This window comes from Meles meles, chromosome 16 (genome assembly GCF_922984935.1).
Source record: "Meles meles chromosome 16, mMelMel3.1 paternal haplotype, whole genome shotgun sequence".
NCBI classification, from domain to species: domain Eukaryota; kingdom Metazoa; phylum Chordata; class Mammalia; order Carnivora; family Mustelidae; genus Meles; species Meles meles.
This window is the reverse complement of record NC_060081.1, coordinates 14,494,541-14,638,719: the sequence shown is the minus strand read 5'-3', so window position 1 is coordinate 14,638,719 and position 144,179 is coordinate 14,494,541. Positions and strand designations below refer to the sequence as shown.

At 42.7% G+C, this 144,179-nt stretch overlaps 1 protein-coding gene across 6 annotated transcripts; it reads right to left on the bottom strand.

The window, feature by feature from the left end:
- Positions 1-27,596: 27,596 nt before the first annotated feature.
- ST6GAL2 (ST6 beta-galactoside alpha-2,6-sialyltransferase 2) lies at positions 27,597-109,352 on the bottom strand. Of its 6 annotated transcripts, XM_045981335.1 has the most exons (8): positions 108,050-108,581; positions 77,378-77,486; positions 76,118-76,313; positions 67,598-68,602; positions 57,880-57,977; positions 55,644-55,745; positions 52,948-53,122; positions 27,597-32,580 (listed from the first exon to the last, which is right to left on the bottom strand). In XM_045981335.1, exons 4-8 carry the CDS (start codon positions 68,544-68,546, stop codon positions 32,309-32,311), a joined length of 1,596 nt encoding a protein of 531 aa, XP_045837291.1. In that variant the 5' UTR covers positions 68,547-68,602; positions 76,118-76,313; positions 77,378-77,486; positions 108,050-108,581; the 3' UTR covers positions 27,597-32,308. The 6 variants fall into 6 exon arrangements, 5 of the variants coding, with proteins under 5 accessions (XP_045837291.1, XP_045837290.1, XP_045837289.1 ...); XR_006815334.1 differs by lacking the exons at positions 76,118-76,313; positions 77,378-77,486 and adding an exon at positions 40,053-40,171 and having other exon boundaries at positions 32,521-32,580; positions 108,050-108,572; XM_045981334.1 differs by lacking the exons at positions 76,118-76,313; positions 77,378-77,486; positions 108,050-108,581 and adding an exon at positions 109,134-109,352.
- Between the last annotated feature and the right edge of the window lie 34,827 nt (positions 109,353-144,179).

Below are 144,179 nucleotides of genomic sequence, written 5' to 3'. Positions count from 1 at the left end.
ACAAATGAACACTCATATACTCACTACCTAGATTCTAGCATTATCACTTCATCATACTCAAAAAAAATTACATAGCCATTTGACTATCTAAACCTCTATTTATCCCTCAATCCATCCTATTTTTGATGCATTTCCAAGTAAACTTCACTTCTCTGTATACTTCCCTCTGAATGCTTCAGGACGCATATTGAAGTAGATCAGAGTATATCACCCCCAAATACGCCACTTTGGAATAAGGATTATTTTGAGCTGAAGGCAACTGAGAATCAAGAAATGTATGAAGAGTTCTCTCCCCTTTTCTGCCTAAAAGCAGGGCACAAATTTCCCTTTCCTAGCGTGACTCTTTCTCCCATACCAGGAGGAAAAGACCAACATTTATCACCAGAGATGAAGAGTAGGAACTGAGATAAGTCTGCGTAAATAGAACTTACCAAAATAGCCCTTAACTTCCATTAGTTTTCCCCAACTATTTCCTGATTATTTCTTATAATCTATCATCCCTCAAACCCAAACTCTTTTTCTTTTTTAAAAAGGTATATAAGTCCCTGCGTCTAACTGCTTTTTTGAGTTTCACTTATTTTCTTATGTGTAAAATGTTAATAGAATGTGTATTTTCCACCCCCAGTTAATCTGTCTTTTGTCAGTTTAATTTGCTGGCCTCCATCTCAGAACCCAAGAAGGTAGAGGAAAAATGTTTCCTCTCTCACAAATATCGTTAAAAGGAGTTCAATATAAGATGAAATTTACATACAATGAATTCATAGTTTTGACAAAAATGCACACTTGTATAACACATATCCCTATCAATATATGGAAAATTGCATTTCCCAGAATGTCCCTCATGCCCTTTCCCTGTCAATCCTCACCCCCACCCTCTAGAAACAACTACCTTTCATGTTTTTTTCTGACCATAGATTAGTTTTGTCCTTTCCAGAAACTTATGTAAATGCAATGATACAGTGCATACTATCTTTTTAAGATTTTATTTATTTATTCATGATTGAGGGAGAGAGAGAGAGAGGCAGAGGCAGAAGGAGAAACAAGCTCACCGCTGAGCAGGGAGCCTGATGCAGGACTCGATCCCAGGACCTGGGATCATGACCTGAACCGAAGGTAGATGCTTAACCTAGATGCTTAACCATCTGAGCCACCTATGTGCCCCCAGTGCATACTACTTTGATAAGACTTCTTTTACCTGGCAAAAAATTTTGAGATTCCTCCATATTGTCACAAAACACAGCATTCTAAGGCAACTTCTGTCACTAAAACAATCCCAGACAGTTTTACTTCTACCATACTAAGCATGAACTGTGGAATTTAACATAAAGATATGGATATCACCATAGTCATTTGTACCCAACAGTATGTTACTGACATTGGTAACAATACTTACACCCCCAAATACACTACTTTGTCATAATATTTACTTTAAGCTGAAGGAAACTAAGAAAAAGCAGTTAAAGGGATGGCCATCTAACTTCTTCCTTTCTACATAAAAGTAGGGTATACCTTTTCCCCAAGAAATATGCCGTCTCCATACCAGGTAAAGGAGAACATTCTTATCACTGAGAACAAAGTCGACATGGAGGTGAATCTGTACCAAAAAACCTACTAAAATTACAGCACTTTTCATTAGTTTCCCTGTATATTTCCTAGTCACTTTCCTACAACTTGACACCCCTACCTCGAACCCCTTTTCCCTTTGTCACAGTAAGTCTGCACAGTTACCATTCTTTGTAGTAAAAAAAAGGCATATGGACCCTCAAGCCTACCTGCTTTTTTGTATTTTCATTTCTTATAAACGGTGGCTTCCATGTTCATGCACAAACCTCATGTCAAATGTGATCCATATGCTTTTCTCCTGTTTCTCTGTCTTTTGTTCCAGTGTTTTGCAGGCCAGCCACAGACCTCAAGAGAAGAGAGGAAAACTCTTTTGCCCTCTACAGTTCTAAGAAATATCTGTGGCCTCTGTAATCTCAATTTCCAAGGTATATAATGTACATGAATACCCAAACATCATGTATTCCTTTTGAGGACATTTTATAAATTTCTCAACCATAAACATACTGTAATGCTTCTTTATATATTTTATTTTTATCATATCTTTATATCATTTCAGAAGTTTGTTATCCTCTATGCTGACTAGAACTTTATAGAAAAGCTACCCCTTCATCCAATATTCTAAAAATGGAAATATACTTTGCCCAAAATCTCCCAAGCTATATGAATGGTGTAGACCCATTATCCTCTCTCGACTTGCCTCTTTCAGAATGGACACATTTCAACCCTCAATTCCCTTGATCATTTGATTGCCCCTCAATACATTTGCTAGAGTTTTATTATGACTTTCATCAATATGGCAATCAGTTAGCAGATATTTATTATGGGACTCCTATGATTAACATGCTATGGAAATGCTGAATAAGACAAATTCCCTTGGGGGCACCTGGGTGGCTCAGTTGGGGTCCTGGGGTTGAGCCCTGAGTCAGACTCCCTGCTCAGTGGGGAGTCTGCTTCTGCCTCTCCCTCTGCCTCTGTGCTTGACCACTCTATCGTTCTCATATAAGTAAATAAGCATATAAAAATCTTTAAAAAATAGACAAATATGGTCTCTGCCTACATAAATCTTGACTGATTGGTTTTTAAGTGGACAAGGTGGTGTGGGAGAATTGTTCAGATGCTATAAAAATGTAAAGCAAGTGCCCTAGCTTAGTCTCCTGGGGACGAGGCACCATGCAGGGATGAGGATGGTCAAAGTTAGGTAGTCAGTGCAAACATCTGTCAGGCTTCAAGAAGTTGTCTCCCACCATTGCAGAACTGGGGAGCGAGCACTTGGCTCACACTTGACCACATGGCATGAAGCACTCTGCTGGGTTTTGGGCTGCCATGATTTTTTGCCACTTGTGGTTTGGTGGGGTCAGTGACTCCTAATTCTCAATATTGCTTCTGGAACATAGTAGGCATGCATTATCAAATGATTTTCAATGCTCTGATAGTTGCAAAAATTAAAAAAAATGCTACTTCCCATATCCACGAGGCTTTAATCTGAATGTGAATAAATATGGATGGCAGTAACTTATGTATATACTGAAAATATGCCTTCTTAGAACTCTATTACTTTTTTCTCATTCTAGAAGTCTCATCAAAGACAATGGAATGCAACAATGAATCTTGGAACACTGAAAAAATTACAGGAAAAAAAAAAAGAAATGTGGATCCACACAGAGAAATGACAAGCTCTTGAAATTGAATAAATGAAAGTAAAGATGAAATTTTAAAAAAAGACAATAGAATGCAGTAGATTTTAAGGATGCATTTTATCAAAGATATTAAAGTCTTTTTTTAAAAAGATTTTATTTATTTATTTATTTGACAGAGAGAGAGAGATCACAAGTAGGCAGAGAGGCAGGCAGAGAGAGAGAGAGAGGGAAGCAGGCTCCCTGCCGAGCAGAGAGCCCGATGTGGGACTCGATCCCAGGACCCCTGAGATCACAACCTGAGCTGAAGGCAGTGGCTTAACCCACTGAGCCACCCAGGCGCCCAAAGATATTAAAGTCTTAAGTAAATTTCTTTCAATCCTTTACTTGAAGAAAGAATGTTGTAAAAAAAAATCCTGTAATCTGCTCTTGGAAATCTTGTAAATGATTTCCTTCTTTCTTTTTCTTCTGTGTCCTTACATAAAGTAGCTAAGTGTTATTCCTATAAGCTATAAATTCTAACAGAAAGCCAATCACGTGTACTTATTAACTTTCCTGAATTCTCAACATGGCTTGCTAATCCCTTAAAAACAGTTCCTTCTTGATCTGGAGGTAATGGCAGCAATAAAAATACACATTATAGCATCCTTCGGAATTGTTTGTTTTGTCTTGAGTCCCTCCTGAAGTCCCACCACTGGATCAGGTGATAATGATAACACTCAAACACATCCATCATGGAGGCAGGGGATGAAAGAATCCTAGGCAAGACACAGATGATATTCAATTGGGATTTAAAATTAGATGGGGGAATCAATGAGCCAGAAAACAGACAGGGGAGGTTGCTTGTCAATCAGTCTGCAGCAGGGGAGGCATGAGCCTCCACAGAGTAGGGGTCTTATGGATGGATGTGCCAGTGTAAGTGAGTGACAGACCAAGACAGGATGGAACAGCCTCCACTCTGGGGAGTGCGTGTTGTCACTGCTTGTCCCTTTTGAGGGGAGCGGTCCCACCTATTTAAGAAGGGAACACTGCAGACAGAGTTAATAAATGCGAAGCGGAGCTCTGCAATATTTAAGTAGAAACTGTGGTGTGGTTTTCTTTGCTGAACTGTCATATATTGAAACCCAGGAAGGAAACAACCCAGTTGAAGTAGCACCAGTGTCCTAAGTCACCTGAAATGCATGATGCCTGCTGAATTATGAGAGGTGTCCCGCATTCTTCATTCAATGAACTAAAGGACAGTTTTTGTCCAAGTTGTTAAATAGAAGGGAGGCAAGAAAGCGAGCAGGAAGACCAGGAAGAAGGCTCTGAAGCATTCTTCAGAAGAGAGGATGACTTTAGGATCTTACAAAGGGAGAACAGCAACATTTGCTCATGGATTAGCTATAGGGTGTGAGAGAAAGGGAGTCAAGGAAGAGTTTGTTGTTCTCATGCTGGGCAGTAGAAGAAAGGAGATTCTATTTATCAAGATGGGGGCTTGGGGGAGAGGTATTGGGGAAAAGATGGAGAGCTCATGTTGAACATGTTAATTTTGAGAACTCCACTAGACGTCCAAGTAGAGATGTCAAGACAGCCTTTGGATATACAAGTCTAGAACCCAAGTGCTGAAGGATTGCTCTGGGGGTTATCGATGTTTAGGTAGTATTTCAAGCTGTGAGACTGGATATGTTACCTAAGAAAGTTATTCAGTTTAATATTTGAAATGCCTGTTAAATTTGTCCAATTAAAATGGAAAGGCATATTACCTCAGAAAATCACTCCCCAAGGAACAATAAAGATAGAATTTACAATTGGGCTCCTGAGAGAGGTGAACAGATTTGTAGAAGACTGGAGCTAGAGCCAGAACATATCTAACCCAAAGACACACAGCGATCATCTCATTTATAGCCTGCACTTCCAAGTATCACAGAGTCCCCAAAACATAGTCAATGCCCATCAATATCTGACAAGTGAATGGATGGATAGATGGATGGATGGATGGATGGATGGATGGATGGATGGATAGATGGAGGCTTGGTGGAGAGGCAGTCAGGTTTCCCAGAGATAGGGTTGGGCTGCCTGGGTCTTCCTCACATTTCTTTACTCCTTTTTTTTTTTTTTCTTATTTACAACCATGTCTTAGGATGTGAATTCCTTGTTTTTCTTATTCATGGTATGAAATAAACCCTACTGTCTTGTTTTCTTTTATAATAGGAATCCAAGCATGAATGCTCAGAATCACCAGGCTGAGAAAGAGAGGGGTGAGGAAGTCAGAAAACCCCTAGAACAGCTCTGGGGAAGCAGCCCCATAGGGTCTTATTTCTATAGTCCCCTCTTATTCCACAGCCGTAGTTCTCAGTGAGAAATAGCAATGAGCTGAGGCATGCTGCTAATTTGCCAGATCAACATAACCTCTAGGGAGAGAAACAAAAAAGCATTCCTATTAACTTCAGCATTGGAATAATTTGAATCTCCTTCTAAGATGTCTTGTCTCTTTTTTAGTTAATTACTGTGGCAAACCTTATTTTCTCTTCAAATCAAACCTTGGAATGTCCTTAATTCAACTGGCCTGCTACTAAAGTGCAGTCTTCACGGGAATGAACTGGTAGCCTCTCATTCGAGAAGAAATAAGCCTTCTTGGGGGCTGTAGCTTTGCCACTAATCTCAGAGAAGATGGGGTCGTGTTGGCGCCACACCTGTGGACGGGCAGCTGCCTCCCTCCCCCACTTTCCTGCCCTGCTTCCAATTAAGAGGTGAGGATGCTTCTGTGTACAGTCATCACTCACTTATGCTCCTTCTAAAAACCATCATCTTTCCTGTGCAGGGTGAAGTGAACACTGTTCAGGACACTTTCTGCTTTGTGTTGGGTAGAGCAGATGCTCCGTGGGCTCTGGTCAGGACAGCTCTTACCTGTTGAGCGTGCATGCACCCTGAGCTATCTTCTGAGCACCCTACCTAGAGGTGATCATCGAACACAACCACCCCCAAGGTCGGTACCATGGTAGAGCCTGACTGCAGAAAAAGAGAGGGAGGAGGGCTTACACAATTTATCTGCTGATGGGATGCTGGTGGTGGTGTGGGAGTAGACAAGGTTGCCAGGTCCAGACAGTAAACTCAGAATCACAGCAGGCTGGTCCTTACATGCTGTCTAATTGGACATTTGTTTTGTTCTTCAACTGGACTGTCAGCTTCTAGAAGACATGGGACTTCTGGAACTCCTTCTAGGGCTGGGGAAGCCACTTTCCCTAATGGGGAGCCAGGCACTGGCAAGGCATCCCGCCCCTGGACCCCTTTGCATTGCCACGTGCATGGACTGTCCTTAGCAAGGGATCTCCTACAGCTTTGCCATCCTTACCCCTCTGGAGAGTGTGTTCCTTGGGAGCATGATGCCCAGTTTCTATCTACCAGCCTGCCTCTTCTCTTAACTACTCTGCAGAGGGCTGTATGCACCATGTCCTCTTACTGGATTCACTGGAGGGAATGAGGAAGTGAGAGATGATGTGCACTGAGCAACTTTTTGGTTATACACATTTATATTTCTTCTGTAAGATCTCCAGAGGGGAATAACCGTATGTTTCTCTTCTTTATCATCTTTCTCTCTTCTTTATCAGCTAGAATAATATCTGGTACACAGTGCTTGCTTAATACTCCTTTTCTTGTATGAACACATTACACAAAAATGCACTTGAAATTTTTTGGTCTGTTCAATGCTGATGATTCTTTTCCTTTTCTTTTTGGTGAGATGATGAAAATCAGCATTCTATTCAAGAATTTCTTTTTCGCAAAAGACTGTGGGAAGAGTGAAATGATCAAAAATGAATTCAAGACCAGGGGTCTTAATTGGGGCACATTTCATAAACAACAGTAAATAACGCCTCGCCAATAATTTTAATATTTTACCTATTGTTATAAATTGTGGCATTGCTTAATAATTATGCATATATGCAGTTAGGGCTACAATGAGTACAAAGCTTGGCCTTATAATTACATATTACTGAGCTATCATGATTAATGAAATGCATGGATAGAACATCAAGAACAATGCTATTTCATTATAGAGAATAAAGCTGCTTAACTTTCACTAGAGAACTGCTGATGAATAATGTGAATAGAATTTTACTAAGAAACTAAGCTGAGCTTCCAGTTTGAGTCTTATTTTAAAATTCAATACACCACAATAAGCACTCACTGTAGACCTTTTGTGTGCTGGGCTCTGGAGATACAGTCAATAACACCGTGAATAAAACCCTCAGGGTGCTTAGACCTTACACTTTCCAACATTATTTACAGATCAGGGTTACATAAAAGAGATAACCGAACATGGATCTTTTGAAACACAACCAGGGCAGAAGTATTTCTATGCAAATAATCAATTTTCATTTCTTTCTGATATGCAGCTTTGTGGGAGCTGGGAGATAATTTTCCAGGTGCAAGGATCTTTTCAATGTCCTTTACCAGCATGGAGAAAGAAAATTAACATTTACTGAGCAACTACTATCTCCTGAATGTTAGGGATAAGGATCACACAGAGACTTTTATTTTTTTATTATTTTTAAAGATTTTATTTATCTATCTGACAGACAGAGATCACAAGTAGGCAGAGAGGCAGGCAGAGAGAGAGAGGGAAGCAGGGTCCCCGCTGAGCAGAGAGCCCAATGCAGGGCTCCATCCTAGGACCCTGGGATCATGACCTGAGCAGAAGGCAGAGGCTTTAACCCACTGAGCCACCCAGAAGCCCCACACAGAGACTTTTAAATAGTGCAGATTCCTGGGCTCTGCCTCCAGAGGTCCAGCAAGCTGGCCTGGGAACCTAATTATGATGTGGATGGCCAGAGATATGAGGAAAACACTTTGTCCCCCCACAGCCATTAACCGAATTTACTCTGGTCTTGCCCCAAGAGACTAGCTCCTGATTCTTCAGGTGCCCTCAGCATAGTTTTTATTTCACAAACTGCTGCTTCTTCCCCTACTCCTTCAAGGCTCCTTCTATTTCAAAACCTAGAATCCTTATTCCCTCCGCTGCCAGCTGTTTGCCTTACGTGAAGCCAGGCTGTCAGGAGTGACTGTCGCCTCACAGCTGGCCCAGACAGCAATGGGATCCCAACCCAGATGCCCTCACTTGTGGTATCCCTGGGCTCCCTTAGGGGTCAGAGTTTCAGCTCGTAGACTACTCCCTTGTGCAAAGCTTTGCCACCTTCCCAGTCTCTCAGCTAGTGCTAAGCCCCTCCATTCAGGCTCTGGGGATTACACCCTCCTTTCTCTCTTGGAAGGTGTTTGAAGAGTGCCAATCAAAAAGATTTTCAGAGGAATGTGAATCTCTTTAAGATAGTAATATTATAATAGTATAAATAGAATAGCAACGACATTAATGTGAGCATTTATTGAGCACCCCCTGTATCAGGCATTGTGATGTTACCTTGTTTCTTCTTCCCTTGGCCACAGGAGGTATCTCAGTCACCATCCCCACATTACAAGTGATGGTTTTGAGGTTCAGAGACTTCCATTGCTTTGTCCAATGTCAAGGCAGTAGCAACCTCAAGAAAGTGTCTCTGGAAGAGCAGTTTTGGGCACTGGAACACAAGGGGGCTATTTGGAGGCAGAGGAAGCCTTCTGAGGGTCAGCAAAACTGTCATTGACAGCTGACTCATAAGTTCGACCTTGATTAGTGGTCTAGGAAGTCAGGAAAGCATAAGAGGCAATCAGTACACTTTTAAGGTAGTGTTAGCTGGAATTTAAAAATCAACTCCCCAGATACATAACGGCTTACAACAACCTGGGTCTATTCTTGCTCATGCTCCAGTTCTGAGTGGTTCTGGTCACCGTCGAGCTTGGCTCCATGCAGCCACTCAGGCACTCAGGCTGAGTGTGGCTCTGCTTCCTTCAACTTACAAAATTGCTCTGATCATCTCTATCCAGTCATGGGAAGAGGACAGAATGTGGAGCATCACATGAGAGATGTGTGGGGCCAGCCCAGGAAGTGGGTCCCAGCACTTCCTGTCTTATCGCCTTGGCTGGAACACGTCACATTGCCCTACCTAATTGTAAAGAAAAACTACCACATCTTGACTGACTGAATATCCAAAAGGCAGCACAGAACAAGTTAGGTGTGAAGCTAGCTGTCTCCGTCCCTGTCCCTCTTCCTACTCCCCAGATATTGTTCATATCTTGTCCTTCTGTAGAACACACCTCTTCTGCTCTCTAATGGAGACAATTTAAGTCCTATCCTGTCACTCTGTCAGGCTTAAAGTCCAAGTTCTCAGGGTGTATCCAGCCCACTCTAGCAGATCTGAATGTAGTTCCATATGGTTTGACAAATTTAAAGATTCTTCCTATCCCTTGTCACCCTTGCCACCCTCACTCCTAATGCTGAAGGAGGAATGAGATAACCACAACAAAAATGTCCCATTTGGAAAAGGGAAAAATCTGATACAGATAGCAGTGGCTGAAATGATGAAATAAATTCTTTCAGGAAGGCATTACAAGGTCCCTCTGTTCTAGCATGGTGCGAATTTCCTTGATGCAACACCATTTCTCCTCTCTGGTCTAGAAGGAACTGCCTTGTCCCCTGACTTCTGTGATTCTGCCTCTGGGTGGGTTTTTCTTGTTCCCTATTTCACACGTTAACCATGGAAGGGAACTTCAGGGTAACAGACAGCAGAGGGGAGGAAAATAATACTTTTTCTTCTCCTTTTTTATCTTTTAGTGACTGGGGCCCATAAATTAAACACTAACAGGACACAGATTAAGACGAGGAAGGGTCTATTTTGTATGCATGCAGAGGCTTTCATAGAAAAGAAATGTAGACTCAAAGAAGCAGTCAGACCCAGGGGCTTATATGCCATTTTATCAAAGAGTGATAAAGTCTGGAGAAGTGACAAGACGAAAGGAAAGGGGTTTGGGTCCTGAGGGATGGTACACTGTGGGAAGATGGATATGGGTGAAACTAATGGAAGGGGAAGATTATTTCAGGAGAGTTTGCTATCAGATCCAACTTCGGGCCAACTTTTTGTCTCCAGGGACAGTAGTGGTTGTTCACCTCCTGGTATGGGAGAGGAGGAGAAACCCCTTCACATATGGAAATTTATGTCCTGTGTGAAGCAGACAGAGAAGCGACAGACATCTTTTTTCTGTAGTCACTGCTTCTTAATTGCCTTGAGCTCAAACAATTCTTATACCACAATGGCATATTTGGGGGTGGCATGTTCTAGTGTATTTCCAAGGGGACTGTGAGCTTCCATGGCCCACTTTCTGCAAGTTGAGAGGCCAAGATTTCTTTAAGGTTCAGAGGGTTTTGGTTTGGGAGTTTTGTTATTTTGTCTATTCTCCTTGGCAGGGCAATTCTTCCAATCCTTATAATCTGTGTGAGCCCACTTTGTTCGACATGTCAGGAGCCCCAGGACATTTTCTAGATGTCATCCTCAAGACTGCATTGTTTTTTTTTTTTTTTGTTTTGTTTTGTTTTATTTCTGGGTTCCATACCTCTTTCAATGTCAAGGCAAGGCCATTGAAGCAATAGCTTGGGGCCAGGCCACATCCTTGATCTGATACTTGCCACAGGGGTGACTCACTTTATTTATCTAGTCTTAATGAATTATTTTGCTCAAAGCATTTCTTGGTCTTTCTTCTAAAAGTTTGGAGTCTAGATATTATCAGCTGTTATCCACCCTGATGAGACCCTATGTTTATTCACATACCCTCCTCTTTTTCATTTCTGCTTGCAAACTGGCCAGACTTTTCTAAATTAATCTCTTTCTTGCAACACATTGCTAAATGCAGCGAGAAACAAGCAGCCCACATGAGTGTTCTACCTCTTTCCCACCACTTTCCATAGGGTCACAGGCTTTATAAGTCCTCAGCCAACTTTATCAAGTCTTGTTAGGAAGTAATTTTACCAAATGTTTTTTCTTGAACTGGCAGGGTCTATGCTGTTGTAGAGCTCAGGCTGATGGGATTTGGAATGTTTTCACAGGTCTTCCCTAGCTGGCTGTAGGAGGAGGAGGAGGAGTGCTTATGGGAGTCCTGTAATGACCAGGCTGAGATGTGGTGGGCATTGCCGTCACTTACATGCCTTTGTCCACCCTCCATCCTGTGACCACACACAAATGCCAGGGACATTGGGAGATGAGGTTAGCCCAGCGCTCTGTGTCAGGGCCCCTGGAAAATGACTCATGCCCAGTGACTTCCCACTCAATCCACTAACATCTGAGTCTGACCACCTTTTAGCCTCAGGAGAATATCCTTCTCCGGTGGTAGAATTTAGGTCAACCTTGGCTGTCCCTAATGGATGCAAACTCAAGCAGTGGCCACAGACATGGGACGCTGCATGTGGGCTCTGACTTCCCTGGCCACGAGTGCCCTGGCCACACGTGCTCCCCTCTGCACAGCACAGCAGGGACCAGAGCAGATCCTTCTCACCTGACAGATAAAGACTGAAGTTCATGTTTTAGTCTCAGAGTACATTTTGTAAATGCCTGGAGAAGGGAAGAATGTGGCTTTTGGAGAACTTTTAATGATGTCTGCGGCAACTAGAAAAAGAAGCTTGTTCTCCCCACCTTTGGATAAGCTTCAGGCTATCAGACGAGCAACTTCTGATCTCCCTAGAGCTTTGGGGTAATGTTTTAGTTTTTGGCTTTGTGGGATGAGGGCTGGGGAGAGGAGTGTTTTTCTCTCCAGAGGCTCCTCACATGTACTGAGTATTCTCCTGTGCTGCCTGGACCCCAAGCTGCGGGGGTGGGGGCTGCTTCATAAACCATCAACCCTCTCCTTTGGGAAAGGAATGATAAATTTGACAAGAATTCTTTAAATCCCAAGTGCTGCCTTTTGGAGACTTCTTGGCCAGTTGGCGGTGTCACTGTCCCAGTGACTTCTCTGGGAGCTTAGGTGGCACATTGAACTCTTTAACCTCCTAGAACAAACTCCCCCTCCCGCCATTGTGTCAAGCCAGCAAGAGATAAATCAAATGTCAAAGTCTGATCCTCCATGCACATCCCATTAATACCTCCATCATTCTTGATAAACATTTAATTGAGTGCAATAAATGTTTTAGCATGGAATCAGGGCAGGCTATGCACTTGGGAGTTCCTGTGAGACAGCTGGGAAGGAAAAGAACATGGACAAGGCCTGGGTTGTGGTCATTAGCCTGGAAGAACTTGAAGTTATTTCTCAGTGACATGCCAGGGCCACTGCCAAGATCTTAATCAAGGAGAGAACATCAAATCCCAGTGCAGATTTGAGTAAATCATCTATGCTTCTTTTGGATACGAGAGTTACTTTTCAGTAATAAGACTTTAAGTTCTTGCCTAAGCTTTAAAAGCAGAATTGCTCTAATCAAAGAAATGAGGTTGGAAAAATGCCTATCTTGGGCCAGTGCACATACATGCATGTTCCATTGGTCTCAGTGAGTCATGTGACTAAAGCCCATAGTCAATGAGCTGGAAAGGAGGAGCCAGTATTTTGCTTGTGGTTTATGAAGGGTTCCTTGACCCACCTGTGCCAGTTACGGGTCAGAGCATACGCCACATTGCTGTTACCTTGCTGACGTTGCCATCTGCAGACACGGGGAATACGGTGAAGCAAAAGGATTCTGAGCATAAGCTATCACCACACTTCCTGCCCATAAAATGAGTTACCTGGTCAGAAGCTTTGCCTTGTGAAGTGGTATTGAGACAGAGAAACTAAAAGGACCCTGTGAAAAACTGCTTTTTTCACTCCTTTTCCTGCTACTATTGTTGCTAGGACCTACACCCCTGCCTTACACACACCTTATAGAACATATAATGTATGCCTTCCTTGTAAAGGTCAAGGAGTTAATGATTTCTTGGGAGTCTCCCAGCACAATAGAAAACATCTAAGGAGTGATCAGGTGCGGTTGCATGAATGTTTTCCAAGATCCCCCAACTCATCAAGACCCTTGGCTCCAGGGCACGAGTGACTTACAGAAGACATCTAAACACTCGTTTTTATTCCCAGACTACTTGGAAGACGTGTACCAGACCACCAGACCACTGTCCTCAATAAAACCCCCCAAACCCAAGCAAAAACGAGACTCACTCTCCTTTCCTCTCTGAGTCTCTCAGATGCTCTGTCTGTATCTGCACTCACCTTGTATCTTTAATAAACTCTGTTCTTACTTCCTCTCTGCTGGCGTTTGATTTCTATACTGTGAGAAGCCAAAACCCCTCTTGGCTGGTCCTTTGGGACATCACTCGGGGTCTTCCAACCCAGCCAGCCAGCTTGCATCAGTTAGACAGCAGATGAGGGTTTTAAAATTTCATGGACAGAGGCACTGGCAGACGACTGCAACAGGGAGTGCAAATCTGTATTCCTTGAGGGTGAGGATTCCGATGATGGATCCTACATCCCCTCCTTCTCCAGGATGACCAGGGGGCTAGTTGGATACCAAAAAGACAGAGAAAAGAAAAAAACAGTTCAAAACCATACTGACTTATATTTTCTCCTTTCATGAAAGAGGAGTCCTGAAATTTTGTTTAGATCACCTTGAAAACAAATCCTCACCACAAAGACTTAGCTTTATTCCTACTTTTGCATTTTAAACATGTGAAACCTCTGTGAAAAGGTAGCCATATTCAATGTCTAGTGTCCATGTCCTCTTCCATTAATTATTTAGTTGTATTAGACTGAAGAGATCGAAATATAATAAAAATAATACCACCACTACCCATTCATATTCACTAGGTGTTAGGCTCTGTGCTAAATAATTTACATGCACTGTCTAAATTAATAACTGCAATAATTCAATGAGTAGGTATTGTTATCTCTATTTTACACGTGAGGGAACTGAACTTCGGAGGGAGTAAATAATTTACGCAAGGTCGCCTAGCCAGTGTGGGAGGCGGGGACTGAACCTTGCCTTTCTAATCAATAATGTGATTCCAGATGCTTGACACAAGGCATGGTTGTTGTTGCTGGGGACCTTGCTGGAGAGTGGGGTGCCGCGCTGGCCTGTATGGCTGTGGATATTTGGGGGCTCTAATTTCCATCACACTTGGATCATATAAATGAAGAAACAAAATGCAGGATGTGGATTTTTCCTTTCTCACAACCCACACTATGAAACCTATGCTCTTTGTGCTAGAACACACCTAATATAAATATGCATATGCATACATATGTGTGCATTTATACACGTATGTACAGATATATATGCATGGGCAGACCATGTGGTTTGAAAATTAAAGCAATTGCTTAGATTCCCTCACCCTTATCTTCTTGTCTTTTGCCTACAATCTTGTGCAGTTTTTTTTTCCAATCGGGATCACAGACTCATCAGCCTCCTCAGACTTATCTGCAGGTTTTGTGTTGCTGTATGTGTATTTTAGGTTGTATGCTTCCATTTCCATGATAGCCAAGAAATAGGGGTGCTCAATGGAAGGTGGCTGCAAATTCTCTGCTGTTCTTCCCGTTGAGGGGTAGGGTCTAATTCTCCTGGTCTTGAACCTGCATTAGTAACTTGCTTGTCTAGTAGAATGCAGCAGAATTTTCTGAGGTTTCTGGAGACAAGAATTAGAGGCCCTCACTTTCCAGCCCTGCCCTCTTGGTGTATTCTCTCTGGGGGCCGCGCACGGCCTTTGATGAAGTCGGTCAACCCTGAGACTGCTGTGCTGGAGACCACCCCCCCCCATGAAGACCCTCTGGGCTATAGTCTCAGCTGAGCTCAGCCTTCCCACCATCTTTGCAAAGTGCCCGGTAGGTGAACGAAGTCACCTTGGAGGCCCTGGAGCAGCCCATCCACGAGCTGTGTACACAGAGCCAAGAACCTTCAGCCAAGTGCTGCACGAATTTGTGAAGGACAAAATTAGGAGACTGAATAAAATGCCTGTTGCTTAACTCCTTGGAAACTAATTTTTAGGCAGCTAAATAGATAACTAGCCCAGTAGTACACATTTATTTCAAATCACCTCAATCTAGATCTACAAACATTTTTGGTAAGCAACAAGATAGCAAATATTTTAGACTTTGAGGGACGTAGAGTCTCTGATATAATTATTCAGTTCTGCTATTGTATCATTAAAGCAGCCATAGGTGATATGGAAATGAATGAGCCTGGCTATGTACCAATAAAACTTTATTTACAAAAACTGACAGCAAGCTGGAGTTAGCTGCAGAATGTTGTTTGCTGTTCAAGCACTGTCATATTTCAGTGTTTGCTCTTTTTTCTTCTTTTTTAAATTCATTTATTTTTTCTTTTAATATTCAAAGAGAAAAGAATGCAATTTAATGCATTCAAATTGGCATCATGTAGCATTAAATGAAATGTGGGTTATTAAGACAAGAATGAAATTTGATGCTAGATGATGTAAAAATACACTATATAAATACATTTTACATAGAAGAAAGTGTCAAGAGACTTGGTCTATAATAGGATAGATGCAGGAATTTTATTTTATTTTATTTATTTAATTTTTTTTTAGATGCAGGAATTTTAAAGGAATCAGCCCTATCGCAGTCCATATCCAATTTGTGTGATCCAGCTTTAACAAAACAAATATTATGTCACATTAATGCTACTGATAGGGATTTAATTCATTTAATAGCTTATTTCTATTTAACTAAAAAATGTTTTTGGTGTATAGTTGTATGAAAGTTACAAACATAGAAATTTGCCTAGTTTTATATTGACACACATCACAGCATTATTATACTAAGGGTGAATTGAACTGATGGTGGGAATCCAAGGGAATTTTTTTCTTTACAAGTGCTCTGTACCTTCTCCATGTGAAAAATAACAAGAAATACTGCCCTTTGACCTCATGTCCCTGGTGTTTGTCATGGTGGTGATCATTCACTGACCTGTGTTTGGCTGGCACATGGAGCTGCATTTTCAATGCTAGTATATAATATCTCTACCTAAGGATTTTCCAGAACCTTCCTTTGATCCAGAACTTCCTAATTAGTGCCCATTTCAGTTGTCTTCCCTAGTTCCAATGAATCTTTATAGTTTCTTTTTCTGTCTGGTGTGGTTAGCACTCTGGTGTAAGTAGTTTATCAAATTACATTCTCTAAAATACTGATACCAACTGAATTAACAGCTGCCGAGCCAAAGATATTACAAGGCCTCTGTCCTCCTGGGAGCACACAGCTAGATTACAACCCCAGTGCCTGCAGTCAGGAATGGGGCATGTGATTGATTCAGGGTGTGGGGACTGTGGGCAGAAGTAAGACACACCATGCTGAGACCCCTAAAATGTCCCATGACATCTGCCAGCATTGTGTTCTCTCATCCTGTGGGGACATGGAGAGAACCTGTGGAGTGCTTCGAAGCCCTCAACAATGGAAGAGCTTCAAGTCAGAGCAGCCTGGGTCCCTTCTACCATGAGGAGGGATGTCAGCCTGCTGGACTTTCACCTAGGCAAAATTCAAATTTGATATTGGGAGTTGCTTCAGCAATAAATAGAGCAGTCAGCCCTAATTTGCAAGGGGCGGGGAGGAAGAAGGAAGCAATGGTTCTTGCTACTCTCCCTCAAGTAAAGTGTATCTCCATGTTCTTTTCTTCAATCTTTGGCACCAAGTATTTCCCGTCTGGCTAATGATGCCATCAGATGAGCAAACAAATAGACAGGAAGGGAAGGAAGATGAATTGTAAACCCAAAGTATCCATTTTCATTCATTACTCAGCAATTTGTTTTATTGTTCTTCAGGTATGATTGTGGTTATAATTTCATATTGAATACATATGAGAGACAAATTTTCTGCAGAAAGAAGGCTTTTCTAGTGTATATCGGATGAACGTACATGTTGTATTTGAAAGTTTCACAAAAACCTTCAAGTGTGGTAGAATCATTCAGTTAAAGCACACCCTGAATAGGAACCAAGTCCCTGAACCATGGCTATTTTTGATTTGTGTTTCATTCAGAACTTGGCCGTTTTGCAAATTTTGCATGTGGTGATAATAGCACGGAACAGTAATTTAAGGTTCTCCCCCCTATAATTCGTAGTCCTTGGCTCTTTCTCCAGCTCAAGGGGTTAAGGCATGTTGCCATCATTCCTCAAAGATGGAATGTAACTGTAAAATATAGAGAAATGAAGAGTCAGATATTTGGCTTCTGATTTTCTTTAACCAAGTTGGTTTTAAGACAGAAGATTCAGAAGACCATACCAAAGGAAGAGCTAGTTGTTATCTGTATCTAGTTGGCTAAAGGTTCTCTAAAGTGCGGGTGAGAGAGAAACTAGAGTAGAACCAAGAAAGGTAGACACTGGTGGCCCAGAACCAGGAGCCGTTTCCCTGCTCTTCCAATCCCAGGCTGAGTTCAAGATCAGGGCAGTAAAAGAATCCCAAGGTGGTTTTAAAGATCGCCAAAGAGAGAGAACACATGACTTGCTTGTCCTGGGGAACCATGGGAGGAAGCAAGATGTAAGGCAGCCCCCGCAACCAGGATGGCACAGGATAGCAAATGGACTCTATAAACAATAAACCAAAGAGACTCCTGGGTGTCCCATCACTCCACAAGACACAGCTGTGACTTGTGAGCCTGCCCAAAGCGGGAAAGGAGTAGCTTGTGAGAGGACCAATCTATCTTCAGAGGCCTTGAGACTGCAGGAAGAGGAGAGGTGGTAGATCTGCTTGGCTGCAGTTGGACACTAGACCAGCTACAACCACGCTACACGCAATGATGATGGATGGATGGATGGATGAATGGTGGCTGAGAATCAGACTTGTCCTCCAGGGCTTCATGCCATGAGCAGCTGCTCCCTCACACAGGTATGAATTTCACTTCAATGAAACTTTAGTTTTATTTTTGAGTATAAATACATGTGAGTATAAATAAAAAGGAAATTTATTTTTCCTTTGTTGAGATATAGTTCACATACCACACACTTCACCCTTTAAAGGGCATAATTCAGTAGTTTTGAGCATATTTACAGGCTCATGGGACCATCACTATTGTCTAATTCTAGAACATTCCATCACCCAAGAAAGAAACCCCATATGCATCTGCAGTCACTCTCTACTCTCCCCTCACTCCAATCTCCAGGAACCACTAGTCTACTTTCTGATTCTATGGATTTGCCTAATTCTGGACATTTCATATGAAAGGAAACATAAAATATTTGTCCTTCTGGGACTAACTTCTTTCACTTGATATAATGTTTTTAGTGTCAAACATTCTCTTGTATGGACATACCACATTTTCTTTATCCATTCATTGATATGGATATTTGAATTTTTTCTACTTTTTGGCTATCATGAATTAGGCTGCTATGGATATTCATGTGTAAATTTTTGTGTGGATATTGATATTTATAACTTTTTGAGCTTTGCATTTATTTCCTATGGTTATTATAACAAAGTACCACTAATAGTGGCTTATAACAAAAATTTATTATCTTATAGTTCTGTAGTTTAGAAGTCTGAAATTCATCTCATTGGACTAAAATCAAGGTGTCAGCAGAGCTTCATTCCCTCCTAGAGGCTCCCTTCCTTGCCCTTCTCAGCTTTAAGAGGTTGCCTACGGTCTTTGGCTCATGGCTTTCTTTTTTCATCACCAAAGACAGATGCTTGGGGTAGAGGTAGCACATTGCCATCTCTTTGGTTCTCCTTATTCATATTTTCTTCCAATTCTTTCATTACTTTTAAGATTACATTGGGTCCACCTTCATTATCCAGAATAATCTCCCTATTTTAAGGTCAGCTAATTAATTCCTATCTGAAATCTTACTATCTTTTGCCATGTGGGAATTTTTTGTTGTTGTTTACTTTTTAAAAAAAATGTAAACTCTATGCCCAAGTGGGGTTTGAACTCACAACCTCGAGATCAAGAGTTGCATGTTCTCCTGACTGAGCCAGTCAAGCACCACAATACCCTTTGCCATGTAACATAACATATTCACAGGTTCCAGACATTAGGATGGACTTGCTGAGATGTTTGGTCACTGTATCTCTATTTTTTTTTTTTGAAGACCTTCCAAACTGTTTTCCTTAGCAGACACACCATTTTTCATCCTCACTAGCAAAGTAAGAGTGTTCCAATTTCCCTACACTCTTACCAATACTTGCCACCTCTCGTTTTTTTTTTTTTATTTTTTTTTCCCCCTTTTATTAATTTTTTCAGCGTAACAGTATTCATTCTTTTTGCACAACACCCAGTGCTCCATGCAAAACGTGCCCTCCCCATCACCCACCACCTGTTCCCCCAACCTCCCACCCCTGACCCTTCAAAACCCTCAGGTTGTTTTTCAGAGTCCATAGTCTCTTATGGTTCGCCTCCCCTCCCCAATGTCCATAGCCCGCTCCCCCTCTCCCAATCCCACCTCCCCCCAGCAACCCCCAGTTTGTTTTGTGAGATTAAGAGTCATTTATGGTTTGTCTCCCTCCCAATCCCATCTTGTTTCATTTATTCTTCTCCTATCCCCCTCCCCCCCCCATGTTGCTTCTCCATGTCCTCATATCAGGGAGATCATATGATAGTTGTCTTTCTCTGATTGACTTATTTCACTAAGCATGATACGCTCTAGTTCCATCCACGTCGTCGCAATTGGCAAGATTTCATTTCTTTTGATGGCTGCATAGTATTCCATTGTGTATATATACCACATCTTCTTGATCCATTCATCTGTTGATGGACATCTAGGTTCTTTCCATAGTCTGGCTATTGTAGACATTGCTGCTATAAACATTCGGGTACACGTGCCCCTTCGGATCACTATGTTTGTATCTTTAGGGTAAATACCCAGTAGTGCAATTGCTGGGTCATCAGTTGCATTTCTGTACACCAACAAGACTGAAGAAAGAGAAATTAAGGAGTCAATCCCATTCACAATTGTACCCAAAACTATAAGATACCTAGGAATAAACCTAACCAAAGAGACTAAGAATCTATACACAGAAAATTATAAAGTACTCATGAAAGAAATTGAGGAAGACACAAAAAAATGGAAAAATGTTCCATGCTCCTGGATTGGAAGAATAAATATTGTGAAAATGTCTATGCTACCTAAAGCAATCTACACATTTAATGCAATCCCTATCAAAATACCATCCATTTTTTTCAAAGAAATGGAACAAATAATCCTCAAATTTATATGGAACCAGAAAAGACCTCGAATAGCCAAAGGAATATTGAAGAACAAAGCCAAAGTTGGTGGCATCACAATTCCGGACTTCAAGCTCTATTACAAAGCTGTCATCATCAAGACAGCATGGTACTGGCACAAAAACAGACACATAGACCAGTGGAACAGAATAGAGAGCCCAGAAATCGACCCTCAACTCTATGGTCAACTAATCTTCGACAAAGCAGGAAAGAATGTCCAATGGAAAAAAGACAGCCTCTTCAATAAATGGTGCTGGGAAAATTGGACAGCCACATGCAGAAAAATGAAATTGGACCACTTCCTTACACCACACACGAAAATAGACTCCAAATGGATGAAGGACCTCAATGTGAGAAAGGAATCCATCAAAATCCTTGAGGAGAACGCAGGCAGCAACCTCTTTGACCTCAGCCGCAGCAACATCTTCCTAGGAACAACGGCAAAGGCAAGGGAAGCAAGGGCAAAAATGAACTATTGGGATTTCATCAAGATCAAAAGCTTTTGCACAGCAAAGGAAACAGTTAACAAAACCAAAAGACAGCTGACAGAATGGGAGAAGATATTTGCAAACGACATATCAGATAAAGGGCTAGTATCCAAAATCTATAAGGAACTTAGCAAACTCAACATCCAAAGAACAAACAATCCAATCAAGAAATGGGCAGAGGACATGAACAGACATTTCTGCAAAGAAGACATCCAGATGGCCAACAGACACATGAAAAAGTGCTCCACGTCACTCGGCATCAGGGAAATACAAATCAAAACCACAATGAGATATCACCTCACACCAGTCAGAATGGCTAAAATTAACAAGTCAGGAAATGACAGATGCTGGAGAGGATGTGGAGAAAGGGGAACCCTCCTCCACTGTTGGTGGGAATGCAAGCTGGTCCAACCACTCTGGAAAACAGCATGGAGGTTCCTCAAAATGTTGAAAATAGAGCCACCTCTCGTTTTTGATTATTTACATCCTTGTGTGTGTCAAGTGGTATCCCATGGTTTTGATTTACATTTTCCTAATAACTCATGGTGTTGAGCATTTTTCATGGGGTTCACGTCCATGTGTACATCTCTTGTTATAGACATATCTCTTCAAATCCTTTTTCCATTTAATTGGATTTCTATGCTTTTTATATTGTGTAACTGTAGAAGTTCTTTATATATTCTAGGTACTAGACCTTTATCAGATATGTAATTTGTAAATATTTGTAAATATTTTCTCCCATTTTGTGACTTGTCCTTTCACTTTCTTAATGGTGCCCTTTGAAGCACAAAGGTTTTTACTGTGGTGCAGTCCAGTTTATATACCTTCAAATTCATTAATTTTTTCTTCTGCTTGTTAAAATCTGCTTTTAGGCCACTTTAGCAAAATCTTAATTTTGGAGATCATACTTTCCAACTCTAAAATTTCTATTTCATTATTTTTATAATATCTATAACTTTATTGATAGTCTCTGTTATGTGAACCATTGCTCTTACACTTTTAAAAAATTATTTAGACATGGTTATCTTTTGTTCTTTGAACATAATTATAATAGCTGATTTAAAGTTTTTGTCTAGTAAATCCAACATCTATCTTTCTCATAGATTTTTTTTCCATCTTTGGGCTATATTTTCTTGTTTGTCATATGTCTCATAATCTTTTGTTAAAAACTGGACATCTTGGTCTACGGCCATACCACCTTGAATGTGCCCGATCTCGTCTGATCTCGTAAGCTAAGCAGGGTCGTGCCTGGTTAGTACTTGGATGGGAAAAACTGGACATTTTGTATATATAGTATGACAATTCTGGAAATTGGATTCTCCTCCCTTCTCCATGGTTATTTATTTTTGCTATTTGTTTAGTGACTCTCTGGACTAATTATGTAAATTCGGTATTCCTTGCTGTATGCAGTCACTGAGGTCTTTGCCCAGTTTCAGTGTTTAGCTAGTGATTGGAGAGTGATTTTCTTCAAAGTCTTGAACCAATAAGTTACCTAGCCTTTGCCAAGGGGTCTATGTGTGTACTGAAGCATGTCTTCAAGGCTTGAATCTCAGGTTTTTTCTGGGCATACACACATCTCTGCATATGTGCCTAGTCTTCCAGATTCACGAGAAGATGTCAAAGGTTTTTCAAAGACTGCTACACACATCTCATTCCCAGTTTTTTATTATAAGGCTTTGGTCAGCCTCTTGTTACCTCTAACTGGTATCACTACCTCAGATAGCTGCAATGTTAAAGAAATGCTACCGGTTGTTTTCAGCAAACACCCTAGTGATAGGACTGTTAGCCCCAGAAGGCTCTGAATCAGGAAAAGAACTATAATCTCTGAGAAAGGTGTTTTGCAGTGAGTTGTAAGAGAGGTCAAATAGTGCTATTTTTCTAGGGCTTTTGGGAAGCTCAGAAGCTGTTCTGACGCTCCAGTGGCTGCTAGCATTCCGGTTTTCACAGCTACCATAGTTGTGAGGCTGTTGTTTAAGACTCTGGGAGCTGGAGAGAAAGGAAAGAGAATATGGCAAGTCAAAAATGCCACAAAGCTCACTGTTCTTATTGAGATTTAGACATTCTTCATGAATAAACACTCTTTGGATTGTTGTCAGCCCTTAGTTATTGTCCTAATGTCTGGAAAACTTGATTCCAACGATTTCTTCCAGTGTTCTTGTTGCTTTCACGAGGGAATGGATTTCTGGTAGATCTCACACTACCATATTAGAAGTGCTCTTCTGTTGTCCAGTATTTAAACACAGCCTTGGGGAAAGAATGGGATTAAATCCAAGCTAGGTTAGAAACACCATTTTTTGGGGCACCTGAGCAGCTCAGTTGGTTAGAAATATCATTTTTCATAATACCAAGATATTCTTTCCCTCATATTTTAACATCACAGAAGTTGAAATGCAGTTTGCCATCACTGTTTGCTAGTCCGTGTTCCTAAGAACTTGTTCTTGTCTCCTTGTGGAGATTAAAATTGCAGAATGTATCAGTAGCTCAGAAGAAAATCCTGAAGATGATAGTAGAGCACCTTCATTTTTATTTTTTTTTAAAGATTTTATTTATTTATTTGACAAAGAGAGTACAAGCATGGGGAGCAGCAGGCAGAGGGAGACGGAGAAGCAAACTCCCTGCTGAGCAGGAAGCCTGATGTGGGCTCAATCCCAGGACCCCAATATCATGGCCTGAGCAAAAGATAGACGCTTACCTAACTGAGCCACCCAGGTGTCCCATTGCTTCTGATGGTGCAGAGAACAGCTGTGGGTCAGAAAATTATAGAAATTAGTGACTCTTATTCAAAGAGTGATTCAGAAGAGAGCCTCTGAATATGAATGCTTTAAGAATACCTTAAATAAGGGCACCTGGGTGGCTCAGTCGGTTAAACATCTGCCTTCAGCTCAGGTCCTGATCTCAGGGTCCTGGAATCAAGCCCCATGCTGGGCTCTCTGCTCCGTGGGGAGCCTGCTTCTCCCTCTGCCTCTCCTCCTGCTTGTTTTCTCCTGCTCTCTCTCTTTGTAAAATAATAAAATCTTTAAAAAAAAGAATATCTTAAACAATATATTTCACTTATATTTAGCTTTTCTGTGTGTACAAGCATGATAATATAATACAAATTTGTCTAAATAAGCTTAAAAGCCTTTTCAACCAACTTACAAGTTCAAAGTATTGTTTACCAGAGCTAGAACATGAGCATAGATACTGCAGATCTTCTAGCAAGCATGTTAAAAAGACAAAAAGGAACAAGTAAAATTAATTTTCATATATTTTTATTTAACCCCAAATGTCTGAAATATCATTTCTGTGTCATCAATATAACACAATGATTGAGATAGTTTACATTCATCTTCTCACAGTAAGTTCTAGAAATCCGAGGTGTATTTTATACTTCACATCTCAAGTCTGATGAGCCCCAGTTCAGCTGTTCAATATCCGTATGTGGCTGGTGGCTACTGTGTTTGTCTGCACATACTTGAGGTCTCACTACTTTAATTACAGCATTTTTCTCTGTAGTGGTGCCTCTTATACTTAAGGATGTCTTCGATGAGATGAAATATGGTAATTTTTACCGGGAGATGGGAAGGGGATTCGAGACAGAAATTAAGTTTAGTGATGGAAAAAACAGTTACGTTATATACACCTGCCATGTAGGTTAGATGAGAGCTGTCTGCAACACCACTGTTGGCTCGGGATTCCTAGGTCGGCTGAGGCCACCTCTCAGAGCCCCTCTGGAAAGGCAACTTCAGTATCATGGTTGCGGTTTTTCATTCCTGCCGCCCACCATGGCTGCCAAGGTCTCTGCTTGTCTCCCCTTAGAGGCTTTGCACAGGGCTCACTCAAACAGGCTTCACAAATGTGAAGAGGTGTGGTTCAAAAAGAACCCTCCCCGGTGGCGTCAGGCCAGCATCATTTTTTTTTAAATTGCCAAGGGGCATGCTGTTGTTCTAATCCTCTTTTTTCTCCCCCCTTGTGAGGATCAGGAAGTCAGTAATGACAGGAAAGTATTTTCCAAAGTCATTGATTTTTCTTTTATTTTACTTTTGTGATCAGCTTCTCAGCTGGCATCTCATTTTTCAGGTTAAGTACTGTTTGTTTCTCCAGTATGATGCCGTTTAGGACAGTAGCTGGGGATAGTGGATGAGATGCCAGCGCTCTATGCCTGCTTTTTCTAGAGGCACTCTACACCCTGAGTGGGACACGCATAGAGACTGGCTTCTAATAACAAAATAAAAATTGTACTTGACTGACCCATGTAGTTCAGATGCATTTTAGTATTCTGGGGATGTAGAGAACCTGTAACACCTGGATCCTCTGTTAATCTTCATAAATTTCATAGCACAGCTTCTTAAAATATTCAAATTATAATTGTCCTCCAAAGCTTGGAGTATTTGGGTATAGGATACTCGAGTATTCAAGCAGTATCTCTAGATACTAGAGGCTGCTTTAAAAAGCCTACTGTAATGGTTCCAAGCATGAGCTTTGAAGTCAGACAAGGATTGCAAGCCAGCCCCTGGCATTTCCTGGCCATGTGATTATAGGTCCATGAGTAAACTTGAGTCCCAGCTTTCTGGGTCTAATAAAATATATACCTTAGAAGGTGATTTTGTGAGGCCTAAATGCAACCATCTACCCTGAAGGCTTGCCTAAATAGCTCTTGGTAAATTGTGCAGTGGTCCCCTGGATCTCCAGCAGAGATAGTCTAAGACCCCAGTAGATGCCTAGAACCAAAGATAGTACACAATCCTATATATACTATATTTTTTATACATACCTATGATAAAGCTTAATGTATAAATTAGGCACAGTAGAGATTAATAGTAATGACAACATAAAACCATTGTAACAATATACAGCGATAAATGTTATATGAATGTGGTCTGAGTATATGATTGTGCTCTACTCACCCTTCCTCTTGTGACGATGTGAGATGATAAGATGCCTATATGATGAGAAGAAGTTGAGCTGAATGGTGTAGGCCCTGCGACATAGCCTTACACCACTATTGACCTCCTGCTGACAGGTCAGAAGGAGGGTCATCTGGTTCCGGAGGATCATCTGGCGGCTGACCTTGGGTAACTGAACCATGGGTAGCAAAACCAGGGATAAGCCTGGGGGCCACTGTATTTATAATGGGAGGTGGGAACCTTTTCTGTAAAGGGCCAGATAATTCAAGTTTTAGGCTTGGCGGGTGGACTATAAGGTCTCTTTACATGTTCCCCCAAAAATGGGTACCCCAATAATGGGTCCGTGATTAAAGGAGCGAGACTGATCAAAGCGAAGGTCAAGCAAAGCTTTATTTCACACCAAGCATCAAGAATCAGACCGACCGTCAAACAGACCCGTTGGGGACGCCCCTATGGAGAGGAAGACCCCTCCCTGCTTTCTAGACTAACTTTTATAGAGCAAAGGCCATGTGGTTGGGCCTGGCCACACACAGGTGGCTAATTGAATTACAATTCACCCCACAGTAGCCATGGAAACTAGCCCATCACCTTGGTAGCTAGGAGACAGTATGCTCCCCCACTGATCGGATGTCTCCACCTGGCCTGACCCACCCTTGTACTTGAGCTTTGTTACCTGAGGCTGGTTTCCGGGACTTGTTTTTAAGTCCCTGGGGAAAGGGGAGCAGGGACAGTTTAAGGGTTAAACAATAAAGTTATTGTTTAACCTCAATGGAAGACTCTGGCTAAAATAGAAATATAAAATAGGTCCTTACAGCAGCCTAGATAATACCTGAACATGGGAGTACGGTTGTGTGCCAATAAAACTTTATTCACGAAAATAGGCAGCGGGCTGCAGTTTGCCAATCCCTGCTTCCCGGAGGGGCCAGCCGAGAGCCTTCCTCCGGAAGTGGTCTATGCTCCAGGGTGTCTAACATTTCAGGCCTAGAGCTCCCTTAACCCTTGGAGCCTTCAGCCAAGAGGCAGCTTGGGTTCTGAATGGATGCCTTTGTTATGCAAATCGTTGAAGCTCCCAGGCACTTAGATTTCCCTCCCTCTCCCTTTACTCCTCCCCGTTCCTCACCCTCATCCCCTTCTCCCCATTCCTCCTTCATCTCTGTGTCAGCTACTTGACAGTCTTTCCTGGTCTTCCCTCTCTCGGTCCTCCCAGGAGTGACCGGATCCGAGAGGCCACCAGCCAGTCCCCCATGGAGGCATCTCTGTCGCAAGGCGGGCCCCTCCATGGCTGCTCTCTGAGCCTGGGGGGAGCAGCCTTCTAATTAGGACCTTCGGAGCCAGGTCTGAGTTTTAATTATTTTCAAGCAGGCGTCATCTTGTGGGGGAAAGAAAACTGACAGTCACACAGAGGTGGTGGGAGCCTTCTCTGATGCATGGTTCTCTGATGGAGCCGTGATTTATGGCTCCGGAATTCCCCAGCTGCTCACATCAGTCCTGACATCAAACACCTGAGTGCCTCCCTTCAAGGCTTCCTTTGCACTGTGCCCAGAAAGCACAAATGACCTGGAACTTCTTTCCAGCGGCCTAATGAACCAAAATTTTCCCTCCACACAGCCAGCACGAAGATCCCACAGCAGATGGGACATGGAGGCAGCTGAATGTGATTTCTTCAGCCCGAGGCCTTCCTCTGATAACTTAGGCATATTTTCTAAGACCCAAAGCCCTGGCCAGCTGGGGATGGGTCTCCCAAGGCAATCCATTAACCAAAATGCTGGGCTACTAACTTGACATCCGGATGTGGTCGCCTAAAAAATGCTGCTTGTTTTTGCCACTGTGGATCTTTGTATTTGGCAGTGAGCCCTTGGGTGAAGAAGACAGAGCCTGCCTCTGGTCTCGGCCCTGGCAGTGTCCCTACTCACAGTTCCAGGGCCTGCTGCTGGCACCCCATTTGCAATTTTCTAATTAGCTTTCGGCTTTTTGCCATGTTCTCCTAGGGATGGCTCTTTCTTCTGCCCCTCGCTTGTTTGTATCTGCAACTTTTACAAATGAAAACAGAGAAATGTCTAGACAAATGAAAACATGTTTTATTTACAAGAAAAAAGTCTGTACACTGTGTATACATAAAAATATACAAAAACCAAAATAGAAAATATCAAAGGTGTTAAAATGTATACAAACACTTTTTTCAAATGTGACTCCTGGAAAAAGCTCAGGACTTAATGAATTTGAAGAGTACACATTTCAGTTTAAAAATTATCATACAAAAAAATTCCCAAAGCTGTTAAAAAAGTTCACTGGTTCCCACCGGAAAAATTTCATAAGTATTTTAGCTAGCGTATAACAGGATGTATGGTATCATAAATGTTAGGTTTTTAGCATTATCAGCGCAGTTAATTTGTTTGAAACCTACCTGGTAAGAAGACTGTTTTCCACAGAACCAATATTCACTTCTCCCCCCCATCTTTGTAAAAGCCATGAGCTATAATAAGGAACCTTCTCATCAATGTTCAATGTTCCATTGGATTTCTGATGAGGTTACGATGTTCAGGTAATGGTTTTACCTACATAGTGCCTTTTAAATATTTCTGCCATTTAAAAAATTTTCTGCCATATTTTCAAACACGCCCAGAGTGTGTAGAAAATCAGTGTGTGGGAAGATGGCGGTTTTTTTTTTTTAATAGAAGGACATATAACATTTGCTTTCTTCTATTAAAAAAATTGGCATTTGCATAATTAAAATAAAATTTATTGTAAAGGTTTCAGGAATAAAGTTTGATGAAAAAAGACAATATAAAACCGACCATGTGTGTAGATATGTATATATACAATTATATAACTATATCTACATGCACACTTTCATAACAAAAGTAACAACTATAGCAATGTCTTTAATTCTTTAAATTCTATCATTCCAAGCTTGTAGAGGAATATGCTGGATTATTGTTCTTACTAAAAGGCTTCATTTAATAAAACAAAAATCAGAACTTACATTTTCTCCTTGAATTGCCGAAGTGATACCTTTCATTTACCAGTTGTGTAAGTAATGCCCAAGTGACAAGAACATGCAGAGTATTTTCACAATGGAAATGTCCAGAGTATAAAAAAACAAGTAGGAACTCAGGCACGTGTCACCTAAGCAGTTAATTTCTAAATGCAGCTGCCTTCATGGGCTGTTAACAACTGAGTAGAGAGCTCTAAGCTATCAGAAAGTAGGAAGTCGAATCAGACAATATGACAGAATACAGAAACTACTTGGCCAGTCATGGATTTCTCGATAACTCCCCCCTCCCTCCCTCTGTCTCTTCCTATAGCTAAACAGAAATGGGACCAGGTCACTTTGCCCACCAGCCTCAAACACGTGCTGTGTATTAATCTCTGAGAGAGGCTGGAGAGAGAAATTTCATCATGTCATCTGTGCCCAGGGAACACCTCCATCGTGTGCCATTACTCACGTGAGACTGATCCCACTTAACGCAGCCAAACAGGACCTAATTAATTCAGTGGCTGCAAGTGCTCCCGCCCGGAAGGGTCAGCCAGCAACATAAGGTATTAATCTGTTCCACCAGAATGAACTGGCTCATAAACACGTAATGGAGCAACCCCGTGGTAGCTTTAAACAGTTACTTTTATTTCCCAATTTTGTAAATGCTAATGATCATTTCAGCATCGCTTTGTCCAGACGCTACGGTTACAATGACAGATGATTACTGGCGAGTTCAGGATTGATTAAATGTCTGGCTCAGAGACCGAGGGCAAGAGACACTTGAAGGGCTATGACTGAAGCAGGGCTCCCAGAGCTCTGCGTCCAGGCGAAAAGGAAAGCCCCAGTAATTGAAACACGTGCAAAAGTCACTCACATGGCTTAACTTACTGCATGCCCTTGATGTTGCATGATGCAATATGCAACTTTTAATGGAGCTTCTCTTGGCCTCTGCACAAAGTTCTTGATAAAAGCAGCCCTGTAAGGACTTAGTGGGTCAGGTACACAGGGCCAGCACCGGTATTCCCTGTGGACAGTGAGCGTCGGACCCCTGTTAAACTCCACCCGCATACCTGGGAGAGGGATTGGGGAAACAAGTCGGTGAAAACCTAGATAAAGGTGAGTTGTCATTCTTGGTCAAAATTCGTTTCTTTGCGATCACAACAACCATCACAAAAGGGGTTGTGAAATTATTTGGGGACAACTAATGCGTTCTGGTTGCACCTTAAAGATCGTGTGGGCATCTCTTCCAGAAGCGGCTGGAGTGTCTTGGGAGGGACAGAGCCTGGAAGAAATGTACTAGGATAGCGTTTATCGTTAACTACTCCACGGAAGAGCTGTGTGTTTACTGCAGTTCAGTAAATGTAGCCTAGAAGGACTTAATCAATGTCTGGCAAAATACTGCCTCTTAGGACCAATTTAGCTAATACTAGACGCAGTCATGTTAACTCGAACTGCCTGATATTTTTGGGAGGCTAAACTAAACTTTCAAATAGAAGAATGCCCAGCCACACTATATTAATATGTGTACCACATTTTCTGAATGTTTAGCAGACCCTGATTCCCAAGAGTCTTTAAGGCCATAATAAATTCAAAAATTTTAATTGGATTTCCTTTATGGTCTTCAGTCTTTCTTGTAATGTCAGTGAGACTGAAAGGACCTTTTAAAAGAACATGCGTTACAACAAAATGCTATTTAAAAATCTTTGAAGTGTTTGAAGTACTTTCTGGGGCTTTTGAACTTGAATATTTATAGTGACCCCCAATGAATCTTTCTGTTACCAGCCTCTTAGATCACCAAAGGGGGCTGTCCTGGTAATAAGGTCTGAAGGAAATCTACCAAGAAGACTATCAAAGGAACTTCAGTGTCATGGACATTTGAAGGCAGAGCTGGAAGGTCTAGGGAGAACCAAGGCCACGGAAGGACGGCTCACTGTACTCAGAGCAACCTCACAATCTGAACTCTGTATTTACTACACGTGGGGACAAGACTAAGGTCTTTCAGGAAGCCAGAGAGAAAAGCGGCTCGACCACATCAGCTTACACATAAGCTAATGTGTAGGACAAAATGATCGATGTCTTCTCATAGACCTGGAAAGAAAGCTCTCAAAATGGGCTTCTAGTGGATGCTGTCATAACTGAAATTTTCTATTACTCTCTACTTCACTGTTAAAATAAGCCATAGGAGAGAGATGCCCATCACTCAACCCGGTTTCTGGGGACTTAGACTCACCAAACAGAAGCTGTCAATTTCTATAAACCATTCGTGCTCAAGAAAGTAGTTTTGAGAGCATTCAGGAAAAAAACCAATCCTGGAACAAAAAAAACTTTCCCACTAAACTCTCCTGACATTCATCGACTTGCAAGGGAGAATATATTTAATTAAAAAAGTCTTACCTCTTGTGCTATGTTTTGGTTACATAGAGAGACAGCATGTTCAATTAATGTATTCCAAAATGTTTCTGTTTCACTACATTATAGCAAAAAAAATTGTTTTTCAATGTATCAGTGGTAAAAGTTGAGATTAAAAGCAAAATAAAACAGATCTGAATATAGTCAACGTATTGGGGTGACAACTTCTTCCCCCAGGTGCCTTTGCTTCTCAAGCATATACGTATTTTCCTTGTAAAAGAACAATGTTTTCACACAATTTTATTTAATTATATGGCTTGTATGTTGCTGACATAAAATATATCTGTGAAAACAGGGACAGGGTTCCTCAATATATATTTGCAGGGAGAATTGGTGCAAATCTAGTACATCATTGCTGGGGTTCCAGCACCTGCTATTGGCCTGAAAGAAATCTCTATGAAAGAGACAGGTGTGCATCCCCAGAAGCAAGGAGTGAAGGTTCCATATCCCCTCCTTCTAGACCCGAAGGAGTCTTCCCCCACTGTGGCAGGGGGTCACAAGTATCCGTGGGTGTAACAGTGTAAGGGCTGTGGGGAGGACTGGCAGCTGAGGATGGCAGGAAAGCTGGGAATATTCTGGCCCCGGGGCCACCCTGCAGCCAGGTGATTCTGTATTTATTTATCAAAGTAAGAAAATACTGCAGGAAAACAAAGTGTCTCCTCTGTAGTGCTATCCCAGGGTTGACTTTTTCCTTGGACTGCTCGAGACGGGTGTTTTCTGGTTTTAGAAATCTGTCCTGATACACAAAGAGCAAAGCTTGGGCAGGCAATGGAAAACAGAGCAGGGGAATGCCACAGTTTGCCAGCACACGAATCTCTCAACGTATATGGGGAATTTTATTGTTAAGATAAACACATCTGAGTGCTGATTCAGACGCTTGTCGTAAACGCTAGGATCTTTATAATGAACAAATGTGCGAGTGCTGAGCTAGGTGCTACGGATAGTGTACCCCAACATGGGTGTCTAAACCATTTCGTAATGTCAAGTACGTCACTGAAAACTGTCGTGGGAACCAAGCCTCACAGGGGTGCCCACGGCTTCAGAAAAGGTGAACATTTCTGCAGGTATAATACCCATTTGTCATACATTTGCTTCTTTTTTGCATCTTTCTTGAGCCTCTTTTCCTTTTAAATTCCATTCCTGTATTCAAAGCGGTCATAAAGACTCAATGGCTTAGAAAAAGAAGAATTCTCGTGGCCACCGCTAAGTAACAGTGTAAAGGACTGAAGACTACATCGCCTAAAATATCTTCAAGTATTCTCCTGTGACTCGGGGGACAACAGTAGTACCTTATTGCACATCGCTTCTCCAGAGCCCCTCTTCAAGACGGGGGACCAGCAGGGTTGGGCGCCGGGCAGCGCACGGCCCGGAGCCCAGGCAGAACCACCTTTCCCTTGCGGTGCAGGTCGCCCTGGGCGCCGGTGTTCAGCCTCTGCACCAGCAGCTTCTCGTAGAGCAGCGGGTGGTAGGCGCCGAGCGTGCACGCCGCGTCGTAGTACAGCTCGTGGTAGTGGCACAGCTCCGTCTGCCGGACGGACGGGATGTACTCGTACACGTGCACTTCGCGGCACAGGGACATCATGATGAGGATCCCTGCCCGGGGAAGAAAATCAGACGCCCTTGAACAACTCGGGGCGGCAGGGAGGACGTTTCGGAGCGCGGCGGTGGGAGTGACTGGGGGATGCCCACTTGGTCTGCACTCGTTTCTTGTCACTTACACGCTTGCAGGGTTAGGGTCGCCAGCAAGTGGCCTGACTGCGGCTCGTCGGGCGCGGGCACCTCCGGAGATGTGACAGGCGCGCCTTCTCGCGTCTGGCTTATTATTGTGGGCGGGGCGGCGAGAGAGGAGGAGACAAAGGCACTGAACTGAACAAGAGGACAGTCTAGTAACCGATTTGCATTTCCCCAGCTAGAGCATCCTGTGTCACCGTCCACACGCACCACCTGTCCTCATTTGCAAGAGTTGTTGCCGGAGAAACGGTTGGAAAAAGACTGACTATAAAATAGTTGCTTGATTGTAACTGATTCTAAGACAGCTGTTTGAAAAGAAAGAGAGGGAACTGGAGACGTAGAGTGGAAGATTTCTATTACCAAAATTATTTATCTCCCCGCAACGGTCAGTACTGAAGTTGGGTTAATTTCTTTCTTTTTTTAACGTTTCAAATAGAGAGCTATCAACCTTTATCCTCCTTGGGCAAATCTAGTTCTTGATCTAGAAGGGCTAAAAGATTTTCTTTTTCCCCAGCACCATCACCATCTTTGTTAATATCCTTTACACTTTCAAAAAACAATGTATGCTTATCCCTTTTATGAAAGAGCGATCCTTTCTTATGAAAAAAACAGAGTCGCAACGGTTAGTTCCTGTTAAATGGCAACATCTATCTGCAGGGGACAATCGTATTTCTTATTAATCAACCATGAAAATCCTCACAATTGGAGAATGTCATGCATAAGGGCCACAGAGAGAGGAGAGAGAAGGGGCTGAATTTCATCGGGGTCCAGAGGAACTGCTCAAGGAGGTGAGCCTGAACCTCCCTGGCAGACAAGGGGAGGAAGAGAAGTGGGAGAAGTGTGCTGGTCCACAGACGACAATGGCATCCTCTTTAGAAGCCTTTAAATGTGTGACTTGAGAGCCAGGACACAGGATTATGGCTGAGAACGAGACCTATTCCTAACAGAGAATCAGTTCAAATTCTAAGAAGCAAAACTGTCCTCAAGAGCTCTGTCAAAACAATTAAAAATAGAGCTTCTCTATGACCCTGCAATTGCACTACTGGGTATTTACCCCAAATATACTGATGTAGTGAAAAGAAGGGCCATCTGTACCCCAATATTCATAGCAGCAATGGCCACGGTCGCCAAACTGTGGAAAGAACCAAGATGCCCTTCAACGGATGAATGGATAAGGAAGATGTGGTCCATATACATGATGGAGTATCATGCCTCCATCAGAAAGGATGAATACCCAACTTTTGCATCAACATGGATGGAACTGGAGGAGATTATGCTGAGTCAGATAAGTCAGAGAGAGAGAGTCAATTATCATATGGTTTCACTTACTTGTGCAGCATAAGGAATAACATGGAGGACATTGGGAAAAGAAGAGGAGAAGACCGTTTGGGGAAATTGGAGGGGGAAATAAACCATGAAAGACTGTGGACTCTGAGAAACAAACTGAGGGTTTTGGAGAGGAGGGAGTGGGGGCTGCATAAGCCTGGTGGAGGGTGTTATGGAGGGTACGTATGGCAAAGAGCACTGGGTGTTGTGCATAAATGATGAATTCTGGAATACTGAAAAGAAATAAAATAAAATAAAATGAAACAAAACAAAACAAAACTTCAAGTTACTGGTCTGTTTCTTTCCTTTTCCTCCCACAACCCATTTCCTCCTCCTCTTCATGGGTTGACCTACTGCTGGGTTGGGGCCCCTTCCTTGGGATGGCTGAGTGAGTGACAGTGATTCAGGGGAGCCAAGGAGCAGCACCTCCCTCCTGAAGTCACGGAGAAGAGTGGGTATCGGCAGCTGAACACGCAGCACAGGCGAAAAGAAGTCTCTCCCTTCCGATGAGCAATTGCTGCTCTAGAAATATTTTTTTCCCTCCTCCTCATAAACGGGTCTATTGATCGACATGGTGAATGAGAAAGCCATGCGCCAGGGAGCATTAAATTCCCCCTTTGATGCTGGTTACTTTACACCTGAAACAAACCAGAACTCCTGATGTGTACGTTCTCTCCCGAGGAGTGTCACAGGGCCTGTGTCTACGGAGTTGAGGCAGGCATCAGTGTTTTCTGATCAGGAGCTTTCTGATCTGGAACAAGGTCTTGGACTGCATTACCCTCCCCTGGGCACGGTGTGGGGCGCCACCAGCTGTGCAGAAGGAACCACATCAAAGGATCCTAGACATGCCTTACATACCTAGATGCCTTCCATTGATACAATTAATAAAACCACTTTCCCGCAGTGAAGAAGCTTCGAGGGTGTCTTGTACAAAGGCATCTCAAAAACTAGCAATGGAACTGTACCTAGAAAGCACAGGGCCCTGTTAGCTGTGGTGGGTTGCGGGCCAACGATACAAATGCTTCCCTGAAGTCAAACGTGTACGAGCTGTCACCTTTGCAACTCTGGTCCTTAGAGTGGATGGTTTTCAAAAGTTAACCTTATACTTAGGAAATGTATTAGGCACATTATTGGCCCGCCTCCTAAAGCAGTTCTCAAACTTTGGCATGATAAAGAATGACTGGGGCAGCTTGCTAAATGTCCATTCCTGGGACCAGACCCCATTTTCAGAGATTTGGATTCCACTGGTTTATGTTGGGGTCCAAGAAACTGGATTTTTAACCAACGTACTTAAGCTATTTGTGGTGAAGGCCACGGTGGGGCACGGAGTCTAATCTATGACAGACTATTACTTCTGTAAAATACAGTACAATGACTTACTAGAAAAATTATTACACATTTGGATGCCATGGTATGTCAAGCTGCTACAGAAGTTGTAAATATGTTCAATTTCTATAATCATCTATTTACAGACCAATGACTAATGTTTCTGGACCAAATCATTCCACATCCCATACTTTGAGGACCATGCTGGTCTGACACACATATTCTTTGAAAAAGTCTGCTGTAAGGGATTCCCATATTGTGTCCCAAGTAGCTAGACATTCTACATGTTAGATTAAATCTAGAGCTGAGCTGCCACCCACACCCAAGGGAGAAGATCCTAGGGTAGTTTCTCTTGTCCTTGATACTGTCTTCGTCTCAAAAGTCATCTACTAAGGGGCACCTGGGTGGCCCAGTTGGTTAGCGTCTCAACTCTTGATTTTGACTTAGAACATGATCTCAGGATTGTGAGAGCAAGTCCCACATCAGGCTCTGTGTTAAGCATGAAACCCACTTAAGAGATTATCTCTCTCTCCCTTTCTTTCTGCTCCTCCCTGCTCATGCTCTAAAACAAACAAACAAACAAACAAACACTATTAAGATGTCTGAATTTAATTTCTTTTTTCTAGAAAGTTTCCTAGAGAAAATTTTCACTTCTGCTGCTGGTTAATTTTTACATCTTAATCATGCATTTGCTAGATATACAATATAGATTTTGTCAGAAGACTAGGCAAGAAGTTAGTTTCATTGCAAGTAAAGAGGTACATCTTGGCATTCTCTTATATAAACTCCTTGTATTTTAAAAATAACTTCTAGAACTTCAAAAATGCAGGAACTTGGCAGTTAGTTCATGATAGTTTTTTTTTTAATATTTGATTTTATTTATTTGTCAGAGAGAAGGAGAGAGAGAGAGAGAACACAGGCAGGCAGAGAGGCAGGCAGAGGTGGAGAGAGAAGCAGGCTCCCTGCCGAGCAAGGAGGTCATGCGGGACTCGATCCCAGGACCCTGGGATCATGATCCGAGCTGAAGGCAGCGGCTTAACCCACTGAGCCACCCAGGCGTCCCAGTTCATGATAGTTTAAAATGGAGGCCAATACAGGTTAAGAAAGTGTGGGTTCTTGCCTTGAGTTATCTGCACAGTTCCTTCTGATCTTTCCTTATCTGAGACAGACTTAGAACAGCAGCTGTCCATCCCATCGTGCACTCATATGAACTTGTGGCTTCCAGTAACGATGAGCCTAGAGCACCCTAAAACTTAATGGCAGAATCTGTTCTACCTGTTTAAACTGCAGCCAGTTGTGAGGCTGATATCACAATTGGTATGGCAACCCCTTCAAAGGGAAGGGAAAAAGTGATTTACAATTTGTTGGATATGTGAAAGGTGGACAAGATTGAGGGAACCAAAACTGGAGAATACTTTTCTTATTTTGAACTTTGTTCGTACAGCATGGTCAATTCATTTGGCATATACATACTCTGCATTTCAATTTATTAAGTCCATTATTACACATTGTTTTGAGTTTAGATTCAGACTCTGTCATATAATAAATACTGAAAATCACTATTACTAAGTGTGTTCAGATCTACACATCAGTTATCCTATGAGTCAACAGCACTTAGCAACACACAAAATCCTGAAGACGAAGTTTCTTCTTGTTTTGTAAAAAAGAACTACATAGACACTGGTATTTAGAGTTCTGTAATAGCCCTGGCACAGTTCACAGGGTGTGTGTCAGGGAACAGGGTGTGTGCGTGTAGACACCACAGGGAGGCAGGGCTGGGAAAGATCAAAGCCTTCATGTTCCGCTGGAGACCTCTTCAATTAAATCCAACATTTATTAAACTGGGCACAGTGCTAATCAATGGGGATTAAGAGAAAGTTTCTTTAAGGAAAGAAAGTAAATTAAAGAACTAACCTTTAAATTTGAAAAGAGGTAGTGAGCCCATGACCTACAATTCTTTGGATGACTTGAAGAGAGTGTTTTACAGAATGCACTGGGAAAGAATATTTGAGTCCTATTACCAGCATTGCTTCTGAAAGTGCTGTGAGGTTGAGCCCTATTATCCACAAATGATGTAAATACCAACACATGGTTCTCAGATGTCCTCTGAATTACTATCAGTAGAGTACCATGTTGAGAGCCCCCAACCCACTCCCAGGTGTGATGACTCACTAGGAGGACCCACAGGACCTAATATTCAGTGATATTCAACTATAACTATAATTCATTAAAGCAAAAGGATACAAGGCGAAATTAGCCAAAGTCTAGGGGAAATTAAGGCCAAGTTTCTACTACCAATGTAGTCACACCGGATTTGCTTAATACCCCTAGCAACACATGTGAAATGTCAATCAGGGAAGTTTTTGTTTTTGTTTTTGTTTTTTGAAGATTTTATTTATTTATCTGACACACAGAGAGAGAGAGAGAGATCACAAGTAGGCAGAGAGGCAGGCAGAGAGAGGGGGAAGCAGGCTCCCTGCTGAGCAGAGAGCCCAATGAGGGACTCAATCCTAGGACCCTGAGATCATGACCTGAGCCAAAGGCAGAGGCTTAACACACTGCGCCTCCCAGGCTCCCCAATCAGGGAAATTTTTGCGAGACAGTGCTCAAGGTTTTTACTGGGAACTGGTCGTGGAGGCCATCTCTGCCTGGCACATACCCAAATTCCAGACTTCCAGAATGAAAGCAGGTGTTCCGCATAAACCATACTGCTTACATAAACAGTCTGGGCACAGTGAACTACTCTTATCAGTTATGGGATTGGGAACCTTCCCAAATCAAAGATCCCAGATGCCAGCCAAGGGCCAACTTTGTAAGCATGCCTTCCTAAAGATCAGCAGTCAAGCCTGCCAGGTTAAATCTTTTCTGCAAAGAGACCATATATGGATAAATTCAAAGTATCATGTTACTTCATAATCAATTCTCCATGTCAGACCAATATGGGGAATTCGCATCTGGTTATGCTAAAAATGGTTTTATTCTTTTTTTCATTTCCTCTCTTAGGACTTCTCAGGGTTACCTAAAAATCAAAAAGAATATAAATAATTTAATACTAGGCTATTCAGTAAAGAATTTCTAAAAAATCACTTAAACTTTAATGTTAAGTAATTTTATGGACTACCAAAAAGTAACTGCTTTCATCACTAATAAAATTTTACTGGTTTCACCCAGCATTCAAAAGAGAATTAATACCAATCCTTCTCAAATTCTTCCAAAACACGGAGGAGATGGGAGCACTTCCAAATTCATTTTATGAGGCCAACATTACCCTGATACCAAAACCAGACAAGGTTGCTGCAATGAAAGAAAATCACAGACCCATATCCCTGATGACCATAGGTACAAACATGCTCAACAAAATATCAGCAAACCAAATTCAACAGTGCATTAAAAGGATCATACACTACAATCAAGTGGGATCTGTTCCAGGGATGTAAGGATGAATTAGCATCAATAAATCAATCAATGTGAGAGACCACTTTAACAAAATGAAGGAAAAAAAGTCATATGATCATCACAGTAGATGTAGGAGAGCATTTGGCAAAATTCAACATTCATTTATGGTTAAAGTTCTCAACAAAATGGGTATAGAGGAAATGAACCTCAACATAAGGAAACCCATATATGACTAGCCCACAGCTATATCATACCCAATGATGAAAAGCTGAAAGTTTTCCCTTTGAGATCAGGAACAAGACAAGGATGTCCATGTTTGCCACTTTTATCCAGCATAGTATGAAGTCTTAGAGCAATTAGGCAAGAGAAAGAAATAAAAGGCATTTGGATTGGAAAGGAAGAAGTAAAACTGTCACTATTTGCAGATGACATGATACTAGATATACAAAACTCTGAAGGCTAGGCCAAAACCTGTTAGAATTAATAAAAGAATTCAATAAAGTTGCAGGATATAAAATCAATATACAAAAAATGTGTTTTGTTTCTCTACACTAATAACAAGCTATCAGAAAGAAAAATTAAGATAACAATCCTATTTACAATTGCATTATAAACAATAAAATACCTGGGAATAAATTTAACTAAGAAGCTTAAGATCTGCACACTGAAAACTGTACTGGTGAAAAACTATATTGATGAAAGAAACCGAAGAAGACACAAATAAATGGGAAGATAGTCCATGCTCATGGATTGGAAGAACTAATATTGTTAAAATATCCATACTACCAAAAGCAATCTACAGATTCAATGCAGTCTGTATCAAGTTCCCGATAGCATTTTTTCCCACAGAAATAGAGCAAATAATTCTAAAAATTTGTATGGAACCACAAAAAAACCCAAATAGCCAAAACGGTTTTGAAAAAGAAGAACAGAGCTGGAGGCAATACCTTCCCTGATTTCAAACTATGTTACAAAGTTGTAGTAATCAAAATAGTACAGTACTGGCATAAAAACAGACACAATGGAAGAGAATAGAGAACCCAGAAATAAACCCAAACTTAAATGGTCAATTAAATTCCAACAACAGAGCCAAGAATATGTGATGGAGGAAGGACAGTCTCTTCAATACGTGGCCTTGGGAAAACTGTACAGCCACACACCAAAGATGAAATTGGAGTTCCATCTTATACCATACAGAAAAATTCACTCAAAATAGATTAAAGACTTGAATGTCAAACCTGAACCCATAAAATTTCTAGAATAAAACACAGGTGTGAGCTCCTTACCACAGATCTCGGCAATGAATTTGTGGATTTGATACCGGAACAGAAAGAAACAAGTAGGACACATCAAACTAAAAACTTCTTCAAAGCAAAGGAAACCGTCAACAAAATGAAAAGATAACCTACGGGAGAGGAGAAAACATTTGTAAATCACATGCCTGATAAGGAATTAGTATCCAAAATACATAAAGAACTCATATAACTATAGGAAAAAAACCAACAATCCAATTAAAAGGTGGGCAGAAGACGGAAGAGACATTTTTCTAAAGAAAACATACAGATGGCCAAGAGGTACACGAAAGGATGCTCAACATCATTCATCCTCAGGGGAATGCAACTCAAAGCCACAATGAGATATTATATCACACCTGTTAGAATGTTTATCATCAAAAAGGCAAGAAATAACAAGTTTTGGTCAGGATTTGGAGAAAAAGAAACCTTTGTGCACTGTTGGTAGGAATGTAAATTGGTGCAGCCCCACTACAGAAAACACTGTAATGATTCCTTAAAAAATTAAAAATAGAATTACCTTATGATCCAGAAATTCAACTTCTCAGTATTTACCCAAAGAAAAAGAAACCACCTGGAAAAATATCAGCACCCCCGTGTTCACTGCGGCATTATTTACAATAGCCAAGACGTGGAAACAGACTAAGTGTCCTTGAAGGCATTGCTAAGTGAAGAAAGGTAGACCTAGAAGGTATAATGCTATGTGAAATAAGTTAGAGAAAGACAAATATCATTTACATGTGGAATAAAAAGAGAGAAACAACAAGAAACAAAAAACACCCTCATAGATAGAGAGAACAGACTGGTGGATGCCAGAGGTGGTGGGCAGGGGCAGATGGCAGGAGTGGTGGTGGACAAAACAGGTGAAGGGGGTGGTGGTGGACAAAACAGGTGAAGGGGACCAAAAGATACAAACTTCCAGTTATGCAATAAATATGTCATGGGATGTAACATAGAGCCTCGAGACTATAGTTAATAACGCTCTATTACATACTGGAAAGCTACTAAGAACATAGATCTTAAAAATTCTCATCATAAGAGAAATTTCTGCAAACCAGGCATGGTGACAGGCATTAACTAAATTTACTGTGGTGATCATTTTGCAATAGAAACAAATATCTAATCATCAGGGTCTACACCTGAAACTAATATAATGTTGTACATCAATGAAACCTCGAATAAAAAAATTCCTGCTTTCACCATGAAGCCAGACTTTTAGATAGGCAGATTAGTATTCAGACAATTTTTAATGTATTTTTCTAAGCCAATCAGATGGGCATGTAGCCAGCTTTTTAAAATCTTTAAATATAATTCAATTAACATTCAGTTTCTTTGGCCAGTTTTTATAAATGAGTCCATACGAGGGATTCATTTAAAGAAAAAAAAAAGGCACACATTTTTCCAGGCAATTATGTCTCAAGAAGCATTCATTTGCCAAATTACATGTCCTTAAGTATTGTATAATGCAATGTAATTATCAAACCAATTAAAAAGCTTTTCAACTGGTCTTAATAAAATGTCACATTATATGACTCAGCATACTAGCAATATATACACTTATTTATTTGCTCCAAAACCATAATAAAAAGCAAACCACAACCCATGTACAGAGTTGAATGAATGAGGTTTTCCCAATAAAACTCTACTTTGCATATCTAGCTTTGGATTTGATGTGTTTTCAGATCTAGTATAGTGTAATCATTTATAGCCTTGACTTTAATTGTGATTAAACTTTTTTTTTAAGATTTTATTTATTTATTTGACAGACAGCGATCACAAGTAGGCAGAGAAGCAGACTGAGAGAGAGAGGAAGGGAAGCAGGCTCCCCGCTGAGCAGAGAGCTTGATGCGGGCCTCGATCCCAGGACCCTGGGATCATGACCTGATCCAAAGGCAGAGGCTTTAACCCACTGAGCCAGCCAGGTGCCCCTAATTGTGATTAAACTTATCTTGCTTTCCCCTGGCAAAATATTTAAAGTAACATCCAAAATCATCCAGAATGATAGAATTTTCTCCTTAATGAATTTATCCCTTCAACACATGACACAGAGCTATGAATAGAAACAGCCCAATATAAGCGACGGGCAAAATACTGGCTGACATCAGTTCCAGTTAACATTTGGACATCAGTCATATGTAAGGTAAAGTAGGAATTTCTGAGAATGACCAACACAACACTGCAAAACGTATTTCTGAAGGAGTGGTCAGAGTGAAAGAAAACCTGAGTGCGTGGAATCTGCCAGTCTAATAGAAACCTAGCAGCTCTCTCAGGTTCCCCCATAAATTCGCCATGAACTTCCTAGGAACAACAGCAAAGGCAAGGGAAGCAAGGGCAAAAACGAACTATTGGGATTTCATCAAGATCAAAAGCTTTTGCACAGCAAAGGAAACAGTTAACAAAACCAAAAGACAACTGACAGAATGGGAGAAGATATTTGCAAACGACATATCAGATAAAGGGCTAGTATCCAAAATCTATAAGGAACTTAGCAAACTCAACACCCAAAGAACAAACAATCCAATCAAGAAATGGGCAGAGGACATGAACAGACATTTCTGCAAAGAAGACATCCAGATGGCCAACAGACACATGAAAAAGTGCTCCACGTCACTCGGCATCAGGGAAATACAAATCAAAACCACAATGAGATATCACCTCACACCAGTCAGAATGGCTAAAATTAACAAGTCAGGAAATGACAGATGCTGGAGAGGATGTGGAGAAAGGGGAACCCTCCTCCACTGTTGGTGGGAATGCAAGCTGGTGCAACCACTCTGGAAAACAGCATGGAGGTTCCTCAAAATGTTGAAAATAGAACTACCCTATGACCCAGCAATTGCACTACTGGGTATTTACCCTAAAGATACAAACATAGTGATCCGAAGGGGCACGTGTACCCGAATGTTTATAGCAGCAATGTCTACAATAGCCAAACTATGGAAAGAACCTAGATGTCCATCAACAGATGAATGGATAAAGAAGATGTGGTATATATACACAATGGAATACTATACAGCCATCAAAAGAAATGAAATCTTTCCATTTGAGACGACGTGGATGGAACTAGAGTGTATCATTCTTAGTGAAATAAGTCAATCGGAGAAAGACAACTATCATATGATCTCCCTGATATGAGGACATGGAGAAGCAACATGGGGGAGTAGGGGGATAGGAGAAGAATAAATGAAACAAGATGGGATTGGGAGGGAGACAAACCATAAATGACTCTTAATCTCACAAAACTAACTGGGGGTTGCTGGGGGGAGGTGGGATTGGGAGAAGGGGAGGGGGCTATGGACATTGGGGAGGGTAAGTGCTATCGTGAGTGCTGTGAAGTGTGTAAACCTGGCGATTCACAGACCTGTGCCCCTGGGGATAAAAATACATTATATGTTTATTAAAAAAAAAATTTTGGAAGGGGAGGCGAACCATAAGAGACTATGGACTCTGAAAAACAACCTGAGGGTTTTGAAGGGTCAGGGGTGGGAGGTTGGGGGAACAGGTGGTGGGTAATGGGGAGGGCACGTTTTGCATGGAGCACTGGGTTTTGTGCAAAAACAATGAATACTGTTATGCTGAAAAAATAAATAAAATGGAAAAAAAATAAACAATTAATGATTTTTCTATTTTGTTTGTTCAAAAAAAAAAAATTCACCATGAAATAGGAAATCATGAGAACCATACTTAGGATTATTTAAGAGTAAAAGCAACTCTTCAAGGGAGAATTCCAGAAAATATTTGTAATTAAAAGGTGGTTTGGAGACTTAAACTTGTTGTAATATGACAACAGTTAAAGAAGCATCTACCTTATTAGATAAAATCATATAATGCAAGGGTAATACTTGAAAGCCAAATTTTCACTGATTTATATTGTATTATTGGACAGTAATACACATTCAGGATTCACCATTCATGAGGAAATGCACCTAATCCATATAATTGTGACATAGTTTACAAAATCATAAATATGAATGTTAAGTGACTGATTATTTTGTGCTAAGTGTGGGTGATATATTGGGAAATTAGAACTCCCAAAACAATACAAAATGGAAAAAAAAGTTATGACTTGCTTTTCAGCCTATTATTCTTGTGCATATTTATATAGCCTGAAATTATCATGTCTGCATCATGAATTCCGGAAATATTAGCTATAATGTAACCAGTAGTGTTGCTTTTTAAAAAGTGGCAGGATGTGTTGGTGGTTTCTGCAATAAAAATACTGTCAGTTGGTCAATTGCAGATTTAACTAGAGCATCTCCTCTGTGTGCTGCTGACTGGGACCTGTGCTACCAGGCTTGTCTGCCTGCTGATCCTGGCTATGAGCCAGAGATGGTGAACCGGTGCCTCCTGCCTTGGTTGGATGCCCTATTGCATGTAAGTGACAAACCAGTCCTGCCATGCTTGATGACCCCCAGGGGAGTTCACTGACCTTCTCTACAAAAATGCCTGTCTTTATGAGAACAAAATAGAAGCCATGGGATTCCAAGTAAATTATTCCTTATCTTCAATCAGGCTAAAATACAGTCAAAATGACTTCAAAGTGCCAAATAACAAGATAAATGTCTAGTATCCAACTAGGGATGAAAGAGAGAAATGCTATTTATATGTCCACGAATAGCACCGCCCCCCCCCAAGTGGGCTGAGGGTAAGGAACCTAATTAGATGAAAAAGTTGTTCCAAAGAAGTCTTTATGGATCATCAAAATTACCTTGATCCATGTTACTTCCCTTTTTTTAAAATATTTTATTTATTTGACAGAAATCACACTAGGCAGAGAGGCAGGCAGAGAGAGAGAGGAGGAAGCTGGCTCCCTGCGGAGCAGAGAGCCCGATGTGGGGCTCGATCCCAGGACCCTGGGATCATGACCTGAGCCGAAGGCAGAGGCTTTAACCCACTGAGCCACCCAGGCGCCTCGATGTTACTTCCTTTTAATTTAAAAAATGCATGTGCAGTCCACCAGGTGCAAGAGCCCCTTTACTGCTTCTCTAGAGAAGAGGTTGGTACGTGCAGCTCATTTCCAGTGTATTTACTCGTGTGCCTCTTTCTGGGAACTGTAAGGACAAAGACGGCTCCACTCAGAAAGTCGAAGACAAAGCGGTATGTCAACATTTAACCAAAACATCAAAATGTCACACATACCCTTTGCTCGGCACTAATACACCTGGGACTCTATCTTAGGAAATGATTTAAGGGAAGAAAAGTCACATATTCACATAAAGAATAAACGCTAGCATTTTTTGTACATAGATAGAAGGATGACTCATCAATATAATTGTTTGAGAATATCAAATACTCTGAAACAACCCAAATACTTAACCACTAAAGAGAGGCATAAGTTAGGATATTCCTATTTGATGTACTGATATGGCCTCTGTAATATCAAAGAGAACAAGCCTATTTGTTTGATTTATGTATTGTAATGAAAGAACAGCATTTTTTTATAGTTGCAAATACGGTCTTATTTGACCGAGCGTGAAGTTTTAGATGAGAAGCATCCCAGTAACAGTGAATAGTAAACATTAGCTATTGTGCTAAGCACATGATAATTCAAACATAAAGGCGCCGTTGGGATCTTCATTTTCTCGTTGAAAGAACTGAGGCTTGGAGGTTTGGAGTAACTTGCTCAAGATCACATATTTAGTTGACTGGTAGAACCAAGGTTTGATTTGGTCTCTGTAGAGCCCAGGGTCTTAAGCACAGCATGCAGCAAACACACAGAGTGGTATGGGAGCAGGTGGGCATCCTTCTACATGTGAGACCATAGATCACAACTTCCCATTCACTGGTTCATCCCCTCATCCATTCAGCAAACATATACTGCGAACCTGTTGCGAAGGGTCCCACCCTGACAGAAGCTCATTCCTTATAATTTTTTTTAAGATTTATTTATTTATTTGAAAGAGAGAGAGTGCACAGCAGCAGAGGGAGGTGCAGAAAGAGAGGGAGAGAAAGAATCTTAAGCAGACTCCCTGTTGAGTGTGGAGCCCAGTGGGGGGCTTGATCCCATGACCCTGAGATCGTGACCCAAGGCAAAATCAAGAGTCAGATGTTACCTGACTGCGCCTCCCAGGGGCCCCACGGCAACCCTGCAACAGCGTTGAGAAAACAGAGCTCTGTGGCCTGGATTTGAAAGACTGGAGACGAAACTACAATTAGATGGCAGTATGTGGGATTATTTGCTGTTTTAAAAAAATGTTTAAATATTTAGTTATAATGTTATTTTTCCCTCCGTAGAAGGCCTACAAAGGAGACTAAAAGAAAAATCTTATAAAGCAAGACAGTCAGTCTCTTCCTTAAAGTTTGTTGAAAGCTTTGGACCAGTATCTATGTTGGGACAAATAATCTCTGTATCTCCTTGGATGTACATATGTTAATAATGAGATTTCTTAAGAATTTAGTTAAGTTTTCACTGATTTTCACATAATTATCTTGTTAACAAAAGTCAGAATATATTTTCCCAGTTATACTAAAATATTTTGAAAGATAATTATCACTAATCAATGTCCAACTTTGAGTTAGTTTTCATGTTTAATTACAGTGAATATTTATCTCTTCAGCAGTGACTCTTCAAAACATTTTGTTTGAGAGAGCAGTTTGGTAGTAATATCAGATTAATGTTTTAAAAAAAGGAGAAATCATAGTTTAAAAACGTTCGTTTAGAAACCTGAGAGGACTAGCTTCAGTGTGTATTATAGATATTAAATCTTTAATAAGTATCTTATTAAATAAAGTTTATAATGAAAGTATAGTTTAATTTACTTGCTTAAAATATATTGACATTGTGTCACTATTATAAAATTTATTCACATATGTTCTCTAATTTAGTTTAATTATAAAGAAAGCATATTAAAATTATTAACTTTGATAAGTCCTTCGGGTATGTGAATTAGAAATTTCTGGGGGTGCCTGGGTGGCTCAGTCAATTGAATGTCTGCCTCTTGGCTTCAGCTCAGGTCATGCTCTCAGGTTCCTGAGATCAAGCCCCACATCGGGCTCCGTACTCAGTGGGGAGTCTGCTTGAGATTCTTTCTCTCCCTCTTCCTCTGTCCCTCCTTCCATTTGCACTCTCTCTCTCTCTAAAATAAGTAACTCTTTAAAAAACAAACAAACCAAAGAAATTTCTGGGATGTTTTTCCAGCAATAAAACGAGTTTCTGATAAGAAGCTTCAGAGTTTGTTTTCTTCAATGCTCGGTCAATGTGTTCATCAGGTCTTACAATTTAATGCTTTGTCTTTAAAATCAGAAAAGGCAGTTCTTGTTATTTGTAGATAAAACAAGAAGAATTCATTTAGGTCCAAGTTCAGTATCTGTGCCCTAATCTCATCTTACTGGGACATCTTGCCCGTAAGAAATCCTCTCCATAGGAGCTGATAATACACAGATCCCACAGGACTCAGGAAAAAGTACAATGTGTACTTGTACTGTGATCAAAGACAATGCTGATGCAGAAATATTTCCAAGCCTGCTCTAAGGAACATTCAGAAGGGTGCGGTGGACAGAAGAAGCTTCCAGACTCTTCTTCCCGTCAACACAGTAGTCTCCCCTTATTCTGCAGGTTCAGCAACTCACAGTCACCTGGAATCTGGAAGCAGACCCTCTGACATATCATCAGAGAGTCAGTAAGGGACCTAACACCAAGTCCCAACAGCCACATCATCCCTTCACTTCCTCACATGGGCATTTTACCAAATCTCACACCATCACAAGAAGAAAGGTGAGTACAGTACAATAACTGTTTGGTAGACAGTATTCACATAACTTTTCTCGTGATAGATTGTTATAACTGTTCTATTTTATTATCAGTTCTTGTTCTTCATCTCTTACGGTGCCCAGTCTATGAACTCAGCTTCCTCATCAGTATGTATGTATAGGTCAAAACACAGTCTAAATAGGGTTTGGCACTATCTGAGGTTTTAGGCATCCACTGGGGGTCTTGGAATGTATCCTCTGCAGATAAGGGGGAGGATGTGTATTTATTGCTTCTCTTTTCCCCGCAAGAAATACACATACCCACCACAGCTCCTATCTAGCAGGCAAACCTTCATGATTTACGTGCCATCCAGGAGACGCCTGGCTCGGGGTTAGGGGTTCCTAAGGAAGGTCGAAAAATGATTTCATGCTTCTAGAATAGGAGATGTTGCCTGAACCATCTGCTTGAATGTTACTGGGGATGGTTTCCTGCAATCAGTGAGAGTTGGGACCTTGATTATTGGTGCCAAAACTTGTACCCAAACAATCAGTATATCTAAAGAATATGGGTCCCGAGACGATAGAATCAACCAATCAAGCAAACAAAAATCCACTTTTAAGAAGACATTTACAGCCAGCTATTATGTATGACACTTTGCGAGTTTTCAAGACACGAAAGATGTCCATCAGTAAAGATAAGAGTAAATTTTTTAGCTATGTCCTCAAAGAAACAAAAAGAATAACGTGTTGGTCACATCCTCTGTTCTCCTACGGAGCCAAATGCTCATCACCTCGATGGCACATCTATCCATACGGGATCTGCAGGCTAGACTCCTGAAGCTCCTTCTAACTTCAAGATTCAAAAACGCTAGAAGGGTGGTTCTCAAAGCACAGAACAAGGACCAGAAGCATTAACATCACTTGCAAACCCATTAGAAATGCAAAATCTTGCCACTTCCTTCTCCTCAGAAACTCTAGGGTGGGCCCAGGTGTCTGTGTTTTAGAAAGGTGTGGTAGCGAGCCTTCACCTACCTGGTGTTCACAACTTTGGGTAGTTCGATCCCACAACAATGGATGGAACAAACAGAATGTAGCGCAGTGATAGTGTATGACACCATTAAAAAGTACTGTAGCCTCGTGTTTGCCCTCTCTCTCGGATAGCTTCCTGTGGGGAAGCCGGCTGCCATGTGGTGAGAACTTCCAGGTACACCTATAGAGGTCCCTGTGGTGAGGAACTGAGGTGCCCGGCCATCACTCACTTGTGAGTGAGCCATCTAGAAAACAGATCAGCCAGCCGATGTCCAGACACTGGAATGCAACCTCATGAACGACAGCACAGTGAGCCATTCAGCCAATGTGCTCCCGCAATCCTGACTACAGAAACCGTCCAGAGTCATAAAAGCCGAGGTGAGTTTTGGGGTAATTTGCTTCATTGCCTTAGGTAACTAATATAGAAACCCTCCTGGTGATTCTGACACATGCTGAACTTGAGACTAAAACATCCGTTCATTCTCCAAATAATTATTTCTCATACTTCCTATGTGCTAGGCTAGAGCATGAGCATGATGGACAATACAGACACTTTCCAGCCCTCGATGCACCCTGTTCTTTTCCTTTATTGCATAGTTTGTGATTTTTATTTTATCTAGGGAACACACACTTATGTGGGTCACCCACTGCACCCTGAGTTTCTGGAGATCAGGACCTTTGCCTGGTTTCCTTCCCACTACCCCTGCCTGTGCCTAGCCCTGTGCCTGGCCCTGTGCCTGCTACATGGGAGGTGCCTAATTAATATCCACTCAGCGGATGGCCTTTTCCCTTCCATCTTCCCCATCTTCCTCCAATATGATGAACTGAGGCCCCAGGAACAGCAACCTATAACAAGACATTTAAAGCATTCAAGGTGTGATCCTCTGGGAAGCGTGTGGCCATTGGCTATAAATTTCCATGGAAAGGAATGTCTTGTATGTGCAAAACAGTCAACTTTTAGAGTCCGTCTGTATTACACAAGCAGATTCATAAACACACACAAGGGAAATACATGCAGTGGGTTTAGAAATAAAAGTAATTAAATGTGAGGCTATTTTCCTGTACAGATGATCACATCAATAAAGTACAGGGACTCATCTTGCTTTACCTCCAGGTGGAGTCCTGTGCTAATGACGAAAGCAGAATATCAGGAAATTGCTCTTTTCTGAGAAAGGACGTCCTACTGACCCCCAAACTTGCATAGAACCCTTCACTGTGCACCCAGAAACATCCTGATCTCACTGACCGGCTCTAGGATGGTTTCTTCTGTTCAGCAAGGGACAGGAGAGGTTCCTGTCTGGAAATGCTAAGGTGGTGAGATAAGAAGTCAATAGTTTCTTTCAATGTCACTTTAGAACATGAAGGGGTATTTAGAGAACAGTTTTTTTTGTTGTTGTTGTTGTTGTTTTAAAATGTAGGCTCCACACCTTGTGTGGAGCCCAGGGCAGGGTTTGAACTCATGACCCTAATAAGATGGCGACCTGAGCTGAGATCAAGAATCAAGTGCTTAACTGACTGAGCCACTCGGGCGCCTGTGGAGAACACTTTTTATAACAGAAAACAACTCATGCATTTTTAAAAATTCTTGGGGCAGAAAGTTGGAGATGTGAGTGACATCATTTTACCAATACTTAGGAACATCAGAGAATTTATCAAACAGACTCTGGCTCTCAGCATATTTCTGGCCAAGATCAAAGAGGAGGCAGGCCAATGGCAGCATCCGCAGGGTCTTCGGAGGGTGAACAGTGCCCCGCTGGGCACAGCTCGCCCGGGCTGCCTCTCCTGCCCATCCTTCGTGTGGGCTCACACTGAAATCTGGCTGGGGACGAGAGCAGCAAACGAATGTGATGATGGCAGGCCAGGTCTTCTGCGACACTGGTATCCCCAGTCACCGAGCACAGCTCGCCCAGTGGGAATTTAAGACTTCCATAATTACCCGCTTGCACTTTCTCATTTTTCCGGGGTTAGCAGAACTCGCAGTGCTGTTCTGTACAACTCTGTGTGATGATGGAGATGCTCTCCCTCTGCACTGCCTTCCCAGACCAGCAGTTGCCAGAATACCTGGCTGTTAAGAACTTGAAAGGAAGTCGGGACTTGAGGAACCAAATCTTCCCTCTTATTTAATCCTAATTAATTTACATGTAAATAGCCACACGTGGTGGTTGGCTGCCACTCTGGACAGGACAGTGATAGAAAACAGGAATCCTCGTAAATCCGTGCCCCAACTCACCTCGAGAAAGATTTTTATCATTCTCATTTCCTCTAAGAGCACAGGGAGGCTCGCAGGAGAAAGAGACCCGCCCACGATTAAAAAGGTACTAAATGGCAGAGAACAATTCACACTTCACCTCTCCAGACCCAGTCCGCACTCCTGCAATGCCATTGAAGCACATTTCCCCTTCTTCAACTCAAAGACGTCTCAAAGGCAAGCATCAGCCTCTGAAAACTCCAAATTCTCAGTAAAGAGCTATGAAAGGAAGCTAGCCATATGTGGCAGGATTCCTTCCAACAAAAACACATGGGAAAAGGTTTCTCTACAGCTCTGAGGCTCTAACTCGAATCTTACGAACTACACATCGTGGTAAGCATATCTGAGAGCCCTCACTGTGCTTGAAAACTTTTGCTCCAAGCAAGAGATAGCCCCACGAATTCATACGAAAAAGATTTTATTAAACTTCCGCCACGTCCTATTATGCCGTCTAAGCATGATTCTATCCGACTTAACCTTTGCTGACAAATGAGATTATACTTTCTTTCCTAAATCAACGGGATCCCATGAAATGGCACAAAAGATAAAGTACTTAGCATTTCAGGACTGATTTGGAAATAGAGTGTGGAAGCCATGACGTTAGAAGGGGGGTTAGCTATGCCTAAGGAAAATAATCTGCAGAGTCATATCGTAAATTCCGTCTTGAATTCTATGTAAAATATTTCACATTATTGTAATACCAGAAACTCACTCCAAAATCCACCTGAAGTTCTTGTATCCGTAACTAAACCATTGCCATCTCCATAAATCTCTCCCTTATTCACAGGGACCCACTGTGTGGCCCAAGTTAAGATACAGGGTTGGAAATTCATTGAAATTAGGGTAGAGAACATCACAGTTTTTTGTGGACAAAACTAATATCTTTTGGTTCTGTTGTAGCTATCATATTGCCAAAGGGATCAGAGATATTCCTTGATATCACCCTAGTTAGGTAAAATCAAAAAGATAATGGGATGATTAGCTGAGACATAGGTAAAGAAATGGGGTTTAAGGCCACACATTTTGAGGATTAAAGCCTGGCTGCAAAATATATGTATATATATATATATATATATATATATATATATATATATATATATAAAATAAGCCAAGTGTGATGATCCTATTAGATAAAACAATCCAGTTTTTAGATTAGAGCTAGTGCACTCTGGTAGCAAGAGCTGTAGAAGGTCCTAGAATTATTCTCATCAGAGCCTGTACCTACTGTCTTACAGCACATGACACAGTCGTACCTTCACAAATTCAGCTCCTTACTCTGGCATCATGAGGACAAAGTGAATGGGTGAGTGGATGGTGGGTCATAGATGACCCCGGTGGGGTCTGTGTGTCCTTCCCTTGAATCCTATGGGGCCCTGACTACTCTGACCCACAGAATACAGTGCAAGTGGCCCTGTGCATGTCTCTAGGCCTCAGCCCTAAGAAACTTGCTGGGAGACCCAGGCATCCATTTAAGAGTTCCAACTACCCTGAGACCACCATGCAAGAGAACACATGTAGGCACAGAATCAACAGTTCCACTTGAGCCCACCCTCCCAGCCATCCACAGCAAGGGGGCCAACCATGGGAGGGAGGATATCACAGAAAGCAGTTGGATACCACCAAGTGACTCCCTTTGGTGCCTGTGGAACAGAAGAATCACCCAGCCAAGCCCTTCCTGACCCACAAAATCATGACAGAAAATAAAACAGTTCTTGCTTTACACCTTGAAATTTGGCGGGGTACTTTATTATGCACCAAGAGATAATCAGAACAGAGTATTTCTACTATCTTCAGCTAATCTATACTTCATCTAAAACCACTTTCTAATTGCTCTGATTAAATAATGCATATACATTCATATACATTCACTAAATACTAAGTCTAACCCTGCGAGCCTGATTATCCGTTTTTATATACACTTACCAATGAAGCCAGAAGATGGTGGGTTGGGCTGAATCTTCTCCTTGGTGTTCTCCTGGATAATGTCCCAAAGCTGCCATATAAATTTTGGATGAAGAATGTAAAATGGCTGATTTGGGTTTCTCTGACGGTGCTGAACATACGGAGTGAACAGGTTGTAATCTGGCTTCTTGTACCACTAAAAAAAAATCAACACAATCAAGTACAGAGCCTCACACTGTGAAAAGGAAACTGGGCAGCGCCTGGGGCGGTGGTGGGGGAGTGGAAGCTACCCAGGCTTCGGGAACAGGAGGGAGAGGTGGTGACTGTCACTTCCTCAGGCGCTGCCTCACTGGACAAGGGAACCAGAACAAGGAGAGACAGGGTTCCAGCCCTGGAAGACGGATGCTTTGTTCTTTAGTGAAATGTGGGAAGTGAGGTAGGGCAGGGGTGCCGGACTCTTCTGTAAAGCCCAGACAGTAAACACTTTAGGCATTGTGAGCTGCACAGTCTTCTTCAATTAGTCAATTCTTCCACTGTACTGACTAGTCACAGCCTATAGAGCATGAATGGGCGTTACTGTGTCCCGATAAAACTTTATTTATAAAGGGCCATATTTGGCTGACCCCAGGGCTCCATCAGTGTATTTTAAAAACATGTGTTCTTTATCTAATGTGCAGTGAGAGAAAGCATGCCAGTTATTCCCTAGGTCTGGGGTGGGACTGGAAAGACTGACAGATGGGACATCAGGAACTCTTGATTTTTAAAAAAAATTTTTTTAGATTGTATTTATTTATTTGACAGAGAGAGAATACAAGCAGGTGGAGAGGCAGGCAGTGGGGGAGGGAGAAGCAGGCTCCCTATGGAGCAAGGAGCCCGATTCGGGACTCCATCCCAGGACCCTGGGATCATGACCTGAGCTGAAGGCAGACGCTCAACCGACTGAGCCACGGAGGGGCCCAGGACTCTTTAGAGTGATGAAAATATTCTATTTCCTAACTGTGGTGATAGATACATGACTATATAAATTTGCTAATACTCATAAAAATGTATACTTCTACTGATTATACATGTGTTATTATATGAAAAAACACACAATAATGTTGATTGTTTTTTAAATGTCTTTAGAATGTCTCAGGTGCCATCATGAAATGGGATTTGGAGGTATGTGGGGGATAGACTTAGCTCATAAGGTTCTGAGGACCCCATTATCCCTTCGAATAGACACCTTGGGGAGATAGTAGGTATATATTAAGATCCAAAGTAATATTCCCTGGTTGGATGGGTTCTGTGGCTTCAACAATTTTTGAGAAGGACTAGGCCCAATCAACTTTAGTAAACTTTGCCCCCAGGCCAAGACACAGCAGGGGGGAAGCAAGAGGAGTATGGGTCTCAGTTTCTGTACCCTCTCCCTCTCCAGAGCACAGACCACACAGAGAGCAGCCCTTTCACCTGGATTTTGGCACTATCATGCTCATGCAATTGAGTTGGACAGCACTGTGCCCTGGGCTTGGCTTCTTCCAAAGGAGGAAGAAATAAGGTCCCACAGTTAGGACTCTTAGTCTGTCCCAAACAGTAAGAAATTGGTCAGAACTTAAAGCCAGGGAACTTCAGTCTGGAAAGGAAGCTGAAGAGTTCCAACATGCATTTCACGTTTGATTCTTGGTAGACAGTACCTGTGAGAACCAGCTGGAGAGCTTTCTCAAAAAATACCCACTCAGTCTGCAGGCTACATATCTGGAAATGGGGCTCTGACAGGTACATCTGGAAAATACTCTCCAGATGATTCTGGTTCATACTCCTAGTTAAGAACCAGTTAGCAATCATGCTAGGTAAATGTCCAGCCTCAGTCTGAAGATGCACAGTGACAGAACATCCCCGGAGGGACCCATTTGACCTTGGACAACTGGTCTGCTGGAAAGTTACCTTTTGGGGGAGCCAAGATCTGTTCCCCCACTTTCATCTTAAGGAAGGATGCATTCTCTCAGGTCATGGCAGAACGAGTTGAAAGACGCTTTTTGGCACAGCTCACAGCATTTTTCACGAGACTAAACTGTAGTACATCTTACCAGCCCTCCTTAAAAAATAAGTGCACTGGCTTTTCATCCAAGTTTTGGCCAAAAGTAACTAGCTGCTCCTTTAGATGGGCAGTGATTTGCCAGAATGCCATGAATGTAACTCACTTATATTTTGATGGCTAGTAATAATCTTGTTTACACTATACCACGTAAGGTTAAAAAAGGTTTAGAGGCAGGAGCGAAAGAGTGGCACACTCCAGGAAAGCCTGTAATAGTTTTCACTTAAAGAATAATAAGCTGCTGAGTCAAAGTTTAAATTCTCTTGCCAAGCACTTTGAATTTACTTCAGAAGATCTTGTAACTAGGAAGGTGAAGTAACCCTATCACAATGGAAACATTCTGAGTTTACCTGGCCCAGCCTCTAGGGTAACTAGGAATATCTGAACATTTCGACACTGTAATTTGTTTTTGTTTTTAAATCCTCGAGAGCAAAAGCCCTTTTTTCATTAGATAGACCATGTTCACCAAGTATGCTCTGGGAACTGGGTATCAAAATGGTATGAATACGCATGTATTTAAGTAGCTCCTATGATTGGTTTCCTTCTGTAAAAGTTTAATCCTTGACCTGCTCCCATTATTAATCAGTCGATGGCACTGTCTGACTGCTAGGATAGGGGCACTTACCCTAATGAAAACACTTACCAGATTAAGATTTGCAGAATAAGGGGCAGGGTCCCAGGCTACCAAAATGACATCTTTATACAATGAGCTGTCAATGAAGTGATGGTTGGGGTTGGTCAGAATCTGCAAATACAAATGAAAGGCATTTCAAAACAAGTGTTTGTTTCTTTAGAATTACACCTTAAAAAAAAACCCGAAAATTTAAAAAACGAATCAGAGCAAGAAAAAAAGGAAGTCGTTCAGACTTTGTCTTTTCCTCTTCAGGATGGAGAGAGGTGAACGTTGCGTGCTAATGTGAGTAAAGAAGCATCTGGGGAAGGGGGTGCCTGGGTGGCTCAGTGAGTTAAAGCCTCTGCGTTCAGCTCGGGTCATGATCTCGGGGTCCTGGGATTGAGCCCTACATCGGGCTCTCTGCCCAGCAGGGAGCCTGCTTCCTCCTCTCTCTCTGCCTACTTGTGATCTCTGTCTGACAAATAAATAAATAAAATCTTTAAAATAAATGTCTGGGGGAAATGAGGGTTAAAAATAAAATCCCCCAGCGCCTCCATTTTCACCAGCACTGTATTCGTAGCTGGTGGCATCGACTCAGCTCCCGAAAGATGCAATGCCCTAGCTAATTTGGCACCTGCAATGTCTTCTCCAGTTACTTTTACAATGATTGGAGAGGGAGGTGTCATTTCGGATGACCCGCCTTATGATGGTGCCTCTAGAGGGACCGCCAGTGGACGATGGCAGCCGCCATGTGACTTCCTCCCTCTGTGGCCTTATCTAGGAGTCCTTTGACCTCACCTGCCAATCATCCTTTTTTAACCACAATTTTGGAGGGGAAAAAAGGATTGGTTTCCATCAGTTTTCAGTTTTCGAGATGTACTTTCTTTCTTCACGTTTGAAGTTTTCTCAAGTCAGGGTGTATCTTACAGGGGACACGTTTTTCATCTGGTGGGGTAGCTAATGCTGAAAAGCTGGGAAGCTCTGATTCAGTGAATGGTGGCTCCTACGATCGATGGCATCTACGAAGTGAGGAAATATAGCCATTGTTTCTTCCTTTGCTGCAGGCTGCCCGGCTCAGGGTACCACGCAGAAAGCTAATCTTTCCTCCTGCGAGCAACCTGTCATAAATCATCCATCATCTCATGTTCTTTCTCTATAGTTTGAAACTCTGGCAACTGCTGTGCTTTTCAGAATAATTTTGTTTTGAACTTGGAAAACATTCTTATGGAGAACACCAGGAAGAGAAATACTTCCGTTTTTAATGAAACGATCCATTTTCTTTTTAAAATTTTTCAAATGATGGACTAAAGTTTGCAAGCCACCCTATTGACCCTTGGATTTTGTAACCCTTGTTTTTCTCGCCTTCATCGCTGGCCTTTCTCATAGCTGTGATTTCTTTTAAATTTAACTGTCTTGGGTGGCTCAGTGGGTTAAGCCGCTGCCTTCCGCTCAGGTCATGATCTCAGGGTCCTGGGATCGAGTCCCGCATCGGGCTCTCTGCTCGGCAGGGAGCCTGCTTCCCTCTCTCTCTCTCTCTCTGCCTGCCTTTCTATCTACTTGTGATCTCTCTCTATCAAATAAATAAATAAAAAATCTTAAAAAAAAATTTAACTGTCTTTTCCTCCATTCCTAAAATGCAATATGCTGAGTCTATGACCATGTGCATACACATGTGTATGGATACACACACATATTTTCACATGTATGTTGTTCTTTCCTTTTTTAAAAAAAATTATTTTCAGTGTTCCAGAATTCGTTGTTTATGCACCAACCACACCCAGTGCTCCATCCAATACGTGCCCTCCATAATACCCATCACCAGCTCACCCAGCCCCCCATGTCTCCCCCAAAACCCTCAGATTGTTTTTCAGAGTCCATGGTCTCTCATGGTTCGCTCCCCCTCCAATTTCCCCCAACTCCCTTCTCCTCTCCATCTCCCCATGTCCTCCATGTTATTCCTTATGCTGCACAAGTAAGTGAAACCATCTGATAATTGACTCTCTCTGCTTGACTTATTTCACTCAGCATAATCTCTTCCAGTCTTGATCTTTCCTTTTAACCTTATTTACTCATTTCTTCCTATTCATGTCACACATAAGTTCCTATTTATCTGTATTTTTGTATTTTTTCTCAATTCTTTTAATTACAAGACCCATAGAAATAAGCAAGACCACAGTCATGAAAACTGGGTAGTTTCTCTTCATTCACCCAGTTAAACTATTTCCCTGTAAGATGTACATCCATGAAGACACCCCATCCATCTTACCTGGGAATTAATGATGCGCACGGTGGTTTTATTTCCAACATCTTTCTCGTAGCCGCGTGTAGGAGCAGAGTTAAATCTCAGAACTGCATCATGAGAATCTAAGGGTACATAAGTGACAAACTTACTGTATTTTTCGCTGTCAAATCAATGTAACTTAGAAAAAGCATTAAAGTAAAATTTTCAATACCTGAAGCTAATTAAGCAAATTAAGATACCTATACACATATTTTTCAGTACAGTGTGTCTATAGGATGGGGTCCCAAGCCTGGGGACATATCATGGAAACATATGAATCCATGACGGGTGGCCCTATATCATCTATATATGAAGCTATATTTAGATACTCATTATGTGTTCACATTCTTTGAAGGTGACTTGCTCTATGCAGCCATTCTCTGAACGACTGTAGAGTATTTCAAAGATGGAGTCTGTGGGAGCAGGGAAGGATGCTGCAGACAAGGGCTGCCTGTGTGGTTCTTACTGCTGGGAGCACGGAGGCTTCTCATGGTTCCGCTAATGCCGCTGCCTGCACTGAGACCAAGGCTGTCTCTCACAGAGGAAGAGCCTCAGCCTTTAATGCAACTTCCATACCTTAGGGTACTGGTTTGTGCTTAAAAAGAAAACCAGCCCTCGGGTGCCTGAGTGGCTCAGTCAGTTAACTGTCTGCCTTTGACGAAGGTCGTGGTCCTGGGGTCCTGGGATCGACTCCCATGTTGGGCTCCCTACTCCATGGGAAGCCTGCTTCTCCTCCCTCTGCCCCTCTCTCTCTCTCTCATGAATAAATAAATAAAAATCTTTAAAAGAAAAACAATACAGCCCTATGTAACACCGTATGTTAACTATGCTGGAATTAAAAACTGAAAACTTAAAAAAACAAAACAAAACAAAACAAAACGAAACCAGCCACGACTTCTGTGCTTCACATACTGCTGCTGATGCCCAGAAGACCCAGGTGAGAGCAACCGAGTGCATTCTGCGTTCCCGGCAATGGTGTGACTTCCTGCCGCAGCCCTGGAGGACGGGAAGCCCCACCAATGGTACTGGCTGCCAGGGTACTTTGCATTCCGTAAGGGCACACCTTGGTTCACCGAACCTCAAGTACAACATAAATCTATGTCTCTCTCCATTCAACAGGACAGATTTTTTCGAGTTCTTGGAGGTCCTGGGTGAAAAAGCTCTCACCTCCTGCAGGCGGACAGGGACACAGACAGCTAGAGGCAGAGGAGAGTGAGCTCACCTGATTAAGGGATGGGAATGGGGATATGTTCCCTTCCCACAAAGGGGTCTATACGCATACATGGGTCTGGAATCCTGAGCCAGCTACTGCGTTGCCCAGAAACCGGAGTTAACCAGCAATAAGGGAATTTCTATGGGCTATCTTTAGCTTCAAAAATTCCATGCACATTTCAAGTTTAACTTGGTTGGAGCAGCAACAATGCCGTGTGTGTGAGAGAAAGAGAGAGACAGGTAAGACGACATATTTCTGATTTGCCGAAAAACCTGTGGAAGTACCTTGTGTTTACTGCGTTTACTGTGACCATACCCCAGGCAAGTCTCTAAAGCAGCCCACTTCTTCGCTTGAGTCCTGCTACCCCTCCCGGGAAGTCTCCTTGGGAGAGACCTTCCTGTTCCCTCAGTAGAGACTCCTCGGGCACACATGTCACCATTAAAACAGTGTTACGTTGGGTAACTTTCTTGAGCTTCTGAGCTCTGAGCTCGAAAGAATTTGTATTCCAGTTTGCACCAGAATTAAATAGAACACAAAGAATGCATAAAGGATTCCTGGCTATGCCGTTAAAAAAAATTCTACTGTGTTGGGGAGCATGGATGGCTCAGTCGGTTAGGTGTCTGCCTTCAGATCAGGTCATGATCCTGGGTCCTGGGATCGAGTCCCACATCAGGCTCCCTGCTCAGCAAGGAGTCTGCTTCTCGCTCTGCCGCTGCTCCCCCTGGTTGTGCACGTGCTCTCTCTCTCTGTTAAATAAATAAAATATTTTTTTTAAAAAGTTCTACAGTGTCCTTTTAGGGGAAATGTCGCAGGAGTCAGCAAGCTGGTTTAGTAAATAAAGCTGCACCATGACACAGGCACTCTCATTTGTCTATCTACTGTCTGTTAATGGCAGAGGTGAGTGGTGACAGAGACCCCATGACTCCCAAAGCGAAAAATATTTACTACTTGGCTCTTATTAAAAAATAAAGAAAACGAAAGAAGTTTGCCAATCTTGATGTTCTAGGTGATCCATTGCTTTGCATAAACGATGTCAAAAAACATGAAAACTTCTATTTTCTTTAAAAGCACTTGTTTGCACATCTTTTGTAATGAATTATTTTATTATTTATTTTTATTGAATAGTACTTTGTCACAAAAATTCAAATGATATTTAAGGAAAAATTAGATTTCCCAAGTCAATGGTTCTTACTTTGGGGGTCTTGGAACACTTTCACACTCTTGAAAATTATCAAAAAGCCAAAGTTCTTTTGTTTATTTGGATTATATTTTTCAATGTATGCCACCTTTCGGAAGTAAAATTAGAAGACGTTTATTTATTTATTTTATTATTTATGTATTATTATTTATTTTAAAATAAAATATTTTTATGAAAAATAACCATATTTTCAAAAAATAGTGAGAAGACTGGCACTGGTTTAAACGTTTGCAAATCTCTCTAACGCCTGGCTTTTCAAAAGACAGCTGGTTTTTCTTATCTGCTTCTGCATTCTATCTGCGCAAAGTATTGATTTAGTTGAATTATGTCAAGACTCAGATATATTGTTGAAAATGTAAGGAGTACTTTAAGTCTTTCCAGATTATGAGGAATATCCTTCTTTGATACTTCATCAAAACTTGACAAGTGCTGGTTTCTTAAAAAAACACAAACAAACAAGAAAAATTTCTGTAATACGGAATGTGAAACAATGTAAATAGACATTCCAAGCTCTCTTCCACTGAAATCTATCCACATACCTCATCTTGCTCTTAAAATGGATTACTCACCCAGGCCTGATTTTGTAGCATTGCACAATGATCATTTGGAGCTATGAGTTTGATCAGTAATGCAGATCTTCCAAATATTGATGCATTTCGTTATAAAGTATCCCCCCAAATCACATCAGTTAAATTACCACACATCTCATCAGTTTTAAGTATGGGAAACTTCCAAATTTGAAACTATGTGTCTTCGGGTTGATGAGGCTGAAACCAGCAGAAAGTTCAAAGCTTGTTTTTCAGAAAACTGTTTCCACCTAATCAGCTGTTGTGTCTTTTCAGACCCCTCTAATAAGCCCACTGGCTGTCTCTGCAGAAGCCTGGACTCAAGGTCAACTGATACCGCTCCAGCCTGGGAACAAACAAGGTCCCGCATTCCTTACCCAGGATAACAAGGCCAAGACCCCATCCAGTTTAAAATGGTTCTTGGAGCAAACCCACAGCCCCTCCTCCTTGTCTGAAGATAACATCCTGACGTCAGGGGCTGAATGCTGCCTTGGTCTTATGGGAAGCCTTTGCCCCAGAGTGAACACGGGATGTATGTTACACGTACGTTTGCTCGGTGTACATCTTCCATCTTTCTTCATGAGCTGTCATAAGTTTCGCTGCCCTTTTCATCCATATGTATGCAATTTCAACCCCCATGATTATAAATAACTCATTCTCTCCCCCTTTGGGGAGGAAGACTTGAGGCTTGTCCTCTTGTGTCCTGGTTTGGCTGCATTAAATAAACCATTCCCTTGCTGCATGCCTGATGTCTCAGGGATCGGCTTTGCTGTGCATCGGGTAGAGGAACTTGGGTTCAGTTCCAAGTTCATGGTTGAAAGCTTGAGTTTTATCACTGGCAAAAAATACTGTCAGCTCTTTTCCCAAAAGTGACAGGCTTACTCAATTCCTTTTTGAGAAATTATCTACCAGATAGGCAGGTCTGAATAAAGTATGTCTATCAGTCATTGGTTTCAAGTAAAAATTGTGTTTCATGACGAAAGTGGCTAGCGCCGCTCACGACTTGAATCACACAAGGGCTTCTCTGTTGTGCGCTGGTATGCAGAAGTGTGTTTTCACTTTATTGCCCACTTTGTCTTAAAAACACATGAGTCAAAGATTGATATTTAATAAAACAAACATTTTTTTTTCATTTTTTCCTACTTCATCAAAGACATTCATAAGTGAAATGGGCACTCTCTTCTTTCCCCACGGAGCGTGGCTGTGAAAACCAGCACGACTACTAATGTTGGATACGACTGCCTAAAACTACCCTAACCAGGAGTTTTACCTACCTCTGCCTCTACATCACCAGTGAAGGTCCAACAGTTCAGAAGACCCCAGCGCATTATTATAAGAAATGGTTTTCACCCCATGAGCTCCTGAAAGGGTCTTGGAGACCCCAAATGAGAACCACACACACTACGTGAACGGCTGATCTGGGGCGACCTTCTCTGAGGCAGAGGGACAAGAGACTGCAGACACGAGGTGACCTTCAGGAATGAGGATAACCAGGACAGCACGAGGACGAGACGCGTGAGGCCAGCACATTTGAACCACAGCCCTCCCACTAAACCATGCTGCCCCTGGACACCGGCTCTGTGTAAAGCAAGTGAACAAGCCAAGGCTCCCGAGGTGGGGGCAGGTACTGCAGATTAATTAGGCAGACGTTCCAAATCCCCTGTAGGGCCCCTGAGAGTGTCATGGCTTTGAAATGCCAGGATTCTGGGACACCTGGGTGGCTCAGTCCTTAGCGTCTGCCTTCAGCTCAAGTCGTGATCCCTGGGTCCTGGGATCCAGCCCCACATCAGACTCCCTGCTCTTCGGGAAGCCTGCGTCTCCCTCTCTCACTCCCCCTGCTTATGCTTTCTCTCTCTCTCTCTCTCTCTCGCTGTGTCTCTGTCAAATAAATAATAAAATCTTAAAAAAAAAAAAAAGAAAAGAAATGCCAGGATTCTACTCTGGGGTATTTTAAGCCTTCCAGCAACAGCACAGGGCACGGAAATGGAAGATGGCTTTGTTCCTTTGGAAATGGTGGGAGTGGAATGAGTTAAAAGGTCACTTTTTGGGGAGGAGGCAGGGAGGTAGAGACAGAGGGAGGCCCCTATGGATGGAGAGAGAACCTCCCAGAGCTGCCAGCAGGAGCAGGATGGGAGGGGGATGCAGGTGTGGGTGAGCGGGGCAAGCCCAGAGTGTGTCTATCAGGCAGACATGTTTTGTAAACCTCTGCTCGGCTATGCATCTCCTTGATAGTGTGCCTGAAAAACTAAGCTGTCCATTCATATTTACAAAAGGAGGAATGGATCGGACAGCAAGCACACGGGGAATAAAGTAAAGCCTCATTGCTGGAGAAGGCATTTCCCGGGTAGAGCCATTTCGTGTTGACCTTGAGAACCAAGCCAGGCTGCAGGCATTCACTGGACAAAGATTAAAAAAAAAAAAAAAAAAATCAAAACCCTTTAAGGAGCAGCCAGCCCGGAGGTGCACGAGCACTAAGTCACTGCCCTGCCTTGGGTACTGGGCCCCTCATCCCCTCCTCCTTTCCTGTGCTCCTCCAGAACACAAAATCTGAACCAGCAAGGGAGCAAAAGCCTTCAGTCTTTAGGGAAGGGCCTGCCAGCGATGACTCATCCCTCTCAAGACTCCACCGCCCTGGCCTGTCTGACCTCTCCCCAGGACTGCTACAGTGTGACTGACTTCCTTTGTGCCCTCTGTTCCAGGTTCTGGAACACTTTCTCTCCTATGAAAAGCTGACCCATCACTTCCCCGCTTCAAAGATCGCAAGGTCTCTCTCTGCACCAGGAGCACGGGGGTCAGAGTTGGGAGTTTCTGGAGAGGGAGAGTGGGGCTTATTGGAGTACAGGTTCCACGCCTTGTGCCACTAGGTGCCTCCATAAAGTAGGAATCATTGTATCCTTGTCTTGCAACAGGGAACACAAGAGCATTTAGAACAGGACTTTGCAGCAGTAGACACCGAGAAGGGGCACATTTTATTACAATTATTACATGAAGTCTAATTTCTGGAGTGCTATGCCTGACAACACCATGAGCTGTCCCCTTGCCTGCTTATCAGCTTAGGTCCCTCCCCACTCCTGGTCCCTTGTGCTCGCTGGAGCTCTCACCACCCCCTCATCTCCCCTACCCCTGTATCCTCTGTGTACCCCCACCCCACTCCCAGAACTCCTCATATTGTCTCGCCTCCTTGTTACCCTGGCCTTTGTTCTGGATTTCCCTCTTCTGGGCAGTCCTTGCTAACCTCCTCTACCTACCGGCCATCAGCCCTGATGGTGGCTTAGGGTTCTGTAGTCATTTCTTCCCTGTCAGTCTGCATTTCTCTCTGTCCTTCCAATCATGGGACTGGAATTGCCCATTACATTCAGTCTCCCCCACTAGACTGCTGAGGATTTGAGGTCTAGCTCTGTGCCTTAGTTATCTTTGCATCACTATTGCCCAACATAGTATCAGGACTTGGTGAGTTGGGGATCAATAAATAATCGATGCCTGTTCAATGACTGTATGATCTGCTTTCTCACCTTTTAAGATATCAGAATATGTCAAACCCCACCTCTTAACCACCAAGTACTATATGCCCCTCTTCTTACACACAGACCTCTGCACCCTCCCATCCCCCTCCCCCCACACACTTCTCAGAATTTGAGTTTCAAGCACACAGATCCCGATTTCCCATACGAAGGCTACTACTGTTGGGCATTTCTCCTCTGTTGTGTGTCTGCACAGGACTGCTCGTACTCACTACCAAATTATTACTGTTTTTATGCACGGCTGAAAAAAAAAATCATCTCTCGGTTCCCGGAAAGATTGTTCCATGTTCCCAAAACAGTTCCGTTTGCTTTTCAATAACATATTCAAAGTGGAGCTGTTTACAACGGCTGCTTCATTCTCAAAAACAATGAACACGGGAAGACTGGGATCTAACCGAGCAGGGAAACAGGACTGCATCGCCCGCGGAGCAACCAGCAGGGGGGGCTAGAGGGCAGCCGATAAGCAAACCTGGGGAGCAACTGGGTCTCCCTTTCGGAGACCCCCGGGGTGGCCGAGGGTCAGCCCGGAGGGGCCTCCTGGCGGGGCTGACATGGAGCTAGCCTCCGGTACTTTCTTAGCTTCTTCGTCCGTTTTTCATGACACCATGGCCTTTTGTAAGTTCTTTGATCTTCCCTTAGCCAGTTTCACAAGTGGAAATCTAAGGTCCACGATGATTTAGCTGACTAGCGGAGCACGCCCCAATATCCCAGTCGCCCGAAGGAGTCCGCGGCATGAATGTGTTATCAGGAGTGCCATTAACAACTCTGTGTTAACAAGCACGGATATATCAGGGGAGTAGGAAGGAGAAATGTCAGCACCTGGCGTGCACAAATGCCGAGACTAAGAGACACACTAGCTTATAAAAAGGAAAGATTTTTGTTGTTTTTAAACACTGAACTATGCTCTGATTATGGATTTTTAAAAAATCTTTATTTTAAAGAGAGAGATAGAGCACACGAGTGAGGAAGGGGCAGAGGGAGCGAGAAATAGAATCCTGAAGTCACCTCCCCTTTGAGCACAGAGCCAGAGCGGGGCTCGATCCCAGCACCCTGAGACCAGGACCTGAGCTGAAACTGAGAATTGACTGCTTAACCGACTAAGCCACCCAGGTGCCCCTGATTAGGTATTCATAAAATGGTAGTACGCAATTGGATTCAAAGGAACCAAGGCAAAACAATACAGAGAATTTCTTAAAATTTCTGAGTTATGTTCTTCATTTCTGAGTGTGTTCTTTGAGTCTATAATTCTAATCACGGAGCTTCATGTAAGTGCAGACAATATAAATTAAATTTGGATGCTAGAAACTGACAAAGATGTACGTGACATTTCCCGTTCCCCGGAAATGTGTAATTCCTGGTGTCTTTCACGCTCTCTTCCAAATTCTGAAGAGCGTTTCCAAGACTCTGGTCAGGGATATTGATGCCAGAAGAAAGAGCAAGAGAAATCTCCGTGACATGCCACGAGCAATCCAAATATGCAGCGACTGTGCAGAGGTGTTTAAAATAAAGCAAAACCGAACCAGAAGCAAGTTGCTGCCTGCTTTAAAGCATAACACTTAAATTCCTTCTTACATTATTAATAATGGTCCTCGGAAACGGGGAAGAACTTCACCCCAGGGAGCTTTAAACCACTGTTCTTCCCTAATCAATTGCAGACTGCTCCGCTCCAACTCGGGCGGCATGTGGCACGTGGACACTGTTATTATGAGCCGGCTGTAATATCAGCACAGGGACACTGGGAGCCTAGACCTCAAGCCTCTACTCCTGCCTACTTTTTTTTTTTTTTTTTAACTTTTTAAAAATTTCACATTCAGCTTCATTCCCAAGAATGTCTGAGGGAGGTCTGGGTTGTGAAGCCTGATTACAATGGCATTTCAAGCCATTCCTCAGGAACACAGAACACTAATGGACCCAAGAAACAAGGTTATTCCTTTGTAACAAGTGGGCAATGCCCCTTAACTGTCACTTCTAAGTGAGTTATGAGCTATAACTAACACCATCTACAGCTAGACTGTAGCAGACACAGATGTTTTACACTGGGACTTGAGGCCAAGGCTGTGTCTGACTCACAGCTTTCTTCCTTGGCACCTGGAACAGAAGCCTGCATACAGTAGGGACTAAACACATGTTTCTTAAATGAGTGAATGAGTCTGAAGGCTCAAAATGCTCCTTCATTGCTGTGGCAATGGAATGAGCCTGGGTACAGAGGGATGTCTAAGGCTTTACAGCAAAGACTGACGTTTCCCGGGGAAAAGGAATTCTGTTTGCAATGCAACAGAGAGACACTGCCTCAGTTTCCCACATACTGGCCTGCCCTACAGGCTTCAGGCTCCAGACTGCAATCTCAGCTCTTACCTGAGTTTCCAGGCTACTCACTTGACCTACAAATCTCGGACTTGCCAGTCCCCACAACTGCAGGGGCAGGTTGTTAAAATAAGATAAATTTCTCTTTATCTCTCTCTCTCTCTCTCCATCCCATCAGTCTGTTTCTCTGGAGAGGCTGAATCCAGGAACTGTGACCCAGATGTGTTCCTGGGCTCCTGACATAGCTCCGAAGGCAGAGTTCAGAAGTAAAGATGGACGACCCAGGTGTGCGCCTATGAGTTATCATCTTGGAGAAGGGCCCTGCTAGGTGCGCTGGCCATCACCCCACGGTTGGATGTGCGCCAAGCTGTGTGAGGTCAGAACTCCCTGTTCTCATCAGAAGGGCTCTCCTCTGAGTCCACAACATCCATTTAGTCCCTGGGTTAACTAAAACTACCATCATTTATACTTCTCTTTGGAGGTGACACCCCTGTCGCTGCCCCCGTCGGAGTTCTGCTTTCCTCTCTGGTCCTCTCTCTCCTCTCCCATGATTCTACCATGTATGGGTTCATCAGGCCTACTGTGGGCAAGGCTGGGAGCCTGTCCACGCAGAACACGGGGTCTGTAGGAGACGAATTCTGAGCACCTGGAAGGGCCAGGGCACCGGCCTCCTACTCCCCTAACACCCAACTAGTGGAGGAACACCTCTGGTCTAAAATCGCTCCCCAACAGACCTCTGTTGGCCTCTCCACCAGGCTCATTCTGCCCCAGGGAGGGAGAAACCCCAAAGACTTTCCTGCTGGCTTCGGGGAGACACCCCGGGCGCCTGGTCCCACGCTCCACCCAACGGGCAGGGATGATGCAGAGGGCCAGCCCAAGTGCGCACCGCGGCGGGACCCACCTATCTCCTCGCCCAGGGAGGAGTTGAGGATGGCGCCGGCCGACATGACCACGGCGCAGCTCCGGAGGCCGCGCGGATGCAGCTGGCTCAGCGGCACGGCGGGGACCAGCTTCTGCCAGCCCAGCGCCGAGAAGGGCGCCTCCTTGCCGTCCAGCGTGCGCACCCGCACCCGGCTCCGCAGCGCGCACAGCAGCTCCGCGCGGCTCAGCCCGGCCGCCCGCCGCCCGCGGAATCGCACGCCGTGCTTGTTGGCGCTGAGGTAGTCCTGCATGGCCTTCTGCAGCCGCGGGTTGAGCATCTTGGACGAGACGTTTCCCTTCCAGAGCCGGTGGAGGAAGGCTCTGGACATGGATGAGTACAGCCTGTCCCCGTCCTCTTCGTCCTCCAGCACCAGGCCCCCGCCGGGTTTCCGCTGCCTCTTCCTAGCCCGCCTTCTTGGCGCCGGGCGGGCCGGTGCAGCCCCCTCCAGCCGGCCTTGGTCCCCGTGGAAGGAGGGGGCTCCCGGCGTGCCCTGTGTGTGGCGGCGCAACCCTGGCTGACCCGCAGCAAAAAAGTAGTCGTCGTCCTCCGGGTAGAAAGCGCTTTGCGATTTTCTACCGATCTGGGATGAAAAGAACTCTTCGTCGTTTTCGAACCCGTCCTGCACCTGGGCCCATTGCGGCAGGTCTCCCGGCCCCGCGTGGAAGGGGCCAGGCGGGCGTCCATCCAGCAGCCCCTTGTGTGCGCCCAGGCTCTCTGGCAAGGAGGGCTCCTGCACCGCGCCCATGATGGCCCTCTGCTTCCCCTGCATGGGCAGGAGCCGCCTGGTCTCCAGGAAGGAGAAGGAGCTGGGCGCAGGCTCAGCTGGGTTGCTGTCGGTGAAGTAAATGAAAATCACCACGAAGAGGAGGCCCCAGGCGAATATCCCGCAAAGCATTCGTTGTCTCCATTGCTTCAAGTGTGGTTTCATGGCAGGTCTCTGGGGTCAGCACCTTGTGTCTTAAAGCGGTGGGAGGCCAAATGAACCTGAAAAACAGCCAGGTCTATGGTTAGCCACCCGAAGACACCTGCTCCGACGGCAGGGGCGCTTGGGACAATCTGGCCCAAGCAGCGTTTGTTTCTGCAGGGAGGGTTAAAAGGAGGCATTAGAAACCAGAATCATCTGAGAATTTTGACTAAATTACAGTGTCACATCCCCCTTTCACAGACCGGACTCCTGCAGGACACGGGGTCCCACTGACAGTCTTGGGAGAGAGGGGAGGAGTGGCTGTATATTTGGAAAACCTCTGGTGGTATAACCACCTCCCCACCCTGACAGCTACTTAACAGGGCCCATCCCAGCAACCTCTCCCTGCAACTGCCTTTACAGAATTCCATTTGGTAAAGCAAAGCAGCTGAATTAAGAAGTAGAGTCGGTTTTGAAGGGTCAGGGGTGGGAGGTTGGGGGAACAGGTGGTGGGTAATAGGGAGGGCACGTTTTGCATGGAGCACTGGGTGTTGTGCAAAAAGAATGAATACTGTTACGCTGAAAAAATAAATAAAATGGGAAAAAAAAAAAAAGAAGTAGAGTCGGCCCTCTCTTCCCTGCTGTATCAGAACACCAAAGGCTCTGTTTCTAAGGACTGACAGTCATCAGAGTCTTCATAGTCTCCGCCAGGCCCTGGAGGCTTCCTGGAATATACCAGAAGTCCACCTATGGTCCTGAATAAGCAATGCTTCAGAGACTGTGGCCGTGGGCCAATGTTATACCATAGCACCTGCAGACTTCAAAAATGCACCCCGAGAAACGCCCTCCTACTTCATCCCCATCATGAATCTCTGGAGGACTAGGAGGGTGTGTTAACATTTCAAATAAGGGAGGAGATGAGAGAGCTTGCTGTTTGTCGATGAGCCTCCAGCAAGGAAAGGGTGGCAAAGGAGGCGGAGATGAAAAGGGTAAGATAAAATGTGAGGCAGAAAGAGCCTCTCCTTCATGCAGTACTGCAATCCGTGTGTTTTGCGACATTGCTGTGTGGGATAAGATGGTACTAAGAAATGCACCGAATCTTCAGGAATGTAAGCAAAGCCCCGCAAAGGGAAAAAACACAAGGCATGCGTAGTAATACTGGAGCCTACTGGAGCCTAACAATGAGCACAGCGCCCAACAGAGGGAGACACTGAGTAAATACTGGCTAAAAGAATGACGGGAGTGGGGTGCCTGGGTGGCTCAGTGGGTTAAAGCCCCTGCCTTCAGCTCAGGTCATGACCCCAGGGTCCTGGGATCGAGCCCCACATCAGGCTCAGGGAGCTTGCTTCCCCCCACCCACCACCTGCCTCTCTGCCTACTTGTGATTTCTGTCTGCCAAAAAAAAAAAAAAAAGAATAACATGACTGTGTGTGTGGGGGGGAGGGGTGCTGTGTGTTTGAGTGATGGGGTTGGAAGTAGGGAAAACTTAACTGAATAGTGATGCCCATCCAGGCATGGGAGACCTCTAAGACCTATCTGGATGCCAGTCTCTGTGAGAAATGGGGAGGAGTGAAGTTTTCTGAGCAAGGGGGTATGCCATGCTGGTTGCATGGGCTTTCAGATTTCTGTGTAGCAGGTAAGGGGGACAGGGAGGTGTGGAGGGGGGCCATGTGGGGTTCAAGGGGGTCATTAATAGAAATCAGACACTCAAAGTAGAGAGGGAAGAGCTCAGAGGGGGGACTCCTTCCATGGCATAGGCTGATGGATACTACTAAAAATCCAAGGCATGTGAGGTGTAACCAAATTGCAACATCTGGGGTTTGTACTCAGATAAGTCCTATCAAGGTGAGTGATACCTACATACCTGTAGTTACTGTGGAAGCTACACACTGTCTTTGGTGGTTAAAAAGATCTGCCAATGTAAGAAAACCACATTTGCTTTGTGGCTCTGTAGCCGATTAAATATGGACATAGATTTGTTGATGCTTTTCCCATGGACAGCTGGAGTCTAGGGCTCCTGTCCTTGCATTCTGGGAGGGGCTTTGTAGCTGCTCTGATCAGTTACCCAGCTCAGGTCCAGCAGCTTCCGCTTCCTGCTTCTTAAGACACCCTTCAGGAGGAGGCTAGCCACGAACAAAGATATCTCTCGGATCTGAGTCCACCATGCAGCCAGGAAACCCAAGCTAGCCAGGAAACCCAAGCTAGCCATGGGGAAAGGTCACACGAATTCAGCGATGCCCAGACACCCTCAAGTTGTTCCAGCGGTCCAGCTCCCACACCAGACATGAAGAGTGAAGACACCATGTTGCATGCCCAGGCTTTCAGATGGTCCAGCCCTGGCCAACCTCTGATGGTAACTGTAGGGAAGACCTCGAGTGAGAACCCGGCTGAGCCTGGTCTACCCACAGAGCCAGAGTGATAGTGATAGATTGTGGTTCTAAGCCACTAGGTTTTGAAGCTATTTGTTACATCAGAACAGATTACCGGGACAGGCGCTAACAGAAATGTGAAATGAGAAGAGCCCCGAATCTTCCAACACGGGGCCATCCTTGAAATGAGGGTCTGGCCTCTCAGATGATTTGAAAAGCAATATTCATTTACATGTATAAGTTGTGACTTTTAAAAATGTTTGCTTTACCATATAATCACGTAAAGGCAAGGCTGTTAGTTTCATTTATAGTCAAAAATCAAACACACATAGACAGAATATGCGTTCGCCAAGCCAGACACACCGATGCCATGAAACTGACATAGAAGAAATGATGCCAGCTGTTAACCCCTGTGCCACACCCCATGCTTAGCATTCTTCCTGGACTACCTACCTCACTTGCTCCTAGGAAAGACTGCTCTCTCCACTTTATAAATGCAGAAACAAAAGCGCAGAGAGATTGAGTAACTTGCCCAAAGCCTCAGAGACAGCAAGCAGCACACTGCATACCGACCCATCTGCTTGACTCTAAGACTCACCTTAACGTTGAATTCCGACTCCATTCGATCATACCATCTGAAGCTATACTATCTGTAGGGGAAGGATCAGTTTTTCCCTCCAAACTGTCACAACCCGATACTTTTATATTTCCATTTCCAAGCGTCTGGGCAAGGCCTGATTGCTGTAAGAGATGCTAAATGCTCACCAGCAAGTTCCGTACACATCTCCTCAGACCTGGTGATGAACCATGTGCAGATATGCACAGACTCGGGACCACACTTTGAGGAAGAATCCACTAAGTGATCTTTCTAGTCCCATCCCGGAGCACATGCGTCAAACTGGGATGCCCACTCTGTTGATCTAGAGCCTAGTTCCAGGATTCGACATTTCTATTAGAAATTAGAAAACCACCCTCAATGACCGTTATTCTGTCATCGCCCCAACTGAGCACACTGAATACAACTCCGACGCCAACCTCTGCAGTGAGCATGCTGCTCACAAGTTAAGGACTCAGGCCCAAAGACTGTCTCTGCTTCAGACAGCAGCCTTAAGGGGGAACCCCAGGCCACCTGCTCTTATGAGCATTTGGCTAGCAATCTGGGATGCTTCCAGGTCCATAATCAGCCAGAATGAACTCAGAAAGGCTCTACACTAATGACTACTGAGTTTTCGGGAAGGTATACATGTAGTTTGAGGTCTTGGTGGGGGTTGGGTCCCAAACAGAGAATCTCCGCCCTCTGTCTTCTGTGTCAGGGAACTTCCCCTCTCCCGACATCCCGGTGCTCATGAAACACAAAGCTCCACCCAACCTTGGCATTCCGAGCTTTTCCTGAGGATTCATTTGCTAGGCATGCCTGACTGAATCACTGATTTAACGGTGTGACGAATTCAGTCCCCAGTCGGGGCCTTTCTGGTGATCATTCTGGTGACCAGCCCCCATCCTGAAGCCAAGCAGAGACCCACCAAGAGTCACCTCATGAACATAACAAAGACACTCATGTCACTCAGGTAATTGCCAGAGTTTTAAAAGCTCCTGCCAGGAACCAAGGACAAAGACCAGAGAAATGATTATACCACAGCAAGGCTGTAGTTGCTAATTTAAAAGGTAGTCTTTTTGCTTCTGGCTGGATATCCTTATTACTTGGTTGCTCCATACTGAGCAACAGCTCTGGGCGCTTACTTGGTGGATTACAAAAGAATGGGGGAGAGGAGGCTTTTTGTGGGGCATTTGCTGGAGGGACTATTTTTAAAATGCAGTCAGGAGGGAAGGGGTGTGTACCGGGTGACTGGGGGTGCGATGATGAAGAGGAAACCTGGATCCTTTACGGAGGACCTGGAAACCTCTGGCCTTTGGGATCAGAGCTGAGGGTTCTGACCTTCCCCCGCAAAGCCCCCCCTACCCCCGCCAGATGACCGAGGACCCTTGGCTGTTTCAAAGCAACAGAGTGGGAACATCAGACATACAGACCCCATTATACAGAAATGCCTAGTTCCCAAGGGAATCAGACAAAGACTTTTTTTTTTCTGTGGGGAGATGACAGACACGGAAGGGAGGGGGTGAGGCAGTCTGGAGAAAAGGAAAGCCTAAAAGGGAAAAGCAGGAGAGGAGCTGCCATGGGGCCAGGAGACCGGGGCAGATTGGTTCTCTCTGCCCACTTTTTTTGGGCAGTAGAAGGGTGGGATCTGTGAAGCCCTCTGAGCACTGTGAAAGCAATAGGGATCCCAAAGCAATAATGAGGATTTTTCATTAGGTAAGATTTTGTGGCTTTTGATTCACAGTAATAATAGAAAGGAGTGGGATCCTTGTCTCAACTTACGATTAGGCTGAACTTATAATAATCCAAAAGCCTTCCCCGCAACCTCCGTCGCCGCAAACCTTCTGCTGCCAATTAAGGGAACACCTCCAAAATGATTAAATGCAGGGCAAGAGCAAATCCTCTGCCAGCAAAATGCTACAGAAATCATTTTACATATCATTGGTCCCGTCATTGGCATCTTTACAAAAATTCAGGTTAGAGAGAGAGATGGAGGATATTGTCAATGTCAGATCCACTGGTCATTCTTGTCCTTAAACGAACCAGACAGCCTAAAAGGAAGAAATGTTCAGCTAAGAAACAGAAAAAGAAAACAAAAGACAAAAACACATTTTCCCCCTCTAATGTGGTGTATCTGAAATATTATAATGATTTAGTTTAAGCAAAGTAATGCATGCTCATTGTTCTATCCCATCATTAGCTGTGTGATATAAATTGCATCAGGGAGACATAAGACATGTATCCGGTGAGTCACCTGTCCCCAGGTGCCAATGACAATGTGCTCCCTGATCTCATGTTCATGTGTGCTTTGTCGGGGCTAGTTTAAGTGACTGAGGCAGTGGAGTTCTTGCCAGTTTTCCCCTGGGAAGACAACTGGCAAGATTATAAGCACAGTCTGTGTGTGGTGTGGCCTTCTCTTCTCTCCATGGTGATGCTAACACTAGTACCTGGCCGTGCTAAGGTTTGCATTCTAAGCAGATGGATGTTTTCTGCCTCCTTGAACTACTGTTTGTCGATTCCCACTTCTGTCCCATTTTCTGGGGCCTTTCGAGCCAAGCCTCTAGGAAACCTGTATGCGAACACTAAAGCGATGAACCCAGATGCAATGAAAAAATGACCCATGGCCAGAAATTATTTTGATTGTCCTATTTGCTAAGGAATTTTGGTGCCTCTTAGGTACTAATTCTTAAAGAAATGAGTCACTTTTCTGCATGGATGTCCGAAATAATACAAAAGAGTGTTAACTCTCCTTGAAATCGTTTGGAGAGACATCACATTTTCCAGAAGGTACCATTTATGACAAGTCATCAGGTGAAACTGGGAAGTGCCAGTGCAAGCCACAGGAGAACCTGATGCAATGCAGCAAAGGGTTAACACGCCAGTGCCTCATTTTGTTCCAGGGGGAGAGAAGGTAATTCTGGCCTTTGCCACTTGAACGACGTCCCTCTTATGCCTGGAGGTTCACAGGCTGGCTCCCTGGTTTTCCTGAATGGAGAGTATTTTTTTTAACCCACTTTGATGGATGTGTGTGTTACAGCGGCCATCTGGCCGGGGTTTTCCGTTGGTCTGGGAAACGCTCGTGTCTCTTTTTTGGCGTAGAAGTTGTCTAAAGGATCTTAAATCTAAGTATTTACTTGAACATTGATATAATAAAGAAGATTTAGTCTGTGAGCTATAGTGAGACACTCATGTGTCTTAATAGACTTCAGGAGTCATTTTCTCCCCAGATTCATTTTTCTAAAATTAGCTCTTGTCACACACCCAAGAAAACACTCTTCATCCTTCAGAAGAGGGAGGGGACGTCCCCAGCTGGAATGCCTCTCTAGCTCTTCACAGCCCCATCGGCTCCTTTCCCAAATAATCCCTTTTCTTTCCTTTTCTGTGAATGTGAGCTCGTGAGCTAGCGTCCAGACTGCCGCATGCAGGACTCCAAGCCCCCCTCCCCCAGCCCCAATTCTCTATGGGCTTGGTGTCAGCCCATTCTTAAGCTAATGTCCAGAAGAAGAGAAAGAAGGAGGTCAGCCCAATCAGTAGGGCTGGGTGGCGGAGGGCTGCCCAGCCTTCTAATGGGTCCTGGAGGATCGGTGGCTCATTGTCCTACAGGAGCACACTGGCGGCCCCAAGGGCAAGGTGGCCCAGCTCAGGCCACGTCTCCTGGTGACCAGAACAGGGGTAGCCATCCCCTGTGCGAAGAGGGACACTGTTCCGTGAGGGCTGGCCAACTCACATGAGCTTGCTTGGCCAAGGCCTGAGTTTAAAACACCAGTGGCGTGGCTTCTTGTTGAATGTCAAATGTGGAAGCTTGAATAATCTTGGGAACAGCGGGGGCTAGTTGAGGGTGGGACCATATCACTTTCAGTCTTGTGTTCCCAGCAAACAGGGGAGGTGGTTCCACAGAAGGTTCCCGACGAATATTTTAAATAAATGAAATGAATGACTACAAGTCACAAAACAAAATAAGTGAGACTGCCTGGACAGGGCTCCTGGCTGGGCTCAAAGGGAGGCAATGCACGGCTTGCGAGCCTTCCCAGGCCAGCGGGGGTGTGTGGGGGGCGGGCACGCGGCAAATGTCAGCAGTGGCCATATGGTTAGGTTACTACAAGGAACAGCAGTCAGGAGCAGTCGGGAGATGGAATGAACCAGCAGCAGCGGTCTCGGATGCCTGCCCCATGCCAGGCACTGTACCAGGTGCCTCCTCCGTGCGGTCTCATTGTTCATTCTGCATTCCCAGTGTAATCTTTACTTCAAACTCCCCAGTAAACGTTATCCTCCTTTGGTATACGGAGAAACTGAAGCTCTAAGTGGTCCGCTTCATGTACTTTGTTCCAGAACCCCTGTCTTTTGGTACAAACTAGATCACGAAACCAGGGGACGCTGCACCGTGCTTGAAATTTTTATTTTCTTTCTGTGCTCCAGAATTCAATGTTTATGCACCACACCCAGTGCTTGAGAGTTTAATGAGACTTTTTTCCTCTCGGCCATAAAGTACTATGCCAGATTTAGGGCTAGCTCCCTATGCTGACTTGGCTGCGTGATCCCCTAACATCCCATCTTCCCTAACATGCTTTTGTCTGCTGGAGAAATTGATCTTCCCAGTTAGGCCTTGGAATCCACACCTCCCCAGAATTCACCTGCTCGGCAATTGCCAGAGACAGCTTAGCCTTGGCGGGCCAACCGAGTAGATTTTGCCCAGTCAGAATAGGGTGCCAATTCACTAACACTTCCAGTGAGGCCACAGGTGTGAAGGTCCAAGATCTCAAGGAGTCTGTCATCTTGGTAGGAAGATGACAATTCTGACTGCTTGCTTCTCCGTCCCAGGACAGGTGGCTATAACAGAGGAGCGATACAGATGAAAGTAATCATGGGTTACTTTCAAGAGGAGGGCGACGAGGGTTGGACACGGAAGCCCACATGGGTATGAAAGGGACTTAGTCATTTCCAACAGTGGTACAACGGGGCTAAGTGTGCCTGGGGTGGGAATTTGCAGGGTGCAAAGTCAGGTGACCAGGAACGGCTCAGGAAGACTATCGTATTCTCTTTCTGGGCGAATCATTTCAGCAACAGAGACTTTTCCTCAAGTAGTAGGGCAGATGGGAAATAGTTTAAAAGGCAAAGATGCACATATGTGAGCCACTCTGGGCAGCTTTTAGCTTTCAGAACTTTCTGGAATGAGGTGGCAGGTGCTGTTGGGGCAGAGGGAGGTGGAAATGATTCCAGACATCTATTATTGGTCCTACAGAGACAACACAAGCTGCCTACTAGCGAGGTTCTGCTGGCTTCCTGAAACAGCATTCATCTGCTTTGGACACAGTGGCCTGTTTGTTTTACGATAATTAACATTCAAATATTTACACTTTACACCAATAATATGCCAAGGCTCATGATTGAAGCTATAAATTGGCTTCAGCAGTGATGTTTAATAGTCACGAAGATGAAATACTGCCTACCTGCCACTGAGATTGGAAAGTTCTACTCTGTTGCCACAAACATAAAGTGGGCTTCCGGGTAAAAGTGTAGGTGGTCCGCAGGTGGTTCTTACAGGGGGACTTCGGTACGACCCAGCCCGAGAGGGGCCGGAGCTTCAGTGTGGGCTGGCAGGGGACGTGTGTGACGGCAAGGGAGAGCCGGCACCACTCAGGCGACAAGTCAGCCACCATCTCCGGCGTACCCCGTGTTACCGGGTGATACTGACGACTCTACCCATGAGGAATCAGGCGATGTACGGTTGACCAGGAAACCCTGTGGTCAGACAGCCCGTTCAGAGGTTGACCAGGAAACCCTGCCATCAGACAGCCTGTTCAGATGCTTTTCCAGCTGTGTTATTCCAGTTCAACCCTTTGAGCCTCAGTTTCCTCATCCAGTGTGAGTCATCACACTGCCGAGATGCTCACAGCTCTGTGAAATGAATGAGTAAGGCCCTGCGTGCGACGTGACTGGCCCGGTGCCTGGCCCGAAATGAAAGCCACATAAGTATGATCTTTCAATCCCAGCTTTGAGAGTCTGTAAAAGTAAAAAAGTGTATAACCAGCATGGACTTCACTGTATGAGTATTGGCCCCATGAGTATACACTTGAAACTCACCGGTAGGCAACCCTCTTTTTACATGGTCCCAAATGGATGTGCCCTTGTTTCGATAAACACCAGCACCTGACTCAAGCTAATAAGAATGGAATAAACCCAGTCTCCATAATGACCTCTCTCGGCTATCTCAGTCACATCCGGTCAGGGACCAGATGCCCGAGAATTATCTTCTAATTGTTCATCACGTTACCTTATTTTAATTTCCGTTGCTATAATTCAACGAATATTTATTAGATCTAATGTCAGGCTGAATATATAACCTATGATACTTGGGCCTTGGGGGAATGAAGTTTGTGAGGAAAGTAAGATTTAAATTCTTAAACCCCAAGAGTGGCCAACTGAAAAGCATGGGGTAGATTCAAAGTCCAACATGTCTCTTCAGTTCAGACAATGGGGCTGGCTTTCACAAGATCCCAGGAAGAAAGAGCGCTTAGAAGAAACCCCCTTTCAGAAAACTTCAAAGGCCCCGCGGGGCACTTGTTTTGCCCATCAGGGGAAAGAAAGTGTTTTCTGTGGCAAGAGCTGCATCTTAACAAATCACAAAAATAAAAGAGGCTAACTGCTTTAGATCCATCTCCATAGATCAGCACCAGGAGATCTCAAGTGGAAAGCTGGGGGAACAACACAGAAGCTGCAGAAGCCAACTCACGAGAGATTTTTAAAACGCCCGTACAAACTTCAGCTAGCAGCTACCTCCGAGGAAGAAAGACCGAGATTTGGATCAGTGGGAGGGACACTCGCATCATTGCTCAAAAATGTCCTTTCTTATAAAGAAAAGATCCAAAGTAGTAAGGCAGAATATTAATAGATACTAAATCCAAGTATATAAACTCACTTCTTGTGTATTCTGTGTTTTTAAAGGATTTTGTCTGAGAGAGAGAGAGAGAGCAAGAGAGAGAGAAGCAGAGGGGAGCATGCCCAGGGGTGGGGAGGGGCAGTTGGAGAGGGAGAGGCAGACTCCACACCCAGTGCAGAGCCCAAAGGAGGGCTTGATCTCATGACCCTGAGATCATGACCTGAGCTGCAACCAAGAGTCCGATGCTTAACCAGCTGAGCCACCCAGGTGCGTCTGTATTCTCTCTCTCTCTGAACGGATTTAAACATAGCAATTTTATACATAATGAAAGTTGAAAAATAGACGTTGTTATAAGACTTGTAAAAATAAGAAAGAGAAATCATTAACTGTGTTTATATTTACATCTCTATTTCCTAATCTCTTTGGCTAATAATTCCTGTTTACTCTCTTCGCACAAAATATAAATCTAACATTTAGATTCTACACTGGATTTCAGCTTGGTTAAGACTCTCATGTGACACCATCATCAATCCAGAAAAGAATAACTTACAGCTAGAGTGATTGATGAAAGCACAGAAAAGCACTGAGATTCTAGCCCTCACTCTTTCCAGGTATGTGATTTGGGGCAAGTTACGTTATCTTTTGGATTCTCAGCTTTATCATGTGAAGCTGAAAATAATCCCAACTTTAACAGGTTGATACAGAATAATATATTTTAATGAGAAAATGCTAACAAAGTCTCTATTGTTGCTACCATTAAGTAGTATCTAAAAATAGCTATTCCATGTGGCCCCAGGCTCTGTGTTAAGCACTGTGGGCACCATCTTACTGTCTCTGAGTCCTGTGTCGGTTAAGTTGAGGGACATCTCCAGAACGACATCTCTGATCTCTGTTTCCCCTCTTAATTTTCCCACATAGAAGGAGTTCTCAGTCTACTGAGAAATAAGGATCATGGTGTGATGACCTGTAGGCCAAACTGAGTTGGCCTTAAGTCTAGATTTGGTAGTTGTGGGAAGAAAGGTGGGAGATTGATAATCCAAAGTATTCTGCACACCAAGGTCACAAATTAAGCATGGCTATCAGTAATGCCCGAATAATTTAACCTCTAATCTGTCTGACATTCGTGATATCTTCTAAAGCACAGAACAGTTATAATTTCAGTAAGTCTCAAAACCTATGACCTGGGAGCGACAGTGAAGCCCATTATATGGATGAGAGATATGAATCACACTGAGTTACTTAAAAGTCCCACTGTTAGCATGTGTTGGAGCCAGGACAGTACCTGGTTAAACTGTAGGCTGTCAAAATGAGGACATGAGGATAATGGTTGTTCTCCTTACCTGCCACGGTTGTAGAAAATACCCAAGAAAAATGCGTTAGTAGGAACCTTAAAATTAGATGTCCTACAAATTCATTCAGTTTTCATGATATAATTATGAATATAGAGATTCCATTATTTTCTTAAAGATTTTATTTATTTATTTGTCAGAGAGAGAGAGAGGAAGAGAGAGTGAGCAAGCGAGCACAGGCAGAGTGGCAGGCAGAGGCAGAGGGAGAGGCAGGCTCCCTGCTGAGCAAGGAGCCTGTTGTGGGACTTGATCCCAAGACTTTGGGATCATGACCTGAGCTGAAGGCAGCCGCTTAACCAACTGAGCCACCCAGGCATCCCTATAGATTCCATTATTATATCAAAGTTATCTTAGTTGATTTTTTGTCCCATAAAATTGTGTAAATCAAAAAGATAATCCCATTATATATATTTAAAAAAAAAATCACCCTGCCGAAAATTGTAGATGGTGGGAAAATTGTAGATGGTGACTATTTTTCTGAGCAAGTGAAAATGGCAATAGTTTGCTTTGTAAGGCTATTTAGTGGCTTTGCTAATGCAGCCTTAACACTGTTGAAATTTGGTTTTAACAATAGAACTTTTAAAACGTTATTAAGAGAAAGTGCCAAATTGTTAATACCCAAACACCAAGTTCCTAGCGATGGGACGCATTTTCCACCAGAGTAAGAGGCTGAGGCAGCCTGTCTTCAAAATATCTTAACTCCTATATTAAAACACATACACACACCCGTTACGGAATCAAATACAAAATCGACTTGAAGATTTAATAGAAAACATGAGACTTCAAAGAAATTTCTCAGTGTGGAGCTTTCAACACTGTCCTCTGAACTTCTGAAGCTTGATGGTCCTTTCCCCTTAAAGGAGAGGTCTGAGCAGCCGGGGTGAGATGGCACGTAAGGGCCCCAGCACCCTGAAGACTAACCCAGGAAAAATTCAAATGTTTCCTCTCTAGTATGCTTCTCTAGTTGCATTTTTTTAAGTTTGTAGAAAATTTCCAGATTATGAAATAATTTCTGAGGTTTCTAATTCTGAGGTTTGGCTCACCCTTAGAATATGCTCGAAGAGCCAGAACACCCCGTCATGACCACTAAGTCACGGTTCTCCGCGAACAGCAGCACAGACGCGTTCTGTACCTGTAGCCTGCGTATGTAGGCGCACAGCCCTGGTCTTCCCTCACTGCACTCATTCATTCATGCCACGGAAAACTGAGCAGCTACTACGTTCTACTGTGTCCACCATGCTGAGCAAATCAAACACTGCCTGACCCCCATCGAGCTTACCGGATGGGAAAGACAAAAGTCAGGTATACCAGTCTTGCATGATGTTGTGCAGTCTTAACTGGATTTTTTTTTTAACCACATTCCCTTTTACCCCATGACTTTCCTCCATTCACCAAGATACACAGAAGACCTCCCATGTCTAAAGGAAAACTGTTGCAAAGGAACCGGAGGTGGTGATGTCAATTCTTGCCTTTAAAGTTCAAAAACCTGGGGCACCTGGGTGGCTCAGTCAGTTAAGCCTGTGACTCTTGATTTCGACTCAGGTCATGACCTCAGGGTCGTGAGGTCGAGCCCCACCCACGTCCGGCTCTGCACTGGGCATGGAGCCTGCTTAAGCTTCTCTCTGTCCCTCTGCCCCTCCCCGTGCTCTCTCTCTAAAATAAATAATTAATAATAAATAAGTAAATAAATAAAATATAAAGTTCCAAAGCTGTATTTCAAGGGGTAGGGAGGGCAGGGCAAAATCTGGGAAGAATACTTGCTGACCCAGTTTTTTCTTGCCCAAAGGGAGATCGAAAAGATCTCCTGGCTGATGGAAAAGGAGAGTGGGAACTGAAACAGAGCAATTGGCCACTGGCCAGGGCCCCTGAAGATGGTTCTAATGTCAATGCTAAGAGGAAGAAGACAGCAGAACTCAAGGTCAGTTTGTAGAAGAGATCTTCCCACACTCTCACCTCCAAGCTCAGGCTGTGGAGGCAGCACAGGGATGGCTGTGGGAACCCGAGTTTTCTGTACCCAAAATGGCAGGAATAAACAACCACTGTGGCCCCCAAAGTAGAGCAAATCCACAGACACAGAAGGGACATGCAGCATGGGCAGGGGGACAAAGGGGGACAATAGAGAGCACCGTCCTGTAATGTACTATAAGGCAGAAGGCCAGGCAGCTAATTAGTGCTCAGTCCAAAATGCATGAACCTGGATGCTAAGGACTAGATGGTTTCCCTGAGGTCAGGAAGCTAAGTTGGGGGGGAGGGGCCTAAATTAAGAACCCATGTTAATGTCAACTTCGGTTAATTTAATTAACTAGAAAAGGTTAGCTAAATTGGCAGTTAGATTTTTCCAACACTGAGTGGTATAAGGTTTCAAAATACAGCTTAAGTTGAATTGAGATAAGTTGCATTTCTGGAACACTTCTAGATGTGGACCGAGAATAGACACCTGCTACGTAAGCTAGAAGCGTGCTACATTTTCTCCCTCCCGATGCTGCCCACATTTATATCCATCACGTTGACGTCTCTGATCTGCAAACCCATACAACCAACTACGTGTGTGACCGCTCCCCTTAAGTTTTCCTAGCAATCTCAAACTTCACGGTTCCAAACCAAACACTCGTTACTCTCTTTTCATCCCTTAGCCTTTCTCCACCCAGTAAATGGCAGGCCTTTACCCAGGTGCCTGCTTCAAAGAATTTGGTGTTATTTTGGCTGCTTCCTCCTACTTAAACCCACACCCAGTTCCAACCACCAGCCCTAATCTGACATAGACAGCCGTAGCCCTAAAACATGGCTACACTCGCGCAAGCAGTTGCCTTCCCTACTGCCCCAAAGTGGCCCAAGCCGCCCGTCATCAGCACCAGTGCAATGACCCTGGGACCCGTCTCCCTGCTTCCATCCTGCCTGTTCTCTGTGGATGCTGAGTGAAACTCTTTGAGGGGGAATTAATTCCCACAGACTCGCTGGGTCCCTGTTGTCAATTTTCTCTTTCCCTTTCCCTCATGTACCTGGTGTGTCCCCACTTATCTCCCTACCTCGTTTCCTACCACTGGTCCCTCACCTCCCTCCCTCCCTGTGGTCCCTGGGACATCCTGTTCGCTCAGCTCCCACCTGCTGTAGGGCCTGTGTCCAGGCCCTTCCTGCTGCCTGGGACTATCCTCTAGAATCTGACTGTTGCCCTCCCGGCTTTATTAAATTCTCAGCTCTATTCAGAAGGGCTTTCCGTGCAAAACTCCTCTTGACTTGACTCAGCTGCCTTCGTCTTCACTTTCGGTACAGCTCACTGATGTGTTGTATGCTTAGTGCTTTTCTTCTCCAACAGCCCCTAAGCTCTAGGAGGAGGACCCATCTTTCCTCAGTCCCTAGATAGTGCCTGGCACACAGTCAGGGCTTGACCGTTCCAGGAACGAGGTGGGGAAGGAATTGAGGGACTGTAAGACACAAGACTTTGGGGCATAATTTAGGCTGGGGAGACTGGGCAGGTCATGTGGAGGCAGGGACATTTAAGCTGAGAACAAACAGATGGTGAGAAGTTATGTACTGGAGGGCTGGGCATCTTTCAAGAGGAGGGACAGGAGCTGGGAGCGATAGGGAAGGTGGGAATTTGCACGTCTGTACTGTAATTTGGCTGAGTGCATAAATGTACAATAGATCCTCTTTACGAAGATCAAACCACTTGTTACTTAATCTGCAAACACAAAGCGAGATGGAAATGCTGGCTTCTATGAAATATACTATCCAGAACTTGTGAGAAACACTATAATTTTAATGTCTTTATCACACATAATGACATAAATAAAAAGCAGTGGGTTTCAGCCTCCCCATGAGAGCTCCGTAAAAACCGTCTTTCACAGACAGTTTTAGCTGAGACTCAACCACGTGCAGTTGGATATGGGTTCTGGAAGTTTATTTTGTGACGGATGGAACTAGGTAGGAAGAAGAGAGAAAAGTGAAAATAATAATACGCCCACATCCACCCAGCCTTGACGGATCGCACAAAACTTTTGCAGGGCCTCATTAGGACCACTAACGAGGAACCACTGCCACGGCTGGAAACTCAGACCTGCTCTGGAGAGGGGCCAGGTCCCACTCCTGAAATGTCAGGGACAGCAAAGGAAGGAGGGATGGAAGGGTGAATCCAGAGTCATGGCGGAATCGTCAGAACATGAACTTAGAGCAACCAGGATGACAGAGGACCACAGTGCATCAAAGCCGATGGAGGAGGCTATCTGAAGACCGAGTGTCTCTGGGTTGGCGCCATGAGTCATAAATCATTCTGATGAATTCTAGAGCCCAATATCTATGCTAAACAGTGCCCTGTTATCTAACCCCCCATCCTCCCCAGCCTCTTTTCCTTCCGGCTCTAATTCTTCTCTGGTCTGCAAAAAGCCCTTTTATCTCATTTGTAAATAAGCCATGGCATGGTGGCTGCTCACCTGCCCTTGGTGGGGACACACACACACGCACACACACACACAATGCATGTGTTAAGCCTTTATTGTATGTTCAGACACTGTGTTATGTGGTGGAGATTAAAAGAACAATGAAATTCAGTTTTCTCCTTTGTGATTCTATAATTTAATGGAAATAACTACTAAAGTCATCTTCAGGGTACCTGTGTTAGCCAAGAGCATTTCACCATTAAAGAGAATTTATGTTTTTTTTTTATTTCTTACTCTTATGAAAATATACACACAGTACTACACTTAGGGTGTCTGTATCTAATTTCCATGCTGAGGAAATGAAAGCTCCATAACAGGAAAAAAAAAAAAAGAAAGAAAGAAAGACAGACTGATCCAACATTTATTCACTCAACAAACATCTCTTGTAAGGTTCACATTCAAACATGAAATTATTAGCGACCATACCATATATTTCATGAGGCTTAAATAAGATGCTCACACCGGGGCGCCACAGCAATAAAACCGTATGGATCTTTATGTTTTCCTCCACTCCACTGTGCATTTGCTCATTTTATCTCTGCTCTTGGCAAGACTTAAATAAAGGCTTTTTTTCCTTTGCTCTACAAATGTTTGCAGCAACTATATTCCACTGACTTAACATAGCATTAACTATAGTACAAATATACGCTCTTCACATTGCTTTTGGAAAAAGGAAAATGTTTATGATCTCTGTCACAGAAACACTGAATTCATCAGTCTAAAATTTATTTAAAATGTCAGATGTGTTCGATAAAAATCTATGGCAGGAATTCATTTCTGAACAGTGTGGAGTGATTACTTTGATTTAAAAAGACAAGAATATATCCTAAAGTAGGATCTGGGTCTCTCAGAATGTGAAGTTCAGGTCAAGCCACGGGGGCGACAGTGGGTCTACGTCGCATCGTGTGCTACAAAAGCATTTGTGACTTGGTTGCCCCTCTCATTTTAGTAAGAATCGCAGTCCCGATTCTATAAGGGAATGAAATATCAGCTGTCTGTAGAAACAAAGGGGAGGCATGTGCCAAAGAGTGTAATTTCACCCTGCTTTATGGCGCAGGCTCTAAAAAGAGGCAGGACATATAAGAAAACCACATTTCTAGATGGAGACAGTGCAGTCAAGAAAAGTGACTACAAGTTAGAGTAAACAAATAATTGAGCTATTTTAAGCCTAATTAATGTGACGCATAAAATGCATTTCTGTTTTCCCCGAACGGCACAATCAGCGACTACAATAATAGAATCATGAGTTCATAGCTCACTGTGTCAATGTTGTTAGTCTTGGAAAAGCCAAAGAACATGAAATCAGTGGTGACATTTCCTCGCTCCATGCTGTAAACTCGAGAGCTTTCATAAGAACTGGGACAGACCTTACGAAGATGCCAACTTTCTCTTTTCACCAATGAGGAACTCACGGTGTGGGGAAATGAAGCGCCTTGTGTTGTCAAGCTAGCTGGAGGCGGACTACTCACAATACGTTCCTTGTCATCTAATGATCCTGACTAGATCGGATCATGGATTTTACTTCTAGAGCATTTTAAAGTTTACAGCTGAACAGAACGTTGCAGAAATTGGGAATAGAGGAATCTGGAGAATAAAATGACTACGTCTGTGGAATTGTTCCAATGGAGTCCAAAATACTCTGGAGAGCACGGTGGACCCCATTAAAGGCACGTTTCTGAGGCGGGCTGCAGAGCGGGTCACCACAAGGTCACCCCGGGCCCCCCACAGGCTCTGTGCTCCAGGGGGAGATACACTGGCAAGTCCTGCGACGTCTGGGTCCTCAGTTTGCGATGGTGGGACCCCGCAGTGCTCGAATAACCTCTGCCATTCTCACTTCTCAAAACTGTATTCCTAGAAGAACAATCAACTGCTCTGAACACCTCATAGGGCAAATGTGGGGATAGACAGAGACCGGGTAGGAGAGCAACGGGAAGCCAGGAGAGCTGTAATCATCATCACGTCTGTGAGCTTTCTTCCTGGTGGGGACAGCACAGGAACGACAGAACAAATGCCTGGGGCAGCCTTGGAGTCTCCAGAGGAAACTTCCCAGGTTCCACTGCCGACCTGCTGAACCAAAATCAGCCGGCAGGGCTTTGGAGCCGGCATTGCAGATGCGTCCCCTGAGGCCACTCGCCCTTGCCCTTGGCGGTGCCAGGGATGCAGTGAGTGGACATTGGGCGGTGAGTGAGCAGAAGCTGAGGAGACTGGGAAGGGCTGGTGCTGCATTCCAGGAGGCAGTTTGGTAGGAATTCCCTGGGCTCCTTGCAGAGGCTGGTCTGACCACCATCTCCTAATCCTGTCACGCCGAACAAAACCAACCTTCATGACACGTTAGACCCAGTGCTCACACGCCCTCATCTACATGTGTTTGAAGAGCCTCACCTTTTCTGAACCAGCTCTGGCCTCCCTCTCTGACATTCCCTTATTTCCTGCACTGCCCCAGGATTTTGTACATATCCATACCTCCCTTGGGCGGAACCTCTTCATGTATCTGTAAAGAACTTCTGAAACTCAACTCCCAAAAAACAAATCAAGTCAAAAAATGGGCAGAAGACATGAACAGACACTTCTCCAAAGAAGACATACAAATGGCTATCTGACCCATGGAAAAGTGTTCATCATCACTAGCCATCAGGGAAATTCAAATCAAAACTACATTGACATACCACTTTACACCAGTTAGAATGGCCAAAATTAACAAGACAGGAAATAACAAATGTCGGAGAGGATGTGGAGAAAGGAGAACCCTCTCACACTGTTGGTGGGAACGCAAGGTGGTTCAGTCACTTTGAAAAACAGTGTGGAGGTTCCTCAAAAAGTTAAAAATAGAGCTACTCTGTGACCCAGTAATTGTACCACTGGGTATTTACCCCCAAGATACAGATGTAGTGAAAAGAAGGGTCATGTATACCCCAATGTTCACAGCAGCAATGTCCACAACAGCCAAACTGTGGAAAGAGCAGAGATGGCATTCAACAGATAAAGGGATAAAGAAGATGTGGTCCATATACACAATGGACTATTACTCAGCCATTAGAAAGGATGAATGCTCAACTTTTGTATCAACATGGACGGGACTGGAGGAGATTATGCTGAGTGAAATAAGTCAAACAGAGAAAGACAATTAACATATGGTTTCACTTACTTGTAGAACATAAGGAATAGTATGGAGGACATTAGGAGAAGGAAGGGAAAAATGAAGGGGGGTAAATAGGAGGAGGAGATGAACCATGAGGGACTGTGGGCTCTGAGAAAAAAACTGAGGGTTTTAGAGGGGAGAGGGGTGGGGGGATGGGCTGGACCAGTGATGGGTATTAAGGAGTGATGTATTGCAGGGAGTGCTGGGTGTTATATGCAAACGATGATCTTGGAATAGTACATCGAAAACCAATGCCATATGGTATGGTGACTAACATAACATTAAAAAAAAAAAGAACCTTATCATTACCAATGGGTGGCACATACCTGATTTTAAAGCTTGATGTGCACAGGAATGAACAAAGAAAAGAAATATGGATTCATTACAGTTACAAAAATATTACCATATAATTAGCAACACTGTTTCCTTTTACAAAAAGCATTGGAATTTCCATTCTATAGGGAAAAGATAATGAGTTGAATTACAGACACCTACATTCAAATACTTCTCCAATATGTTTCTTCCGTTATTAATTATATCAATGTGGGTTAAGTTATTAAACCCCGGACCAGTTTCTTCAACTGCAAGACTGAGGTAACATCATATAGCTTAGCCAGCCTTTAAGAGGATTTTAATTGACCTCTATATGAAAGTCAATTAATGTACTGCCGGGCATGGGTGCTTCAAGAATGATCATCTTCCCTTTTTCCTTTTGCACACTTTCTAATTGGTTCTGCACTGGTCTATAGTAGCTTACAGACTTCGTAACAAATTTCCGAAAGAAACTTCTATGCCAATTTCATTCCTACTTAGTAATGTGCCGATAAATGTCTGACAATTTGGCTCTTGGGAAAGAGAAGTGGGAAGTGGACAGCAGGTTTTCGGCAACTGCCCATTTCCTTGGTGGACATACTTCTGCCATGGCCAGTCTTAAACTACTAAGGTGACATCAATGAACACAGAGCTGGGAAGAGATGCACAGTAGCTCATCGTGGGTTAGTATGGGCACCATCCAGATACAGCAGATGTAAACAACTTCGAGAGCACAGGCGATAGGAAATTGAAATAATTAGGAAACTATGAGTGTTGAGAACGGACTACTTTTGTTTTCAACGTAATTTAACAATTGGCTCACAAAGGGGTACCCGGGGGCTCAGTAGGTTAAAGCCTCTGCCTTTGGCTCAGGTCATAATCCCAAGGTCCTGGGATAGAGCCCTGCATTGGGCTCTCTGCTCAGTGGGGAGCCTGTTTCCCTTCCTCTCTCTCCACCTGCCTCTTTGCCTGCTTGTGATCTCTGCGAAATAAATAAATAAAATCTTTAACAAACAAACAAACAAAAATTGGCTCACAAAATTCCCAAATATTCAGGAGCCAGCTTTCATACACTGTATCTTACCTCATCAAGAAAAAGCGGACTCTGCGGGTATTAATTCCAGGGCACTAGGTTTTTCAGATCATGGAAAGGGCTTTATTTAATTAATTTATTTTTAACGATTTATTTATTTATTTGAGAGAGAGCATACGTGTGCACACGTGGTGGGGGAGGGCAGCAGGAGAGAGAGAGAGAGAGAGAGAGAAAGAGAGAGAATCCCCAGCAGACAGACTCCCTACTGAGTGGTGAGCCAGCAACGGGGCTCGATGTTGGGATCTTGAGATAGAATCAAGTCAGATACATAACTCACTGGCCCACTCAGGAGCCCCTAGAAGGCTTAATTATGCAGGACCCTTCAAAGAGATGTGGCAAGGGTATGCTTAGAGTTTCAAGGGCGACATATGGCTACAGAACAGTACACGTCTGTATGGGGCTGATATTGTGCCCAGTGCATGAGTTCCGCCGGACAAGCCTGTCAAGAAGGAAAGCTGACAGTGTCCTGTGCACCCGGCCAGCATGCTGGTAATAACAAAACAGCTTTATTATCACTTTTCTTTCCATCATGTCCTTATTATACACATTTGCAAGTCTTTGTTTTTATCTTCCGTCTCTTCTGTTTAAGACACTGCACCACGATGTGACAAGTTTTAGTATCCGTGTCGGACGTCTGACACTCACTTTACCCAGGACAAAGCGAGGGCTCAGAGAAAGGAAGCGAGCTGCCCACAGGGACAGAGGTGTGGAGCTGGAAGCCGTGTTTCATGGTTTTATAAAGTCACTTTGCTCTTCAAAGCCCTGAAGGCACATTTTATTTTCTTAGGCATCTGTACAGACACTGAATCATTTCAACAGAGATAATAAAATGTATTTGTGACTTATAATTTTTTTTCCCCCCTGCTCAATTCTAGAAGTGGTGTTTCATGACTCCAGTTTGCCTCCACACTAGCTTATCTTTCCAGCAACAGAACCGTCTTGTTTGAAGATGGGCGCGGTGGTGCAAAGTGGCTTAAGAAAGAGCTTTTAGTAAAGGCATACTATGCACCAAGTGTGGTACTTCATAAACATTGAAACATAAATACAGCCTATGAGTTGGGTCATATTATTGCTTGATTTTATCATGAGAAACATGTTCCTTGAGGTGAAAAATCCATTCGATGTCAGCCACCAGGGTCAGGCTCCCGGGCATGTGACTAGTGCCATGTGATAGGTCCCCACATTCCGTACCGAAGGACCGGGTCTGCATTCACATTCTCCTGCCACGATCTTAAAGTTCTAATTAATAAACTTGTCTTTTGAGTCTGTGTACTTCAAGTAAAAACTGATGGGAACATGAAACAACAGGAGAACAGGAGCATGTGTGTGAGCAGAGCAGGTAGGTATAAAATGCGTGTGATGCGTGTGTCCACCCTGCCTTCCCATGCCATTCACACACAGCATGCGTGATGCCCCGTGAGCCCACGATGCACAGGAGTTTAGTGCGACTCACAATGAGGACACGGTAAGCGTGTTACCTCTGTGACTAAGCAGGGGAATCAGGCAGCCCCAAGCGGCCATGCTTTGCTAGAGCCAGAACTGGCTTCAGAAGCAAAAATAAGAAACATAGTGGACCAAGGGCCCTATCATGTCCTTTCTTATTTCCCTGGATGAGCCTTCTACCTATGCTAATAATGATGGGTATGGAAAAGCCCTTCCTTCCTTGCTATAAAGGAAGTTGGTAGAATGGATGTGGGTCACGAGGTGAAATGAAAACAGCTCAGTTCGTTCTGAGCTTTGTTTCTGTTGTTCTGGTAAGAACGAAACACGTAAGCACGTGTCACCAAGGACTACACCTTATGTGATCTTGGCGATTCTGCACGGGCGCTGAATGCTCTCACGTTTGCATTTAAGACTGGCTTTGTGCAACAGAAAGATGAATGGTAAAATTTGTGCTGATCACTACATTTTAATTTTTCTTTACTTAGAAGATTAGAAACAGGGGCACCTGGGTGGTTCAGTGGGTTAAGCCTCTGCCTTTGGCTCAGGTCATGATCTCGGGGTCCTGGGATCAAGCCCCACATCGGGCTGTCTGCTTGCAGGGAGCCTGTTTCCCCCTCTCTCTCTGCCTGCCTCTCTGCCTACTTGTGATCTCTCTCTCTCTGTCAAATAAATAAATAAAATCTTAGAAAAAAAAAAAAGATTAGAAACACCATGACAAGTCAAGACAGAGGAATAAAGGGAAGGAAAGGAAAAAGTGTTTTGTTTTGATGCTGTTAAGGGCATTTGCCGCCCTCCCACTCCCCGCAGCCACATTTAAATTTCACATGGAATCCCTCAGCCAGCTGTGGGGGTCACATAGTGTGTACGATGTGGCAGGTCGGGATCTAAACCTGGGCTGACTCTAGAGCTCTGCGCTTTGACAGCGTCTCAGTCAGCCTCTCATTAAAAGCAACAGGGTTCCCACAGTTTCAGAACATTTTTGTCATTATTCCACTGGTAGTAATCTGGACATCTGACAATTAATTGTTTATTCCCTTCGGCTTTTCTTTTCTTTTTTTTTTTCTTGTTTTCTCTCAATCATTTAGGCTGTATTTTCTCTATTCACTGGGCAAGTATTCATTCTGAGCCAGGAACACGTAACTGTTATCCAACAGAGTCTCCACAAAGCGTACAATTTTAGAGATGAAGAGGGCGAAGTCATTTCTAAAAGCCTTAATAAAAACAAATAAATGAGGAGTTTTATGTAACTTCAAAGTCCTTCTGCTTCTTTTCCCCAGTACTTAATTACCTCCATAACCAGAGGCTGCATTTTATGGCAGGTGCAATCCTTTAGGGGACTGAGCTGGTTAGGAAGGAGGAGGGACTGAAATGAGCACTTGGCCACTGGCATTCTAGTGCCGAGATGGCATGTGGGGTTGGACACCAAATGTGGATGAGAAGCAGCAGACTAAGATTTTGTGTGCCCGAGTCCCACGGTGAACTCAAAGTCAGGGAATTTCCACCCCAGGATCTTAAGACACCCCCCCCACCAAACCACTTACTGGATTTAAGTTCCCTCAGTCAAAACCCACTTCAAAGAATAAGGTATTATAGAAGAAGGAAATGCAATAGCAAAACCACTACCACCACAACAAAACCCCCCAAACCTTTATGAAGGCTCATTAAGCAAGCGCCAAAAATTTTTGCTAGACCTGCAGCAAGTCCATGGCCTTTGACTATGGTGTTGTGGTTCTACTAATAACAGCCACAGGTGATGCCTTTGAGTCCAGGACAGATGTGCATACCGTTTGTCAAAAAAGACCCAGATGATTTACTCTCATTTTACAAGGAAAGAAACTTAAGAACAAGAAGCAGAAGAACCCACAGACCTAAACCCAAAATGCAAAACTATAAAATGCCTAAAAGATAACACAGAAAACCGTGACGACCTTGGGGATGGAAAGGACTTGTTAAACACAACACGGAAGGCACCAGCTAAGAAAGGAAGAGCTGATAAGCTGAACTTCATTAAAACAAACGGCTACTGCTGCCTGAAAGGCAATCACAAGAGGATGAGAAGACAAACCACAGACTGGGAGGAAATATTTGCAAAAGTCATACTTGGTGAAGGACTGTGATCAAAATTAGACAAAGAATTCTTCAAACTCAATGGTAAGAAAGTAAACCACCTGATTAAAAGATGAGTGAACGACCTCAACAGACAACTGATCAAGGAAGAAACACAGATGCCAAGTAAGTGTATACAAAGATGCTCCAAGCCCTGAGTCCCTACAGACACTCAAGTTAAAAGCACCGCGAGATACCCATCCACAACCTCTCAGAGCTGCCGGAACACTGACATCTCCGAGGGTGAGGGGCAACATGAGCTCTCCTTCATCGCTGGCAGGATGCACAAGCTGGACAGCCACCTTGGAAGACAGTTTGTTCGTTTCTTTGAAAACTAAACATACTCTTCCCATATACTCCGGAAATCATGTCCCTTGGTATTTATTGGAAGGAACTGAAAACCCATGTCCACGCAAAAACCCACACAGGAATGTTTGTAGCAGTTTCCATCACAACCGCCCAAACTTGGGAGCGACCAAGCTGTCCCTCATTGGCTAAATGGATAATTAATCCATTGGATAATATGGACAGATAAACTGTGGTAACCAGACAAAGGACTGTTATTCAGCACTAAAAAGAAAGGAACTCTCGAGGCATAGGGAGTAATCTTCAATGCTCTAACTACTAAGGAAAGAAGCCAGTCTGAAAAGGTTACAAACTGTATGATTCCAATTATAAGACATTCTGGAAAAGGCAAAACTATAGAAACAGTAGATCAGTGGTTGTGCGAGTTGGGGGAGGATATTTAAGGCAGAACAAATAGTCTACGTGGTCCTCCAACAGTGGGTTCACAGGAACACACATTTGTCCAAACCCCCAGAAGGTACAACCCCAGGAGTGCACCCCAATGTGAACCACAGATTTGGGGTGACAGCGATATGTCAGTGTGGGTTGACCAACTGTGGGGGCTGCTGGTGGGGAAGGTTGTGCACCTGCAGGGGGAGGGGGCGGGTGGGGGATCTGTGTGTTCTGTAAACCTAAACTGCTCTGGAGGTCTTAATGTCAAAATGTAGAAATAAAAGAAAAGAGGAATAACTCCTACAACCCCTCTCACCCACTCTCGCCCCACCCACCTACCCCAGCACCAGCGAAGTGGAGGTCCTAGAATCTGAGGCTTGGTCAGTTGAGTTCAGGCCCATCTCTCTCCTCAGGCCGCCCTCTGTGGTTTACAGAGCACTTTCGCACACTGTGTAACTCAGCACCATATGGGTTTTGGATGAAATGTCCGATTCTGGCCTCAGTTACACTGAAAATAAACTTTTCACAGGTCATAAATTTTTAGAACCTACCGTAATAAACGAAATATCTGTGTACAAGTCCCAGAGCAATGATAACTGTCCCAAAAAGCTCCAACCGTGGTTCAGTCGCGCTTGCTGTTAACGCGCAAGTCCTGAAATCACGTGCCCACAAAGAGATGGGAGACCAGAAGCTGAGGAGAGGTGGGGAGAGAATCCCACAGTCAATAAAATTATTGATCTATCATCAGTGTGGAGGTGGGGGCTTGAGAGACAATCAGAATAAGCCAACGTGTTTCCGTTTTTAAGGAGGAAATTTCTAACCTCAGAATGTACCTTTCTTCTATAAATTTCGGTCCCCATTTGTGTCCATTATGGCTGAAGAGCATGAATTAGGGAGTGCAAAAGAAAAGAAATTAAATATATTGTTCGTGGAAGGAATGCCATCACATTCCGTCCGGGTTCATAGTGAGATAAAAAATGGGTGGTGAGTGATCCATTGGTAGAGGGCAGCAAGGCCACGTCTAGCGTGACGGAAACCTCGTTTATACAACACCTGTCTAGAAGGAACTGGCTAGCCCCTGTGACACAAAGGTAAGTGAGAAAACCCCCCGCATTTAAGAATTTTCGGGGTGGGGGTGTGTGTGAAGGTGTGTGGGTGGTAACCAGAAGCCCAGGATGACAGCCACTGCAGGAGACAGAAGCCATTGAGAAAGTCCTGGGGGAGGGAGTTGTGCCTCAGGGGACATCAAGGACTGCAAAGGCTCCTCTTTGGCAGGCAGGTGTGGCCCCTGAGGGAGGGAAAGTACAATCTGGATCTCTGGAAGCTCCCCTCCTATACAGAACTTACCTCTTCTACACATATATTCCAGGAAATACCAACCCCAGACAACTTTGTTAATTTCCTTCTGCAGACAGAAAACATATTTCGTCTCCTCTCTTCACCTTGTCCTCCAAAAACCTCCAAACAGCAGTTGCCCTTTGACTCAAGGATAACCTTGAAGACTGCCCGGGAAGGGGGAGCTTGGGGAGGACCCTTTTCCTGCCTGTTTCCTGGGTTAGGGAGGGGAGAGGCTGAGAAGTGACACCTTGCAGAAGCCCCTCCCACTGCCTCCCTTTTCTGGGCAGGAATGGGGTCTTCAAAGCTGTCAGTCAGACCCTTCCAGAACACTCAAGAACCCTGGGGAAGGAAGAAAGGATTTGTTTGCTTTTAATCCCTTCTCATTAACTGATAGCTGAGGCCGCCCTTGGAGTCCGGCCAGGCAGGGGTCCAGCCATGCAAGGATGCAGAGCTGAAGTCCCCTCCCCCAGCTCCTTGGGGGTCTCGGCTCCCCCTCACACCTGTGCCTCACACCTTCCTGAGTAATGGCAGGACTGAACAGAGGGCCCAGCTGTTTGTGAAGGCCCTCATCGGGCTGACCTCTGTGTCCAGTCACATTCCACATCACCTGCTGCAGATAATGTGATGCATCCCTGGGGACCGCTAGGGACCCATCTGCAAGATGGCCAGAGGGGAACATGGGGAGAGCCAGGTCCTTGTGGCAGTCACCTGGGGGAATCCCTGTACTCAGCCACTGCTCAGACCAGGAATCCTCCCGATCACTGCATGGTCATATCTCCACCTTTCCCTTGGCAGAGAGAGCTGGAGGCCTTAATGAGATCCCCTTGCACAATGCTAGTCTTCCCTTCCTGGGGGAAGGCTTCCCCCCCAAAAAAAAAATTAATTAACAAAATAATAAAGACCATTATTTTGGTGTGCAAATGGAATGTTTAATAGTAATTCCCTAAGAGGGCCTGAAAAGTTGAAATTTTGAATTACTACAGATCTGCATGAAATTAAAGCATGGTGAATGCAATACTTCTTCTTAGATTCGTATTATGAAAACTGGCGATTTCTAGAAAGCCAACAAAACTGTGTTTACTTTGAGGCTTTCTGCCAGACAGTAAACCCTATCAAGGACTCTAAAGCTGCCGGGGGAAAAAAAAAAAAAGAAAAAAAAAAAAAAAAGAAAAGAAAACCAAACCAATAAATAAGCAAAATACCACCAAACTCATCACTGAAGGCACAGGCCATGTCCACCGCCTCCCCCAAAAGCCTGGGATCCATTTGAAAAGAGTACCAATATCCAATGATTATAAGTCTCCTGGAGGGTTCAACAAAAGTTGGTGGGTTGGTTTTACGGCAGGGGTAGGCCTTCCTGGCTGGCACCAGGAAGTAAGAGAGCACAGTAATAGAATTTTCTAACCACATCCAGTTAGCGAAAACCATGTCCGGGACAACGACATAATTAAAAAGTGCAGGGAAACCCGCTGGCATAGCAGCCTTATTAAGCTGGCATAACACGACTCCTAAGGAAAATTAAAAGGGCTTGGGGGTGTGTAGAGATCTAAGGTCATTAAGGAAAAATGAAATAATTTCAACAGATATTTGAATATATTACTTTAAATAACAGCAATGCCCGGATGCTCTGGGACCTAAACCAGACTATCTACCAGGAGATCGAGTTCTCTGCCTCGAACAGTTTCCTTTGCCTGGTGTGTGAACGCAGGGACAGATGTGCGTCTGTGCAGATGATGCAGAGATTTGCCCACAGCCAAGGGTGGGGATGGGGTCTCCAGAATGAACTGCCATAGTCCGCAGCACCAACAACTGCTAATAGCCAACATACATGAGGTCATTAAAATCCACTTAACTTGACTATGAAAGTGATTTAAAGCTATTTCCATGGGTGAGAAGAAATCCACAGTTAGGTTCTTCTTTCTTTATTTCCAAGTGGTCCCTTGTATCTTAAGCATATGTAAATGGAGCAGGGAAACAGTTTATTCAAATGTCTCATGCATTTTTTTTTTTAATTCCCTGTGCGTTTGTTATTATGCCTGCAATGTTCTATCTACCAATGAGAACTGCCAAAGGTCCCTAACTTCAACCACTGGTAACATTTCTTTAATTTTAATTCTAGCATGGATTTGGAGTTAGGGAAAGAGTCCCTTTAATTAAATGACTCATCCCAGGCATGCCTAGCTTTAACTCAACCTTTTGGGAGACTGCAAACTTTAAAACAAAACTCCCTTACTTAGTGGGGAGAGAAATGCACAGCGCTTGGTACTCAAGAGGCCAGGCATCTGGGAAGCTCCTGTGAAAACACACTACGTTCCACATAAAACTTTAATGACCTTGGCTGCACACTGACCCTCTGTCCTGGGAAGGCACTCCTCAGCCCTGGGGCTGCCTCCCACAGGGAGAACTGAGAGCAAGGTCAGGGCACGCATGTGACAGACAGGAAGAACACAGCACAGTGTCTTCCCCAGAATTTCAGCTGAAGGTGTGCGTACCTTTCTACTTGCACTCGGCTGGGCTGTTCCCAGGATGAAGGGATTGCGTTTATAATTCCTAATGGATAGCTGAGCAGTACCTTTCCAAGTTTTAATACCTATTCGTAGATGATTCATGGGCAGCCAGAAAATAAGGTAGCACAATAACAAAATGCTGCTGAGCCCATTTGCTCCAGACCAGCCTTTATTATCACACCAGGTGCTGATAATGTATGTAGCTCTAATTGTTAGAATTTGATACAACATTTACGAATCCTAGACAAAGTGCTTTTATAAAACCTCCCTGGGCAGTTCCTACCCAATTTATTTACTAATCACTTATCATTACACGTGTCCCATACTTCTGAATGCTTTGTTAAAGAGGGGAACAAAGATGCCCAACCACATTTGTAATACTTATGAAAAGAAATGTAAATTTCCAGTTTTCTCTGTGAGATTCACAAGAGGCATAAAAATTAGAAGGTTGAATGGTTTAACTCTGATTTCCTAACATTGGAAGTAAACGTATTTTTTTCCAGAGTGATTACTAGTAACTCTAAAGATCATGCATGTACAGAACAGTCCCTGGTCCATGGTTCCTTGTCTTCAGAATGTCCTATTTATAAATGCATGGCTAGAATTGGGGGAGCTATATACATGGGGATTCAGCTTGAAAAAAAAAAAGGCAGAAAAGATCCCAGTCTCTCCCCTTCATTTTTAGAAATCATGTTTACTAAGAGCAGTCAGTAATCCTTTCAAATCTAGTAATACTTATAGCTCCATTCATTTAGCAAACATTGATCACACACCTACTGGGCTCAGTATCTTGAGATGTGCTAAGGAACCGGGGTCAGAGTGCCACAGGGCCGCCTGCAAGGATGTTACCGTTAAGCAGGGGAGAGAGAAAGAAAAGGTTAATTATAATGTGGGGTAATAAGTACAACAAGGAGAGATGGTGCTGTAGCCCAGGACACCACGCACCATCCGTGCATGCATGTACGCACGTGTGTGACAGAGACAGAGACAGAAAGAGAAAGAAGCAGGTCCATCCTCAGACACAGCCCAATACGGTCAGAGAGAACTTAGTAGTGGGAAAGTGTAGACCAAAACAGGGAGGCCCAATCCAGAAGCACATGATATTCTAAAAATTCCAGGCTGTATCCTTTATGCAATGGGGGGGCTGGAATAGGGGGGCAGCACTGCAGCACCTAAGGGGAGGAGAGGAGTCATATGATCAAGGTTAGGGTTAGGGAAGAAGACTCTGCCAATACGGACAATGGACGGGCGTTCAGGAGGTGAGCAAGAGGGAATGGAGCCATCTGTAAAATGAATTCCTCTTATAAAATGCTCCTTCAGCTAACCGGGCAGGGCGTCCCTCCATTTTTTTCTGTGAGGAACATGATAAACAATAGAAGCTGACGCCCCAAAAACACTTTGCCCTCCAGAAACAGTAAATGTCAGGAGAGAGACTCTGGTCACATGAAGCACAGTCACCAAGTCTTGAGCCACTTAAGTAGCAAATGCCCAAGGGCGTGCTGAACAAAAGCTGCGTTTCCAGAGGCAGGTAAGAGATCCAGCTTCCTCTTTGGGAGACAGAAACCAAATCATGAGACTAGTTAGCCGTTACGCCGTGTGAGCTTGGCGGCCAAAATACCCTGCTCTCTATCCACTGGTTCCATCGGCATCTGGCTTGGGTTTAAGCCAATCTTTCTGGCTTTGGGCAAATCCTGAATTGATACAATATAATCTGAGGACATTGGATCATTACGAAGCAATCTGCCTGTTAACATTTTTGCTTTTAAATCACATTTCCAATTTTTACTCTTTTCCTTTCTGGTAAACTTTGAAAAACCATTTTAGCTTTTCTTTATATCCCCTTGAACATTAGTTGCTTGGTGTAGTGAAATCCTCTTCCCAAGTTGGTCAGTGCCCACTCCAAGTACAGACCAGGCAATGGATAGCCTGGAACAGAGTTTTTAGATTTTTTTTTAAAGATTTTATTTATTCATCTGAGAGAGAGAGAGAGAACACAGGAGCAGAGTAAAGGGCAGAGGGAGAACAGACACCCCGCTGAGCACGGAGCCTGATGCTGGGCTCTATCCTGGGACTCCAGAATCATGACTTGAGCCAAAGGCAGATGCTTAATGATTGAGGCACCCCTAGATTTTTTAGTTTTTTTTTTTTTTAGTTTATGGATTTTTATTTATTATTTCCAAATTGTGATGTAGAATATCTGTATGAAGACAAAAACTCTAAGAAATCTATGTGACTTTAATCGTCCATGTCTTGCTGGATTTTTCTGAGCTAGTTCCTTAAAAAAATCTCCTAAGAAAGTCTAGCTGTATTATGTAAAATACCTCATAGAGCTATCCATTTTTCGGCGTCCACTTGCAGTACTGAAGTATGCCAATTCACAAGCCAGGGGCCGAGAGTTGCCAAATGAAATTAAATTCAGTTAGTAAAGAAAGTTTCATTTTGAAGTTTTTTTCCCATAGAACTGTCATATGTTCGGTTTTATTTCTAATAAACTGAAATATATTAAAATGTATCTTTGAGATTTACAACATAAGGTTACTAGCCTTTAATACAGTTTAAAATTTATTTCTGATCCTGTCATGCAGCGAACGGAGGGAAGATCTATAGCATCCAACAAATGGCAAAACTAAGCTCTAATGTTATTAACAACTGGTGGTTAATAACAAAATGCATTTCATGAAGCATGGAAGTTTCAGTGACTGGAACAAATATCAAACTTCTCTAGTTTAAAGCACAGTCTGCATTTCATTGCTGGTTAACGCTGCTCTAACCCTAAAAAATATATATACCGAATTGTTAAAATGTTATTTTCTTTAAAATTGAACATAAGCAGGTGACACAAAACTAATCTGTCTTGTGAGAAATCAGGATAGTGATCACCTTCCGCAAGACAGTGACCAGAAGGAGAATTTGGAAGCTTCAGGATGCTGGTAATATTTGATTGTTGAGCTAGCGGTTATGTGGGTGTATTCGGTTTATGAAAACTCATCAAACTTCTCGCTTACGATCTGCACGCAGCTGACGCCCGCTAAAGATTCAATAATTACTTGTCTTTGCAGCAATTCCCTGGTTAGGAATACGGCAGAAGAACTCAAGACAGGTAAAGTTGTTGCCCAAAAGCCATGGTAAAACTGACCTTCGAGAGGCGACAGTGCCTCCTGCGTCGCATAGACACAAGAAGCGTGTGACGCACAAGGACACGGTTAGAAAATGAAGCAGTTAGAAGAACGGACCTCTCTGGACGAATCCATAAGTGGCATGGGGGGGTGTGGAAATGGCAGGTTTCTATGTATCTCTTCTCTCCTCCTAGAGTCCATCTGATGCCATCCATTTCTGGTTACAAGAGGAGCATGACTTGAGCCAGTTCTTACTGATGAGTGTCTTCCAACCCTGGATGTCTTAGCCAAATCTCTGAGGGCCTGATTTGCAAGGGAACGGCTACGTTTGCTTCTCTGTATTCTCCTGAGATCCTAGAAGGAAGTTTAGTGGCATTGGTCCACCTCTGTTGTATTTGAGGTTGATGAAATCTGATTTGTGAGCAGAGGGTAGGTGACAAGAATAGTGTCACATCAAAGCAAATGTAGTCCCATGAATTGGGAAAAAAAAAAAAAAAAAAGATACGCTCCAGACTTGTTTTGTTCAATGATGTCACTCCAAGATCCCTGAGTTGAACAAATGCTTACGGCATCAGCTTCTCTTAGTAAAACACGAACATGTACCTCCCATTCTACAATGCCAGCAATGGAGTCCTTGACCCAGTCACTGCTTTTTCTCTCTCTCCAAACCATCAGGTGCAAGCGAAGGAAACTGCATTTTGAAGTACACACCTAAGTGAACAGTCCAAGGGACTTTCCCTTATCTCGGAAAAAAAGATTTGCTTAGCAACTACAAAGAACAAACAAGGGGAATATTTAAATACCTAGTTGCAATGATCAATCCCTGTTTTCTAGCCACAACATAAAAAAAGAAAACAAAAACAAAACATAACAAAACAAAAAAAACGCACACTATAAAGCAAACAAAAATGTACATGACCTTTTTCCTATGATTCCATTCTCTGTCTACCTTTCCTCACATGCAGAACTTGAACTTTTTTCCTGAGAGAAAAGACTATGTGTGTTCATAGAAAATATGTACTCTGGAAAGCCAATTAACTGATCTATGGATGTCTTTCAGTTCAATAAGGAATGGTTCTAAGCAATGGCCTTCCTACCAGGCTGCCACCTTCTAGGTTGAACTTGGTGGAGGGCAACCCCCGCCCCAGCTGCCGGCTGCACCAATGCACTAAGCATCCAGGGTTCCTGGTAAGCTCTACATGGATACGGCAATTGCCAGACCGAATGTGTGGGCCCTAATGCAGGGTAACTTTGTATATTATAAACTACCCTTTCATTTCCAATACAATATCATGAGTTCAAGATACATCTAATTTGGGCAACTGAGAGGCAGGGACCCACTGGGGGCGTTCTGGAGTCAGTAGAGTTTAGTTTTGCCAGTAAAACCTGTCTATCCTCTATCTGATCATACTCACAAGAGTTCCATGTTATCCTTGGGTTATATATACACTAGGAACAACAAGGATTCCCTGTTCCAGGAGTTTTTTGACTACCCCTCATGAAGCACATTTTTAAAATACAATTTAAAGAAATTAATTCTGCTCGTTCTGTGTATGTATTACACAGCGATATGTGGGGTATTTCTGGGGTATGATTATAATACATTAATGATACATTTTAATTATGTGAAAATTACAGAGTGTGGCCAGTAGAGACATGTTTGGGTTTAAGTCATGGAAGCACTCCCATTATTTTTCAGTCACATTATAGGTGTTTTCCTACTACTATCAAGTCAGTTTCTGAAACTCTCCTGCCTCAAATAGTTAATGAAGCAAACTATTTAATGGCATTCTCTGAATGTTATTATAAAGTATCAAGTATTTAGCTGGGCAAATTACTTAATTGGTTCAACTCTCCCAGCTACGAATTTTGAACATTGGGCAGAGGACTATAGTTTGTAACTACACTGTGATTCCAAGGAAGAAAACTGCCCTTTGAAAAATGTAAATCAGATACCTACATACATATTACATACACACTGATACACATATACTAATATAAAGTAATGATGTCGCACTGGTCAGCTTCCCATTATTTATCAATTGTTCCCCACAAATATCTTGAGCACCAGAGGGTATCAAATTTTTTTTTTCCAAATCAAACACTTGAGCTTGCTATTGTCTTAATTATTTTACCTAAAGTTTAAAAAGATCGAAGACGCTACAATTCAGGGTAACTTCAACTAGTTACCTGTTCTCTCAGAGGGAGACTAAGTCACATGCACTGTTCGAACAGCCAACTTCAGGTCCACCTGAAACCCCTAACATGGCTCCACTTCTTTCAGGCCATCAAATAGCTAACTAATGTATAGGGCCCCACATGGGTTCTCCTGGATGCCTTGCCTGAGAGCCCTCCCTTAGGAGTTAGTGTCAACAGTCAAAAACATTCTGCAGGGTGCCTGGGTGGCTCAGTGGGTTAAGCCTCTGCCTTTGCCTCAGGTTGTTATCTCAGAGTCCTGGGATCGAGCCCCGCATCGGGATCTCTGCACAGCAGAGAGCCTCCTTCCCCCTCTCTCTCTGCCTACCTCTCTGCCTGCTTGTGATCTCTTTCTCTCTGTCAAATAAATAAATAAAATCTTAAAAAAAATTTTTAATTAAAAAAAAATTCTGCAAGCTACTAAAAGTACCTTGAAGATGATGCTGTTGTGTTACAGATACACATAAATTGTGTTTTCCTATATCTATCCTATTAATAATAAATCAAAAGTAAAGTTGAAACCCTGCATGCTTTGATAACCTTCGATCAAGCCACTGATAATTTGGAACATGCGATTCTCTCAGAGATATGAATACAGGAAAAAGAATGTTCTTCTCTCTGTCAGAAGGTCAGGACTCTAAGCCACTCACTCTAAGTTATTCGACGGTTGTGAATCCCAACAATTAATGCGTAAGTATCTTAATTCAGGTTCTCACTCCTAATTATGACTGGCAAGCCTTATTAATGCAGGGACGTATTCCTCCTGTATTTGCACGTGTATGTGCGTACATGTGCGTGCTTGTGTGTGTGTACATGTTCTTTTTAAGGACAGACCTCTTTCCTGTATGGGGGATATAGTTTTCCTAATTTTAAAATATAATTTACACAGCAAGGTCCCTCTTCTCATAGTACAACCAAATCCATACATTCAATCATGCGCTTCTATTTCTAAAGCTTAACTGGGTTGACTCTATCATTTAAGAAGCAAATCCAGTATAAGCTGTATCTTTTTTTATTGGATTGTGGCCAGAGGCCCAAACACAGGTTCTGAGCACATAGTAACATACTCATCTTTCAGAAAAGTCATCACTACACTTTCGAGGAAGCTACTTCTCAAATTTATCTCTGAATAATGAAAGCTCTCAGATTATCTAAGAGATTTACCCTTTTCCCAATTTAATTGAAAGCTAAGTCATTTTGGAAACCACAATTACCAACAGGCAAGAACCTCTCCTTGAAAATTTATATAATCTGAACATGGAAAACCAATTGTTTTAAATTTAATAATGCATTTCCCTCTCAGGCTCAAATACGAGGAACAGCCTAGAGTAGAACTTAATGTGTGAATTATAAACTTCCCAAAACAGCAGCTTATAATCAAGATATCACAGGATTTTTCTTTACAGAGTATCGTCTCATGCTTTAGCCAATGTATTTCTAAATGTCCCGAGAGACTACTTTCTGAGCTTAGCTCTCTTCACTGACCTGATAACTCAGAGCGTAGGGATAATTTTCTCAAATCTTAGCTTAACATTTTGCTTGGAAATTTCACTTGCTAAGACACCCTTCATACAAGCCCGATTTTCATTCTAATACTGACTGCCCAGATAGTCTCACCTATGGGGGCCATTTTTAGGTTGCATTTCGTGCCCCTTTCTGCTTTCAGATTCCGTTGAATCCATAGGCTTTGCCGGATGAGTTCCCCTGCCATCCCCTTCCATCCTATACAATTTTCCTCATCCAGCAACCTCGGCCATGGTCTGAGACATGAAATCTCACGGTTACAGCCCTTCTCAGGCTCCAAGACAATGACCATCAGAGGAGTCATGCCTCTTTCTCCATGGAGTCTGAACTCAATCTGCACCACACAGACTTCCCAACACACAAACCCAGGTCCCAAACCCAGCTCTGCCACTCTCCTACTAGGGGACACTTGAGAAAGGTACCTCATCTTTCTGAGGCTCAGTCTGTTCACCTGTAAAATGGGGATAACCGTACCTCCTGGGGTTGGGGCTAGGTGTACTATGATAAGCTGGGCAGAGCAACTAATAGCTATAACTAATAACTATAACTAATAGCAGGGTATGGTCCACAGTCAATTTGGAGCAATTGCTGTGATTATTCTTGGAGTTACTAGTCTCCCTCGGGGCCACATGGTGTTTGAAGGGATGTCCAGCATGTTAACTAAAGGGTGATTCGCCTCTGAGCATGGGAATTCGCTGTTGAGTATGCGAGAGTATACAATTCCAACTGCGTGGAATCCTAGCAAGAGAATTCACCTTGGAGAGGATTTAATCTGTGTATGGCTTCATTTCCCAGCCCTGGAAGCCGGTCCAGCTCAGACTTGCTTCCAAGACCTGCTCTGCAGGGACAGCACTCCCTAGAACTCGGGTTTGAGGGCACTGGCCAAGAGATTTCCTTGCTGTTTCTTCGCTCTCTCAGGAAGTACTGCAAAACCAACCCACACACCCCCTTGTTAGAACCCAAGTCTACTTCGAATTCAGAATTCTTTCCTAGAGAAGACCACAGGGGGCAGCAGAACCCAGAAGGGACAAAGAGCAGATCTGGGCAGAGAAATTCCGGGGAGTGTGGGTGCATTTCTCTGATATCATTTCCATCCAGAGAGCAATTCCTCCCCAAATGAGAAGTGACTCGGCACTCACTGTGGGATGACCCGGAACCTGCCAGTGGCCAAGTGAAGACGGTGGAAAGGCAACTGCTGGTAACCAGCTTTTACCCAGCGGTAGCAGGTCTAGGACCTTTGCTAGTGCTGGACCAAACCACTGCTGTCTGGAAGACCTTAAGGCGACCAGTTCACACCTCACACCCTTGAAATGCAATGCCTCCACTTTGCCCACAGGTGGGGTGGGTTCCAAGCATTGCAACTGTTTCCCATAAATTCAGCATGGTGGGAAGGGGTTGAACTTGGAATTGCAGATTAGGATGGGATTTGGTAAGGGGCATAACAAATCCATATTTCTCTGATACTTCTGTCTGTGCCTTGTGTACTTAATTATGTTTACAGACAAATCTCTCAAAAGTAGGAAGGAGGGCTTTCAGAAAAATGCAGATACATGAAACTGAAAGTCTGACTTTATCCACTAACAGTAGCTGGTCAGCTTCCACAGCACACTCAGTCTTGACCTTGACCTCCACCTGTTGAGAACATAGAAAATTGCTATGTAAATGTACACCTGCACTTTCCTGATTCCAAAATTAGCATCTGATTCTATGTAATTATTTCTTTTACACTCAGTGGTGAACTTCATCCCCTAGTTCTTTTTGGAAGAGCTTTCAATGCTTAAAAACTTAAAACTTAACATACACCTGTCATGAGGGTACTACTTTATGCTTAGACATTTAATCAAATCGAATGAAGTACTTTATTTAACTTAACCAGCTGAAATTTAAGATCATATAAGAGAAGATCCAAGAGGGGGGAAAACACATTACAAAAAGAAAAGACAGTGAATATTTAAAAGACTGTCCCCATTATCAAGGCCTAATATATTTTCATTCAGAAGTATTGGGAAAGAGGCATTAAATCGAAAATCCACTGTTTCTCAAAGGGCAAAGGCTTCCAAGTTTGTGGAAAGGAACTCAGCATTTAATTGATCTAAGCAGTAGACGCAGAAAGCTCAGGATGAGTTTGTCATTTTAGGAAAGACTTGAGGAGCCCTTGGCAAACAAACACTTGGGTACATTCTGGACCTACAGTATACCACTGCAGTTAGTATAAGCAATAGGTCAGAGACATACTTGAATCATCTCGGAAAGAGGAGAACCTCAGGAAAAAAGCTCTGGAAGCAAGCACCTCCAGGGCTTTCTCAGCATCCCCTTCATGGTTTAACCTGTATCTCGCTGGCTGACCACAAATCCTCCCTTAGCCCAACTTAAATCTTCACCCCCAGAGTAAATAAACCCTTCCTTTTCTTCTTAACTGTCCTCACCAGAGAGTGAGTGTAGTGGATTGATTGCCCTTCTCTGCCCAATAAGTCCATATATATACATATATATGATTTGAAGATTTATTTGTTTATTTTAGAGGCTGAGAAAGAGCATGAGTGGGTAGAGGAGCAGACAGAGAGCGACGGGCAGACTCCTCGGTGAGTGCAGCTTGATCCCAGGACCCTGAGATCATGACCAGAGCCAAAGTCAAGCAGACACTTAACCCACTGTGCCACCCAGGCGCCCCCATTCGTTTATTTTAAACATTAAATTATCTCAGCCTTGAACCCTCCAGTCTGCATATCCTCATTTCATTATCTTCACTTCCTATATAGATTGCACCACCTAAGAAACCCATCAAATGCTGGTCTTTGCTCTGACCACTCTCCAACAGTCTCCACCTTCTGTCTAAACTGTGGGGGCTCGGAATTGCACCAAGAGCCGAGGCTCACCTCACAATTTTGCCAAGAGAATTCACTTAAAATTCCAGAAGGTCCAACTGTACCAAGCCAAAAGGTAAAATACTAAATTTACATCAAGCACGATAAAAACTGGATCAAGATTCCAACATGTCTGAGTGTCCCTGCTTTTAACGTAACTGTAAAATTCAAGGCAGTTCACCTATTATTTTAGGTTGTTCTCCGTTTTGATCATAATATTCATTCACCATTGCCAACAGTTTTTCTCAAGCATTAGTAGGAAATGCAAGCCTTGGAGTGCTGCAAAAATTCTGGCTGCCAGTTTCAGAAAAATAATGGGAGAAGGAAAGTGGGCAAAAATAAGTTCAAGGCCACACATCATTTTTTTTCTTTGAAAGGAAGTGTTAGCCCTAAGTTTGCAACAATAGGATCACATACACAGCACTTTAATTTTTGAAATTCTTCATTGGTCACAATTATCTCAAAATGGCAAATATATTGAGCAAAATCCCCCCCCCCACAAAGTAATTATCGAGTAACATGCATGAGGCTTTTTAAATATGCTCAAAGCGCTTAACACAAAATGTGTTGCAAGTGCTCCAACAATACCCTCACCCAAGCAGCCGTGCCGGGTGCAGAAGATCAGCAAGCCCTTGCACTGTTAGAACGCAGAAGGCACTGAAAACAAAGATTTCAACCAAATATGGTTTGCTTTTCGTCAAATTTTCAGCATGACCCTGTAAAAATAAGTTCACAAAAAACCAGCCAAGCATAACTTTTCTCCCCAAGTGCTTCTCGGATTATAAAACAGCTTTGAAAGTTCAGCCTGACAAAACAAATATGGTACTAGGAGGAGAGACCTGGAAGGCAACCACAAAAAGTCTCATTTAAATTCCTGGAAAGCAGGGCTTCTCCAAACACAGCTATTCAGCTCTCTTTGGAAGGCATCACTTGCTGAGAGCCACAAGTTTAACTTCACTCGGTGCCCCGGCACCGTCAAGTCCTAAAGAAATGGGTGTTAACGTTGCTTACCCAAAAGAATGCATCAAATATCTTCTCTATACACGGTGAAAAGTACAACTTAAAAGCAAGAGTTTTCCCCGTACAAGTGTCTAGAATGAACACCCGGGTATTTGGGATTCTAAGGATCCCTTCTGTCCCTAAACAGAGCTAGAGCAAACTGGAGATTGATGGAACACACTTTAAGCTTTAAGAAGTGCAGTTTTGCATGGGGGTGGGGAGGAGGAAGGCAATTAAAAATCTCGATTCCCTCCCAGAGCCAAATTAGAGAAAATAAAAGATCTCCGTTTTATTGACTGAACCGCAGCAGCACAGCTGTGCCCGCCCGTCCCCAAAGCTCAAGCCCTCCTGTTGGCTCACCCTCTCAAAGAATGTCTCGCTTCTCCCCCAAAACACTCAACCTCCCCCTCCCAATGTCTGTCTGGCTCCCGGTCGCCGAGCCTAACTCCCTACAGAGCAGCGCACAGCCTGCAGCGACACCGAGACAAACGTAGTCCTACCGCGCGATCCCAAGCTCTCCCGGACCAACCTTCTGCGGACGCCGCGCCTCTCAGCGTCCGACCCCGCGGTGCTTGGCGCTCCCCGGCCGCGCCGCACTGGAGTCGAAGACGCGCGTGTCACATTTTATTCCCCGGCAGCCGCTCGGGCGCGCGCGCCACGCGCTCCCACACTCCCTCGGACGCCCGCGGGAGCCGGGGCCCGGGGCTGGGGGCGCCTGACGCGCGCCGCGGAACTTGGGGGCTGCGGACGCCGAGCGCGCGGCTAAGATCCTCCTGCTGGTGGCCTCCCCCGCCTCCGCGGAGCAGCCTTCCCGCGCCACCTCGGGGACCCCGAACCACCCGCGCCCGCGTCCCGGGAGGCCTGTGGGATCACCTCCACGGGGCCAGAGCCACTCCGCGTCGGGCGGCAGCTGCAGGCGCGGCGAGTGGCTCGGCCTCGGGGCCGGCGCGGCGCTGCGCTCAGCCCCGCGCCGCGCGCCTCATTGTTCCCGGCAGCGCGGCGGCGGCGGCGGCGGCGGCGGCGGCGCGGGCTGCGGGAGGGACCGCGGCCGGGAGCCGCGGGGCTAGGCGGTGGCTCCCGGCCCCCGAGCTGAGCTTGCGCCACGCCCCGCCCCCGGGCTCCGCGCGTCCCCTCCGCCCGCCTCGGGTCCCCCTCCCTCTGCCGGAGCCTCTGTCCTCCCCCTTCCCGGCCTGGGCTCACCTAGCGGCCGGGAGCCGGGCGCTGGGAAGTTGCACAGTCCGCTCCCTGCGCCCCCGGCCCGCCAGTCGGGGTGCACGGCGGGGCGCTCCCCGACTGCGCGCGGAACCCTGTCTCTGGCAGAGAGCGACTGCAGACTTGGGCTGCGTGGGGCGGCGCGGGCGGCGCGGCTGCCTAAAAAGGCATGCCTCTTCCCGGCCGCCGCCTGCAGCCAGCCCCAGTTCCTACCAGGGTTACCTGCACCGGCATCGCGCGGGGCGGCCGGCGGGCACGCAGGTCCCGCGGGCGGCAGGGATGAGAAATGTGAACAGGCTGTGAGTGGCGGGCAGGGGATTCCGGGCGCCTGGCCCCGCGGAAGTGAGTCTTTGTGTTCCCAGCTTGAACACACCCTCCCGCCGCGCCGCAGGCCGGGCTACCTGCGCTGGAGACAGCGCCCGCGAGCCAGCCGGGTGGGGCGCAGGGGAGCGCAGCATCCTCCTCGGCCCGCTGGCTCCCTTTGTTCCTCCCGCGCCGCCGCCTGGTCCTCGCTCCCGGGAGCTTCTCCGGGCGCCCTAGGGCCGGGGTTGGACTTGGGGACCAGTCACCTTCCACTTGCGAAGGGCCGCCCACCAAGCCCGGGGAAGGAATTCCGTAGAGGCCCCCACCTACCCGCCCCTCCCTACCGCCGGCCCCTATCCCGGAAGGATGGGAAAGTTATCGGGACCGCGGCGCCCGAGGCTGCCCGCTGGGCGCGTGGAGAATCCGCCCGGGAGCGGGCGGCGACTTGGGCCCGGCAGCTGGAGCTGGTGGGTGGGGCCGCCGGGAGCCGCAGATCGGGTGTCCCTTTGCTCGCGTGCGGAATGTCCATTTGTCACCGCGGCCCTCTTGCCCTTCTCGGGCGGCCTCAGCTGGTCCCAGGACCCAAGACCGCGCCGCCCTTTGTTTGCTGATAAACACGCTCCTTTGAACTTCAACGTGTCTTTCCGAGTGCGTGGGGTGGCGCTGGGTCCCCGCTCCCCTCCCCCGTCCCCCCCGGGGGGTCCTCTCCCTGACTGAGAGCGGTACAGGTGTGGGGGAGCGCCCAGGTAGAACTAGCTTGAGGTGGTTGATAGTACCACATAGTGCCCATCCATCCCGGAGGGACAAGTTATCCGCTGGCCTCTCAATCCCAGGTCCCTTCAGGGGCTAGTATCATTTTGAAGACAAAGCCTTCACTAAATATACCATTTTAAAATTTGTATAACGCTCAATTACCTAATTAAGGCCTTTTAAGAATAAAACGATTACCTAGATACCCAATTCCTTCAGTACTATGGACTGCCTACTGTGTGCTGGGGACTCTGGGTTCAGCAGCAGACAAGTAAAGGTGAATAAAATCTCTTTCCTACCCTCAAAAGGTTTGCAGAAATTTAAAACATCACGGAGGTTCAACTAAAACTGACTGGGCAATATGCATTGTACTCAATCAAAAGCATGGGTTAAAAAAGCGTGCTCAGTATTTCCCCAGTTTTGCTAATGGTTTCTGACACCTAGAATTGTCCAGAACTGCAGGAAGGGATAATGTGTCACGGGCTTAACAACAATGACCACTGTATTCCACTACTGCGAAATATTACAGTGGGGCTAAAAGTAAGTTTAAAAAAGTGGGGGGGGGGGGCAGGATAGAGTCCAGTGGCCTTGGGGGAGAGGAGCAGAAGGGGAGGAAGTAATGCAAGGAGAAAAGTAACCCCTTATCAGCTGAAAGACCACTGTGGACCTTGGTTTTTCTCTTCTGTGTGGGGTATGTAATAGTACCCACCTTCAAGTTTCCTTGTAAGAAGTGGAGCTCTCGAGTTAAAAGTGTCTCCCTTAGTGCCTGGAATCTGATCTTAAAAAATTGTAGTAATTAATAAATAACGGTGTTAAAGTACTTCAATGGTGAAGGAAAAAAATAATTTGTATACACTTGTTGTGTATTTGTATTTTATATACTTCTTGTTCTTTGCATGAATGATCTAAAGTTGACACGTTGGCTACATTAAAGAAATCTTAATGAGAAGTTAAATAAGAGTGGCCAAATAACAATTAACTTGATGCTTGTAGAAAAATTACCACCTGAAGGCAAATATGCAAATCACTGTTGTAAAATTTTAAGTGGATGGAGTTTATTATTTATGATTGGGGATAGTGAATGAAGTGGTACCTGAGTGGCTTAATCTATTGCTTCCTGAAGAAATCAGAAATCTAGTTGATGTATATAAAGCTATCAATTGATGCTTATTTCTGTCGAAGTGTAATGGTAAATAAAATATTTTGACATCCTTTAGTTTAATTGCTTAGAGGAGCATCGAATAGGAGCAGATTATTAATATCTTTTATGAGTCTACGAATTTGTGAATTTGTAAGACATTCCTGGGTTGTCCTGGCACATTATATCCCTTTCCTTAAACAAAACAAACCACAACAACCAAAACAAACAAACAAACAAACAAATAAACAAAAATAAAATTACTCCTCCAAATAAGAAAATTCCTGCATCAGAAACCTGCTTGCTCTTATCCATTTGCTCATACTATCTTCAATTTTCTTTTCGGTTTTTAAACTCACGGCTCCCCCACTGACCCATGATGGGCTGTTTCACAGGAAACACTCCTTCTGTTTGGAGGAAGTCATTATTGGTTAGCAGTCAAATCAGGAGCCTCAGTGAATCTCCCAGTTGAGAAGTATTTGAGTTTGGGGAGTAACTAAAAAGTAAATATTTCCTAAAGGTACCATTGCTGAATCTGGGGCATTTGTTTTCGCTTAAGTATTGTTTATAGAAAATATTTCTCTCCTGTTTATTTTGCCATTCAGCTGTGACCGTAAACCCACATATTCTTTTACAAGTGGGGAAACTGAGGCTGACTTTTTTTTTTTTTTAGGACTGTTTTCTCTAAGCATTTTCTCTTTTGGTTCTGACTTACCTGTAATGCCGTTCTGTAAAATGCATCGAGCCCCTCAGGGAGGAAGATCACCTATAGATGTGTTCTTCACATTTAATCAGTGAAACAAATCTGTATGTAGTCAGCTAAAAATGAACCTCAGGTACTCATTTGTTTGGAGCCCTTTATACAATGCTAAGATCAGGAAGAAACATTTGTTCTCTACCCAACCTATTGATTTCTATTTATTTATTTACTTTTTCAATTTATCTTTTTCTAACTTTTAAAATTAACGTATAATATACTACTAGCACCAGGGGTACAGGTCTGTGAATTTTCAGGCCTACACACTTCACAGCACTCACCACAGCACACACCCTTCCCAATGTTCCCAAACACCCTCTCCCCACCCCCCCTTCCCCCGGCAACCCCCAGCTTGTTCTGCGAGATCAAGAGTCTCCTATGGCCAGTCTCCCTCCCAATCCTATCTTGTTTCATTTTTTTCCTTCCCAACCCCCAAACCTCCTACTTTGCCTCTCAAATTCCTCATATCAGGGAAATGAAATGATAATTGTCTTTCTCTGATTGACTTATTTTGCTCAGGATAATACTCTCTAGTTCCATCGAGGTCATTGTAAATGGCAAGATTTCATCTCTTTTGATGGCTGCATGGTATTCCATTGTATATAAATACCACATCTTCTTTATCTATTCATCTGTTGATGGACATCTAGGTTCTTTCCATAGTTTGGCAATTGTAGACATTGCTCCTATAAACATTTGGTTGCACCTGCCCCTTCAGGTCCCTACATTTGTATCTTTAGGGTAAATACCCAGTAGTGCAATTGCTGGGTCGTAGGGTAAGTCTATTTTCAACTTTTTGAGGAACCTTCATGTTGTTTTCCAGAGTGGCTTCACCAGTTTACCTTCCCACCAACAGTGTAGGAGGGTTCCCCTTTCTCTGCATCCTTGCCAGCCTCTGTCATTTCTTGACTTGATAATTTTAGCTATTCTGACTGGTGTGAGGTGGTATCTCATTGTGGTTTTGATTTGTATTTCCCTGATGCCGAGTGATGTGGAGCACTTTTTCATGTGTCTGTTGGCCATCTGGATGTCTTCTTTGCAGAAATGTCTGTTCATGCCCTCTGCCCATTTCTTGATTAGATTATTTATTCTTTGGGTGTTGTGTTTGATACGTTCTTTCTAGATTTTGGATACTAGTCCTTTACCTGATATGTCATTTGCGAATATCTTCTCCCATTCTGTCAGTGCTTTTAGTTCTGTTGACTGTTTCCTTTGCTGTGCAAATGCTCTTGATCTTGATGAAGTCCCAATAGTTCATTCTTGCCCTTGCTTCCCTTGCCTTTGGTGATGTTTCTAGGAAGAAGTTGCTCCAGCTGAGGTCAAAGAGGTTGCTGCCTGTGTTCTCCTCAAAGATTTTGATGGATTCCTTTCTCACATTGAGGACTTTCATCCATTTTGAGGCTATTTTTGTGTGTGGTGTAAGAAAATGGTCCACTTTCATTTTTCTGTATGTGGCTGTCCAATTTTTCCAACACCATTTGTTGAAGAGACTGTCTTTTTTCCATTGGACATTCTTTCCTGCTTTGTCAAAGATTAGTTGACCTTAGAGTTGAGGGTCTATTTCTGGGTTCTCTATTCTGTTCCACTGATCTATGTGTCTGTTTTTGTGCCAGTACCATGCTGGCATGGTTATGTCATGATTATGACAGCTTTGTAATAGAGCTTGAAGCCTGGAATTGTGATGCCCCCAACTTTGGCTTTCTTTTTCAACATTCTGGCTATTTGAGGTCTTTTCTGGTTCCATATAAATTTTAGGATTATTTGTTCCATTTCTTTGAAAAAAAATGATGGTATTTTGATAGGGATTGTGTTAAATGTGTAGATTGCTTTAGGTAGCATAGCCATTTTCACAACATTTGTTCTTCCAATCCATGAGCATGGAACATTTTCCATTTCTTTGTGTCATCCTCAATTTCTTTCATGAGTACTTTATAGTTTTCTGAGTACAGATTCTTTGCCTCTTTGGTTAGGTTTATTCCTAAGTATCTTATGGTTTGGGGTCCAATTGTAAATGGGATTGACTCCTTAATTTCTCTTTCTTCTGTCTTGTTGTTGGTGTATAGAAATGCAACTGATTTCTGTGCATTGATTTTATATCCTGATATTTTACTGAATTCCTGTACAAGTTCTGGCAGATTTGGAGGGGAGTCTTTTGGGTTTTCCACATAAAGTATCCTATCATATGCAAAGAGTGAGAGTTTGACTTCTTCTTTGCTGATTTCAATGCCTTTTATTTCTTTTTGTTGTCTGATTGCTGAGGCTAGGACTTCTAGTACTATGTTGAATAGCAGTGGTGATAATGGACATCCCTGCCGTGTTCCTGACCTTAACGGAAAAGTTTTCAGTTTTTCTCCATTGAGAATGATATTTGCGGTGGGTTTTTCATAGATGGCTTTGATGACATTGGGGTGTGTAACCTCTATCCCTTCACTGGGAAGAGTTTTGATCAAGAAAGAATGCTGTACTTTGTCAAATGCTTTTTCAGCATCTATTGACAGTATCATATGGTTCTTGTTCTTTCTCTTATTAATGTATTGTATCACATTGATTGATTTGTGGCTGTTGAACCAAATTTGCAGCCCTGGAATAAATCCCAGTTTGTCGTGGTGAATAATCCTCTTAATGTACTGTTGAATCCTACTGACTAGTATTTTGGTGAGAATTTTCGTGTCTGTGTTCATCAAGAATATTGGTCTGTAATTCTCTTTTTTGAAGGGGTCTATGGTTTTGGGATCAAGGTAATGCTGGCCTCATAAAAATTAGTTTGGAAGTTTTCCTCTCATTTCTATTTTTTGGAACAGTTTCAGTAGAATAGAAATTAATTCTTCTTTAAATGTTTGGTAGAATTCCCCTGGGAAGCTGTCTGGCCCTGGGCTCTTGTTTTTTGGGAGACTTTTGATGACTGCTTCAATCTCCTAATGGTTATGGGTCTGTTCAGGTTTTCTATTTCTTCCTGGTTCAGTTGTGGTAGTTTATATGGCTCTAGGAATGCATCCATTTCTTTCAGATTGTCAAATTTGCTGGCTTATGGTTGCTCATAATATGTTTTTATAATTGTCTGTATTTCTTTGGTGTTGGTTGTGATCTCTCCTCTTTCATTCATGATTTTATTAATTTTGGTCCTTTCTCTTTTATTTTTGATAAGTCTGGGCAGGGGTTTATCAAAATTACTAATTCTTTCAAAGAACCAGCTTCTAGTTTCATTGCTTTGTTCTACTATTTTTTGGTTTCTATTTCATTGATTTCTGCTCTGATCTTTATTATTTCTCTGCTCCTGGTGGGTTTATGTGTTCTTTGCTGTTCTTTCTCCAGCTTCTTTAGTTGTAGTGTTAGGTTGTGTATTTGAGACCTTTCTTGTTTCTTGAGAAATGCTTGTATCACTATATATTTTTCTCTTTGGACTACCTTTGCTGTGTCCCACAGATTTTGAACAGTTGTGTTTTCATTATCATTTGTTTCCATGAATTTTTCAATTCTTCTTTAATTTCCTAGTTGATCCATTCATTCTTTAGTAGGATGCTCTTTAGCCTCCATCTATTTGCATTCTTTCCAACTTTCCCCTTGTAATGGAGTTCTAGCTTCAGAGCATTGTGGTCTGAAAATATGCAGGAAATGATCCCATTCTTTTGGTACCATTTGAGACTGATTTGTGACCCAAGATGTGATCTGTTCTGGAGAATATTCCATGTGCACTAGAAAAGTGTTGCTTTGGGATGGAATGTTCTGAATATATCTGTGATGTCCTTCTGGTCCAGTGTGTCATTTAAGGCCTTTATTTCCTTGTCGATCTTTTGCTTGATCTGTCCATTTCAGTGAGGGGAGTGTTAAAGTCCCCTACTATTATTGTCTTATTTTTTATGTGTTTCTTTGATTTTGTTACTAATTGGTTTATATAGTTGGTTGCTCCCACATTAGGGGCATAGATATTTAGAATTGTTAGATCTTCTTTTTGGACAGACCCTTTAATTATGATATAGTGTCTTTCCTCATCTCTTATTGTAGTCTTTGGCTTAAAATCTAATTTGTCTGATATAAGGATTGCCACCCCAATTTTCTTTTGATGTTCATTAGCATGGCAAATTTTTTTCCACCCTCTCACATTAAATCTGGAGGTGACTTTGGGTTTAAAATGAGTTTCTTGTAGACAGCATATTGATGGGTTTTGTTTTCTTATCCATTCTGTGTCTTTTGAAAGATATGAAAAATATGAATTTAGTGTCATTGTATTGCCTGTAAGGTGACTGTTATTGTATATTTCTCTGTTCCTTCCTGGTCTACTATGTTTAGGCTCTCTCTCTGCTTAGAGAACCCCTTGCAATATTTCCTATAGAGCTGGTTTGGTGTTTACAAATTCTTTTAGTTTTTGTTTCTCTTGGAAGGTTTTTATCTCTCCTTTGTTTTCAGTGATAGCCTAGCTGGATATAGTATTCTTGGTTGCATGTTTTTCTCATTTGGTGCTCAGAATATATCATGCCAGTACTTTCTGGGCTGCCAGATCTCTGTGTCTGCTTCCGATCTCATATTTTTACCATTGTATGTTACAGACTTCTTGTCCAGGCTGCTTTCAGGATTTTCTCTTTGTCACTAAAACTTGTAAGTTTTACTATTAAAGAATGGGGTGTGGACCTATTCTTATTGATTTCTCTGTATCTCCTGGATTTTGATGCTCATTTCTTTTGCCTTATTAGGGAAATTCTCTACAATAATTCACTCCAATATACCTTCTCTTACCCCCTCTCTTTCTTCTTCTTCTGGAATCCCAATTATTTTAATATTATTTCATCTTATGGTATCACTTACCTCTCAAATCCTTCCCTTGTGGTCTGATTGCTGTTTGTCTCTCTTTTGCTCAGCTTCTTTATTTTCTGCCATTTGGTCTTCTATATACCTATAATCCTAATTTTCTCTTCTGACTCATTTATCCTAGGAGTGAGAGCCTCCATTTTTTTAAAGATTTTATTTATTTATTTGACAGAGAGAGATCACAAGTAGGCAGAGAAGCAGGCAGAGAGAGAGGGGAAAGCAGCCTCCAGCTGAGCAGAGATTCTGATGTGGGAAGACCTCCATTTTTATTGTACCTCATTAATAACTTTTTAAATTTCAGCTTCATTAGATTTTAGTTCTTTTATTTCTCCAGAAAGGGCTTTTGTTTCTCCAGACAGGGTCTCTCTAATATCTTCAATGCCTTTTTCAAGCCCAGCTAGGACCTTGAGTATCAACATTCTGAACTCTAGATCTGACATATTACCAATGTCTATATTGTTTAGGTTCCTAGCCTCCGGTACTGTCTCTTGTTTTGTTTTTGTTTTTGTTTTTGTGGTGAGTTTTTCTGCCTTGTCATTTTATCCAGATAAGAATATATGAATGAGAGAATAAAATACTAAAAGGGTGGCAAAGACCCCAGCAAAAGGTACAGTAACCAAATCAGAAGAAAGCCCAAATTGGGGGTAGATGAAAGGGGGAAAAAAGAAGTTTAAAAATTTTTTTAAAAGTTAAAAAAATATATATATATATATACATGTGCATGTGTATATATTTTTAAAATTAAAAGCAAATATATATATATACATATGTATATATGTGTGTGTGTGTATATATATATATATATATATATATATATATATAAGACTGATGAATAGAACAGAGCCACCCACTTGGTTTTGGGTGTATTTTGGTCTCTTAGAAGAATACCTCCCAAAATTTTTTTAAAGAAAGGTAAACATATATACAAAAATAAAGGTAAACATGATGAAGAGAGGGAATATGACTGTATTGTTGAAATTTTTTTTAAAAAGTCTAAAAAAAGTAATTGATAAGTTGGTTGGAAAAAGAAGGAAAATAAAGTGGAGAGAATTTGCTCAGGCTGGAGAGTAGAACAAAGCCTTGTGCTAGATTTAGGGTATATTTTGATCTACTAGAAGAAATTGTATTCCAAAAATGTTTTAGAAGAAAAAATCCTATATGCATACAGAAAATAAAGTTAGATACAATGAAGAATAAAATATGACTATAATAATGAAGGTTTAAAAAGATTTTTTTGAAAGAACGTTATTGTTAAGATAAACTAGTTAAACTTTAAAAGAGGAAAGAGAAAAAGTTAAAAAAGTTAGAATAAGAAAAAAATAAAATTAAAAATATTTAATTAACTTTGCAAGACTAAAGAATCATGGGGGAGAAAGTCATGAATTCCATGCTTTGGTTCCCCTCCTCTGGAATTCCGCTGTTCTCCTTGATCAGTGAGCTTGGTCTTCACTGGATGTTCTTGCTTATCTTCTAGGGGAGGGGCCTGTTGCAGTGATTCTCAATTGTCTTTGCAGACCAGAATTGCCCCACCCTTGCCAGGGGCCAGGCTAAGTAATCTGCTCAGGTTCCTTTTGGGAGCTTTTTCTCCCTGAATGCTTTCTGTAGAGTTCTGGAGGATGGGAATGATAATGGTGTCCTCCCAGCCTCCAGCCAGAGGAGCTGAGAGCTTGGGGCCCCATTCCTCAGTGTGCCCTCAGAGAAAAGGAGTCAATCACTCCCCTCTCCCTGGTCTCCAGCTGCACTCCGAGCTCACCCAGCCTGTGACCAAGCATTTCTATCTCTGGCAGACAGTCCCGTTTGGAGTCTTCAAATCCAGCAGATTCCTGCCTCCAGAGAAGGAAGGTGAGTCTCCCTGGATCTGCCAGTTGTGGGGTCCCTACTCAAAGAACAGTGGCCCCACTGTGCCTTGGAACCCGGTTTAAGGTAACTCCAAGCTGAGAGCTCACTCCTTGGCTCCGTCTCTGTAGTTGGCTTCCCTGCTCCAATACCTGGGAGCTCTGCTACACTCAGATACCCCGATCCTTCTGTGACCCCGTGGGACCTGTGACGACACTGTCCCCATGAGGGCTCCACCTGCGCTTAGCCTCTGGAGCGATGTCCTTCAGAGGAGCAGACTTCTAAAAGTTTGGATTTAGAAACTTTAGAACTTAGAAGCTTAGAAACTTTAGATTTGGATTTAGAAACTTTAGAACTTAGAAACTTAGAAACTTTAGAACTTAGAACTTAGAAATTTAGAAGCCCATTGCTCCACCATTTGCTGGGAGCCGGCCCCTCCCCTCGCAGTCTATCTTCCCATCGCTTCGTATTTACTTCTCTGTATGTCCCACCTTTCAGAAAATGGTCAATTTTCTGTTTCTAGAATTGCTGCTCTACTTCTCTTTGATCTCCTATTGGATTTGTAGGTGTTTGGAATGGTTTGATGACTATCTAGCTGTACTCCAGCAACCTGATGTCGTCTCAGCCTGCTACTCCTCTGCCATCTTGACTCCTCCTCCTAGATTTTTTAAAAATATTTAATTAATTTACTCTTTAGAAATGTTAATAAGGAAACAGACCAGTATGGAGAAGAAACAACCTGGGGTATTTGGATGTGTATAGAGGTCAGAATCTTGGATATGTAGGAGTACCCCTCTGTCCCCCTCCCAAAACATTCCTTCAATATTTACAGGTGGAGAGAAAAAAAAAAATCTTTGAGAGGCTAAGAAAGGTGTCTTTTCAGCATCAGATAGAGAAGGGAGGAAACAAATGCAATTGGTTGACCTTAGACTTGCCCCATCCACAGTGCCCTCCACTTTCAGTCCATCTTTGGGCTCCAGGCAAGGTGACTGAGCTGGCCTCAGGGCCGGGTTAAGGGATTGCAACCTGACCTCTCATAGCCAATCGGTACCTTTCAGAGCAGGATGAAAAATGTCAGGGTGGGAAAGTTTTCTTTCCCTAAATTTTCTTTGGTATCTAAAGGACAGGACTGAAAGCCAGGCCTTGACTTCTGAGCTTATCACCTTAGCGAAGTTGGTTGAGATTTCTGTACCTCACCAAAAAGACTGATTAACCCATTTCACAGTTACCCACAAGACTCGGAGCTCACATCGCAAGATTAGAACCCTTCACAAGGGTACACCACTTCACAGCTATGTAAAGGATTTCCTGTCAATCATCTCATTGGATTCTCCACAACTCTGAATGGAAGATATGCAGGTGCCCAGAGAAGTGGCCTGTCACTTCTTGATTCTGTGATAATAAGAAAAAGTAGTCACTGAAATTTTAGGGCCTATATTCTACCTTCTTTGGAAGTATTAACTCACACAATCCTTATGGCAAGGGTTTTAAAATCTTTTTTCATTTTTAAACTTGTATTTTGAAACAATTTCAGACCTACAGGAAAATTGGCTAAATAATACCTTCCCCCCACCATTCCCTACCTATGGACACTTTACTGTGTTTGTGTTATTGTTCCCTTACCTTCTATTTGCTTTTTCCTGAACTGCTGGAGAGTACATTGTGTACATCATGGCTCTTTTGCACCCAAACTCTCCCCTTTATTTTCCTAAGAACACGGATATTCTCTTACATAACCAGAGTAGAGCTATCATAATTGGGATAATAAAATTCATAATACTGTTCTCTAGCCTCAGATTTTATCCACATTTTGCTCATTGTCTGTTAATATCCTTTATAACAGTAGGAGGGGTCTAGGACATGCCCACCCCCACAAGAATGTACAACTTTGGCATGTCTATTATTTTGAGCTGAAGACAGTGGAGATCCCGTGGGCTCCAGAGAAACTTTTGTCCCTCCCTTAACTACAGAGAAGAATCTAAATTAGAGGATGTTACCAGAAACAGGATTATTAGCAAAGATAAATTTTATGTGAGTGACCCATCTGTATGGCAGGACAAACATCTAATTACCAAACATCTGCCCTTCTTATTGTCCTGTGAAGTACATTCCTTTTCTCTGACATCCCAGACCCCCTGTCCCCTTCTCCTTAATTCAGAATGACATATATCCCTCATTTTGCTGTACTCTCTTTGGAATTTCTATGTTTATGTTGATTCCCCATACGTAGGTCTATTAACTTTGATTTTCTCCTGTTAATCTGTCTCCCATCAATTCTATTTTTTGTCCTGCTAGACAGACCTTGAAAGGGACAGGAAATTCTTACTCCCTGTGAAGGGGGTGAGGTATTCCTGCTCCTTGACACAGGGTGTTAGTGAATGATAATGATAATAATAATAATAATAATAATAATAATGCCCAGAATCCAATCTAGGATTATCTGTTATACTTAGTTATTATGTCTCTTTAGTCTCTTTAATATGGAACATTTCCTTAGAGTTTCTTTAATCTTAACATTTTTGCAGAGTTCAGTCTATTTATTTCCTCAGGTACCCTCAGTATAGGATTGTCTATTGTTTCCTCACAGTTAAATTCAGATTAGATTCAGGTATGCTTTTTTTTTTTTTTTTTTCCTTTTGGCCAGGAATACTGAGTATTATGTCTCTCTCAGAGCATCATTACGAAGTTATACATTCTGTGCCTTTGTTCCAATAGAGGTGGGCTTAACTTTCATTACTTGGCTAAGGTGGTGCCTGCCACCTTTCTCTCCAGTGAAGATACCTTCCTTCCTTTATTACAAAGTGATTTGTGTGAAAATACTATGAGGCCATGTACGTATTCTGACGTGCGATGATGGTGCCATTTTTTCTTTACTCTTAGTGATGGGCATGTTGCCACAGGAAGAGCTTTTCTTTTTACCTGTTTATTGATTTTATAATAGGCTTTTGATGCGGATATTTTGTCCCCTTCTTTCTAAAGAAGGGGAAATGACAGAAGACAGAGGGGAAGCAGACTGATGTCACACATCTAGTAATTGTCACTCAGGCAAGATAGCGTTTCTGGATCTCTTTCTTCATCTGTAAAATTAAAACAATAAAGCATGTTATGGGGCTGCTCAGAAGATTAAATGAGATGGTGACCTCAAAGTATCTATCCCAGTTGAGCATATAGTAATTGTTTGATAAATAATAACTGTCATTAAAATGATGGGAGTGTCCCCATTTTGTAGATAAGAAAATCTGGTTATAGAGGATAAGAAAAATGTGTAAGTACTTGTTACCAAGGAACGTTCTTGTACTTGTACCAAGGACCTGAATCCAGTCCTTCAGCCACTATTTTTTGAGTGCTAGCTATCCACCAGGTTCCATTCCAGGAGCTATGGCTAAAGATGTCAATGACAGAACTGGGGCCTGCTCTCACTACATTCTACTTTTTCCAGGTGAGACTAAACATATAAACCAACAATAGCCAGATTGTTTATGACAATGAAACTCTGACTCAATCAGCAGCAACCAAACCAGTTAGTGAAACCCTTTGTACAATCCATCCCAAACAGTCAGGGTGTAACAGCTTGCCAGCTTCTTCAAATTTTGTCCCCATTTACAATTTAAGACCATGTGTAGAAAGCCAAGTATGCTCCCCTAACCAATCACATGGGATGTCCCATGTCTTGTTACCCCATGGTTATGGGCTGAATTATGTCCCCCCAAAATTCATATGTTGAAACCCCAACACCCTGTACCTCAGCATATGACTGTATTTGGAGATAGAGCCTTTCAGGGAATGATAAGATTAAAATGAAGTCATTAGGGTGGGCCCTAATCCAGTCTGACTGGTGTGCTTATGAGAAGAGGTTAGGACACACAGAGAGACACCAGGGTGCTGGGGTACCCTCTCACAGAGAAAAGATCATATGACAACGTAGTCATAAGTCATTCACCTGCAGGCCAGACAGAGAGGCCTCAAAAGAATCACTCCTACCAACACCTTCATCTGGGACTTCCAGCCTCAAGAACTGTGAGAAAATTAATTAATTTCTGTTGTCTAAACCACCCACACTGTGGGATCTTGTTATGGTGGCCCTAGCAGGAAAACACGCCACCTGCATCTTCCCCACCCCAACTGTCTCACTCAGGGCACACTTGAAACCATCCCTTTGTTCCTTTATAAAGCTTTCCCCCTTCCTCTGTCTGCTTTGGAGTCTCTGCCAAATGCATATGATGGTGGTTGACTTTCTTGCTAGAGCCAGCTCTGAATAAATAGCATTTGTGGGCTCTCATTTGAGTGGTCTTCATTTATTTCCACAGAAGGAGAGAAAAGACCCATCAGCTAGTTACCAGAAGGATGCCTCATTCTTTTCCCTGTCCTTGGCAGGATATGGAGGTAACAAAAAACTTCCTTTTTAAACATAGTGATACAGGAACAAAATGCCCATGTGTGATGTTTCTTTGATTACCTGTTCAAAGACTTCTCTTCTAACAAACTAGCAATATAATTAATTAAAACCTACCTCAACTACTGGGTAATTTTCCCATTGATTAGCCTTGCAATTTGTTACACATCTCTCTCAAAACACAAATCATTTGAAGGTGAGGCAGCCTGTCCTGGCATCCAATTACAACAGAGGTGAAAACACTGCTCCATTCCAGAGCCTAAATCCTACTGCAATTTACATTTTTTTCAGTCAATGCTAGAAATGGTACAAAATAGCTTCAGCTATAGAAACTAATGGATAATAATGGCACTAATTTAAGAGACATCAGAAGCTTGAATACAAAGTAGAAACTTTGGACCAAATTTTTCTTTTAAAAAACCTACCTGTTAGTTTTTCAAAAGAAGTGGTAAGTCGTCTGATATTTCTCTTGTTTGGTTCAAGTTATTCTCTCCAACATCTTTCTCATCTAACACAGTTTAAAAATCAATGCGTGCTTCCCAAAGGAATTCTCACATGACCAAGACTGATTGTCAGTTATGTATTAAATAGCACAATTTTAGATAGTCCTACATTGCTCAATTCCAAAATCAACAAAAGTAAAAAGAATCACCAAAGCAAACTGTATCCTCTTTCTTGCAGGAAATAATTTTTATAAGGACTTTTGACTGACTTGGCTAAGGGGAACCAATTACCAATTATCCAATGACATGTAAAAATATTAGAGGGACACAATCAAAAGCCTTGCCCTATTCATTCAGTTGAAACTTACTGTGGCAATATTTCTTTTTTTTTTTTAAGATTTTATTTATTTATTTATTTGAGAGAGTGAAAGAGAACATGAGAGGGGAGGTCAGAGGGAGAAACAGACTCCCCATGGAGCTGGATGCGGGACTCCATCCCGAGACCTGAGCCAAAGGCAGTCGCTAAAATAACTGAGCCACCCAGGCATCCCTATTGCTGCAGTGTTGATGAGATACAATGAATAATTTATTCTTCTGAAAGGTTAGCACTTTGAAATCTTAACTTCTTCCTCCCTCCCTCCCTTCCTTCCTTACTTTTCTCCCTCCCTTTCTTTCTTCTCTCCCTCCTTCCTTCCTCTCTCTCTTTTTTTTCTTTCTTTCTCTCTTTCTTTCCTTTTTTCTTTTCATGGGTCCTGAAAGATGCTCCTATCTATGGACTCACCAAGATATGGTAAAAGTAAAAAATACACATTCATAATTCTACTTTTTTGGGGGGTGTGTATAACTTAAGAACACTCTTGAAGGAAGAGTTCCAAGATTTCAGCAGGGGTTGTCCTAGGGGCACCTGGGTTGGCTTCTACAGTCCTCTTCCTGAATGAGGGAGCAGCCCACTCTAGGTGTGGCCCAACGTCTGGGGGCTCAAGACCCTCTCAGAAAGGGTTCTTGAAGTCAAAACTATTTTCCTAGTAATACTAAATATTATTGTCCTTTTTCATTCTCATTCCATCATGAGTGTGCCATGGAGTTTTCTGGAGACTGTGAGACATAGTATATTGCAACAGACTGCAGAAGCAGCTCCGAGAATTCAGTCAGACATGAAAGCAGTTTGCAAAAGTGTGAGGCCTGTGGTTCTTCTTCCTAGATTTCCTTCTGTTTTGTTCTGAGAAGTAGTTAGTTTTTCACGAAAGGTGATTTATGTTAACATCTAATAGCTTTATATTATTATTACCTTTTTAAGCTTTTTAAAAAAAATTCCGATATAAAGATACAGTGTTATATTGGTTTCAAGGGTACAATAGAGTGATTCAACATTGCCATACATCACTCAGGGCTCATCATTACAAGTCCAATCTTAATCCCATCCATGTTGTTGCAAATGGCAAGATTTCATTCTTTTTATGGATGAGTAATATTCCATTGTGTGTGTATGTGTGTGTGTGTGTGTATCTTCTTAATCTTCTCATCCATGGACATTTCTGCTGCTTCTATAATGTGGCTATTGTAAATAATCCTGCAATAAACATAGGGTTGCATATACTTTTTCAAATTATTATTTTCTTTGGGTATATACCTAGGAGAGCAAATGCTGGGTAGTAGAGTAGTTATATATTTTCACTTTTTGAGGAAGCTCCAAACCACTTTCCACAGTCGCTGCCCCAGGTTGCATTCCCACCAAGAGTGCACAAGGGTTCCTTTTCCTCCACTTCCTTGCCAACGATTGTTTCTTGTTATATTTTAGTTATATTACTGTTTCTTTTAAATCCATTCAACATTTAAAAAATTTCTGTTTTAACTTTGGTAAATATACAATAGATATAATCCATGGAAAGAAAAGTCTTTGGGGTCCTCAGTCATTGTGAAGAGTGGAAAGAAGTCCTGAAATGTAAGAGTCGAGAACTTCTAAGCTAGGGCATTGGAGCACATTTGACCATGAAAATGCTCTGACATATGGTGAGGCCCAGGCTGGTCTACTTTAGGCTGGCTCTTCAGGGCTTGCATGACCTGCTTTTCCAGCTAAATCCATCTTCCTAACACAGCAGGAAGATGGCTCCCTGGCTCCCTCCCTGTGGGGTCTTCTGGCCCCTGGGCCTTTGCTTGGTTGCTTCCTAACCTATACATCTTGGTTTCCATTTCATTTTCTTGGGAAAAACTTATGGATAAAATACATAATACTTTAATTCTGTTGCACATAACAAAACTCTAATCACATTCAAATATGACAAATATCCATCCAATGTCTTCCAGTGTCCAATGGCAATATCCAATGCCAGAGCCTGGTCTAGGTGCTGAAACACATCAGTGAAAGGCATAAAAAGGAGTCCCAGGAATTGGGGAGCTTGTGTTCTGGTGCAGGGTGGTAGGAGACAGGCCATAAGCAAATAAATACATAAATTTATATAGTATGCCAGGTAATAGGAGCGCTAGAGAAAAATAAAACAGGGAAGGAACATAGAGGATCCTGGGAGTGTGAGGGTTGCTATTTTTTTTTAAGAGATTTTATTTTATTTATTTGACAGAGAGAGAGATCACAAGTAGGCAGAGAGGCAGGCAGAGAGAGAGGAGGAAGCAGGCTCCCTGCGAAGCAGAGAGCCCGACACGGGGCTTGATCCCAAGACCCTGAGATCCTGACCTGAGCTGAAGGCAGCGACTTAATCCGCTGAGCCACCCAGGCGTCCAGAGGATTGCTATTTTTAAAAGGCTGATGGGGCAAAGCCTCACAGAGAAAAAGAAAGAGCAAACCCATCTGGAGAAGGCCCCAGAAGGTTAGAAGAGTGAATAACAAGTACTATAGTAATAGATGTTATTCATTTATTAAATATTATAAAGAAGTATACAGTTTTAAAGCACAATTAATCTAATTTCTGTGCAGTACTTTTCTCCTGTTCGAATAAATCAGAGCAAGATGTCATCTGTTGTGCTCAGTGCACTCTGCAAATACCTAATAGGTGTATGCTGAAACAACAGTGCTAACCCTGTCTCTTCCTAACCATCCTCCACCCTTCAGCCTCCTGCCCCTGCCCACTGTGGTTCCCCCAGCACTTGTTCCTGATATTGCTGCTATTTCGTGAATCTCTGTAGATCCTTCTCTTAATCCTCACTATTTAACATTGACAGAAAAGTGAAACAGTGATGGAGACCAGCAGCAGTGTTCAAGATTACTGGCACATGGACTAACTCTGAGCTTTAATTCATCCTCTCACCTAACAGTGGGCAAAAGAATTCCAAACTGAAGTCTGAATATAGCTTGGTGACCTGAGCTAGGAAACTGGAAGTTACACAACACACACACACCTTTATCCCTAATAAATAGTTAGCTTCTTTAACTCTTGAATTCGCATCACCTCCTTTTTTTTTTTAAAGATTTTATTTATTTATTTGACAGACAGAGATCACAAGTAGACAGAGATCACAAGTAGACAGAGAGGCAGGCAGAGAGAGAGAGAGGGAAGCAGGCTTGCTGCTGAGCAAAGAGCCTGATGCGGGACTCGATCCCAGGACCCTAAGGTCATGACCTGAGCCGAAGGCAGCGGCTTAACCCACTGAGCCACCCAGGCACCCTGCATCACCTCTTAAAGTGTTCCTTTCCTTTTCTGTTGCTTTGGGTCAGATTCTCATGGTCTTGGGCTGAAAGAGGTTTACAGTCTTGTCTTTCTACCTCCAATTTCTCCCCTGTTAAATCCATCCTTCATAGTCACCATATTGTGTTCATATATATATTTATTAAATACAAATATATCTATTAATTTATAATATATTTATAATTTATATGTTAACTATATGATATGTTAATTTATTTGTATCATGAATTTTATATAAGTTTATAATTTTAGATATATTTACATACAAAATATATTTTTTCATAGATATATATTTGAAGATTTATTTATTTATTTAAATGAGAGAGAGAGAGAGGGAGAGGGAGAGAGAAAGCGAGTGCAGTGGCGGTGGGGGTGGGGTGGCAGAGACAGAGGGAGAGAGAGTCTCAAGTAGAATCCCTGCTAAGCACGGAACCTGATGTGGACAACCATGAGATCTTGACCTGAGCTGAAACCAAGAGTCAGATGCTTGACCAACTGAGCTACCCAGGCACCCCTATATTTTCATAGATGTTAAGTATGTATAATATATCTGTGCGGGGCGCCTGGGTGACTCAGCAGGTTGGGAGTCCAACCCTTGATTTTGGCTCAGGTCATGACCTCAGGGTTGTGAGATGAAATCCTGTATGGACTCCCTCTCCCTCTGTCCCTGTCCCCCCCACTCCACTCTCTTTATTTCATATATATGTATATGAAATCATCTACCTCTATGCACAGCTATAGCTACATATCACTTAAACATATCTATATACAGATCTGCCAATCTGCCCTCCCCTCTTAAATCTTCTTTGACTCTAATGCCTTGAGAATAAACAGCTAAAGAATTTTGAAGTGGTGTTCATAGTCTTCCTCTGCTAGTTCAAATTTCATTTTCCAGCCCAGTTTTCTACCATTTCTCACAAGTATGCCATGCCATTTTTTTTTAAAAGATTTTGTTTATTTATTTGAAATAGAGAGAGAGAGAGAGAGGGAATACAAGCAGGGGAAGTGGGAGAGGGAGAAGCAGGCTTCCCATGGAGCAGGGAACCTGATACAGGACTTGATCCCAGGTTGCTGAGATCATGATTTGAGCCAAAGGCAGACTCTTAATGACTGAGTCACCCAAGCGCCCCTAGTATGCCATTTTTATACATACTGGAAAATAACCAAATTGGTTATTTCTGAAAAAAAAAAATTCCATTTCACTGTGTCTTTAGTCTTTCTTTAATTAGACCCATGGTTCTCAAAATGTGAGCGGAATTGCTCAAGATGCAAACTCACTGAGATGTTGCAGGGTATTTTAGTGTTTCAGGGGAAGCACAGTAATACTTGATACCTGTAGGATGATGCAATTTGGCAGTCAGGACATGAGATTGTGCTACATTGTTAGTGCTGATATCACACCTCTTTGAAATTATGTTTCCAGCCCTTCTTGTGACTAAAAGTTAAGTATCACATAAAAACTAAGGTGAACTGGAAGCCAAAGAAGCAGCATTCGATCTGATTCCAAGTTTGAGAAGTTGTGCAGTGCTCAACAGGAACACCCATTATTAAATAATTTTGGATATTTCAGAATGAAGTAAGTTTTTTTGTTTTTTCCTTCAATTTATATGAATTACTTTTCAAATAGCTATTCTTGTTATCTGTGGTAGTTATATTCCAGAATGTTCTGTAACAGTGAATTTGCAAATACTGGATCGTTGTTCCAAGAAGAAATACAGGGTTGGTTGCTCCTGACCACAACATTTTCATCAGCTGACCAGTTCATGACCTTGTTTACTAGTGTTTTGTTTAAAGGCATCCTATTTAATATATATTGTTGAGTCCTTAACATTGAACTCATGTCTGGCAACATTATAACACATGCCCAAGAAAGTTTATTTAACACACGTCGTCTTTTCTCCACAAGGTACCTCAGAACCTTCCTGTGTTTAAGAACTTTAGTGCTATGCTTAGGGTGTCTTAAACATCAATATTAGCAGTAAAAAAAGCACAGAACTATGATAAATATGGTACTTAATAGGCCATGATAAGGACACCTGTTTACAGTATGAGAGTTGAAAAAAGAAGGCAGAGTGCCACCTTGTTTGACTAAAACAGGGAACATATTATCCAAATTTTGACTCAAAACTTTCAGTGCTCTATGTCTGCAAATGACCATGACAGTGCCATGAGTGTTGATTTGGGGGTGACAAATACATTTGAGCAAATGTATTTTGCAAGTGATGAATTTGCAAATATGGAAGCCACAAATAATGAGGATTGACTAAGATGTCAGACCATGCAAACTTTGAAAGTTGTTTGTACCTGATTAATGAATACATGAATCAAAACAGATAGACTTTTTTTTGGCCTACAGGCATCTTGAAAATTTTCTGAGAGGCCCCTGGGTGGGTCAGTCAGGTGAGCTGCTAGCTCTTGGTTTCTGCTCAGGTCTTGATTCTGGGGTCCTGGGATGGAGACCCATGTTGTGCTCTGCACTTACCATGGTCTGCTTGTTCCTCTCCCTTCCCCTCTGTTCCTCTCCCTGCACAGGTGCTCTTTCTCTCAAATAAGTGAAATCTGAAAGAAAGAAAGAAAGAAAGAAAGAAAAAGAAAGAAAGAAAGAAAGAAAATATCTGAGACGCTGTGGGCACTGTAAACTAAGAAATTTTGAGAACCTTAGTTTTTTAGTTTTCTTTTCCACTTTTCAGGTTATTGTCATTTGGTCTTCTTTCCTATCCCAATTTGGTGCTCCCTTCTTATCTGACTCTGCCCTGCCTTCAGTTAGCACCAGTCCCTTTCTCTTTTGTCTCTGATATCACAAGTGGTAAGGGGTGTCGTGATGCCACTTTCCACGGTACAAAGGATCCATCTCTGTCATGAGACCGCTAACTCTGAAATCTGGGAAAGTATTTCATGCCTTGTCTGACTTTTTTCCCACCTCAGGCTACGAATTCCTGGTTTTGCCAATAGTATCAAATAGAATTTTGCCAGATCTTTTTCTAGTTCTCCATTGCTAGACACTGTGAATTGTCTCACTGTCTTTCCCATTTTATTTTCAGTTTCCCTAGGTTTGAAGGAATGGAGAAAGGATCTCATTTATGCTCAAAAATAAATCTCTTCTGTTTCAGCCCTTGCTGAGCACTAGCTACATCTCAAGCAACCAGTGCCAAGGAAGCCCCATGGCAGCATCTTCCCTTATCTTAGGGACATCATCCTACTTCTCCCCAAATGATGCCATTGTCATGGGAGCAAGACAGCATATTGGCCTCCCTATAATCTTGGGATAGGAAATTTCTGTTTTAAAAAAGTTTTATCTGAGATATTATTAAGAGAATGAAAGAGAAATTCATAAAATGGGAGAAGACACTTGCAACACTTACAAATAAGCAAGAAATGGATAGGCACGTGTAGAAAATAAAAAAAAAGAGAATTGAACAGTGCTTCATAAAACAAGATATACAAATGGCCAATAAATCTGAAAATGTGTTCAACCTTCTCAGTAATCAGAGAAATGTGTCTTAAATCTGTAATTATTCTCTACCCCAGAATAACTAACATTAGTAAAAGACTGACAATACCAACAGAAAAAAGAATTTGTGTGGCAGTATTATTTCTATTTCCCCAATCTAGAAGCATTCTAAAGACCTTCAACCATAAAACACACATAAATTATGGTCTGTTCATTATGGAGTATTATACAGTAATGAAATTGAACAAACTGTAGCTGCATGCAACAATATGGAGAAGTCTCACAAACACAGTGTTGAATAAATGGTTCAGAAACAAAGGAACACATGGTATTTGGGAATGTCTCTACCATTTTCCCATTCCCACTGGCAATGCATGAGTGATCCAGTTTTTCTATATCTTTTCCAGCATTTAAGATTGTTACCATTTTTTAATTTTTAATTTTAGTTGCTCTAATACAGCTGTGGGGATATCACACTTCGGTCTTAATTTGTGTTTTCTTGATGGTTAAATAATCTTGAATATACACTTGTGTGCTTCTTTGCCATCCATCTTTCTCCTCACATCTTTATGCATTTCCTAACCAGATTGGTCATGTTTTCAGTGTTGATTTTTGAGAGTCCTTTGCATAATCTAGATGAGTCCTTTGTCATGCATGTGATGTAAATATTACCTTGTCTCTCTGTCACCTTAACAGGATCCATTGCAAAGCAAAATTTTGAAATTTTGATTTACTTAAATTTATCATTTTTCTCTTTGGTGGATCATGTTCTTAGTGTCACATATTAGAACTTTTCATTGAGCCCTAGGTCCTGAAGATTTTTACCCACATTTCTTCTGAAAGTTTAATAATCCTATGGTTTATGCTTAAATCTATTTTAATTTTTGTATAAAACATGAGGTGAGCTCAAGTTAATGTTTTTGCCCATATTTACCCAGTTACTCCAGCACCGTTTGTTGAAAAAATTACCCCCTTCTCCTATCAAATTGTTTTCATGTCTTTGTGAAATATTAGTTGGTCATAATTGTATAGGGCTATTTCTGGACTATCAAATCAGAATCATTGACCTATGTGTGTCTATCAACTCTAATACCACATGATTTTGATTACTGTATTGTATAATAACTCTTGAACTTGGGTTGAATAATTCTTCCAACTTAATTTTTCATTTTCAGAATAATTTTGATTACTCTAGTTACTTTACTCTCCCATGTAAATTTCAGAATACTCTTGCTTATCTCTTAAAGATTATTTCTGAAATTTTGATGGGAATTTTGTTAAAACTGGGTATCAGTTTGGGAGGAATTGACTTCTTTAGTATGTTGAGGCTTCCATAAGTCTATGAATCTGGTATGTCTCTCCCTTTATTTATATCTTCTTTTCATTTATTTATTCAACATTTTGTAGTTTTCAGTACAACTGTTGTCATTCTTCAGAAATTCATTTTTTAAATATCAGCTTCCATGTGTTTGTTGTTAATATATGGAGATATAACAGATTTTTGGTTGTCGCTCTTGTCTATGCCAGTGTTTACCTTTCACTCTTGCCACAGCTTTAGGTGCATGTCATGAATTTTGGTATTTTGTAGATTCATTTTCACCCAGTTCAGCATATTTTTTTATTTCCCTTGAGATTTCCTCTTGACTAATGGATTATTTAGAAATATGTTTTTTAGTTTTTGTGTTTTGATAATATCTCTGTTATCTTCTTATTGATTTCTGGTTTGATCCCATTGCAATCAGAGAACCTGGTCTTCATGATTTTGATTCTCTTAGGTTTGTTGCAGTTGCTTTTATGTTCCAGGATATGGTATAACTTGGTATGTGTTCCTTGGGGTTTGAAAATAATGCTTTGCTATTGTCAGGTAAAGTGTTTTAAAATATCAATTAGATTCTATTGGTTGATGAAGTAGTTGAGTTCTTCAGTGTCCTTGCTGACTTTCTCCTTAGCTGTTCTGTCCGTTGGAGAGAGAGGTATTCAAGTTACCATCTGTAATTGTGGGTTTCTCTGTTTCTCCTTTCTTTTACACTCACACACATTTTGTGGCTCTGTTGTTTGGTTCACACACATGTAATCCATTTAGGATGGATTAAACTTGTTTTCATTATGTGATATCCCTCTCAGTTTCTGATAATTTTCTTTGCTCTGAAAGCCATCTCATCTGATATTAATACAGCCAACTTTCCTGTCTTTTAATTAAGATTTGCATAGTATATAATATTTCATCCATTTACTTTCAAACAATGTATGACATCATATTTGAAGTGAGTTTCTTGAAGAAAGCATATTCGTGGGTAATGTTTTTTTTTTCCATTTTATTTATTTTTTCAGCGTAACAGTATTCATTCTTTTTGCACAACACCCAGTGCTCCATGCAAAACATGCCCTCCCCATTATCCACCACCTGTTCCCCCAACCTCCCACCCTTGACCATTCAAAACCCTCAGGTTGCCCCAACCTCCCACCCCTGACCCTTCAAAACCCTCAGGTTGTTTTTCAGAGTCCATAGTCTCTTATGGTTTGCCTCCCCTCCCCAATGTCCATAGCCCCCTCCCCCTCTCCCAATCCCACCTCCCCCCAGGAACCCCCAGTTTGTTTTGTGAGATTGAGTCATTTATGGTTTGTCTCCCTCCCAATCCCATCTTGTTTCATTTATTCTTCTCCTATCCCCCTACCCCCCCATGTTGCTTCTCCATGTCCTCATATCAGGGAGATCATATGATAGTTGTCTTTCTCTGATTGACTTATTTCACTAAGCATGATACACTCTAGTTCCATCCATGTCGTCGCAAATGGCAAGATTTCATTTCTTTTGATGGCTGCATAGTATTCCATTGTGTATATATACCACCTCTTCTTGATCCATTCATCTGTTGATGGACATCTAGGTTCTTTCCATAGTCTGGCTATTGTAGACATTGCTGCTATAAACATTCGGGTACACGTGCCCCTTCGGATCACTATGTTTGTATCTTTAGGGTAAATACCCAGTAGTGCAATTGCTGGGTCATAGGGTAGTTCTATTTTCAACATTTTGAGGAACCTCCATGTTGTTTTCCAGAGTGGTTGCACCAGCTTGCATTCCCACCAACAGTGGAGGAGGGTTCCCCTTTCTCCGCATCCTCGCCAGCATCTGTCATTTCCTGACTTGTTAATTTTAGCCATTCTGACTGGTGTGAGGTGATATCTCATTGTGGTTTTGATTTGTATTTCCCTGATGCAGAGTGACATGGAGCACTTTTTCATGTGTCTGTTGGCCATCTGGATGTCTTCTTTGCAGAAATGTCTGTTCATGTCCTCTGCCCATTTCTTGATTGGATTGTTTGTTCTTTGGGTGTTGAGTTTGCTAAGTTCCTTATAGATTTTGGATACTAGCCCTTTATCTGATATGTCATTTGCAAATATCTTCTCCCATTCTGTCAGTTGTCTTTTGGTTTTGTTAACTGTTTCCTTTGCTGTGCAAAAGCTTTTGATCTTGATGAAATCCTAATAGTTCATTTTTGCCCTCGCTTCCCTTGCCTTTGCCGTTGTTCCTAGGAAGATGTTGCTACGGCTGAGGTCGAAGAGGTTGCTGCCTGCATTCTCCTCAAGGATTTTGATGGATTCTTTTCTCACATTGAGGTCCTTCATCCATTTGGAATCTATTTTCGTGTGTGGTGTAAGGAAGTGGTCCAATTTCATTTTTCTGCATGTGGCTGTCCAATTTTCCCAGCACCATTTATTGAAGAGGCTGTCTTTTTTCCATTGGACATTCTTTCCTGCTTTGTCGAAGATGAGTTGACCATAGAGTTGAGGGTCGATTTCTGGGCTCTCTATTCTGTTCCACTGATCTATGTGTCTGTTTTTGTGCCAGTACCATGCTGTCTTGATGATGACAGCTTTGTAATAGAGCTTGAAGTCCGGAATTGTGATGCCACCAACTTTGGCTTTGTTCTTCAATATTCCTTTGGCTATTCGAGGTCTTTTCTGGTTCCATATAAATTTTAGGATTATTTGTTCCATTTCTTTGAAAAAAATGGATGGTATTTTGATAGGGATTGCATTAAATGTGTAGATTGCTTTAGGTAGCATAGACATTTTCACAATATTTATTCTTCCCATCCAGGAGCGTGGAACATTTTTCCATTTTTTGGTGTCTTCCTCAATTTCTTTCATGAGTACTTTATAATTTTCTGTGTATAGATTCTTAGTCTCTTTGGTTAGGTTTATTCCTAGGTATCTTATAGTTTTGGGTACAATTGTGAATGGGATTGACACCTTAATTTCTCTTTCTTCAGTCTTGTTGTTGGTGTACAGAAATGCAACTGATTTCTGTGCATTGATTTTATATCCTGACACTTTACTGAATTCCTGTACAAGTTCTAGCAGTTTTGGAGTGGAGTCTTTTGGGTTTTCCACATATAGTATCATATCATCTGCGAAGAGTGATAGTTTGACTTCTTCTTTACCAATTTGGATGCCTTTAATTTCTTTTTGTTGTCTGATTGCTGAGGCTAGGACTTCTAGTACTATGTTGAATAGCAGTGGTGATAATGGACATCCCTGCCGTGTTCCTGACCTTAACGGAAAAGCTTTCAGTTTTTCTCCATTGAGAATGATATTTGCGGTGGGTTTTTCATAGATGGTTTTGATAATATTGAGGTATGTGCCCTCTATCCCTACACTTTGAAGAGTTTTGATCAGGAAGGGATGCTGTACTTTGTCAAATGCTTTTTCAGCATCTATTGAGAGTATCATATGGTTCTTGTTCTTTCTTTTATTAATGTGTTCTATCACATTGATTGATTTGCGGATGTTGAACCAACCCTGAAGCCCTGGAATAAATCCCACTTGATCGTGGTGAATAATCCTTTTAATGTACTGTTGAATCCTATTGGCTAGTATTTTGGCGAGAATTTTTGCATCTGTGTTCATCAAGGATATTGGTCTGTAGTTCTCTTTTTTGGTGGGATCCTTGTCTGGTTTGGGGATCAAGGTGATGCTGGCCTCATAAAATGAGTTTGGAAGTTTTCCTTCCATTTCTATTTTTTGGAACAGTTTCAGGAGAATAGGAATGAGTTCTTCTTTAAATGTTTGGTAGAATTCCCCTGGGAAGCCGTCTGGCCCTGGGCTTTTGTTTGTTTGGAGATTTTTGATGACTGTTTCAATCTCCTTACTGGTTATGGGCCTGTTCAGGTTTTCTATTTCTTCCTGGTTCAGTTGTGGTAGTTTATATGTCTCTAGGAATGCATCCATTTCTTCCAGATTGTCCAATTTGTTGGCGTAGAGTTGCTCATAGTATGTTCTTATAATTGTCTGTATTTCTTTGGTGTTAGTTGTGATCTCTCCTCTTTCATTCATGATTTTATTGATTTGGGTCCTTTCTCTTTTCTTTTTGATGAGTCTGGCCAGGGGTTTATCAATCTTATTGATTCTTTCAAAGAACCAGCTCCTAGTTTCATTGATTTTTTCTATTGTTTTTTTGGTTTCTATTTCATTGATTTCTGCTCTGATCTTTATGATTTCTCTTCTCCTGCTGGGTTTAGGGTTTCTTTCTTGTTCTTTCTCCAGCTCCTTTACGCGTAGGGTTAGGTTGTGTACTTGAGACCTTTCTTGTTTCTTGAGAAAGGCTTGTACCGCTATATATTTTCCTCTCAGGACTGCCTTTGCTGTGTCCCACAGATTTTGAACTGTTGTGTTTTCATTATCATTTGTTTCCATGAATTTTTTCAATTCTTCTTTAATTTCCTGGTTAACCCATTCATTCTTTAGAAGGATGCTGTTTAGTCTCCATGTATCTGGGTTCTTTCCAGCTTTCCTCTTGTGATTGAGTTCTAGCTTCAGAGCATTGTGGTCTGAAAATATGCAGGGAATAATCCTAATCTTTTGATACCAGTTGAGACCTGATTTGTGACCCAGGATGTGATCTATTCTGGAGAAGGTTCCATGTGCACTAGAGAAGAATGTGTATTCTGTTGCTTTGGGATGAAATATTCTGAATATATCTGTGATGTCCATCTGGTCCAGTGTGTCATTTAAGGCCTTTATTTCCTTGTTGATCTCTGCTTGGATGATCTGTCCATTTCAGTGAGGGGAGTGTTCAAGTCCCCTACTATTATTGTATTATTATTGATGTGTTTCTTTGATTTTGTTATTAATTGGTTGATATAGTTGGCTGCTCCCACGTTAGGGGCATAGATATTTAAAATTGTTAGATCTTCTTGTTGGACAGACCCTTTGAGGAGGATATAGTGTCCTTCATCATCTCTTATTATAGTCTTTGGCTTAAAATCTAATTGATCTGATATAAGGATTGCCACCCCAGCTTTCTTCTGATGCCCATTAGCATGGTAAATTGTTTTCCACCCCCTCACTTTAAATCTGGAGGTGTCTTCGCGTCTAAAATGAGTTTCTTGTAGGCAACATACTGATGGGTTTTGTTTTTTTATCCATTCTGATACCCTGTGTCTTTTGATTGGGGCATTTAGCCCATTAACATTCAGGGTAACTATTGAGAGATATGAATTTAGTGCCATTATTAGCCTGTAAGGTGACTGTTACTGTATATTGTCTCTGTACCTTTCTGATCTACTACTTTTAGGCTCTCTCTTTGCTTAGAGGACCCCTTTCAAGATTTCCTGTAGAGCTGGTTTGGTGTTTGCAAATTCTTTCAGTTTTTGTTTGTCCTGGAAGCTTTTGATCTCTCCTTCTATTTTCAATGATAGCCTAGCTGGATAGAGTATTCTTGGCTGCATGTTTTTCTCGTTTAGTGCTCTGAATATATCATGCCAGCTCTTTCTGGCCTGCCAGGTTTCTGTGGATAAGTCTGCCGCCAATCTAATATTTTTACCATTGTATGTTACAGACTTCTTTTCTCGGGCTGCTTTCAGGATTTTCTCTTTGTCACTAAGACTTGTAAATTTTACTATTAGGTGACGGGGTGTGGACCTATTCTTGTTGACTTTGAGGGGGGTTCTCTGCATCTCCTGGATTTTAATGCTTGTTCCCTTTGCCATATTAGGGAAATTCTCTCCAATGATTCTCTCCAATAGACCTTCTGCTCCCCTCTCTGTTTCTTCTTCTTCTGGAATCCCAATTATTCTAATGTTGTTTCGTCTTATGGTGTCACTTATCTCTCGAATTCTCCCCTCATGGTCCAGTAGCTGTTTGTCCCTCTTTTGCTCGGCTTCCTTATTCTCTGTCATTTGGTCTTCTATATCACTAATTCTTTCTTCTGCCTCATTTATCCTAGCAGTGAGAGCCTCCATTTTTGATTGCACCTCATTAATAGCTTTTTTGATTTCAACTTGGTTAGATTTTAGTTCTTTAATTTCTCCAGAAAGAGCTTTAATATCTCCAAAGAGGGTTTCTCTAATATCTTCCATGCCTTTTTCGAGCCCGGCTAGAATGTTCAGAATCGTCATTCTGAACTCTTGATCTGACATATTACCAATGTCTGTGTTGATTAGGTCCCTAGCCTTCGGTACTGTGTCTTGTTCTTTTGTTTGTGGTGATTTTTTCCGCCTTGTCATTTTGTCCAGATAAGAGGGTATGAAGGAGCAAATAAACTACTAAAAGGGTGGCAAAGACCCCGGAAAAATGCGCTGTAACCAAATCAGAAGAGACCCCAAATTGTGGGGGGGAGAAAGGGGATAAAAACAGGTTCTGAAAAAAAAAAAAAGGGAAAAAATTTAAAAAATAAAACAAATAAAAAAATATAAAAAAGAAAGAAAAAATATATATATTTAGATGAACTAGTCAAAAAACGTTAAAAAAGAAAAGGGTAAAAGTTTTAAAAAATTTAGCAGAAGAAGAAAAAAGAAAAAAGAAAAAAAAATTGAAAAAAGAAAAAAAAATTGAAAAAAGAAAAAAAAATTGAGGTAGCCGCAAGACTAAAGAATCATGGGGAGAAAGCCGTGAGTTCCGTGCTTTGCTTTCTCCTCCTCTGGAATTGCTCTGCTGTCTTAGGAATTGAATCTGCTTTCTCCTTGATGGATGAACTTCGTCCTGGCTGGATATTTTGCTGATCTTCTGGGGGAGGGGCCTGTTGTAGTGACTCTCAAGTGTCTTTGCCCGAGGCGGGATTGCACCGCCCTTACCGGGGCTGGACTAAGTAATCGGCTCGGGTTCGCTTTTGGGAGCTTCTGTTCCCTGAACGCTTTCCATAGAGTTCCGGAGGACAGGAATGAAAATGGCGGCCTCCCAGTCTCCGGCCCGGAGGAGCCGAGAGCCTGGGGCCCCACTCCTCAGTGCGCCCCCAGAGGACAGCACCCAATCACTCCCGTATCCCCAGCCTCTAGCCGCGCTTGGAGCTCACCCAGCCCGCGACCAGTTCAAGGTAACCCCGAGCTGAGAGTTCAGTCCTTGGCTCTGTCTCTGCAGCCGGCTTCTCCGTTCTAATACCTGCGAGCTCTCCGACACTCCGACACCCCCGATCCTTCTGTGACCCTGCGGGGCCTGGGGCCACGCTGGCCCCGCGTGGGCTTCACCCTGTTTTAGCCTCTGGAGCAATGTCCCTCAGTGGAACAGACTTTTAAACGTCCTGATTTTGTGCTCCGTTCCTCTGCCGCTTGCCGGGAGCCGGCCCCTGCCCCCGCGGTCTATCTTCCCGTCGTTTTAGATTCACTTCTCCGCCAGTCCTACCTTTCAGAAAGTGGTTGATTTTCTGTTTCTAGAGTTGCTGTTCTTCTTCTCTTCGCTCTCCCGTTGGATTTGTAGGTGTTTGCAATGTTTAGATAAGCTATCGAGCTGATCTCCTGTTACCTGATGTAGTCTCAGGCTGCTACTTCTGCGCCATCTTGACTCCTCCCCCGTGGGTAATGTTTTAATCCACTCAGCCAATCTCTGACTTTCAAAAGTCATTTACCTTTAATGAAATGATTACACGTTAAAATTTAAGTCTGACTTTTATATTTTGTTTTCTACTGACTATCTCTGTTTTTCACTTCTGGTTCTCTTTTACTTTCTGTGATCTATCAACACTTTTTTAGAATTCTATTTTCACTTGAGTATAGTGTTTTTGAGTGTATCTCATTTATAACTTATTTAGTAGTTGCTATAGATGTTATATAACAGATACATACTTATCAAATTCTACTGGTATCAGTATTTTATTAGTATAAGTGAAGTGTAGAAACTACTTCCTTTTACATCTATATATTTCCCCATTTATAATTGTCTTAAATATTTACTTTATACCTATTGCAAACCACACTAGGGAGTATTATAATTTTTGCTTCCCCTATCAAACATGGTTTAGAAACCTCAAGAGGAGAAAGAAATCCTATTGTAGTTAACCTAATTTCTGCCCTTACTGTTTTTTGTTTGTTTGTTTGTTTGTTTTGTTTGTTTGTTTGTTTGGTCTGTCCTGATGTTCAAGATTCTGTTGTTTGTTTGCTTGTTTGTTAAAATATTTTTCTTTCCATTTGGAGAACTTCTGTTAGCATTTTTTTTTCAGGGTAAATATGCTGGTGGCAAATTTTCTTAGCATTCATTTTTGTGTGAAAGTCTGGATGTCCCCTTCATTCCTGAAGAATAGTTTCACAAGATACAGAATTATAGACTCACAGTTCCTTTTTTAAAAGCATTTGAAAAATTGTTGTGCCATGTCCTTTTGACCTCCGTGGTTCTGATCAGAAATTCTGTCATCTGAAAAAAAAAAAAGAAAAGAAATCTGTCATTTGAATTGTCTGCCCCTGTTGATAAAGTGTCATTTCTCTCTGAGTGGTTTTAAGATTTTTTTCCCTCATCTTTAGTTTTCAAAATTTGCCTATGTATCTTAAGATGGATTTCTTTGGTTTTTATGCTGTTTGGAGATTGCTCACTTCTTGAATTGTAGTCTTATACTTTTGCCAAATTTAGCAAGTTTTTCGTCATAATTTCTTTGAATATTTTTCCATCCCCATCTCTTTTCTGATCTCTTTCTGGGATTTTAATGACATAAAATTTTGATCTTTTGTTATTATTCCACATGTCCCTGGGCCTCTATTCAATCTCCTTCTCCTTCTACTTCTTTTTCTTCTTCTTTAGTGTATATTTTTCTTCGTGTTGCAGATTTGGTAATCTTTTTTGTTTTATTTTAAGTTCACTTATTCTTTCTTCTTTCCTCTTCATTTTACTATTGAGTCCATCACTGAGCTTTTTATTTTCACTATTATAGTTTTTAGTTCTAAACTTTTTATTTGATTCTTCTTATATCCTCTATATATTTTCCAAGATTTTCTATGTTTTAACTTTGTTTCAGGTTTTCATATTTGATCATCGAAGCATTTTTATGATGGCTGCTTTAAACACTTGTCAGGTAATTAGACCATCTATGTCATCTTACCGTTGGTATCTATTGATTTTCTTTTCTCATTCAGTTTAAGTTATTCCTAATGTTTTATATGACAAGTGATTTTTTTTCTTGAATCCTAGATATTTTAGATATTATACGAGTTAAGATCTTATTTAACTCTTGCGTTTTGGAAGGGTTCTTCTGACACTACTCCAGTGGGGGAAAGGAGATGTCACCTTGTTTCTCTCAGGTGGGGGTAAAAGTCTCATTTCTCCACTTGACCTCTGTGGGGACAGGTGGGACTCCTTGGTATTTCTGAGTTGGAGGGTAGGTTCCCCCTAAGCCTCTGCTGACACCACCTTGGCACCCTGGTGTACTTTCTTTTCTTACATATTAATAATGAGAGATCTAAAATTATTCCTGTCAATAATCAAATCATAAGCCAAGAAGGGAACTATGTATTTAGATCTGATAACTGTTTAGGCTGGTTCATTTTGAGAGGATAAGATAGGACTCCTGTCAGGAAAGACCTTTGTGAATGAAAAGCCAGCAGTCATTTAGGCAGAGGAAAGTTCTGGTTATAGCTAACTCTTCCAGCTGTTTTAGTTTGGTTTTCCCAGAAGCAGACCTTGAGACAAGTGCAAGTTTGTTTGAAGGTACTCCAAGGAAACATCAGTAGGAGGGGAGTGGGGGAGGGGAGGAGAAGAAGGACTGTAAGTGGAGGCAGCCAATAAAGAGTGCCTTGTGAAGCAAATAACCAGCGGGGGCACTCCGAGCTCAGTCCTGATACACAGCATAATACACACAGCTCAGGGCATGATGGAGCTGGGATTGTATCCATCAGTTCCTGTCAGTCTCTGCTCAAGGGTTGCCTGGAGTGTGGGAGGGGGTGGCAGGGGGTGTTCATTTTTTGATGCTGGCCAAGAGGCCTCCAGCTGTCACAGAAAGTCCCCAGGCACAGAGATTAAATGACAGCAGTTGGAAGTCAGCCTGGTGCACTAATGTGACAAGGCTTGATGGAGAATGGCAGAGCACCAACAGTATCAGCAACACTGACTAAGCTGTTAACTAGAAGTTATCTGTAATTCTCAGCTAGCACATTTTGGTACTTGGATGAAAAAAAAAAAAAAGGTCCCTTAGCTGGAGACTTCTCTCCATAACTTTTTCTTTATAGGTTACAGGAATACTATTCAGGAGGGGGAGCTTATTCTCTTTGTGTCTTGTTTCACCATCTTCACTTTTTTTTTTTTAATAGCACTTTCCCTATTTCAGCCTTCTTGAAATAGCATCGTCAGTGCTCTCTACTGACCCTGAATCTCATCTCTCTAAGATAGTTTTGGGCAAATCCAGGATGAGAGGTTAGGAATTGAGTGTGGTGTCACTCCAGCTTGGGTTACAGTCTAACAGGGAAATGAATGAGCTTCTAATGGGCAATTCTGGCACCTGAGCCTCCAAGAGAGGCTGCCTCTGGTAGAGTTGGAGGGCGATGCCAGCTGCCCTTTTCTCAGGCCTTGATAAGACACAACAGCAATGGTACTTGGCTTACCACTTGCAGGTGTTCTGGAACCAGTTCACCTCTGGCTTCAGCTTAAGGATAAGGAGCACCCCTCTGAACATTTGATTTGGAAGGGAGCCGTGTGAAGGGATAAATTAATGCTAGGCCCCCTGTTCCAATGCAGATGCCTGGGAAGAAGAGGTCTGCCATTTCCTGAGCCACTGAATGCTCTGGGCGGGGGGGGGGGGGGGGGGATGGATAATTTAGCACTTTGATTCTTCATCAGTCAGGAAATCAGAAATAATATTGAACTGTCTCAGTGGGGCATTGTAAGAATCAATTGAAAATATAATTGTTTAGTTTTCCCTATAATCACATAGGATGTTTTCCTTGCTGGGACCCTAAGATGTTTTATAAGAAGGAAGTGTCACTTCTGCTCTTTGGCTCTTCGAACCTTAGAGAAATGAAAAAATATGAAGAAACGAATTTAAATGTATGGAGGAGGCCATATCCCTTATTTCCTGAAGGATAATAGCAATTTTATCCTTTCCTCATGTTTTTATCTAGGTTCAAAATGTAAGAATATGGAATCTAACAATGAAAAACCCTCTTAAATGCCTTAAATGTACCTGTCAAAATACTTACATGGTTAGAAACATCCCACCCCACATAAGAAATATGAAATGTATTTGAAGATAAAAATTCCTTTTTGAATGATATTTCTCTGTCACTTCTAGTGGCAGTTAAAAATGACATTGCTTTTGACTTAGGAAATAGGATTCAAAGCCGGTCTGTGAAATCAGGCCAGGACTTTCCCCAAATTTGGCTTAGCTTGAAAGAAAATATTTCTGGACAAACCCCAAAGCATTTTGTTTAACATTCTTTTAATGTCAGACCAAGAATTAACATGAACAAGAAATTGGTTTTAGGTGTATACCTCCTATAGCCAAAGTTTTGAATGAGTCAGCAAACTATATTCTTTACTTAGCATTTGTATCAGTTTCTTAGGTCTGCTGTAACAAATTACCATAAATGTGATGGGTTACAACAAAAAGAAATGTATTCTTTCACAGTTTTGGAGACCAAACGCCAAGAATTGAGGTCTTGGTAGGGTTGTCTCCCTGCTGAAGGTTCTAGGGGGAAACCTTTCTCATAGCTCCCAGCTTCTGAGAGCTCTAGGCCTTCCTTTATTTGTGGCTGCATCACCTCACTCTGCCTCCACCTTCCCCCGGCCCGATTCCCTGTTTTTCTCCTGTGCGACACTATTCATTGGCAAGTGAATCCAGGATGACCTTCTCTCAAGATCCTTAACCTAATTACATCTTCAAAGACCTTTTTTCCATATAAAGTCACGTTTGTAGGTTTCAGGGCTTAGGATGTGGACATGTCCTTTTAGGAACCACTATATAATCCACTACAGTAGCTCTTTTTTAATTTTAATTTTTTAAAGTAAGCTCTATGCCCAACATAGAGCTTAAACTCATGATGAGCCCGAGATCAAGAGTTGCATGCTCTACTGACAGAGTCAGCCAGGTGCCCTATTAACCCTTTTTTAAAAAAAATGCTTTTTCTGGCATTAAAACTGTAGTAAAATTAAGACTATCTCAGGAAAGCAAATACCTTTTCATTCATAGTTTCCTTTCTAGCATGTCAGGTCTTTGAGAAGACAAAATTACTTAAAGGTTTACAAATCCACTTAAAGGTTTACAAATCCCTCTAAAGGTCTCTAAATGCCTGCCATTCTCTGTTAGTACAAGAAGGATTCTCCACAAGGTGACAGGGCTTCAAGAGTTGGACCACTTCACGTTCAGTCAGCTCCGTGATCTCAGAGGTTAGAGACCTCTGGTCACCTCCTGCAGACTAGTCAGGAGGAAGGACTCTGATTAGCATGGCCAGGGGCATGTGATTACCCCCTCTCAACCTCTGTAAGGGGGTACCCAGTGAGCAAAGATGCTAAGCAAGGAAAAGCATGGCATTACCACAGTTTCTGAAAACAGTTCTCAGAGAGATTCTAGTGGAAGCGGGTGGTTACTAGAGAAAGAGTGAGAGAATATTTCCTTAGCTGATCTCAAACCAAACTTTCAAAATCGATCTTCTCCACATTTCCACATATTTCCTTGGTATGTCTAGACAGCCTGACAAGTAATTCCTTTTTATGACTGTAGACACTCCAGGCCACCTGGGG

Bases quoted from the DNA above. Each gene is read 5' to 3' on its own strand.
- ST6GAL2 (XM_045981334.1), bottom strand. From the start codon at position 68,546: ATGAAACCACACTTGAAGCAATGGAGACAACGAATGCTTTGCGGGATA. The intron at 55,746-57,879 runs GTAAGATGGATG...TTGTATTTGCAG, and splicing joins TGCGCATCATTAATTCCCAG to ATTCTGACCAACCCCAACCA. The intron at 32,581-52,947 runs GTAAGTGTATAT...TTCCCCGGGCAG, and splicing joins ACCATCTTCTGGCTTCATTG to GGATCCTCATCATGATGTCC.